Here is a 112,796-nt window from a genome sequence, read left to right on the forward strand (position 1 = left end):
GGTTTATCTGTTACTTTTAGCTAACTATATTTGTTTTTTCATTACTTTCAACACTGTTTGAACTATTACCCATACTTTAAGCTAATTATTTGTTTAGTTCATTGTGTAGACCTACTTTTAGAAAACTACGTCAACCCTTTGTGTACTCTTTCAAATGTTTATTTGATACATTTAGCTAATCATTTAAAATGTGTGGTCATTGCTTTTAGCTAATTCTGGTTTATGTGTTTGCTGGCTAACCTCTCTCTCTCACTCTTGCAGTGTTCGGGTGTGTTAATGCATGGGTATGTTGTCTTAATTAAATCATAATTTAAATTAAACTGACACACAATCTTTCCATATAGCCCCTGGCAACTGCAGAAGTACCCCCTGGGGTACAAGTGCCCCGGGTTAGGACTCACTGTCCTACGCCAACCGCAATGCTGCATCATCTTATTTCTCATCACATGCCGACAGCTTTCCTGTTATTTAATGAGCTGAAAATGAGCCATTCAGCATCAGTCATATTTATGATGAGCCAACATTTGGCAAAGATGATATGGATTTCTTTTGTAGTTACTTGATTAGCGTCACTGTACTTTCCAGTCATTTGTATTAAAAGCAGTAATCCATGTACAGTATGCTGATCTGTAATGCTTTCACAGATCAGCAGTTCTAAGCCCTTTCTGAATGTACTGAAGTTAATGAGGCCATCTTTCTTCTAAATACATAAAAAATAAAAAATAAAACGTTTCTGTGCCCAGAAGTAGTGTGTTAAACATTACATTTGCACCATATGGTTGATGGATAGACTTGTATTACATTTAAGCTGTTTAGAGAATAATCACATCCTGTACCTATTTAGAGCTGTAAAAGGGGCAAGTCCTCGCTATATGGATAGAAAAAAATGTTTAACTGTAGAATGAGGAGCATAGAAATGTTATGGGTGATTTCGGGAAGACAGAATTTAAATGTAGGGGGAAGTCTTCTTTTGAACTACTTTTTTTTTTAGCAGCAAGTGATCCCTCATTTCCAGTAACATGCTTAACTGTATTAAACGCCAGATTGTTGTTGATAATGATACAAACCCTGCACTGGATGCAACTTTAACCTCTAAATCGAAGGTTAAGGACCTAACACACCACACAGACGGTGGACCATAAAACCCTTATATCCAATAAAATCGGTGTAAAGGTTCACAAAACTCCCACTCAGCACGCACCAAGAAGGATGTGGTTTATGAGTCAGAAAATAAGAAACAGCAGCACCTGCTTCAAGTCAAGGTGACATTAACTAGTTGGGGGGATTGTTACACACTGATTTGCTATCTGGCACATCAGCCTGTTGAGGGTTACCCTTCTTGTTTCTTCCCTTCCCCAACTTACCCTAATAATGCTTAATCGCCTGTTTAAGCTCCCTCTGATGAAACATTTCATCTTAGTTGTTGGGTCAAAACTTGTCTAATGGACATCTGCTACACATTGATTGAATTGTTTGGCATCTGTCCCTCATTTTTCTGTCCTGTCACACTGTGCCTCAGTCATACTGCCCATCCTTTTGCAAACAGGAGTGGTGTGATTTCATGCAGGTGAGTATATCTATTTCATGCAACTTTATCGGTGGTGGAAAGTAACTAAGTACATTTACTCAAGGACTGTACTTGAGTACCATTTTGATGATGTTGTACTTTACTTGAGTATTTCCATTTTATGTAACTTGTTCTTCTACTCCACTACATTTTGAGGTGAATATTGTACTTTTTACTCCACTAAATTCAGCCAACAACTCCTTAACATAAACATGAAACATTTAAAGTGATTTGACATTTGTTGAAATTAAACCCCATAATAGTATGTTTATAAGACAAAATGAATCCTACCTTGAGAAAATTAAAATGCTGCTTACATAAATGCATCTTTAACAAGGACTGCAAGCAGTACTGAACGGGCCCTCGCAGTACACGCGTGTCGGGGCATGCTGCTGTCAGGGTGTGTGCGTTACAGGCGCCAGTCTATACCACCCCTATGAATTTCATTGCCTTAAGTGTTATAGTGTGGCCACGGTACCAAATATGAAATTAGACTGCCACCACAGTGCTACCTAGGGGCCAATCAATAAAACCTTAAAGGGTTATCCTCAGGAGGGCATTGACAATAATTGTACCAAGTTTTGTATAATAATGCACAAACTATCCCTTTAATCCTCATACAGTGTCTGAAGGAGGACTCTTAACTGATATGTATAAGTTAGAAGAGGCAGGTAGCAATGGTGGAAAGTAACTATGTACATTTACTCAAGTACTGGACTTAAAGTACAATTTTGAGGTACTTTTATGTACATTTTATGTAACTTTATACTTCTACTCCACTACATTTTGAGGCAAATATTGTACTTTTTACTCCTCTACATTTAGCTGACAGCTTGAATTACATTTTAGGTCAAGATTTAAATTGAAAAACATGATACATTTAAAATTATTACCCATTTAATAAATTAAACCACTTAAAAGTTTATTAGGTAGTTAAAATGAGTGGAGTCATTTCACATTGTGGTATTAGTACTTTTACTGAAGTAAAGGATCTGAATAATTCTTCCACCACTGTCATTTTTACTTCTTTACATTTTTTTTAATTTTTAATATTTTTGTATTATTTTTATTTTTTCATTTTTTATTATTATTATTTTTTATTTATTATTATTATTATTATTATTTATTTTTTATTTTATTTTTATCATTATAATTTTTATTTTTATTTTTATCATTATTTTTTATTTTTATTTATTTATTTATTTTATTTTATTTTCTGCGCAATGCGCATGCGCGTCCCAAATACGCTTCTGCGCATGCGCGGGCAAAACACGCTTCTGCGCATGCGCGTCCTAAATACGTTTCTGCGCATGCGCAGAAATCCCGCACATGCGCAGAAGAACTAAGCGGCTGCGCATGCGCAGAACCGTATTTAAGCCACGCATGCGCAGAAGCATGTTTGGGACGCGCATGCGCAGAAGCGTATTTGGGCCGCGCATGCGCATTGCGCAGAAAAAAATAAATAAATAAAAATAAATAATAAATAATAAATAAAATAAAATAAATGAAAAATAATGATAAAAAATAAATTAATAATAATAATAATAAATAAATAAAAATAATAAAAAATGAAAAAATACAAATAATACAAAAAAAATTTAAAGAAGTAAAAATGACAGTGGTGGAAGAACTATTCAGATCCTTTACTTCAGTAAAAGTACTAATACCACAATGTGAAATGACTCCACTCATTTTAACTACCTAATAAACTTTTAAGTGGTTTAATTTATTAAATGGGTAATAATTTTAAATGTATCATGTTTTTCATTTTACATCTTGACCTGAAATGTAATTCAAGCTGTCAGCTAAATGTAGAAGTATAAAGTTACATAAAATGTACATAAAAGTACCTCAAAATTGTACTTTAAGTCCAGTACTTGAGTAAATGTACATAGTTACTTTCCACCATTGCTACCTGCCTCTTCTAACTTACACATATCAGTTAAGAGTCATCCTTCAGACACTGAGGATTAAAGGGATAGTTTGTGCATTATTATACAAAACTTGGTACAATTATTGTCAATGCCCTCCTGAGGATAACCCTTTAAGGTTTTATTGATCGGCCCCTAGGTAGCACTGTGGTGGCAGTCTAATTTCATATTTGGTACCGTGGCCACACTATAACACTTAAGGCAATGAAATTCATAGGGGTGGTATAGACTGGCCCCTGTAACGCACACACCCCGACGGCAGCATGCCCCAACACGCGTGTACTGCGAGGGCCCATTCAGTACTGCTTGCAGTCAAGTAATAGTAATGTATAATAATGTATTTGTAATAATAATGTATTTGGAATATATATAACAGTCTGAGTGAGTATATTCTGCAATAACAAGTACTTTTACTTTCAATATTTTAAGTATATTTAGATGCTGATCATTTTTTACTTTTACTTAAGTTTTGAATGCAGGCCTTTTTGTTGTAGTGGAGTAATTTCATAGTGTGACATTATTACTTTTACTTAAGAGATTTGAATACTTATTTTTCCTGAAAACTTTATACTTTAAGATCTGGGAACTATTGGAATTTTGTGATAAACTGTTATTTTGTGTAAATAAAACCCTACTTCTTGAGCTAAATACACTATTTAAAAACCCCTCTTGGATCAGCTGGGAAGTGCATCACCGCAAAGCTGAAAACAGGGTTGTTTTTAATTTTCTGTGTTTCAATGAAGTCATGACACCAAAGTGACCATTTCATTAAATAAACTAATTTTGATGTAATAAGCTAAAAAATATGTATTTAGGATTTCGAAAGGGAAAACAAATTAACACACACACACACACAAGTCTTCTTGATGCATTCAATATAAGTACAAAATCTTCACATTTATGATTGACATATCACATAGAAAAACAGTATTTTTGGAACTACAAATGACTGGAAATGGAGATACTGATACTGTTTATACATTTAATAAACTGTATGTATGTAACTCATCTGATTGCACCATTCAGTTGGACTTGGAACTCATCTGGAAACTGATTTCGTGTCCGTACAGGAAGTACACACATACACAATGATTTTACGTTTGACAAGAACAGTATCTATGAACAATACCAGAATCCACTGGTGGTAAAAGACACATTTTTCCACCACTGGAACAATAAATCCATGACAGTGAGTGGAGACTGTATCATATACAGTACAAACCACTGTGTAGCATTAAATAGCAAAAACAGTTCTTCTATAAGTGAATGTCTTCACCGCTGAGACTAAGAGCTCGCTGTGAGAAACTGACGGCCGGAGAGGTGGCATGATGTCACTTCCTCCAACAGCGTGTTCAGCTGCCACCACACTTGAGTTTTCACTTGGCTGTGTAGAAGTAGAAGCTTTGTAAAATGTGTCAGTCCGGTACAAAAAACTGTTTTTGTTAAAAACGTATCAGCAAGTGAGTGGAGCCATTCCAAAAAACCCAACAGTGACTTCTCTCCGTCTACTGCTGCTGCTTCTTCTTCTTTGCTGGTTTAATAGGGGAGAGCTCTTCCTCCTCGTCCTCATCATCATCCTCGTCATCCTCAGACAGGTCCGACTCTTCAACCTGTGAGGCTGCACAAGAAATTAAATAACTACATTAAATTGAATCCTGGCACTATATTTAATTATAAGGTCAGAAAGGTGGCTTTATTTCATCAGCCCTTTTAACTGACCTCATGCACAGTTAGTAATATGCAGCTGCACACACTCGTAAGAGCAAAAGGTCTGTAATCTGTTAAATGAGCATGTCAGAGTTTTTCTAAAAAGGTACAATCTACATTTAAAACATAATTGAAATACATATGAAAATTGTCAGAGGTCTTGAATTTTAATTGTCACTTTGAGAAAATACATTTAAGTTTCATATATTTGGGTCAAATTAGATCGAAACTGAATGAAGCGTTTGAGAATTATAAGGATCAAAATGTCACTATCTATTAAAACATTATGTAAGGAAGCAAACATGTATGGCATCTACTTGGTGTTGAGGGGAATGGTGCAACTAATCAGCACATTTTTGCTTGGTAACTGCATTCATTAGCCACAGCTGTGACGAATACAATAATTATTATTTTCATTCATTCATTATTAATTAATTTGTCAATTATTTTCTTGTTTAAGTCATCAGTGGCTAAAATATATGGAATGAGAAGTTTTGTTTTTGTAAGACCGACTTTGCATTTTCAAACAGCTGGTTTTGTCTAGTTCAAAACTGGCTGAAAATAAAGAACTGTTCACATTTAAAAAACGTTAGAACCAGAAAGTGTTTGATATTTTGTCTTAAAAATGACTTAAATTATGAATTGTTTAGTTCTTACAGTCTGATCTGTTAAAAATGTCTCGGATAAAACATCACAGAAATGTCATAATGATTTTTAATTGCCCTTTTATCAAAAATAATATTTTGATACAATCTTTACATGCACAGACAGACATATATGCTATGAAATACATTCTAAAATAAAAATAAGGCAATTTATATATAAACAAGTTAGTATAGTTAAATAAATAAATAGATTCATAGTTTTTTTATGTAAAAGGGAACTCTTTTTTTCAAAGGACTACTAATATGAATTTTAGGATTCATTTCATAGTCACGTTTGTTAATTTTATAAACATTTATTTATGTCTTTACTTAATATTGACTGAAAAAGCATTCCATAAAGCAGAGATATAGTCAGTGGGCCATTAGTGGTTTACCGAAGCACTAGGAGGGTTAAAAAGAAGAAGTGGAGTGTTACCTATGAGGTGTAACCCACTGACAGTGACTGGTCCAGCTCCAGCCTTCAGACGGATGGTCACTGGGGCTTTGAGCTCAAACTCTCCCAGACTCACCTGAGGAACAGAAGGGAAAGGTTGAGATACAGCTCCACCATGTGCAGAAAATTAACCTGCACGTGGAGACAAACCACTGAACTGTACCATGGGCAGACAGCTGACGTGAAGGTTGGCGATGGGCACGGAAATGGTCTTTCCTTGGTGGTTCATGGCCGTTACCTCTACCACATTACTCTCCTCCTTGGCACCCTCTCCCAGACAAACCTTTCAGAATAAAATAAATAAATAAAATGTATCCAAACTGTTGGCAGCCAGATCGAAATGCATTTGCTGATTTAGGACAAAACTATGGTAACAGTTAAACACTTTCCGTTTGCACCCAGTAAACCTGATTTTACAGACTTTGTTTAAAACTGTACATACTGTTCTGAGCTCAAGGAAGTGCTCCAGGTCCTCCTCTTCGTCTCCTTGGAAAGTGTAGAAAGGGACTTTAGAGGACAGCTCGCAGCCTAAAAGACACATCAGAACCAGGGTGGTTTTAGTAACAGATTTTTAGAGAAATTGTATATCAGAGTACGGCTATAATATAAACACATGAGAGCAGGTTGTTCACTGTCGGACCATCACAGAGAAGACCCACGTGTGCTCAAACAGAGATGATAAACTGGCCTTAAACGGTTCTTACTGAACAGGAAGCTCTCCAACTTCGATTGACCAGCGAGTTCGATGTCCGATTCATCGTCTTGGAATGACATTTTGTCGACGTAGAAAATTTGGGTTTGCTGTTAATACTTTATGGCCAAATGAGCCCTCCACGAAAAATAACAAGCGCGTCGCAAACTGCCAGCGTGCTTGATGCGTCATCACTGTGCGCCTGTGGCTGGGTGACGTTTTCTTGTTTGTTTGGGGTTTTTTTTCCCATAAAAAAATGATAAAGTGAGAAAAAGCATGGAAAATATTTTTTGATGAATAAAATATTTATTATAAGAAAAGCTTCAGGGGATATCATCCAATACATTATTGTTCATTAATTATTATTTTTACTGTATGTATGCTATATACACAAGAAACTTCACGCGGTATACGAAAATAACATGATGTATCCGATATTATACAACTATTTATTGTTTGTGGAAAATTCTATATTGATAAGAAAAAATGGTCAAGCCAGCTTTCGTGCTCTTTTTTAATCTAATTTTATAAACTAAAAAGCAGTTAATACCTTTAAGTTAATTGAAAACTATAACGTGCAGCATATCACACATATTTGGTATTGTGAATTTAGGAAAATTTTATATTGATAAGAAAAAATGGTCAAGCCAGCTTTCGTGCTTATTTAAATCTAATTGTAAAAACTAAAAACCAGTCACGACCTTTAAGTTATTAGAAAACTATAACGTGCAGCATATCACACATATTTGTGAATTTTCTTATATGTATTTGTTTATACCTCTGTATGTGAGCATGTGTACAGTATAGAAAGTGAAAAAAATATAGACCAATTCAGTTTATGCTCCAAATATACTGAGATGTTACCAGATTAAATAGAACAGTAATAAATAAAAAAAAATCACCAATAGTGACTAAAATTAATGCAAAGTAGAATGAGAAATTAAAAAAAAATCATTACCTCCTCTATCACTTTACTTAAAATGTCTCCCTTGACACACACACACACACACACACACACACACACACACACGTACTTTTGCACTTATATAACATTAATATTCAACCCTGTGTATTGCTCCTTACCCCCCTATTTTTTTAATTACTACATAGAAAACTTTAATCAACTTTTATTTTCTCCCCATATGTTGTTTGTTCTGGTTAGGAGCCACAGCTATTGTATTTTTGCCTTTGTCATTGAAAAAAAAAAAAGAAATCAACAAGCTCTATCAAAAGAAACTGCAACACAAAAGACACAAATCAACAAATGAACTTATTATGATTTATTAGTTTTATGTATCTTACATACAAATTTTACATCGGTAAACTGTCACTTTTACAACCCCCCCTCCCTGCCCAACCCCAAACTCAGATAAACAAAATGTACAATTGGAGCCCTTTCCCTTCAGTCACAGCCCATTTCTATCAAAACCGGTTGGCTGACGAGAAAGCTCAAGAATCGAAACCGTTGAAAGCAAGAGTGAAAATTCTGCAGTTGTTTCAGAATTCGAACAGCAGATCTGTTGGTGAGTTTCACTCCTTGTTGAATGAAACACAGCCGGCATGGCTGTACAGGACAGGGCGTTGTTACAAGGTCAGCACTTTGAATTCCTTAAAGGACAACAGAAAGCTAGCCACAATTTCAATAAAGATATACAAAATAATAACACTTTATGATGACAGTGTTCACAGACTGTCAACAAACTACAGTGTCATGCTCATAGAGGTGAGTGGCATGCTTCTTCCTCTATGTAGCATGAGATGAGGTTATTCTAATGACCGCCACGGCAAATCCAATACACCTCATGCACATAATGAATGTACACAGTATCAAAACATCACATTGGCAGGCAGCTACTGAAGAGCAACTGATGATCCTCATGTAACCAACAGAACACTCCTATCTATAGTCCAAGTTCTTTTTTTAAAGTCAACTACACAAGATTTACAAAAACAAATGGGAAATGCGTCAGAATATAAAACATTCAATGGACAGATAGGAAAAGGCCTTGGAATTTCTGCTCCAAGCCCCCACAACTACGACTCAATGGTGTGGGAGTCAGTGCCACTTTACTGACACCATATTCAGATTCTCACCAAGGCTCAACTGAGAAGACATTCATTTGAGAGTATGCGAAACAATGCAGGGACAGATGCAAGCTGACAGGTAAAACCAGTGACAAGCAAAAGATAACTTCCTAACACTGCTTATCTCTTGAACATAGCTCAGATAACCTGCTATTCATGTTTGGAATTAGTGGTTAAGAAAAAAAAACACAGCAGCTTTACGATAATGGGAGTGTTATTGCTTCTTTATGATTCCAATCCAGTCAAATGTTACATTTTTTGTACTTAATAGCAGATCAGAATATAAAGATTTTGGTCCTACTGGGTACTGCTATCACAAAAAGTTAATTTAAGTTCAAGGAGTTACTACTTGAACTTTAAAGGCTTTTGTATAAGTCTATACATTGTTTTCTTTAAGAAAATTCTGTATAGTATAACTTTAAGTAACTACTTAAATTAATTTGTCAATAAGAAGTCAATCAGCTTAGGCTGACTGAAGGATTCTGTGCTGGAGTTTGGGATCTGTTGGGGGTAAAACTAAGACATGTGACTGTCAATGTCAGGCTACATCTCTGGAATTTGAGCAACAACAAGGACACTGTCCTAAAATCACCCATCTCTAGCTATATATGACTGGTAAGTGTTGGAAAGCACTGAGGGTCCGCCGTATCAACCTAAAAACAAAAGGCAATGAACCAAAAGGCAATAGCTCAAAGGGAAATAAGCAAAAAAGAAAAAATCTTGCTAGATTATAAAAAGAAAAAATGGCCACAAGCAAAGTGCTGAACAGAAATAGGCAGATGATTGTAAACTTGTGGAAGCGTTTCTATTGCTTTCCAAATGTCTACTACTTAAACAGAAACTCAGAGGACTTCCCGGTGGAGTCTTTAACAATCTCAACACATACTTCCCCCTTGCTGGTCTGTGATGATCTTTTATTGGGAGGTTTCTAAAACCCCGAAAGCTACAATTTTCCACCCTTAACGTGTGCCGACTCAGCATTTCACATCACTTTTTGATAGAAACAAGCCTCTTGCTCCAAGTGTATTGTGGAGTAACTGGAAATACCATGATGTGATGATGAAAGGAAAACTCTCACATAGCACCTCACATGTATAAAGGTGTCCTACTTATGTTGACAGCTGCGTTATTTCTCTCTGTCAAAGCTGGGAAAGCAGGATGCAGGGGTAGTAAGACACTACCTGAGACACAGGCCGCCCTTATTTCACAGCTCTGCCTCCATTTCAGATACAGACACTTTGCATTAGGGCATGTGGGCAATATCCATGACCACTGGATTAAATCAGAAAAGGCTTATGGAGTTATTACTTCCTGCCTCCTGGAGGTATATGAGTAGTGGGACCCCACAATCTCTGCTGGAGTGCCACTCTTCCCCGACCTTTTAGCTTCGGATCTGCTGAATCCAACACAGCTGTAACATTTTAAGGGCAGCTCAGGGAATTTGTGTGTGTGACTGCTGTGCTTCTGTACACAAATCCTAAAAAGAGGTTTCCTGGGGCGAGCCCGCATGGTAATGTAGTATAAAATCATCATGGAAGTTTTTCTCATGAAAGTTAGCAAACACGTTGACTTGCTCTCTCTCTCTCCGTCTGTCTGTTATTGGAGCAGGACGTTTCTTCATAGGCTGCGTCCCATTATGATGACGTCTTTGGGAAAGCCCTCCATTTTGGCCACTTCGAAGCATCCCAGTTTACTATAGAAGTCCAACATTCTCTTGTCGGACTGACGAACCTGACAGAACGCACCAAGGGACCCTGGAAGAAAAACAGATAGAAATCCAAAAAGTTATCCTTTCCCTACAATCAGTGTGGGAAAATTACTTCAGTAGTTTGTTTCCTAAAGCCGTTGTCTCTCTTTTGCTTCTCAAAGGGATATATTTTACAAGGACAAACTATAGTCACTTTTCCATCAACAAATTTTTATGTGAATTTTGAAGTTTGGTGTGAGAAAAGCTTGATGGAAACACCAAAAAACTTTCGAAAATGTGCATACAGATTTTTGAGCTTGCTTGGGGTGTTTTTTGTCTTTTTCGAAAAACAATTAAACCACTAAACGGAAGATGGTAACCGAATTAGTTCCAACGTATCGAACATTTAACTCCCATGACTGATAAGCTGTTTCTGCTGACATGAAATAACAATTACAAGTTGCCCAATTAAATCTAATTCCTAAAGACTTCTCTCCATTTTCTCTTGTGGGTGGCCAAAGTTGTCCGATTAGCAACCTCTTTTTTGTTGTCGCTTTTTCTCTCTCACACAATCTCTACTTCTTTGTCAGTTAACTGACAGGTTAGCCTTCAGTAATACATTACACTGCCATCTTCTGACAAAAGAATGTTTTTGCAGCTTTGTTTATTTACTCTAAACCAGTTGATGGAAAAGTCACTAATTCACATTTTCTTTAATGAGACAATTCAAAATTTGATTAGACTACAATGTAAACACAGCTTTTGAACACTTAACTTAATCTTAATAAGATATATTATTATTATTATCAATTCAGATGATGTGACTGTGTATCTCAATTTATGATTTCATCCCGATACGATCGCTTTGACAGATGATAAATTATCAAAATGAATTATCGCCCTACCCCTAAATGTACTAAACCCCTAAAATCATTAATGTCTCTCTTACCAACATGACTATAAACACTTATAGATAGATAGATAGATTACTTTATTCATCCCCGAAGGGAAATTCGGTTGTCACAGCAGTCCGGTATTCAAGTACAATAAAACACAATAGAATAAAATACAATATGTCCTTTTTGTAGTTAGTACAAGTTGAAACACTGAACATTGCTGCTACTTACCGTTGGCCTTAAGTGAAGATAGAAGACATCCCATCATGCTTTTGGCCACACTGGGGTCAGTGACCTTGGCGTGAATGTCCACCTTGATGAGAGAGGGGAAGTTGGAGAGGAAAGAGGCGGGAAGACCCTCCTCCTCTTCGTGGAAACTCAGCATCATCTTCTACAGAGACGACAGACAGAATCGGTGAGGTAAATTTGTATACAGATGTTATGATAGTAAGAGAGACGGATTAAGATCCTACTTCAGCATCTGTGAGATCCTTCTCACAGTCAGGTTTGAGGTATTTCTCTTGCATGAAGGGAATCCAGCTCAGCTTGCATTTCTTGACAAAGGGCTGGACGTCCGCAGTGCCGAGAGCGTAACCACAGATCCCTTCATCGTCCTCCAGCACAAACCCGTAGTCTGGACTCACTGACAGGAGGCCTCCTACTAACCTGTGAACAAAAAAGAAGGAATTGGTCAGTCATGGTGATTTGCACTGCCGGGGAAAACTGCAGTCCAGGCTGTATTCATCTGCTTGTGTTACCTGTCTCCTATGAGGTCGGAATCATCATCAGAGGCGGGGACATCCTCCATTCCTTCAGAGTACATTTCTTTACAGATTTTATAAATCGCAGTCTGTAAAAATAAAAAAATAAAAGACAGGTACAGATTAAAATTGTAGGACACTAGATAGAAAAGCCGTGACAATGCCTCAAAGAATGTCAAAGTGCTGAAAGAAGTGTTGTTAAATACACAATCTGAAGCTGCCTTTACAATGAACACATACATTTGCTGATGTAAAGAGAAGTTGAGCACAGAATTGTAGCACATTAGGTGCAAGGCATTCACAGCTTAAATTAGGCCAGTTCTGCTGGGAATACTAGCAACTGGTCAACAACATTTCTGCGATCATACATTTATTATGTTTTGGTTATGACATTATTAATGCTTAGTAACTGTTGGTTCTTAAAGTGCAATACTTGGTAAAAAAAAAAAGAAAAAGGTATGGCATCACACAACACAAACAAACATCTTACCTCATCTTTGGGAAAGTATGGCCTTATGGTATAGGTTTTTGAGGTTGGCATCGAAGGTGGAGGTTGGTGGAAAAGATCGTTTGCCGCTTCTATTGGCAACAATCTCTGTGGGTATCAAAAGAAAGGTTCAGTTTCACTGAGACCAGGTGGTGTGCTTCTTTGACTGATTGCCTCACTGTGCATTTGCTACAGCTGAGCCACTAACAAATCAAGAGGAACAACAGAAGAGAGCAAAGTGCTTCGGATTGATAGTTTGTGTTAAATAAATCACATAAAGTTATAAACTGATGTTCCTTGTTGATCGGAGAGTGGCTAACAAGAGCAAACATCACATCTTTTGCATTTTTTTGCTAAAGGAACATAGCACAACAAGCACAAACATATTTGCTTTACAAATATAATAAAACAAGGCTGGTATTTTGGTCTGACTAAGGTTTTACTGGCTGAAGGAGATGCTCCTTTCCCTTATGTAAGACATCGCAATATTTCGCTGCGCAGGGCCCTCCTGTTGAGAAAAATAATGATGCTGGCGCAGAGAGGCAGAGAGAACTCCAGGACGAAACCAATCAGGAAATTTAAATGTGAGCCAACTAGGGAATTTAATGGCATATGAGCTGCCACCATGAATCTTGTTACTTTCCAAGGTACTGCTTTAGACTGGACAGGTCTGTTTGATCATGGAGTTCTCTCAGTGCAAACATGCTTGCGTTCTCGCTGGCGCTGCGATGCTTGTGCGTGCGCGTGCCAAGGGTTGGCTAGGTAAATTGTGCGCTGTTGTGCTTTCCTGCAAAGAAATGACATGTCATGAAAATAAAACCTAGCCATGCTCGCTTGCGCTGCGTGCGCCAGGGAAAAGCAGCATCTCCTTGGGCAGTTGCTGAAAGAAATTCAAATTAATCTATCATAAAATGCCATGCCAAACACTGGCTGCGACCCTCTTTTGTCAGGATGGGTTTCAGGTCACCCACTGTTCTTCCACAGACTGACAATATCTCAGATAATATAAGGACGTGAACTTGTTTGGAGTAAAGGGGGATGGAACCCGGATGTTTTTAGCCCGACCCATTACAATCAGCTCACCTTCGACAGACCAAAGCCCTTTATACCAACGCACATATTACCATTGTCGTCTTTGCTCACGACTCTTTTTTTCTATTAGATTACTGTAAATTCAGTGCATTAGATACCTGGAACTCTCCTGCTAGACCTCCCCTAAAGGCCCAGGGTTCTTGGTCTCCTCTAAGGAATTGTGCTGAGGACTGACTACGACACCCTGTTAGGAGCAGAGCCAAGCGGACATTGTTACCACAGGATGGGGCTCTCTGACACAGATGAAGGGAGTGGGGAGATGGGGAGGAAGGGGGTCATATGTATCTAATAGCATAATCCATATAAATAAATGTTTTATTACCGATTCAAACATAAAAGGACCTATTTTGAATTATCTATATTTAGAGGAAATATTTTAGGATAAAATGGGGCTCGAGCAACTAAAGCTTACGTGTTTGCCAGAAGAAATCAGGTGCGAGATGTAAAAGCACCTAAAATTGTCTGTGTCAATAAAACAATGTCAAACTGCTCCAGATAACGAGGTATGCAGCTCTTTAGGAATCACTTATTTCATGCAGTGAGGAACGCACACTCTGAACAAAATTAAGTGCAGTTCAGCCCCCTTGGTGTTTTAGTAAGGGTAACGCTCGTTTGAAAGACTGACAGACTTCATAACCATCAGAACCGAAACCCAAACTGTCTGGACTACAGAAGTAAGCTTCAGCTGCCGTCACCCCACTCATCTAATTTAGCACCCCGTGTGAAGTCACATTCTTATCTTATCTGCCTCGTCACATGACCGGTGAGCATGAGTCATCAAACCAGGAAGACAAAACGAGAGGTACTATGAACATCCCCGAGTTAAAGGGCCTCTCAGCTTAATATATAAAGCCACAATCGGACAGACCGAAGATTAAATTCACTGCAGGGACAAGCATATTAAGAGAAAAATATCTTAACCAGACAGGGCTCTTGGAGTGTGAAAAAGCGTTCCTGCAAACAAAGTCTATCCCCGGTTGACGAGAAGCCCCATCATGTGACCAGACAAATGCAGCGCGCAGGAAGAACACCTAACAGTGCTTTACATATGATTCCTAAACACTTCCTCTGATGAACTGACACAACACAGCATGCAGATGCACCCACGGGAAGGAACTCCGCACTTTTTTTTTGCCAAATTAAAAAAACAATTCAGGCTGTGTTGCCTTAACACAATCACAGTCATGCAGAAAACATGCAACTTTTGTTCTTGCGTGGTTCAGTGTGAGCACGATCAAAAAGTAGCATGAAGATTATATGCAATGGTTACATTTTAAAGCCAAGTGTAAATTCCCTTGAGTAGGTGCATCAGGCTGGTTTGAGTCATTTCTATAAGCCTACTGACAGAAACAAAAAAACAAGTTAGAGAGATGCTGCCAAAGAGAAATTTGGGAGTTAAAACTTAGGGTTTAATGCTAAATCGCTGCGCAAAATGTGACTTCATCTGGAGGGGTGCTTCCTTTACCCAAAACCAACTTTTTTTTACATTTATAAATCTAGTTAAAAAAAAAAAAAACAAAAAAAATCCCTTCAAACGTGAAACAAAAAGACACGACGCTTGCACTGTGCATACATCGGCCACTGTCGATCCAATAGCAGTAGAAACTTGTACTGAGGATTCTTCCATCTGTACATAGTGAAGGGAGAAAACAGTAGAAAATAGTTATTAGTAAGTGTTCTCAGTACAATAACCAGGGAGGTTGTGACTGAGTGCCGGCTGCACAGCATCTACTGGGGGGAAAACATGAGAATGTAAAAACTGATAAATGCAACAGCAGAAGTCAACAGTTAGGCACTTAATGACACTGCCGTTTGAGGAATATTCAAAAATAAGTGCATTTGTGGGACATTTGATTTCCTCCATGCTGCTCGAGTGTTTACAATCATTTACTGATGCTTTGAGCCAGTAGTGTGGAACATTTTTGAAGTGGCTTTGCCAGCGTGGGTATGCTGCCTGCTGTGTACTGTGGGCTAGAATCCTCAGCTTTACCATATAGGACAGAAACCTGTGAATGAAACTGGGTTACAGGGGGTAACCTACAGGCCATGCTGGTGCTTCAGACTATTCAAAACAAACACTCCAAGAGATGGAAATGTTTTCACAAGACTGAATGTCACTCAAACTGCATCACAGGGTGCCATCTGAAAGAACTCCAGGGTTCGTACAGCTTCTGAGAGGAACCTGAACCAAACACTCTCTGAAGTCTTTAACCTCACATTTAAATTGTTACTATAAATGCTATAAATGCAAAAGTGCAAAACAAAGTATATAGAATTAATTTTCCTCACAGCAATTCAATTATATTGAGACTTTAATGTTACCAGCTGTTTGTATTTACTTTCTCTGTTTTGGTCATTTCACACTTGTTCCAGTATAAAGGGACTTGTGTATGACGAGCAAATACAAGAAATTATTCAAAAAACAGTTGCATAGTACAGCAATATCTGTATCTTCAAAGATTAAAAAGGTTCAAAAGAAAAAAGTAAGATTATCTAAGAAGAATATTTACATTAGAACAATTAAGTGCCCATGGCAACTCATTCAGTTCTTTTACTTTAAGAACTTTACTCTAAAACACCAGACAACAAACAAATAGAGATGTTAAATTAAGATTTTGTACGAACCCTGAGAATGAAAGAAAGTATGAGGTGAAGGGAGAGCGAGAAAGTGGAAGAGAAAAAAAGAAAAAGGACTTTCCTCTCTTACACAAGGTGATGGATCCCAAAATGATGCAGATTGAGCAAACAATTCAGAGGGTTAAAGTCCACAGACAGCCTCATTTTAGAGACTACTCAGTGAAACACAAAATTTCATATGTTCATGTTAAAAATCAGATGAAAAACAGAGCAATTCACATGTTTCCAACTCAGTTTATGCACCAGAATGGCCTTCAACAGTCAGTCAGTCAACTTGCTCTCCAAGCTCGCGTGCGCGCTAGGGCATGGAGGAGGGGAGGGGGATGGGGATTTCCCCCTGGCTCCCATCCCCACAGACAGAGAGATGGAAGCAAGTGTGTCTGTGTGGGAATGCAGCAGTGATGTTACTGGATACACAGCAAGCAGCAATAACCCTGCTGGGACTTTGCCACAGAAACCCAGTTTAGATATCACCAAGATGGGGCAGCTTGTTGTGGGATAAATAAGGAGGGCGCTAACAGTGCAAGCGGCATTCAGTCAGAAGAAATAAAAACAAAACAACAATTGTTGTGTGAAACAAAGGAAATTATTAGAATCATAACTATCGAGAGGTGGTGTAGCTAGTCTGAGCTAGTCTAATCTGAGTTTTGCTCAGCTGATTTATAATAAACTGGGGGTATTTGCCACTACTTGGATTCTCCGCCTGTCAACAGGTGGTGGCTAAGATTTCTAGGAGGCATATTTTCTCTAAGTCTTACCATCTGTTAAGCAGACTGTGTAAGATGTGTGACATTATTCGAATTTGCCTCATTAAACCACGACATGATCCATGCAGCTGACTATTAAAGAGTTTTTCTATATGATCGTATGTTTTAAAAAGGTGATTAAAAGATTTGTGTATAAATGTGTCTCTGATCACGTCTGGTAATCCTGATTTTCGTTATTCTCAGACTATTGCTAACGCTAATGCTACCCTGATGCTCTCTAAGAGTTAGTGCCTTTTGGGTCCCTTCATACATACCTAGCCACTGGACAAAGGACTTGATCATGGAAATGATGCTCTTGATGTCCCAGATGTAAGAGTAGAGGTCGTACAGGATGGTGCGGTTGGCTGAGTTGGACAGCCGTGTGAACATCTGGATGACCGAGCAGCACATGTCCTCAAACTTCTCGGCCCTTGATTGCCATTCTGCCACCTGCATGCAGCACAGGGATTGGAAATAAAGACAAATAATAAATAAATATATAATATAGACAGCACTAAACCATTTTGCTTTGTAACAGGCCTTTTTGAACAGCTTTTTTTTTTTACTCATAGTAAGAAAAGCACAGGTTTTACTTCTAACATGATCAATTTTTACATTTTGGAGGATTGACCTATTTTATTTTAAAGTTTGTTGTTATTACTACTACTACTATTTTTTTGCATCAGCAATTCTTTTTTTCTTTACTATAATTAATATGATTATGATCATTTAAATGTCTGAGTTAGCTACATGTCATAACTTTTTTTTTTAACTATGCTTTTCTGTGATGGGTAAATGAGAAAAAGGCAGATGGTTTGATAAGGGAAGCTGTACTTCACACAGAGACACAATGCTCTCCATCTCCTATCATAACCACACCACCCAATGGGCAGTATGGGTAGTACACATCCACCATTTTGTTTTCAGCCATATCACAGGCTAGTTCAGTTAATAATGAACTAGTTTTCTCAAATAGACCTCTTTCTTTGAACTGGGTTTGTTTATGTTAGTGATTTAACGCACCTTTTCCGTTTCCTTTCTCTTGCAGTTGACACTGACGACGCTGCTGTTGGCTCTCAGCCAGTTGAATTCCTTTAACATCTGCATGGCCTTGGGTCCATGTTCGTAAGGCAGGTAGAAGAGCTCTGCCAGCAAGCTCAGGTCCTCAAGTGTGACAGGATCTGTTGTGAACAGGGGCTTCTCATTGGGCCCTGGCAGAAACAAATCCTGAGGACAAAATACACAAATCATTTCGAATTTGCTTTTGCCACCAATTGCAGATATAAAGGAAAACCTCAAATGTTTGCCGCACCTGCTTGAGCTGATCATCTGTCTGCATGGGGGCGATATCACTCCCAGGGTCCTCCTGGATCAACTCTTCAGGGGACTTTGACTCTGTCAGACTCTCCTTGTCTGTATCCATGGGCTTTAGGTCCTCTGCCATCTTGTCAGTTGAGACTGGACTGTCCTGCTTCTCCTCTGGGTCAGCTTCTGCTTCTGGCTCTGGCTCATCCAGCTTCTCAACCACCATCTCCATGGGCTCCTCATCCGATTCCTTCTTCTCAACCTCCACCTGCACAGGAGCAGTAGAAAAACATTTAGAACCATATCGATGCTCTCCAGAACTCTCTCCAGTCGTTCCAGCACTACGCTTTTGTCTCACACAAACAATAAACCTCACCTCCTCTACCTCCTGAGGTATCTTTGCCATCGGGTGTGAGAGTGGATCCAGACATGGAGACATGATGGGCTGCTGGAACACAGTCGTGACTGTTGTGGAAGAGCAGAGAGATGGAGCGGCCATGGATGACGTGTCGATGGCTGTGCTTTTGGCACCACTCTGAGGCACCTGTCGGCCTGAAAGACAAAGTTAAGCCTCACTGCATCGTGTTCTTCAGCCACAAAATTAACATTTCAATGCCAACAGTATGACTATATTCCAAGTATTACTGCGAGAGAACCCATTAGCATAGAGATATGATATTATAATGGGACTGTGCTCACTGTTGTATTGATGGGGCACAACAAAGTCCCCGAGCCATTCGGTGAGAGCCAGTTTTAGAGCATGCTGTGGGCTGTAGAGCATGTCTGTCTCCAGCTCTTCATCACTGCCTTCATTCTCTAACTTGATCTGGATGGACACTGTGCTGTCCTCGCCGTCCGCTGGGAAAGGACAAGGAGAAACAAACAGAAAAAAAAAATACTATGAGTGTCCAACCTGCATTATGGTATCACGTGACAATGTATAACCTCTCCTAGAGAGATCGCAGTATATCAGAAATAACAAAATGGAACAAAATACTTACTCATGACCACATCCTTGCGCACACCATTCATATTAGACTTGTACCAGGTAGCCAGAGTGTGGATTGCTACAAAGTTGGACTCAAATTCGCAGTTTGGGTTGGTGAGGACTCCCTTCAGCCTGGGGATGAGCTCTGTCGAACGGCCCTTGTATGGACCCAAGAAAAGCCTCTTCTGGTCATAATCATTTGCGTGAATATTGTCCCAGATCACAGGGGCTCTTCTTAGGATTTTTGACACCTCTTCAATTGACTCCACTGTGATGTCTTTGGATACAACCTTGGGACCTGAGAAAAAACATATCCCAATTAATTGTTGTATCTACTACTCTGACATGTATGACTATTTAACAGCAGTAATGGTCAGCTGACAGGAAACTGTGATAGACCCACCTGTCCATAGCACTTCAATGTCAGGCAGGAGCTTCTCTCCTACTGTGTGGAGGTAAGGGGACTGAGAGACACTTGGGTAGCAAAAGGTTCCACAGTATTCTGTATTTAAGACAAGAAAAAAACAATTAATGAATAAATGAGTACATGAAACAACTGTGTAAAATGTCCAAACGATATGGACAGAAAGGTGATGTACCTGTGGGACAGAAGAGGAAGGTTTCGGGTTCTCCCAGGTACTGGTAGATCTCATTGGTAATGGAAACCTGAGCGTGTGCAAAGGAGCTGAACACCTCTTTGTCAGCAGGGCACATGTTGTGGTCAATATCGTCAAAAAGTAAGGCAAATGACTTGCAGCCAAAGTGAGTAACCTGAGGGGGGGGGGGGGGGGGGGGGGAAGAGAGTGGAAATGAAATCCATTATGGTCCAAATCCAATGGTTACAGAATTATGCAGAGTGGAAGATGCATTGAACCTCTGATATGAAAATATCAAAAGTTGTTGCAATACCTGATCAAGTTTCCTCTTGAGTGCAGAAACCTCTTTCTGATTGGAGAAGGTGATGTCAAGACCAGGGGAAATGGCATAGATGAACTCTATCCCATGCTCCTTTGCAGCACCAATCAAAGTCATAAGTTGCTCTAGGAAATTGATAGGGAAAAATATAACTCACTGAATGCATTATTGTGCTATTAATACAACCCCGAAAGCTTTTTTTCACACCCATATTTAGAACTGGAATATGCAGATTGTCCTTTAACTTAGACAACTAGGCATTACAATTTTTTTCTCGCCTCAGGACCGCTGAAGCACTCATCTGTTCTGAATAATCACCTGCTTCTTCCACAGAGTACAGCTCTCTCCAGAACATTCTGTGTTTGTAGTCATCTTTGGGTGCATAAAGGTATGTATTCATTCCCCATTTCTGCTGTCTGTGAAATGCAATATTACACAAATTCATTAAACAACTCACCATCAAAGCTCTAATATTTCTGACATTTTATTAACATGTTTGCATAAATGATTAACATAGTTTGTCATACCTTCTGAACAACTCTTTCCTCTGTTCCATTGTCCATGGTCGACCATAAAAGCCTACATCAACAAACAATATTTTCAGTTTCCATGCAGTGTTTATTTTCAACTACATCTTGTGTGCATGTACAGTTGCTTGACTGCTAACTAAAAACAGTTGGCCCCCAGGTAAGGGCTGGGCTTGAAGTGTCACATTTTTTGTTTACTTAGACTGTAATAGTTTTTCTTAGTCGTTTTGTCCATGAATAGAAAGTAGAAATGTATGAAACATGGCCATCACAAGTTCATTTATTACATGCTAAATGTTTCTTATTCTGTTTGCCCAGAAGCCTAACAACAAAAAATCTTAAATTTACCAAAAACAAACCATTCTTCGCCTTAGGTAAGATGTAACCTGCCAATATTTGGCATATTTACTCGACAAATGACAATCTAAATTCCAACTCTGATTACCAACTGTCCACCTTAAATAAAACTTAATTGAACAATCTGTCCGTTAACGATGTGTGACAATGGTGATTTATAATCTGCATACATGTGACACGAATAATTCATTCTGATTATTGTTATACGATTAATTGAGTTGTCTGATAACAATGTTTCCCCACAAGAAGCAGGGTTGCTGCAGCATTTCGATGCCTTATTTCTGGTTGTATGGGGATCACAGCTGGATCAAGTATCAATTGCGATTGTTTTGCCTAATATTCAATATTACCTTCCACGACTCCACAGCTGAATTTTCTGTGCCCCGTCGGTTCGACTCCAATGCTGGACTCTTCCACCGGGCCGGGGGCCTCGGCACAAGCCTCTCCGGAGACTGGGCTGGGGCTCGATTCACCGTCCACTTGAGGCGTCTCCAACGTCTTATCCTTCTGAACCATTGCTAGAGATTTCCCTCGGTGTAAAGTCACCAAATTCAGATGAATCAAGAGAGCACTGAATTATTTTTGACTGGTTTTAGCAGAAAAAAATCGTCAAGAGGAGGAAACAAATCGCGTCACTGTCTGTCTACCGTTAATGTTCGCTACCGTACAGTACTAACGAGTCTATCAAAAATGTCGAAAATTCAGCGACTGCTTCTCCAACATGTACTCGAAATAACTAGCAGGTGCTATATGACAACATTTGCCTGGTTTAATATATAATGAAAAACAATACGTTCGTTCGTTTTTCTCCGATCATTTTCTTCTCTTTATGGTAGATTTGTCCTGGTTTTCAGTCGGTTCTTCCTGTTTACACCGAGTGCGCATGCTCACAGAACTGGATTAAACCAGTCAAAACCAGTTCTGCGTGACAAAACACCACAAAGATGTCACAACGGCGAAGAGATAGATGAATCCCCCTACATTGCATCGATAAACAACTACAATTAACTAACATAAACAGGAGCAAAAGGACCAGTTTTTATAACCATACAATTGCTAATAACGGGTAGTTGCTTTCTTAATTCAAATGACGGCATTCGCATGTATAAATATGTCTGAGAACGATATACGATTATAAAAACAAACACGGAAAACTTCTCGGACCTATTCATTTACGGTTATTGAGAGCAACAATAACCTCGCTGTTTTATTCGGGAGCCGGGTTAATAATGGTTGCAGAATCCATAAACTTGCAGCACACCTTCAGATAATGCCATAAGATAACGCTCATTGCCTCGCTCCTTGCAGTGATTGTGTTGCACATCTCAACAGCTTTCTATAATCTTGAGATTCCTGTCCATATTAGGAATGCAGCTGGGCATGAGCTGAGCTCCAACACCACATTCAAAAGGGAGGTGCTGCTCATTTGTTACGATCCGAGACTGTGTATCCAGTCAGCAGAACACACATGCTTTGTTTTAAATCATCAGTTGTATTTTGTATTACGCAGAAATTATAGTTCAGCAAGTGACCGCCAAAGGAAGCTCACTGGTTTATCAAAGCCTGTGCATGCCCATTAAGAGGCTCTTTTTCTTTTGTGTAGCTTTTTCACAGTAGGAAAATTACAGGCTACTATAAACATCAAAGATGGCTATGTTCCATTAGCTGTCCCAGTAAGCCATAAAAGTGTAGTGGTGTGCCAGTTAGATCCTTTTTGTGTTGGAATGGCCCAACAGGAAAAAGCACAGGTGTCAGATTAAAAACAGGTGCATTCCATTGAGTTGATTGCTCAAAACAATTAATGGAATGCTTTAATCTCACATCAGATCTTGATGAACAAATTATTCAAGGTGAGAATCTTTACTGAGGTAAATTGTTTAATTTGTAGAGATCAAAATGACATGATCAATGAAAACCAAAATCATTAACCCATATAAGGCTTCATTCACAATCACACCAAAAATCAAAGTAAGAAATGTACATCACTGGCTGATCTCAACTTGTGTGAATTTTATCAGACACAGCCTGTGGTGGTACTTGGTGGTGTTGGATGCACTGATACATAATGTCCATAGGTGCTTAATTAGATTTTGGTCAGAGGAACAATAGGGCCAGTCAATGGCATCAACGGTAGCTAACAGCAGTCAGGGTACCATTAGCTATGACATAAAGATCACTGACCCACCACCAAACCAGTCATAATGGGTGTTATAGGCAGCATAATGTTCACCACCGCTTCTCCAGGCACACAGTGAGAACCTGCTCTCATCTGTGAAGAGAATGGGAGTCAATGGCAGACCTGCAAATTCTGGTGTTCTCACACAAATGCCAATCGAGCTGCGTGGTGCTGGGCAGTAAGCACAGGTCCCACCAGAGGACTTCGGGCCCTTGTGTCCCCTCAGTCTGTTCTGACAATTTGGTCAGGAACATGCAAACCACTAGCCAGCTGGTGGTCATTGTGTAGGGCTCTGACAGTGTTCCTCCAGTTCCTTCGAACACAAAGTAGTGTGTGTCGGTCCTGCTGCTGGGTTAATGCCCTTCTACAGCCCTGTTCATCTCTCCTTGTTTAAAGGCCGCCCCCTGGTATCTCGTTCATGCTCTTGTGACTATGCTGGGAGACACAGCAAACCAAACCAGGTGAAATTGATTCACAATCACTTGTAATTCCTAAATTGACAGATTTATGTCGCTGAAGTGTAACTTACTTGGTGTTGGACTATGACCATAAAGTGTTCCCTTAATTTTTTTGAGCAGTGTAGTTACACGACCATGGTATTTTGCATGCTGGGCTCACTAGGACACTTTATAAAACTGAGCTATTGTTAACAGAATTAGTTTCACCTATGGCTTTTCTGTAATCAACAAGTTCGCTGATAATGAACTACAAATCTCTATAAAAAAGGACCCCAAGACCAAGTAAAATTTAATTCAGCCATTGTTTTAGGCACACCTGTTTACCTCCTTGTCAAAAGGTCTCTATGAAAGTGGCTCATTATCTCTTATAATTATACATTATGATTATAATTAACTTCCCTTTTTGTTTTTAAATATGCAACTTAATGACAAACAATGCAGATACACAAGGCGGAAAGAAAACAAAGCATTTTAGGTTCACTTTTTTATTTAGGTTCGTAGTACATTTGAGATAATGTATTACAACCTCTCCTAGCATATAGGGAGCTCCTTTCCACTTACATTTGCCCTTTTAAAAATTATTCTCTCCATACAATTCAAATTTGTTTATACATTTAAATAAACTTTTAAAAAATTATTTAATTTCCATTTTTTTTCTTTTACTACTTTCATTACAAATCTTCACTTCAATAGAAGGTGTTAGCTTGCAGAAACAAAACAAAAACAAACAAATGAAAACTAATGCAACAACTAAAATGTAAAGACAGTGTTGCAGGTGAGGAGCCAACCGTTGGCTCTGAGGTAAGTGTCAGCTGTTTCCTGCTGCAGGCCTCCTGTTACCTCCTCTGATTCTGCTGGGCCTGCTTCAATAAAGTGTCGAAGTCTAGTGCATGAAACTTGCTTTTCCCAGGCAATGGATCGTACTCTCTATTTGAATCTGAAAGGAGAAGGACAGAAAGTCAGCATCACATGAAAACAAAAAAGGGACAAGGACAGCAGAAATAGTGTAAATGGGTTGAAGAACTTCAAGAGACTTGATGTGATCAAATGGCGCCTGAAAACCCCATCCTTAATTTTTGATAATCCACAAAAAAAAAATCTGATAAATGTTTCAAAGTAAATCTTATTTTTGCTAGAAAAAGTAAAAACAAACTGATATATTGAGTTAAAGCAGACAAGAATCAACACTGAAAACCCCATCATGTGCAATTTGTGTGTAATGTTACATGTCATTGAAACAGGTCAGGTCACTGAGACCTCCACATGTCTAAAACAAATAGAACATGACCCGTGTGTCTCTTAAGTGGTGGCTACAGTCCTGCCAGCAGGCCATGAATAAAAAGTTGTTTGAAAACCTACATAGTTAAGTGTTCAACATCTTTATCCACATATAGAGAAGTTCAATCTTTTTTCAGCCAAGGAGCCCTTACAAGATAAATAATTTATTGGGGGTCGCCTCATGTATAGTCTTCTATAGTTTTAATTATGCGAGAACACCACCAAGTGAAAGTCACAACAGATCTTGCATGTAGTTTTGAGCTGTGACTTGCTTTTAAAAGAGCAAACTGGGATTGCTGCCAGGAGGCTCCAGTTATGAACAAGCCTGAATTTTCTTTAGCACTGTAGCTTGGCCTAAGAGGTCACTAACCAGACCAAAAAGGTTCAAAGACAGTGCAATCCATTCATATCATAGCCTTGTTAAAATGTCAACTGTAAAGTTATACCTCATTACTAAAGCTGTTTAAGCACTCCACAGTTGTCTTAATGTATTAGAATGATATAAGAAATATGTCAGATTGTTAATTATAGATTTGTTACATTAGATTGTAATCTCTGCATTAAAGAGTTAAATAAAAAAAAAAAAGTATAAAACAAAACAGTATATAATGATCCTCCAAGCAGAGTGCCACAGATCTCACTATCATCAGTGTCTTAATAAATACATTTGAAAAAAAATAAATAGAAAACAGTCCTTTTCACCTTGCAAAAAAATAACATGCAAAAGAAATTTAAAGGACAGTGTGCTCCGTCCTGCAGTGTGATTATCCCTCTGAACAGTTATTGGCTGTAGTTCAAAAGTACAATAGCTCTCAGCTGCATTTAGCTTGTGTTGAGCACACAGTGGGGATGAATTGCAGCCAAAATGTCCAATCTTCTGCAAACCACATCAGTACTATTTGGATAGATGAACAGCCCTCTGAGTAAGCACTACGGGAACTTTCTGGTAATTTATTTTTACCCAGGTCAGCGTAGTTGGTCTTGCAGAATTGTCTCCTTCCACCAAAACAGAGATCAAACGGCAGCTCATCGGGCTTACGCAGCTTGCTCCCGTTCTCGATGGCGTTGAAAGCATTCTTGGTGTCGTAATAAGTCACAAACCCGTAATTGTCCCTGTGACAGACAACCAAACCATCAGCATGTATCCACTGTCTATTTATCAGAGGTCTAGTGAAGGTTACAACAGATCTTGTGTGTAGTTTTGAGCTGTGACTTGCATTTAAAAAAGCAACCTGGGATTGTTGCCAGGAGGCTTCAGTTATGAACAAGCCTGAATTGCTTTAGCACTGTAGCTTGGCCTAAGAGGTCACAGATGAGACCAAAAAGGTTCAAAGACAGTGCAATCTGCTCATATTATAGCCTTATTAAAATGTCAGCTGTAAAGTTGTACCTTATTACAAAAGCTGTGTGAAAACTTACCCGTGGTCTCTAAAGTGCAGGGTGCATTCTTCAATCTCGCCAAACAAAGAGAATCGATCTTTAAGTTCTTTTTGGGTCATCGTACCACGAATTCGACCAACGTAAACAACGCGGCGATCCTCCTGAGAGAAGAGAGTCGTTGATCAGATGATTCATAAAACACATTATTTTAACCACTTTGCTTTGAGACCAGTGTGCCCAGTAAAAGTAACTCACAATGGCTTTCTCCTTGCGCCTCTTCCCCTCCTCGGTGGTTGTCTTTGTACCGAGACCATAGCTGGACATGCATGAAGACAAGATGAAGTTATTTTTAACTTTGAAAAGTATATGCCATGTACAAGTCAAACAGCTATAAAATCCATAACCCACAACCAGATGATCCTGATTCATATGCCGTACCTGCATAATCTTCTGTTTCTATTCCACTGTGCTCGACTCTGCGGGGATCGAGACCGCGACCTGGAGCGACTCCAAGAGCCAGAACGAGAGGAGGAATACGAGTACCTCCTCCTCCTGGGAGGGGATCGGGACACAGATGGAGAGGACCGGGAGGAGGAACGAGATGAAGAGCTGGAACTACTCTCAGAGCGATGGAGGCGATACCTAGAGTGAGAGGGAAGAGGAAGCAACGCCAGTGATGAACAAGGGAAATCATAAGCCCCATTAATAGCAATCAAGATGATGCATGAACCCCACATATCTTAACTTTAGTTCTGACCTTTTCTTAGACGGAGAGTATGATCTTGATCTAGATCTAGAAGAATGGGAGTCTGACTCCGAGTTGCTGGACATGGGGCTGGGAGAACGATGGGATCTCCGTTTTCTCGACCTCCCTCCAGTCCTCTCTTTGGAACTGGATCTGGGGCTTGGTGTCTGCGAAGCAGCATGTCGGCGGTAGGACCTCCCAAAATGCCCAGTCCTAGGGCTCATTTCTTTTAGGTCGGCATCAGTCTCCTGCCGAGCAGGTGAAGCATCAGGAGTCTGCAGAACAGAGCTGTTCTCCATCCCATCAGTCCTGTGATCCAGGGGCTCTGTCACTGGAAACTCTTGTGCCTTGGTTGTGACCGCAGGGCTCGAGGTTGACTGGCCAGCTGATGCCGGGGCAGCGTGGGGTGTTTGTGTAGTGGTTGTACCGGGTTGCTTGATTGGTTTAATAGTGATAAAAGAGGGCTGTTTGACATTCCAACGCTTGCCTGGCTCTCCAGCGGAAGTGCCTTTGTTGGGGAGGCAGTAGTCGTGGTCCATGCAGGCCAGCTCAGGTGTTACAGCGGCAGCAGCGGGAGTGGGTTTGCTGCGGGACTTGACTGAGGGTAGAGGCCGGGCTTCTATCTGGATAACCTTAGAGGGACTCAACTTCGAGGCCTCAGCAGCCTTGCTCTTTCCCAGCAGGGCGACAGGGGCCAGGGGTTTCCACATCTGGTGTGGAGGAGTAGCTGGAGGAGTCAAAGCTGAAGCAGAGGGAAAGAAAGTGCACCAGTCAGTCAAAATATGTGATGCTGCAGAGATTTCCTGGCTTACAAATGTCATGAATCACATTACTAGTCAAAATAACTGCAATTAGATATTTTTTTGATATATGATTAATTTGTTTTAAAAAGTCACTTTTTATGAATTACCTGCAGTACTTGAAAGGTCATTAGCTCTCACACGCTCCACAACTGTATTCTCTGGAGACAACTCAACACTGCAAACAGAGCACAAGGTTTGTTATTATATGGTGGCCAATAGTGTAGCTACCAATTCTTGATTTAAACCAAAACAAAAAAAAACAGTAAAGCCATGTTTCACAAATTTAGACCTGAGAAGGTCATCGCTGTGGCCAGACAAAAGCAGGGTTTGCGGTAGGTCTTGGCAATAGGTGTGTTTGTGTGCCATGTCCACACACAAACACAGCTAACAGGTTTCACTCGGAGAAACCATGACTCCGTCACTCACACAGAGCAGCATGAAGGCTGTAGGGTAACTCACCTCGAGTTTCCTACAGCTGCTGCTCTACCAGAGACCTCCGGCACACATTGCTCCTCTTTGGCTGAAGAGAGAAGGAATAAGGAAATAATTAATTAAAAACCTGTAGATAAAAAAATGCTTGACCAACGACCTGCAGTGTGTCAAGTGTAAATGCAGCGTATCATGTGTTATGCCCTCGTATTACTAGTACAAAGTGCATTTTCGATGAGAATTCACCAGTTACATTAGCCATAGTACACAGTATGACAGGTCAATAACAATAGTAATGGCTCATACAGAGTCCAGCCCAGCTACTTGTTAGGGCTGGGGCTTGTACATCCGCCCAAACAAAGACAGCAGGGTGAGAGTTAAATGGATTTGCGGACAGGGCAGAATTCCAGCAGCTGAGCAGACAAGAGCACAAAGCAGCTTCTCTGCCCCCCTGCAGCACCATCCCTTAAAGGGGAATGTTTCAGTAGAAAAAAATCCTGCCATTTTGAATCATCAGAAGTCCCTCGCAATCTCTGAGCGTTACACACTTCTCCAGGAGATCAGATAACCTTCAGACTTGTATGAACCGCCCGATAATGGCTTTGTGTTGTAGGTCACTATTGGTGGACTATAGACTCAGAGGTGGGACTCGCTTATGCTCCATTGGTCAAAAATATGAAATGATTCCATTTCATACAATTTCACTAATGACCCACTTCTGAGCATATCCACAAGCCTTTTCAACAGGGATTTCTATCCCTTGAAGTTTTTTAGTCAAAATCCTTCTTCCCTCTCTAAAACATAACTAACTAAAGACAGTGCTGCAATGTTGTATGCCACTTCCCGCCATTACAAAACCAGGAAACTTTGACTACATTTAGCTTTGTACTAAACTATGTGACACACTAAGCCACTGGCCAGTACAACAACCCTTATGCCAGAACTGAGGTACGACAAAAAATACTTTGGATCTGTCAAACATGGATTGTAAAGAGCACTGCTTAAAGATGGTAAAATCAGTCATAATTAATTACCTTGAGTTTCCTCAAACTGCTCCAGTAAACTGGTCAGATCAGCAGCTTCAATACCTACAAAAAACACATTATGTATTAGATTACAACATAAAACACTAATTAAAACAAATATTGATCCCATAGACACGGGACAAGCCTAATTTTACTGCCCGACATAAATAAAGACTTTAAACCCACAAAAAAGGTTAGTTCTCAGACATTTATTAGTCTGACTGGGCGAATTTTGATCATTTTTCCCCACTTTCCCAAACCACTGCATCTCTGAACTCTCTTTAACAAAATCACACACATTTAGGCTATTCCATGTGATCTTCTGCTGCTTCCCCTGAAATCGTTTGGAGCCCCGCTGGGGATGCCCGCCTCCCACTTAGAAATTCTCTGTTATAGTGAACACTCTTGAAGTTACAGAGGGGTGTAAGTGTTTTTACAGTAACACTGCATCTTCTTTTACTGCAATGATAGCAGACACAGCCTTTCCTTAATCATTTCAGATAAGGGGATCATGCACATCAGCCATCACTGAAGCAAAAATACCATCTGCTAGTGTGTCAATCTACTGCTTATGTGTATTTGTTCACAAGAGACATGCCTTCAATCATAAATGAAAAGGTGTAAACATCAAAGTATGGTCTGCATTTCATTAACAAAACTTTAAAAAAAAAATGCATTCAAAACATGCAATCAACTTTAAGCTCACCTATCTCACTGGTGAAGGCCTCAATAAGCTCCTGCGTGGGGCTCTTTGACCTTTGAGGTTTCAGTGCAGCTGTAGTGGGTTTCTCTTTAGTTTCAAGTGCAACAGGTTTCGCCTTTAGACTCTGGGAGTCTGAGGGATGGGCAGCCGCAGAAGAGCCAAGCGGGGTACTACTGGCTGCAGGTTTGGGGGACTTGCTATCAGATGTAATGGGGTTATTTAATGATACAGGAGCAGTGAGCTCAGGCACCTTCTGGGGAACAACTATGGTCTTCTGGGGGACACTGGGCACAGACACCGTAGCAGCGCTGGGAAGTACCGCATCTGTAGTGGTTCTATGACAGGTTTTACTGAGCTGTACAGACTCAGGAGATGCAGGCAGAGACTGGGGCTTTTCATCAGCTCCAACCTTTCCTCCAGGAAGTGCAGGGGATTTTAAGGAAGCTGGAGACCCAGAGCTCTGAGGCACACAAAGTACTGCAGGTTGAGCAGTGGTGTGTTGATTTGTGGGAAAATCCTTCACTGAATTAGGCACAGGAGCTGAGGGCTTTTGGGGTAGAGAAGGTGTGGAAGCCTCAGGTGTTTGCTGGGCTTTAGGAGTAACGGTGGAAACCCTGCTGGATGAGGCAACCATGTAGGCCGGTGGCACCAACAGCGCCTCAGGGGTGGGTGGAGCACATGGTCCCCTTGGCTGCCAGGCAGGTCTGACCTCCTCCACTTGTGGCTGGGGGCTGGGGCGTCGAGGATCTTTGGGGCTGGGATCAGGCAGGCAGGGAATGGGGGGAAGCTCTTTAGGAAGCTCTGGAAGGCTGGGCCACTTGGTGCTGTTGTCGTTGTCCTGCTTTTCCACCGGAGCAGGCTTTTTCTGCTGTCTGAGCCGCCGGTACTCTGCTAAACTGAGTGATTTGGGCTTTGGCTCTGAGACGGCAGGGGCCACAGGAGGGAGGGCCTCATCAGGTGAGGTCATCGGGGCTGTTTGGGGACTCGAAGCAGCCGCTGGGCTCTCTGAAGACACCGGAGGCAGGACAGCAGAGGGAGCTGCTGATGAGTCTTCCAGCTTCTCGGAGGCCGGGGCAGGCTGTTTAGGTGTTTCAGCCTTTTGGGAGCCCACTGTTGTAGGTGAGCAGCACTTCTCAGGGCTAGCGTTCAATGGCACTGCTTCTTTTCTCGTTGACACAGATGTGGCAACTTGCACCTTCATTTCAGGCAATAATGTTGTAGTGGTGATTTCGGTTTGTGTTTCAGTTTGGCATGGAATTAGTTTAGGTTTTGTAGAGGAAGAAGCTGAAGTGGGAGCAAGAGGAACCTTTGGGACTTTGTGTTTCTTCTCTTCTTTGCCTGACCTTTTTCCAGGCTTTTTGGGAGATTCCTGCAACGCCTTTCTCACTGTGCCACTCCTGAGGACCCTTTCCTCCACAGGTTCGGGTTGGCACTGCTCCCTGCTTTTCTTTTTCTTTTTTCTTCGGGAGGGGCTTTTGTCTTTTATTTCTTGCTTATGTCTCTTAATGATCACCTCGTCTTTCACATCAGAACACAAGTCTGGTTTCACGGGGGCTTCAACTGTCACTGGAGCCTCATCTTCATCATCATCAACGACTATATGCTCTGAACTGTCAGAGGCGACATCATCTGCTTCATCTGAAACTTTCTGCTCATTTTCAGGAGCCTGCTCTTTAAGTGGAAGAGAGAGTGGGAGATCCATATCTTGGATGGCCAGGATTGGTTCTCCATTTTCACCCTGGTCCACGACTTCAAGTAAGATTCCTCCTTCAGGCAACATCTGTTCCCCCTCGTCATTCTCCATACAGATGGCCATACAGTACGGGTGCATATGCCTGACCAAGTCCCCCAGGTTAACTGAAACACCATCATCAACCTCCTGTTCAAAGGTGACAGGAAACGGGAGGGTCAGACCTTCCCAGTGTAGCAGGTCACTGTCAGGAGATGAATTATCACTCACTGGACTCAAAGTGAGGGAGCCATCTTCCTCTTCCTCCCCATCACTCCTCTGGAGAGATTCTGCCAATATCCTGGGGAGGCTCTGAGTACAAAGATGAATAATATAGGAATCAGAAATGTGTCTGCTGTCCATGTTTATATAAATATCTTGCTAGTGAGTGAGAAAAGCTACCTTTCCAGTTGATAAAGCTCTTGCGCTACATAATGCGTCTTTCTCTGGAGGGGAACGGGACAGACACAGCAATCTCCGCAGCTAAGGAGTGAAAGAAACAAAAGCACAGCGATTTATTTTACATTTGTAGACGTTAACATAAATATACATTATGTTTAGAACCACAGGGGTCAGCAAGTTCTCCTTCCACCCCCTTTCACTGTCTCTGCCTGGATCGCAGAGGCCAGATGGGGGATGTTGAGAGCAACAATCTGTGCGACACTTTGAGAGTTATGTGTGACAGCTGGGCACTAACCGGAGAGTGTTCTCTGCCCTTCTGACCTGACAGCAGGTCTGAGTCAGGCAGTGTGTCAAACGGGGACAGGTTCTCGTCATCCACATTGTCAAGGATCTCCGTCAGGGCTGTTAGCAGCGTGGCTTCGCTTTCCTCATCTAGACCTTTAGTCTAAATATGGACATGGAAATTAGGTCAGTGGGGAGTATAAACAAACAACCACACAATGCATATAGATCTCTCATATGCTACTGTAACGGGTAAGTGAAATCTTTCTTGCCTCTGTTGTTGGCGTGTCCTCAAAGATAGAGAGAATGGAGGGGTCTAAGCAGTTCTGAAGGGCCTCCATAGTTTCTGTAGAGCTCAGTCCATCAGTCTAGGGGAAAAACACACTTTAGATTTCTTTGGCAAAAACTCAACTGGATAGAGACGATTCATGGAAAAAAATGATCGTACTTAGATACAATTATAGTTACTGGCAATTTATTACTGAAAACAAAGACTCATTATGCCCAAATCTAAATTAAATACATCACTAAATAAAAACACTTGTCACTGTATTTTTAACATTTTAAAACAACTAATTTAATTCAATATTATTTGATATATAGAAGTAATCTTATGGCAGAAGCATTATTTTGTTAAAAAATTTAATGTCTGTGCCCCCCCCCCCTTTAAATGTTTGTACATTTCAAATCACAACTTAAAACACATCTGTTTAAAACTGCCTATCCCCTATGACGACAATTGCCCTGTCCAACCTTTTGTATTGTTCTTAATTTTGTGTATTTTATTGTTGTTTCTCGTTTCTATCCTTTTTTACAGTGTCCTTGAGTGCCAAGAAAGGCACCTTCCAAATAAAATGTATTATTATTATTATTATTATTATGTGGGGATAATAAGGGGTCTGGGACTCCAGTCAGATCTTTTCCACGGGGTAAACAACCTTGTATCATATGGACCACTGGGCCGTTTCAATTACAAATGGACTGGAAGGAACCCTCTGTCAATAAATAGACTAAACAAAACGAGTGTTGTCCATTTTCAGGACTCTACGTCTTGTTTCAAACCAATGAAAAAATGTAAACATAATATACTGTTAATAAACTTAAGTCTAGTCTGTGAAAAGTTGCACAGTGAAATGGGTCAAACTAGTTCATTCATCAGTTGGTTAAAGCCCGAGCTCATGTGAGGCATTTCAAAATGAGAGTCAGAAAAGGAAACCCCAGAGGGCAAGAGGGAGCACATGTTTTAAGTTCCAGCCTGAAGAGAAAACAAAGTACCTGAAGCATTTCCTATAATATGAGACACAGAAGAGCAAGTAGATATTGGAATTGTAGGACTCAGATGTACACTCATATTATCAATCAAGTCAATCATATAATCAAGTGTTTAAGTTTACATAGAAATCCAACATAGTTATTTTAAAAACTACCAAAGAAAGAAAATAATTTAATGGACAACATTAGCACGTTTTAAAATGTTACATTTTAGATATACAATTAACAGGAAATTGAATAAATAGTTGAAATGTGCATGATACCATGTGATTGTATGCTCAGTAAGTGTATAACAACTCTTCAGATTTACATTCTGTGCATAACTCCGCTAAGTCCAGCACACAGGTGCGTCTATACGAGCAAATATAACTGATAACATCATGCACTTTGATCTAAAAACGCAGCAGTCTCGTACAGTGACCCACGTGTTGCTGTCTACACATGCAAGCACAGCGCGCAGACATATTTGATCCTCGCCTCACTCCGTCCAAAGGGAGGCTACCTAGCCCACGTGTTGCACTACAACAAACACGAGCAGGGCCCTGTTATCTGCTCCTGGTGGATATTTTAACAACTACCAACTGACATACAACATTACAATACACAATTTCACACAAAACTTTAAAAATCGCCAGGTAGTTATTTATAAACTCTGTGGACGGGTGTGTGAAGAGATACAATTGAGCGCGGCTACTGCGCATGTGTGAAAACCAACATGTGATTCACCACGACTAAACCACATGTGGATATACACACAGGTTGTGAATGAGAACGTGGTATGCTGCTGGTGCAGTTATCTGAGTGAATACTCACGCAGGTGTGTGTGAGTGAACTGATTGCAATCATTGCTAAATATAAAAAGAGCTCCATCACTGTGTGCATCATCACTGGCTTGATGACACATTACTGCAATGTGCTGGCATGGAGCCTATAGACTACTACATGGCTGAATTAACGTATATGGCATTTTAACCAGTCAAGCAAAATTAAAGAAGTAAACACCCAACATTACAGTGGTGATAAAGCTAATTGACTAGCATGTTGCAGTGTTTATTACCACGTGTGTATGAATCAATGGATGAGTAGCACACAGAGTACTTTTGCACACTGGGGCTTAATTGCTTATTACTTAGATGTATCATACAACTGGAGCACATGCCAGGCCAACTACCAACATAAATACACAACTGTCACGTAATGTATTTAGCACTGTGTGTATTATAAAGGGAGAAGACTGCGTCGTTTACTAGCCGGCCGGCCAAGCTGCACTGACTCACCAGCTAGCATTCACTCACAGCTGAAGCACATTTATAAAGAAGTGTTATTTAATAAATACACCACTAAATATATATGCAGCTGTTACAGCCACATACCAATGAGCACTTTTAAAAATAAGTTTTACTAGTGATACTACGGTGGGTGGCATCCACGTGTCACTTTTCCATGCGCAGTGTACAGCTCGTACACACAACACGCTCTGCCATGCCTCTAAAACACTCACAAAACTAGTAACAGTGGGGTAAGATGATAGGAAATAAAGTACAGAAAATATCCTTTACCTCGTCTAGTGTATCCATAGGGAAAAATTCCATATTGCACGCAGTTAAAGTCTCCTCGCCTGCTCCCCACCGCGCCGCCATCTTGCAAGTACACTCCCTGCCTCGACTCGTTTCGGAATGAAAAGTGATGAATCGTGCAGTAGGAACAGAGGCACGCCGGTCGTAACACGTGGTCTGACATTCCCGGCAAAATGACGCAAAGTGACGCTGGAGGGGTCAGAGGGGAACGTGACCACGTTTATTTGTAGTTCTATTCAATGCACGAGATCGAGCAGTTGCACACTCCTGCCTTGCTGGTTTTTTCCTCTGTTGCTAAATGAAGACGACAAAAATACACACCAGGCACAAACGTGTATTAATTAAGACTATTTATCTTTTTATTTGTTTAGCCACTGTCGTAATATTGATAGAAATAACAGGTGGAAACAACAAAGCAACGAAATAAAGCAGGTAGGTTAGTAACACTGTGGTAATTCAAAAATGCCAAATATTTGCTAGTTTCAGTTCCTCAAAGGTGACGACTTGCTGCTTTTTTCTCTTTCATATTATTATTAATGTAGTATGTGGGGGGGGGGGGGGGGGGTGGACAGTTATTTGGAGAAAACAAGACATTTGGAGACTTGTTGGACTCTTGCAGCTGGAATTTAAATACCTACATTTAGGATACTCAAGTAGGACATGCCTTCTTAAGTATACATTTTAGCTAGTTGTACTCGAGTATTTCACATTAATGCACCTACTTTTACTCCACTAGGTTACTAGGTTTCTCTCAATCCCTTATTGGTTGAGAAAATGCTCTCACTGCTACCTCTTAAACTAGATAAAGTGTAATACACTTAACTGCCCTCTTAATTTAGCTGTAAAGTGCACGTCACAGAGCTGAAAAGCTAGACTTTTTTTTTTTTTTAGAGATAGACGGCTGTCACAAGAGAGCAACAGTGCAAAACATGATTCTCTTATGCCCTTAAACTACCCAACATTATAAAGGAGTTAAAATTAGCACCACCATAAACATCTACAGCAGTAAAATGCAACACACACAAAGTAGCTGTAATATTACTCCAAAAGCTTTATATATTATAGTTAAACACTCACAGGGAAGGTTTTACTGCAGAATTAGTTTCCTGATAATACATTTTCCTAAATGAGTTTTTGAATGCAGGACTTACTTGTGGTGGAGTATTTTTTATGTGTGCTTTAACTTGAGTAAAGGATCTGAACACTTCTTCTATCATTGCTCTTGTGATACGCATTAACTCAACAATAAATCAATTAATTAAACAATAGAGCAATTAAATATGATGATAATTGTTACTGGCAGCCCTAATGGGGATTCCAGTCATGTGCGTACACCATCAGACCAGAACAATGAAACTAACTAATGCAATACTCCTGTTGCTTTATGGGGCTGTTGTTTGTGGTTGTAATAGATTCCATTATAGTGAAATATTTTTCTAATATTTTGTCTGAGATATTTACACAAATAGAGCAGCAGTAACATCAGCGGGAACTTACAATCCAATGCAGTCCAATATAACAACACAGCAAACTGCTCACAACTCTTCAAGGAATCTGGTACACACAGTACAGTACTACAAACAATTTGCCACAATGTCTCTCCTTTAAAGTCTCTACCTTGTGATTGCAAACCTCCAGTTACTTGTCATATATTTAGAGGTTATAATGACCTAAAAATAACTATGTATGTTTTTCTATTAAGGAAAATAATAGCTTAATCATATAATGGATAATTTATAATTTAATTGTGAATCCAAACACTAAAACCTAATCAAAATGTATTGTGCAATGCCTTTACTGTAGGTTCTTGGTTCTTTTCCACCAGTCTGGCATTTCTGCTCACATAGTTGTCATCTAATTGCTTCATTACCTCCAGTGCTGAAGGAGGGCCCTTCAGGACCAGACGAGTCTTATGTTGGTCTCTGGGTGAGAAAAACATAATTTACATGGAGATTGTCTAACCTTCAGACTGAGGTGTATTATGTTCCTGTCACAGTTAAAAGACAAGAAAATGACATTAAATGTATATTAATTATATTTATATATAAATAAATATAGGTAACTCTGAGGTGACTCCTGACTCGTTAAAAGTGCAATGAGTAGGCTACATGACATCACATAATAAGGTGGAAATAGTTTTCTTTTGCAAAAGTACAGAAGTTACAGGTCATATTCAAATGGGATGATGTCACTTTTGAAAAAAACAACAACATATTCATCCTCTTGAGAATGAGAGCTTGAATTAAAAAGAAGTTGAAAAAATTGAATAGAAGTTGACTTTTTGGCTCTATTTTAGTTCTTACCATTATGCTGTAATTGCCACTTGTGACCCTAGTGGGCACTGTTTAGCAAAATTTATATAGGCTGTTATTCATATTTTGTTGAAATAATTATTTTGAAAGACACTTTTCTAAACTTGATGCACATTTTGCTCTGAAAACTAATATGACATTTTCTGTTTTCCAGGAGATGGAGACAGATCCAGGTGGCCATTCAGATTCATCACAAAAGACCATTTTTGAACAGAGACGGAGGTCAGAGACGAACAGAGGTCAAGTGATGACAACTGAGCAAACTGCATTAACTGAAGAAGATTTTAAGATGTGGTTAAAGCTCTGGGGAAAGCTAGTAAGTAGACTTTGAGTTAATATTTTTTTTGGTTGAATTCATTTTTCTGGTTTTGACATTATAATTAAACGCACAGCCTTCAGAGTTCAGCCACATAAAAAATAAACTTTGCAGAATGACATACCAATATGAAAACATTTACCGCTCACTGAGGACTAACCAAACAGCACACTGAGAAGAAAAATAGTTTTCCCTCAGACCTGGGGACATGGAGGATGTCTTTTTGTTATTGGGTGTAATACATAAAGAAAAGGTGTGATGAGTGAACAGAAAGACAGGCTGTGAAACACAGAAGTCGGGATTAAATTGGGTCAAATACAAAAGTGGGGAGGATGTGTTTCTCATTAGGATCAGTACTGCATGGCACAGCAAAGCCACCGGCAATTCCCTGTGTCCCACAGGCAGAAATGGATTAGAGGTGAGCCCAGCCACACACACACACACACACACACACACACACACACACACACACACACACACACACACACAATGGTCTACCATTGTGTTATACCACTTTGTCTGTGTCTCTCTTTTACATATGTCATTTGTTCTCCTCTGTGTGAAGAATAAAACTGCCATGTTTGCCATTTGTAAAAGTTTTAAATCTTTCTACATCCTTGAAAAGCTTCCTCGCTGCGACAGAGCTCTCTAGTGAACAAATGCACACATTTCTCTAAATTAGAAAAAGTATTGTTGTCTCAAAACAACAGACACGGCTCTTTACAGACCCACTGCGGTGTAGTTTTGTGTCTGTATATTGTCTGGCGTCGATCCAGGAATCCCTCAGGCAACAATTATGAGTCTCACTGATCAATTCTGTCCCTTACTGTGTTTCATTTGAAGAATTTGAATATCATACGAAGAGATATGAAGACCCTTTTAGTTATGTGCCATAGCGTATAACATTGGTTCTTGAGCAATTGAAGGGTTTATAGTTCGATCCACGGCTCCTCCTGTCCGCATGTTGAAGTATCCTTGACAAAAACACTGATCCTCTGCCTTGCTCCTGATGAGTGTGGGTATAGGGAAACATTTACATGGCTCTGGACAGAAGTTTTGCATATTTGTTCCTTTGGTTGTGTCTTAATCCACTGAATGCCACAACAGGACATCTTTGTATTTGCATTGTTTGTTGGAATGTCTCGTTTCAGCTCTGGCTTCACACAGAGACAGTTTTTTTTGTTTTCTCAATAGTTTTAAATCACTGTCTTTATTCTGTGCTTTATTTGGTGAAAACAATAGTGGTCAACTGATATAGGTTTTCAATGGCTGATGCAGGGAGGCTTATGGTTGATATATAATGCTGATATCGTGTTGTTGTTTTTTTCCTGCATCTGATCAAACTACAATTCAATGATAGTAACAATTGTTTTTTAAAAAACGTGCTGAACCTAAATGCAAATGTATTTAACACCGTTATTGTCTGCTTTGACTCTGTTTGCTTAAATAGATCTGCACTCTGCTGTGCACTTATTTTAAATTAAACATTTTACATCAACTAAATAAAAGTCTAGGTAATCTAAAGAACATAACTTGGTAAAAAAAACAAAATCAACTACACAAAACAGGAATGAAAAATAAGTAGCGTTTTAATGCACTCAACAACAACATTTATCAGCCGACAGAAACACCAAAATATGTTAACTTACATGAATAAAAAATGTATAAAAAATGTGAGTGTAGTGGCCTTCCCTGTGTTGGCTCAGTGAAATACTGTAATAAATAAATAATCGGCCTTGTGGGTGCAGGCATCTACTGATGCCAATCATCAATTGGCCTGATTAATTGGCCAACTGATTAAGGTTTACAACTAGAGTGTGATCTGCACAACTAGAGTCAATATTCAACACAAAAGTAACTTATTCCATTACTTGATGCAGGCGGTCCGCTGCCTTTACAGTAGAATTAACTTGTGCTTTCTTGGTGTGTGTTCCCCACGTGTCTTGAGACACTGGCCCAACCAGTCTGCTTCTCATTACCAGCCGTGTCCTAATGAATCCACCGCTGATTTCTCCCCTAGTATACCAGAGGCTGTACACTGTTCATCTGTGGGAGCTGAAAGACTTATGAGCTCGTCTGTGTGTGAGAGAGACAGAGAAAGAGAGGAACACCACTGTGCCCCAACACACTCCTTTACTGCTACCTACCGCTGCTCTGCCGTTGCCATGGATACAGTGCCCTCTCTCCTCTCTCTCGGTGGGTATGGAGGGATGGGGCTGGAGAGGAGAAGAGAAGTGGCTCTGGCTGCTGCCTCTGCGTCATATTCATACCAGTGCAGCTGAGAGCTGCCCCCCTTTTCCCCTCCTCCTCCTCTCTCCTCCCTTCCTTCCTTCCCTCCTTCCTTCCTTCTCATCATCCAATTTGCACACTGCTAGATCCCCCCCTCCATTTGTGTCTCCTATCTGCATCTGCTCATCACAGTCTCTCTCTCTCTCTCTCTCTCTCTCTCTCTCTCTCTCTCTCTCTCTGCTGGCGCAGCTTGGTTACCTCTGCGTGGCTGACCCGGGCAGACTTTTCCGAGCAAGCGTGGGCGCAGAAGAAAGAGGAAGACAAAGGTAAGCAGTGAGAAGGAGGATGTTTAGGAGTGTTTGTCTGTGAGAGAGAGAGAGAGTGTGCAGAAAAGAAAAGGAGAAAGGAGGAGGGGGGGTGCAGAACAGCTGCAAGACAAAAGACTGAGAGGTAAGCATTAATGACATGAACTCACCTGAGATAAGTATGCAACCTTTTTAAACATTTTGTTTGGAATTTAGAAAGTGAAAATGTTTTTCTGCTGTCAGAGGACAACACTCTTACAGTGTGTTAGTGTGCGACTATACCTCAGTGAGCTTGGCAGTCAGTGTATCTGTGTGCAGGCACTTTGCTGTCTGTCACATAGTGTTATGGAACTGCTGCGTGTTCCCACAGTGGAGAGAACGGAGGGGGAACTTCATTATTCTCAGAGCAGCTTTTTGAGCGATGTGTAGCTGTGTTGACAGAGCGGGAATCTCTGTATCTGCAAGAGTAGGAGAGTGAGAGGAAGAGAGAGCATGCCTGACAGTGCAGTCAGTGGTGAAGTGCTCCGCTTCAAAGCCTAATCGCTCCCTGAAACAGAAGCCATTTCCCAAATCACATCCATGCACCCCTCCTTCCTCTCCTTCTCCCTTGCTCTTATCTCTTCTTTTCCCCTCTGTTCTTGCAGTGTTGGGGATGCCTCTCTCTCCATCTCTCACATCTGCCTTTGTTCAGAGTTCACCATTTTACAGTAGCAGAATCTTCTGTAAATGTCAAGCCAGCAGATCGCGACCTACAAGACGCACAAAGGACTGAATGGTGACAGAATAGCAGCAAGAGATGAGAGGACTCAGAGAGAGAGAAACAGAAACAAAAAGTGTGTGAAGTGGAAATGAAAAGAGGGGGAGAAGACAAGTAAGGGGGAAAAGAAGAGGAGGCCCGCAGGGTTGTTCATTGTGTCTCGGTCCTGAGAACAGTGTCTGACACCGTGTATGACATTTAACTGTGATGCCTCTGCCAGTGCGCTGGTGTGTGGGGAATGCGCCTGTCAGCTTTCATTTCAGTGGAGACAGTTGTTTGTCTTTTGTTAGTGTATTGGTTGTGAGTGACAGACAACAGAGATCTGAGGTTTGTTAAACTGGGCTTCAACTCACTCGGGGGGCTACTGTCGTGCAGAGGATACAGGGATGTACTGGACAGGAGGTTTGACGTATCTGCACCGCCGTATCAGATGAACCAAAGTGCCCCTTAATCAACACATTTTTGGAACATCCGTCATGTTGCAAATATGTTAATTTAAATTTAAATTGACTTTAAACCAGATGCTATTTAACACTATTAAGTATATAAAAGTGGAAATTGTTGAAACAGTTTTTTCATAAAATTCATACAACTGTAAAGTTCGCATTCATACAACTACCACTTATATTGACTGGCTTTCACGATGTCAGATTTCACTACACAATTATCATTTCAAAAATAATTCACAACAACAATATCAATGCAGTATCTTTATAAAATTGGAAAAAATTCTATCAATGAAATTCATTAAGTTTGTTTATTGTGTATTTTGTCTCTTTTTTTGGCAAATTAATAATACAACCTCAAAATATGAGTGTAGGGAGGTGGAGAGAGAGAATGTGACCATAACTACATAACAAATTGAGAACAAAATGAAACGGAAATTAAGAGCCACTGGATTTTTAAATTATATTATCGTGTTTATTATTAACATTTTATTAATATTTTAATCTTTCTTATCTTTTTAATCTTTTTATCACAGTTATCGTCAATAACAGTATATCGCCACAGCACAGGTATTGAGAGAAGCTCGGCATAATTTTACCTTTTAACGATGAACCACTTATCCACTATATTTAGCTTCTCTTTTTTTTTTTGGGACATTTTTCAATTTATATTGGCTAACTATTCAAACCATTTATCTGGCTCGGTTTTTGTGTTTTTCCGTTCGTCTGGATTACTGAAAAACTACTGGACTGATTTTCACAAAACTTAATAAAAGAGTGTGGAATGGGCCAAGGAAGAACCCATTAAATCACAGGGTAGATACACTTCATGTTTCTCACTTTTGTTTAAATTAGAGAAAGGGCTTTTGTGTTGCATTCCTGTGTTATTGGAACAATTGGAAAATTAGTATCCTGATCATATTTTATGCCTCACGTAATTTGTTTCCTTTGTCCATCATTGTCACGCAAATACTGGAAACATCTACAAAAGTGTTATTTAAAAGCTCTGAGCAAAGAAAACATCATAACTTCCTTGTAGCGTTCATGTTGTTTCAACATTAAGACTTAAAGAAAGAACAAATTCCCAACTCGGGCAATGGGACCATCCGAGGACTGTTTTTTCTGAATACCATTCTAGTTTATAATGAAATCACAATTCCTATTTTGTCAAATAAGTATAGCTATTGCACAATCTTTACAAGTACCCCCTGACATTTGCAGAAGTACCTCCTCTGGTACAAATACCCTGCGGTTAAGACTGAAGTTGTATTTTACTTTACATTTTCTATTTTCTATTTTTACCTTTTCTAGAATTCAGTCACAAAGACTCAGTGATGCTCAGTCTGTTATCCATCTGATAGGATAAGGTACACGAGCAACAAAGACATCCAGCTCATGGGAGTCAGTTATGTGCTCGTGTGTTTGTGTAGTGAAGTGTGAGATTATGAGATTATGGCTCGGAGAACAGGCATGCTCGAGTCAGGAGAAGTTATGGGATGAACGGGAAGGGAAACCAAAGATGTGGATGAGGGAAAAGGAAATGAAACAAAATCACATCAAGCTACATCAAGCTGCAAAAAGGTCGAGGTAATATCAACAGGGCGAAGAGATTAAATTGACAGGGCGAAGTCAGATTAAAAAGCGAGAAAAGAGTAGAAAGGAAGCAGAGGCTGCTGGGCAAACAGTCTGCAGTCGATTCAGACTGTTTACATGCAGCTCCTGTTGGGTGTGTGCACGTCCGTACATGCACGCTCTTCCTGCCTCCCATGGGTCTCCAGTGTCCCTGCGCTCCAGGTGGGCTTTGCATTTTTAATCGATACTGTCTGTAGTGATTAACACCAGTCTTCTCTCAGCAGCACAAAAACAGACGGAAGGAGTGAGAGAGAGAGACAGAAAGAGAGATGGAAATCTGTCATACACGAAGCAGGATGTGTGTATGAGTGTGTGTGCAAGCTTGTGTGTTTGTTTGGCAGTAATGACCCTCTGCCTCTGGGCTCCTACTGAGTATGTTTATCTCCCACAGCAGCACCGGGCAAAAATGGACGATGCATCACTGCCACACATACACCTTGTGCATTTTCTCTCTTTCCTCTCCTTTGCTCTAATTGCCTCCCTCTTGCATTCTCCCTTTCACTAACACATGCACACACACAGTCCATATTAGTTACTCCAGTCTAACATTATGTAAAGGCTCTTTCTTCCTATTTCACTCCTCTCTCATTTTCCCTCCCACTTGTGTTGCAATATGCCTATTAATGATGCAGCTAGAGCACCACTGCCAACTTCCTGCCTCTGACAGAGAGAGAGGAGTGTAGTTGTGGTGTACATGCCCTGCTTTGTACCACTCCCTCTAATCTCTCCACCCCTGTGTCTGTGTTGTTTTCCTCAGAGTTAGCCCATGCGAGGAGCGTGTGGACTGAGTGCAGCTGTTTCGTTCAGAGCAGAGCCCAACATGTGAGAAGATGTCTGTTGGAGGTTGTGCTTGTCCCGGTGAGTGCCTACTCTCTTTCTCTCTTCTCCCTCTCTCCTCCTCCGTCTCTGTGCTCAGTGGTGCTGTCAGAAAGATGACTTATGTAAAAGTGCTGCAAAGCCGCCTAGGGCCAGCGTCAAGCTGTGTGAGAGTGAGTTTGTGTGTGCTCGCGTGTGTGTTGGTGAAGCCATGCTACGCTTTCAACACATGTCCTAAAACAAGGTTATAGACTGAGGCTACCACACTTTAGGATTGAGTTGTTCAGCAGACCCTCTCAGTCACGCTAGCTTGCTGTGCAGCAGATCAATGGCTCTTTGAGTTTTGCCACGTACAGAGACACTGAGATATCAATAAGTACTTCACTTGCTGACTATTTTCACTCCTTTTTCCAGCTTTATCCAGCCACTATAGGTCTTCTTCACCATTATTTGTGCTCTTATATGTCTAGAAGAGTTGGTGAAAACTGCTGCTGAACTGTTTTTCATATTTGTCCCATGGGACTGTACTGAACGAGGAATAAGTACTTTATTCACTGCAAAATGGTTTAAAGCTGGTCTCTCTTGATGAGTGCAAACAATTAATGAGGGTACTTAAGAAGATTTAACAAAGAGTTGAATTTGCTTGGAGTTAAGCTGCTGTTTGGATATTAGGCAGCTCTTTGTCATTGTGACTTCTGCATATTTTTTCTGCATGTTTTCATTTTTTTATTTTTTAATGCAATATTTTACATTTGACTTTCCCTGAAATCAACATTATTGAGTTTTAAAGGGGACATATGCAAATTTTTAGGTTCAAATTTGCGTTTTTGTTTCTACTCAAACATTTTTACATGCTTTAATGTTCTAAAAAACACATTATCTTTCTCATACTGTCTGTCTGAATATACCTGTATCCACCGTCTCTCTGAAACACTTTAGTGCCTGCCCCAAGTCTGCTCTGATTGGACAACAGCAACAAATTCAAGTTCACTTCATTCTCAAGAAGCTGAAGTTGACTGTTGGGAGGAGGAGCCAAATCTAAATGGCTTGTGGAATCATGTTTTCTGATCTAGACCACACACAAAATACTGACTGGGTTATCTCATGCTACATTCCATCTACGTTGGAAGTTGGAAGTCGGCGCTGCGAATGACGTCACACATAAGTTGACCGCATTCCAGTAGTCTGAAAACCAAGATAGATTTGCCCTAGCTAGCTTAGCCATTGTTAACAATTACCAGTTGTTAACAACAAGCTAGCTAGCTTAGTTATTGTTAACAATTACCAGTTGTTAACAACACATTATGCTTTTTTGTTTTGTGTACAAACACCGTAGCAGCATTCTCATAGATAGAGCTGGACAATACTGTGTAGAGATTGAATGAGAAACAAATATGACAAAAGTGCCAATAAACATTATATTATATTATAGACAGCTTTCACTACTGTTCCAACTTCCCAATTTGCTCCTTCAGGTCACAGTTTGGTAGGCATTCCAGATACCAAAAAGTATGTATACAAGCATGAGTGATTTTTTCAAGTTATGTCCCCTTTAAGTAAAGCTTACATAAATATGCTTTGCTACCGTTGTTATGGTGTCTTATTGGCACTGAGTATCTACACTCTGCTCTTGTGGTTTAGTGTCGGAACAAGAGGAAGTAAATCTAGTACTGTCTGTACACGAAGTCTGTGGCAAGCAAAATGCTATAGCTGTTTTTATCATCTAGATCTTATAATTTCTACCATAGAGTGTTTGATCCTATTTGACTTTGGAGCAATTTCTCTTTAACAGTACCCCAGTGAGAGCAGGCTACAGAGACGGTTGCCTTGTGCAGAGTGAAAGCCTCCAAGTGTCAGGGGACAGCACAAGGGAGCAAGTAACAGATAGAAATTGAATCGTAGCATCTGCTCATGGGGATCTCAGAGAGGGCAGATTGAATTAGGGTGTCAGTATCATTTTAATGGGGCTGCTCTGATTCATTGGTAGTCGCCTATCAGATGGAATAATATCAGAGAGGCCTCTGCTTGATGTGCTCCCCTCAGATCTTTTCGCTACTATCTCGCTTCCTCGCTCGCTCCTGTAGTTTATGCCTTCTTTGCTCCCTCTGTTGACAGACTTAACTCTGGAGCAGAAACTTTTAATGACATCCACATGTTTTTTATGGAGAAAGAGGTCGAACTAGAGAGATCTGCCATGTGCATGTTGTGCGCCCACATTCAAACACTCACAGGCATGCGTGCACATGTAGAGCCTGCACATACTGTACACTCGCGCACACACATACACCTTCATGAAGAGCCTGCTCGGACAAGTTTAGGCTGGTGGATCTGTCAGATAACCACGGGGCAACATTGATAAAACACTGGTTTGCAGGTTCTCTCTCCCTCGCTGTGAGTGTTCTGTAAATCATTATATTCGAAGGCTGGTTTGTTTACATTCTTGTACGATGGTGGATGGAAGATCCTCCCCATCCTTTGTGTGTGTATCTGCATTGGAAAAACAAATCCTCTCTTATTCACTTTCTCTTTTCATCTGGTCGTTTTCATCTTTTTTTTTTGTTATTGGGTCGGAGCATTATAGAACAGAGGAATCTGAACGGAGCGTATTTGCATGTGGCAGAATGTGTGAACCATAATAAAAACAGACTTCATCTGTCTGTCTACTTCATTGACAACCCTGTGACATCCTGCTGTTGTTGTGACTTTGCTGTGAATCAGCCTTTTTAAGGCTTTGTTCCCTGCATGAAGGAGATCCGTCCTAACACAGTGGAGCCAATCACATCCTTTGTTCAGACTAAATGGTAAAAATAGATTGCCTGTGAGCTGAAGATACCCCCCTCCCTCCCCTCCATTCTCACATGCACTCAAGCTTGCGCTCCCCTCTGCTCACCACTCTCTCCATCTCTCACCCATCTCACTCTAACCCCTCCCTCCCATTTCTGCCTTCCTCATCTCACTCTCTCCCCCTCTTCCTCGTTCCCCTCTCTCTCTCCCTCTCTGTCACTCCCTCATCCCTCCTTCACTGCCTTTTGCAGTAACAGTGCTGTTACCTCATGCAGAAAGTCACATGGCTCCTGATTGGAGAAAAGTGACTTAAAGCAGAGCCAAGATGGCAGCCAAACAGCAAGGGCTTTTTTGATTACCGTTACACAACAACATGACTGCCTCAGCTTTATCTCACTGTGCTGAAAACCCGTGCCTCTCTTTTTTTCCCTTCCTCAATTCTTCACTTCTTCTCCTCTCCTCGTCCCCTCCTCTCTCTACCCTAGTGAGTCTCAGATCTTGTTTGCTAGATCAAAATGGCTGTGTGTGCAGAGGCAGAGAGAAAGAAGGAATGCGTGGGAGACAGAGATGCTGGGGAGTCAGAGAGATGAGGAGGGGGGGTGCAGAGTGGAGACGTGCTGTAGTGATGTCACATCTGCTGCAGGCCGACAGGATGGCAGAGGAAAGCTGGCATGTGCCACACAGCCGGGAGGAGGGGGAGGACAGGGAGAACATTAAATGTGTGGGAAGAAAAAAATGATTTTCTATCAAAGTGCACCTTTATTTGTGGGAGATGTGCAAGCCGCAGAGTCTATAAAACATGAAAGCAGGTTCAGTACTGAGGTAGCAGTGCTCAGATTGAAACAGAGCTGGGCTGAAAACAAAAGGTGTGTGGAGGACAGCCACAGTTATTTGAAAGCATTGTGCTGAATCTCTGTGCCAACTGTGTATGTGAGAGGTGACTTCAAATGTAATGTAAATACAATTAGTATACAAACCATCTATTTCAGGCAAATAGATATCAAATCTGGTGCAAACGGACCAGATTTGATATAGTGTGTTGAAATGTTTACATCGTGAAGCTGTTAAAGGGATTTGAGCCATAAAAGAGAATGTATATTGTGCTTTGGACAGTAAAGTTAGTGTTTCCCTAAACTAAAACATCGCACAATCAAGACTTCAATTGATGATGTCAGAAAGTGGAGGTGGAGTTGGTGGACTTTGTCTATTTACTTAGAATGAGCGACTGACTCATTCTCACTTAGTCTCATCATGTGACATTAGAATAAATATGGGCTTCATTTTGTGTCTTAGGTAAAGTGTATTCCAGTTTTTTCATTATTCACTAACTGTGAAGAGGCTCCAAGATTATTCTAAATAACATAATTGCTGCTGTCTGTCTCCCTGTTGTTAAGTTGTGCAATATTCTAAAAATACAAATGCATATTCTTTCTCTATGGAGGGTATTCATTTCTGTTGATAACACCTCATAGAATTGGGTTTGGGTGAGACATTTTTCAGGACATGCCAATTAATTCCCTGTTGGCTACGACAACATGAGACACAGTAAAATTGAACCAAACATACAGTTTATAGGAATAGTTTGGACTTATTAAAGTGGGGTTTGTATGAGGTACTTCACCATAGTCAGTGTTTTACCTACAGTAGATGGGGGTTAGCACCACCACAGTTTGGAGAAGCAGGCAGGAGAACAGGAAGTGAAACTAAGCAATGTACTGCTGTGGACTGGGGCAGCAAAATGCGTTTTTAGCCACCTAAAAAAATTACTCAGTACGCTATATTTAGAATATTTTCAGCGCTTTAACTTGCTGGAACTGTAGTCATCATATCACTCTCAAAGCCACCAGACTACTTCGACAAAAACACAAATTTTAACTTACAAACACAGGAGTTGCAGATCTACCACTGCCTCAATTTGTTTCTGTTACTGTGTGTGTTTGGTGTTTTAAAGGATTAGTTCAGTTGCACTAAGGTCACACAATTACACAAACAAGCTAATTGATCGAGGCAGCGGTAGACCAATAATTCAAGTGCATTGCTGAGGTAAAATTACAGTTTTTGTCAATGGAGTCTGGTGGCTTTGATGAGAGTTTCCCTTGCATAAACTTGAAACAGGGCTCTCTGACGGCAAGGTATTGTGGTGTAAGTACTCTCAGTATAGGGTACATACTGATTAAGTACTTCATACAACCCCATTTCAATAAATCTGAGCAGTCCCTTTAAACTGCACCAGATCCTGCCTGTCAACAACAGGCTAATTCTGCCTGGATTCAGATCATTGACCTCTGTCATTGCACACGTCCACAACACCAACCTACCCACAGACATTCACATCCTCGCTTTCTTCCGTTGTCCTTCATCCTTCTTTATCTTGAACACACGCTGTTTAACTTCCTCTTGTCGAGCCACAGTCTCATCCTCTGGGTGCAGTTTGTGTCGGTTCTGTCTGCTGCCTTGTTGCTATCACTACCAGTCAGGTGTCACAACAGTTTCCCTGACAGGTTCGTGCTTTCACTGTGGTGTCTAGAAAAGCAGCGACAGGAATCTGAACATGCTGTTTACCAGCGCTCTCGTCAGATTTCTTCTCTACTGCTTCACTCTCTCTGTAACAAGTGTGTGTGTAGAGGCACAGTACATTGGAGAAAAATCCTTTCAAGACATGTTTACGTGTCTGCTGTATGGCTTGTGTGAGTCAAATGATTACAATGATTCTATAAGATATTTTTCTATTTTAGAGGCCCCTTCATTATTTTCCATGACAATGCTTTCAAGGCATTTCAGTGGGCATTCAATGCAGTCCACCTCTGCATAGAATAGTACATGTAAAGTGGTCTTGCGAGCTAGGGATCTATAAATACAAGACATGGTGTGTTGTACAACTCTATGGTCCCAGTGACAAAAATAGGACTTAGTTGTTGTGTATATGCCATTTAATGTTATCACGGCTTGCCAGTGCTACTTGCTAGGTAGTCTGTGTGTATGTGTGTACTAAATGTGTCTCTTACTGAATACAGATGAAATGGGATCCAATTTTCCGGACTGAAACTCTCCTGTGTAATTTTCCATGTTTTGTGCTGTATAATACACATTTCCATTCAGCCTATCTTTATTTGTATTATGTAATGATAATGCAGACTTCCTTTAGATGCCTCCGTCCTAATGGGATAGTTTGGATTTATTGAGGTCGAGTTGTATGAGGTACTTACTGTAGTCAGTGTATTTGTGTTCCAATTTGGAGAAGCAGACAGAAGTTGCGTCATTGAAGCATGGATGGGGAAGCAGCAAAATGTTTTAAGCTTCCTAATGAATAAATAAATAAATAAATATTAGTTTAAGTGTGCACTGTATTTAGAATATTTTCACAGCTTTACCTTGCTGCCAGACAGCCCTGTTTAAATGTACACAGGGGAACTGAAGCTGTTATTTATGCTCTGTAAAGACACCAGACTCCATTGACAAAAACATTAATTTTACCACTGAGGACACAGGATGAGCTGGTTTACCGCTTCCTTGATAGTTAAAGTTTTTGTGACTTGTGATTGGATTTACCTAGTCCACACTAACACAAACAAACAATCCAATCAAGGCAGCAGTAGATCAGTATCTATCATGGTCTGGGAGCTAAAATTAAGTCACAATGGGGGGTTGTGACTGCCCACTAGGTCCGACCGCCATCTACTGTAGGAAATACACTGACATGGATAAGTAATATATACAACCCCACTTCAATAAATGAAAACTATCATGTTTAAATATAAGCAATATTGTGCCATAACTACATGATACAAATGAGAGATTTTACAGTCTTTATTAAAAATGCCAAAGTTAGTTGTGAATACTGTGCAGTGTAAAGTCCTTATTAGGGTCATGTTATTGTATCCTTTTGTGTTCTGAACCATGAGGATGTTTGCAGCATCTGCCAGCAGAGGGAGATGCTGTTCTGTCACATCTCCGCTTCTGTCAGTCCATCAACACTGAACAGCAGACTGAGGAAGCATTGTCTTTTCAACAAGAGATCTAAATCTGGGCCTATGTTCCAACAAAAGACTTGAGTCTTTCTTTTATTCCCCCTGTAGCTGTTTAATAATTTATTGTCCATCATAATTACACAGCCAGCTCTCTAGATTGGACCTCAGCTACTCTACCTAGAAAGAGATTCAGCTGATGATAAGGCTCACAGTTAGCAGCACATATTTTTTATGTCACTCTCCTCCAATCTGAACACAAGCTGCAGATGATGTTGTGCATCTCCGCTCTAAGCCTGACGAGGTTTATGCAGTAAGACTGACTGGTGCGGGTCAGATGTGTTTACTTTCTCAATGAAATGCATTCTCATCTGCTCTCCTGGCTTGAATAATTCTACAAACTATATGGCAGCTCGAGTGAAAGCCTCAGCAAATTGAGTTTTAAATGCACTTTGAGACCACAAAAGGTTTTCCGGGCTTCAAATATATTGCTTGTAAACATTAGAGTGGTTATTGATTAAAAGTGAGGCTGCAGATTATACCCTTACATAATCAGAGGCTCAGGACTGCGGTCTAAAGGATTTGAGTCATCAGCCAAGTCAATCATTTTTCATAAGCCTTAACAAAGTTGGCTTGAATTAAACTGCCTGTATAGGTAACTTGTCTTTGTTGCAGATTTGCTCAACAGTGTAAACAGAATGAATGAATCACACTCAATTTTTCTTTCCCTTTTTTTCTTTTTTTGGATTGTTACATTGAGAACGAATTGTACTGTAATGGCACAACCAGTGCTAGTTCACACAATTCCAGCAGCCCTAATAAACACAATTTAATGATCACTTTATTCCTCATGACTGATTATAATGACTGAATTAGTGTTCAATGCCCCTGCCACAAAAAGGGTTTACAAAAGAAGCAGGCCACACCAATGTACGTAAGTGGTGTAGAAATTTCCAAACTCAAGAAATTAAATATTTCATCACACTGACATCTATTGCTAGTATTTGCAATTTAATCTGTATATTTTTTCTAATGAATAAGTTGAGATACAGAGGGTCTACTGGTTGGTCCCTGAATTTCTATCAAGTAGTTATTATATTTGCTGCCAAATATTATTAAAACCCACCAAACTTCTAAATTATAGTTGAGACCCTAAAGTTTCCGTAAGTGCCTAAAATATTGGTTTGAATTTCGTGTAAATGTGTATAAAATAATGCACATAAAGGTTCATTACCAAAAATTAATTGGCTAAGTAATGTTTTTGTGTGTGTGCAAGCCAGGAAATATGAGTCAAATTAATTGTTTTGATAAGATATCCACGAAAAAAATTTTTTCATCATGTTTATTAATTGTCATTCAAATTAATATCAATAAGACAAGGGTTGCTTTATTCATTTAAAATGGCTTTTATCTTTGTTTGCAAATGAACTCTTCATACATTAATAGTGTGCAATGATCTGTTTATAAAATGCAGGTTAAACAAAAAGCTCAACAAACTATCTGATCCTTTTCATTCCCTTGGTAAAGAATTCACAAAATTGCCTGCGTCCTTTATACCAAATACCAATAACTTAGCTAAATTTAAAAACATAATTAAAAAAATATTCACACTGGAACCATGTCTGTTATTGATAACTGTACTGTGCATATTATGCTATTTATTGTATATATTGTGATTTACTGTCTGTACCTCGAATGTAAGTATGTATTATGATTTACTATGATGTTTATTAACAAACCTGTGCAACTGAAAGCACATTCCCACATTTGTGGACAATAAGTATTATTATTGTTTCATTAAATATGAAGCTGAAGTGATTAAAAACATAAAACCAATTGACACAGTGTACATATTATATATGGTCACCCTGTTAAAATAATTGCCTAACTCATTTTTTCAAGTTTTGCAGGAAACACAAAAAACTTCACCAAAAGTGTAACATGTGACATTTATTGATCATTTCATTCAAAAAGGATGTAACAAAGGATGGCTATTGGCATAGTAATAACACTATGTGTAAATGATGTAACTTAAGAGAAATAAATGACTTAGGCATTTTTTTTAACATGCCTTTGTGACTTAAGCAAGATATGGTAACACTTTATTTTGAAGGTGTCTACATAAGAGTCACACAAGCCGGTCAGAAACATGACATGACAAGTATCATGAGCATTAATGTTACTTCAAAGTGTAGTTTTGTTCATGACACATCCCATGTCATGATCATGTCACTCTTATGTAGACACCTTAGAGTAGAGTGTTACCAATATTGGTGTCAACAATAAAACACTGATAAACTAAACGGATAACTAAACAATCTCCCTCTAGCTCTTATTTGCTGGGTTCTGATCTGATGCCTATGAATGTGGCAAATTGTCAAAGAAGTGATGATCTTAAAGGGGTAAAATCACATGATCTGATCAACTGAGGATGTAGGCAAGAGGTCATCTCCTGAGGAGATGATTTAGGCAAAAAAAACAATTTTGACAAAAAAAGACTTAGAGGATTATTTTAACAGTGTGACGATATGTGTTAGTTAGCTTCAATGAAGAGGTAAAACAAGCGTATACAGAATGATGCTGCCGTCGGACTGAGATGTTTTTGACCATCTGTATGGGCAAATATAGGCATATAGCTGTTTGACTCAGCAGGGACCCACCTTGTACCACTCCTGGGGCCATTGGTGCCCGTATGGGTCCCGTACAAGACAAATTGGGGTCCGCGGCTGTCAGGGAGGCAGGCTGTGTCTGTCCCGGTCTGTGTGATGGGATGGGCGGGGGAGCCAAGGGGAGGCGGGGCCTTTGTTTTTTTCGTGTCTCGGCTGGCAGGAACAAAGGGTCCTGTAGTAGTAGTAGATAGGTAGCACCGTCCCCCCCAAACAAATGTTATTTAAAACATTTTGTTGGGGATTGCACATTGACAGGAACCAGGCTAACTAGCCGGAGTGTTTTACTTTCCGTCGCTTGTCGTCTTGTTTGGGATCGCAGGACTAACGCTACAGGAGCTGGAGCTTCCACCATCCAGCAGCTCCGGCTAGCAGCGAGGCTAGCTGCCTAGAAACACCGAGCGGAGGTGTTGAGCAACACCGCGTTTCGGTGGACCTTTCTCTGCAGGTAACTCAAACTTACAGCCACACTACTTTGGCAGCACCCCTGCTTAACAATAAACCACTGAAACTGCTCAGAAACGAGCACTGGGAGTTATAAGTGAATGGCGCTGATAACGGTAGTTTAGCAACTAGCTAGGTTAATAGCTTAGCAATGGCATCCGTCCTTTGCAAACGGTTAATGAATGCGGCCCTGCAGTTCACTTTACGCCTGGTCCCTTGTGTTAAAGTGAATACTGGGTTATTTTTTAAAAAAGTCGACTGTGCATGTCCACAGATTGGGCAGTAAGTTTACACCAGTAAGCAGTCCAAGTATGTTGGCAGTCTCCGCACATTGCTTTGGATGTTTTATTGGCCGAGGGCCAGCCTCTAGATGCTGCTCTATTGTTTGCAAATGAACAGTTTGGGCGGATTGAACTGCACCAAAGTCCCACTCTTTAAAGTACACCTTTCTTAGAGTGGTCATGCATCATGCTCTCTCATCTTAATCAGTTTTCTATTAAAGGTGATTACCGACTGGAGTCATTCATCTCTATTTGTCATGTGTGAAATTGTCATTTTATACATGCTTCTGTAAGACTGGGTTCCGTAATGTGCATTTTGTATCTATGTTTTATGCTGATGACGAGACTTTTTTCCAGGGTGTGTTGCTGTTTGTTGAAGGGGAGAATAAACAATGTCAGCATTTTTACAGAATCTATGCTTTTGACTGTGGAGGCTTTACAAATCGGGGAAAATACGATGCTTATTTGTTGCAGGTGAATTTGCATTTGGCACAATGTGCATCAGATTGAACAAAGACTTATTACATGTGGTTGAATGCTGTGTGCATGTAAAGACTGGTGGTGTTGTAGAGGGGGTGGGTCATTAGGTCAGAGGAAATGCATAGAAAACCATTGTTGGTTGCTCCTGAGCAGGTTCACCCACATAGTAATGGGGAGGAGAAGATGACCTGCCATGACTCTTTCGGGTAAACTGAAGCTAGAGAGTAAAGGGTGAGAGTAAATGAAGGAGGAGTTGTAGTTGTTCGAGGAGCAGAGTTAGGGCTGTGAAGGAGGCTGGACGGATCAGAGTTCACACTGACGTACTTAACCCCAACTCATGCCTTTCTCCCTACATTTGTATTTCTCTTGGCTTTAAACATCACCATTTGTAGAGTAATCAGTGGGGTATTAAAAGTATGTCTGCCACTAACAATTATTTTCGTTATCCACTAATCTGTCAGGTATTTTCTTGATTAATAGCTTAACTCTTTGGTCTCTATCCCAGATTCTCAAAGTTCAAGGTGATTTCTTTAAATATTTTGCTTTGTCACTTGTAACCCCCCTAAATATTCAGTTTATTATGATATAAAACTGAGAAAAGCAGCAAATTTTAGAGGCTGAAAACAGCATTTTCTGCAGTTTTTCATTCCAATGCGTTACCGATGATCAATATAGTTGGCGATTATTTTTCTGTCAATCGACTAATAGACTATGCGACTAATCGTTGCCGCTCTGCACCAAAATTGATGAAAAAAAGCTTAAAATTGCGGATTAGTTGGGTTTTATCCTGCATTAGAGTGGACAGCGCTGAGTGTTTCTCCCCCTGCTGTTTTTTTTTATTTTGGTACAATCACCATTTTCTATGACTAGCTGAAAATGGCAAGCTTTTGTGTATAAATTGTGGCTAAGTCAAAGTAAAAAATAAATATTATGCTGCCTTCAGATGCCTGTTTAGAATATGGGGGCTTACAAACAGTGAAGATATTCTGTATTAGGTCAACATTGCCAATATCTGTTGACCCCATTATGAATGTATTATCACAGCATACATTTAATTCCCCTAGTTATCTTTACATTTATGTCTCTGCAACAAAGTAATGTAACTGTATGGTTGTGATGGGCCACTTTGGTTTAGATTTACAGGGGTTGTTTTTCCTCAACATCCCAGTACGCTGTTGTTATTTTAAAAAATCATTGGTCAGACCTAATTACATGCAGTAGCTCTCTGTGTGAGGTCTCCTTAAGTAAAGATGCAGAATAGATTTTTTCCCAGAGCCCATGAATTGTTTGGGCATGAATGCTTTATCTGGACAGACAAGAGTTAACAACAGCCGGGGTAGTGAGTGGGGGGATGGGTAGAAGAGGAACGAGAGGGGGAGACACACAGCAGAGGCTCACGGTTAGTATCACATGGGGTATGCAGAGAAGCGGGTTCCCTATAATGGTACGGATGGAACAAGAACACAAAGAACATGCCCGACCATCTCCTCTGCTTGTATCCCCCCCATTTTACTGATTGTTTTCTCACGTTCCTGCAGGCTAATAAATATGGCAGTTTTTTTCTCCTTGTGGTGATTTGTTTTCTTGTCCATTTACCAGATTGAAGATGCATTAGATAATGAAAGCAGCAGGAAATTGTTTTGGCAGCGTGCTTTTTTATTTGAGTAAATCTCAACAAAATCATCCAGCATTAGATTACTTAGATGATGCTGTGATTTGAATGAGCTAAATCTAAAGTAATCTAAATCTCCTCTAAATCTCTGCTCTTTTTTCCCCCTCCTCCTCTGCCGTGTGCTTGTGTGCAGGCTGTTCGTCAAAGTCATTCAAGCTGTACTCTCCTAAGGAGCCCCCCAACGGCGGCAGCTTTCCCCCTTTCCACCCAGGCGCTATGCTGGACAGAGATGTGGGGTAGGTCTGGGCTATACTGTCAGGACATAAGAGTTTCTGTCAAATTCAAAATATATCTTAAACCAGGACAGTTTTGCATTAATTATGATGCCTCCTTATTGTGATTTTTGAAGTTGTTGACTGAAGTTAACTGACGATTACAACATGTATTTTTAGATGCTGATATTTTTTTAGCAATAATGATAAATAGATGTTTTATGGCTCATATTTTTGGACCTTCTTCAAATTGCTCTTTTTGATCACTAATCTTTTATCGTTGTAATGGAATATCATCAAATGAGAGTTGACGACACAGAAGCAAATTGATCTTAAATGTGGTCTAGAAAAGCAAGAAATGTAAAAAGAAACAGTCGACTTATTTAAAAGTGATGGGCAGAGTCAGATTGCACATTTACTTGCAGGAAAGCTGTCATTACTTTGTACTTGACTAGTTAAATGTATACTTGTATAAAATGATCTGCCTGGGGAAAACCATCCGTGGTCAGCAACTGTCCTGTCGCACTTTTTGAATCTTCACTGTAATTCTCCCAAAAAATATATTCGGCACAGCTTGACAGTTCTGAGATCAACACTAGAGGTCATAGCATATGTTACAGTATGGTACTAAGAACACGCATGCTTGGTGTTACTTACTTATGTTTGTGCTTTTGTTCCTCCTAGGCCTACACCCATGTACCCCCCATCATACATGGAGCCTGGAATAGGGTGAGTACACTTACATTTGCATAGTGAACCAACAGTAATAGTTTATCCTGACTCATAAGTCATTTATAAAGTCCTATGCTCTGGACCCTATTAATTTTAAAACACATGGGCATTAAATTGGCCTGCAATTAACTGGCGCAGCTCAAACTGCAGAGTGTTGATTCCCCCGTTTCTGTTTCAGGAGACCTACACCGTACGGGAACCAGACAGATTACCGGATATATGAGCTGAACAAAAGGCTACAGAATTGGACAGAGGTGAGACTCACTTCATCATTCATAAAGAGTAATAAGAACTCCACACCAGACTGTTGCTGTACAAAAACACAGCATCAGTGTTTCATTTTCAAGTTGGCTGTGATGACAATCTGTCGTGCTACATTTCGCAGCTCCTGTGAACTACTTACTAGTTGCCATGCTTTCAGATTTTCCCTCCCAGCTGCTGTTTATGTGGCGCTAACCATGTTAGGGATTTTGTGGGAAATTAAGCCTGAGAATGCACTGACTTAATTTACATTCAGGCTCTAATAGGATTATCTGATCAACCTGGCTAAAACGTAATTGGAGTGCCAACTGTTTATGTGCCTGAGCGCGCAACTGAGTAGCTGTTATGAGCCACGCTTTTTATGCGACTGTCAGTCTGCACACTAAACTAAGTTTTATGGCCAACAAACCATCTGATTTCTGAATTGCAGCATGCCTTTAGGTAGTTCAACTTCAGTTTTGTTTATACTTCTTCACTGCAACAACATATTTGCTCTTTAAGGGACCCTGCATTGATGTTGATGACTGTCATGAAGCATGCACATATGTTGTCATGTCATTTGCAAACTTTAACCCAAATTGACCAGATGGTATATAAGAAGAGTTGTAAAAGTGGTACAATTGAGGAAATCATAATTTCTGCTTTTGTTGAGAGCTTTTAGTACATACAATTCTTTATCCATATTATCTTATGTAACTTCATGTTGAACATATAGCAAAATTCTCTTTCCTCTTCCTCTATTCAACTTGAGTGGTGTGTTGAATGTATATGCTGTATTTTATTGTCATTATGTCAAGTAATATGCCTCATCTATCCTTTAAAAAAGTTATAGCTGCACATTTCAAGAAATGAAAATTGAATGTTATGGTTCGTCCTTTGCTTTCAGGACTGTGACAATCTCTGGTGGGATGCCTTCACCACAGAGTTCTTTGAGGATGATGCTATGCTCACCATCACTTTCTGTCTGGAAGATGGACCCAAACGATACAGTAAGACTTAAACATTAGCATTATGTTATTTCTTTTATTTCTATTTTCCACGTTGTTTTTTTATATGTTAAGTCAGCGAACCTGTTTTTATTTTTAGAAATGTACTGTATCAGGGTTTTTCTGCCTTTATATGATTTTAGGATTGTTTTTTTTTAAAGTATTTTTGCCCAGTGCCTTTATACTTGTAAAATAACAGTGGAGAGCAAGCCGACACAAGGCTTGGTACAGCAGTGATGGGAACAAGGTTGTGGTAGTTCATTGATACAATGTTTATGTCCTGCATATGTTGTACATCAGTTTGTCATTGAGTAGCTTCAGAAGTTCCTAACGAGTTGATAATTTCAGTCAGCTGTGTTGGAGCAGGAAGAGATCTAAAACATGCAGGACAAGTGTTACTCCAGGGGAGGTTTGGGAAACGTTGACCTATAGGAATATTGGTCAAAAATGTCATAGTTTTAAATCTAAAATCTTCAAAATTCCCCCAGCTTGACAGCACCAAGTGATTTAAACCTCTAAAACCCAGTGAAAACACTACTCTTTATAATGCATATCTCATCTTTAAAGTCAGTCCTACTTTATTGTCAATTTCAGCATATGTACAAGAAAGACAGAAATATAAATTTTGCTTCTCACAGTCCCACGGTGTGTAAGAAAAGGGAAAGAAAGATAAAAACAGGAAATAAATAAGCAACGATTAAGAACAATGAAACTCAGACAAGAACCACAGGTGACGCTCACCTGAAATAAATATGTATGTATAAGTAAAAATGTGCAAATGCATCCATAGTGCAGAAAATAAGTAAATTGATTGTCCCAGTCTCATAATTAATAAAGTGCCAGTGTCCGTATGTCTTTATCTTGATATTTTATGTCTTTCAAATTTATTTGAGATTTTTTATTATCATTCACAGAGATATGGCTTGTTATGTAGCTGTTAGTAGGATTATGTATATCCTTTTCTGCTTTTTTGTTCCTTTGATCAATTTTTGGATCTTTTTCATCTCTGTGTCAGATTTTGTGCTACTAAACACACTTTCCCTACGTGGCTTATTCAGATTTCATTTTATTTTTATGTATTAATGTGATTTAATGACATCGTTATAATTTTTTGTGTGCAGCCATCGGCAGGACGTTGATTCCAAGATACTTCCGAAGTATTTTTGAAGGTGGCGCCACTGAGTTGTTCTATGTTTTGAAGCACCCAAAGGAGTCCTTTCACAGTAACTTTGTGTCTCTTGACTGTGACCAGTGCACCATGGTGACCCAGAACGGCAAACCCATGTTCACACAGGTACAGTTTTCACACTGCATTCAAAAAATGTACAGCCTTCTCTCCACTTCCTGTTGCTGTGACTTCTAACTCTATTTCTCCTGTGCGGATAAGGTTTGTGTGGAGGGCCGTCTGTACCTAGAGTTCATGTTTGATGACATGATGAGGATCAAGACGTGGCACTTCAGCATCAGACAACACAGAGAGGTCCTACCAAGGAGCATTTTGGCTATGCATGTAAGTACTGGAGTTGAATAACCACTCAGTCGCACTTGACTGCACATATACTGTACATCTACTTAATCTTATCTTTTCAATCCAACCATACAGGATCCCCAAATGCTCGATCAGCTGGCTAAAAATATCACCAGATGTGGGCTGTCCAACTCCACGCTCAACTACCTCCGTGTAAGCAAATCTCCCTATTGTCTTAATATTATTTATTTGACCTGTCATTGAATTTAACTAAACTACACTCAATGTCAAACTCATTCTACCACCAATAAGACACTTCAAAGACACTTTAAAAACTGTTTAATTCCCATTACCCCTCTTCACATGAACATAAATTAGTTCCAGTGGTCTTATTTCAAAAGGAAGTGTGCCACTCTTAAAGCTGTTCGCCTGTTTCTCCTTGTATTTATTTCTTCTAAAACCAGGAGAAAACCATGTCCAACTGAAGTAGAAACACTTGCATGCAACAAATTGCTAACGCCCCATCATGTCTGTTTGGTACCTTTCTTCCATAAAGCTATGTGTGATATTGGAGCCCATGCAAGAGTTGATGTCAAGGCATAAGACGTACAGCTTGAGCCCCAGAGACTGCCTGAAGACCTGCCTCTTTCAAAAGTGGCAAAGAATGGTAGCACCTCCAGGTAATCCTCACACATCTAAAATTGTCAGTGGCATTTGTGGTAGCTTTACCCTGACATTTATTTAGCTTTGGAGTACCCACAAACAAATCCAGCTGCAATTGCATGACAGTTGTTTATCTTCAACAGGCCTAGAAAAAACACAATTACCGTCACTTTAATCCTGCATTATGAAAAATATCATCTCCCTTTCATCTACCTGTAGCTGAGCCAGCCAGACAAGCTCCAAACAAGCGGCGGAAAAGGAAGGTGTCCGGTGGAAGCACCGTGAGCTCCGGCGGAGGCAGCAATAACAACAGCAACAGCAAAAAGAAGAGTCCAGCCAACAGTTTTTCACTCTCCAGCCAGGTACCTGTAAGCATTACATCAACTTGACCTCTTTCTGCACCTCCAAGTTCAGCTGAGCAAGGCACCGGAGGATAAGGCAGTGGGTGGAGGGGATGGAAAGAAAGGCAAGGAGGTTAGACAGTTATTTGTGAGTGCAGGGGTGGTAGCAGGGGGTTATTTAGGAGTAGGTGTAGCAGCAGGTTAAGATAGAGATACAATAGGGAGGCTTTTGGAGGTGGGGGTTGTATTCAGGTGTGATAGGGGGGGTAGGGGTTGCCTTGTGTAATGCTCTTTTATAGGATGAGTAGACGCAGTTAGAAAGATGTGCTGATGTGAACCAGTGATGGGCAGTCCCTCGACCTCTGGGGCCACAGGTTTATGGGTTTATATAGAGGAGAAACAAGTGACCTCCTTTACTAAGTAATGCTTAAATTGGGGCCATGGGTAGGGTTACCTTGCTCTGATTTCTAGTGGGACAGTTAGGCTTTCTCTCTAAATCCGCTGTATCAACTTGGTTTTAGAGTTACCACTAAGTCTATCTATCAGAGCACATGATTCACACGCTTTGCTTACTTGGTTGCTTGGTTGAGCGAACGAGACCCGAGGTGGAATGAAAACCCCCCTGATGCTGCACTCAAGGATCAGGGATGCCCACTGCTGGCCAGTAGGGAGGGCCCCTTGACCCTGGTTCTTGGAACAGGGGCAGGGAGTCAGGGCCACATGAACTACTGAACTGTCAGGGTAGATGCCCTGATGACACATTGTCCTGTTGTGATTGGGTTAAGAATGAAAGGACACCAATACCTCAGGTTATTAAAACTCTCTTGGTCCTTTAAAACTTAAAAGTATCAATTATACTATATTTCAATTAATATAAAATGAATTTGTAACGCTGGAATTGAAAGTTAGATCGCACCTAGATTACAGGCAAAAAACACTTGAGTTACAACTCGTCCGTGCATCCAGTCATTCCGCGCACCCCCCTGTATTATGGGGATAATATGTACCGGCCCTTGCTGTCCCCTTTAGGACGTGATGATGGTGGGAGAACCCACTCTGATGGGAGGGGAGTTTGGTGACGAGGACGAGCGTCTGATCACGCGGCTGGAGAACACGCAGTTCGATGGGGCGAATGGCCTGGAGGATGAGGACAGTTTCAACAGCTCGCCTGCACTGGGGGCACACTCGCCCTGGAACAACAAGGCTCCCTCCAGTCAGGAGAGCAAGAATGACAACTCCCAGTCGTCCCAGTAGAGTGCTGAGGTCCCAGTCAGCCCCTTTTTTTCAATGCTTAAATCCTACTGGGATCCACCTGAGCCAACACACTAGCGAGAGGAGTCAGGGAGGGTGACCTCGAGCACTTGTGTTCAATTAATTTTTCTTTGTTCTTTTCCGTCAAGTTCTTTTAAAGACCTAAAGAAGTGGTTAGGGAAAGGAACAACAGCTGATAGACTGATAAAGCTTCTTTGCTGTCACATGAAGGACAGGGTCAGCAGAGTCCCTCTCGCTCCCTCACATGTTGCACATGCTCAGTGGTGCTCAGCCTTGGCCCTCGTCTGCTCGGCTCCAGTCAGTCCTCTTAGAGGTGTGGTGAGACTCGCGGGGTGGCGGCGTGTGTGCATGTGTCTATTACCCCCCCATCATCGCTCACCACAGTGTTTGAGCCAAAGTTGGCGTGTCCTGTTGTCCGAGTGCTCGCCATGGCGACCATGTCAGTGGGTTCTTGTTCCAACCTCGGGTCTCTCAGGCGTGCGTTTTCCTTGACGACGCACCCTGTTGTTTCTGTTGTGCTCATGTCACAGGGAAGAAATGCTTAGCTTTTATTTAACTTATTTTTTTGCAGGCTGCAGAAATCTGTGTGCACTCTTAGTATCAAAAATTCAACGTTCGGTTTTTAAAAACTCAATTATTTGTTTTTGTAGGACCTGGTTGGAACAAAAACCTGTACAGTGCCGGAGCTTGAGGACCGGAGTTGAGAACCACTACGCTAAATCTTACACTCACACACAACACTGACATGCACATCCAGACCAGTGCACACACTTACACCCACACACTCTCACACACGCAAACATACACATTCTTACTCACTCACCTACACCTACAGCATAAAACATTGAGGTACTGGAGAGAGGTGGTACGCAGCATGTCTGGACCAGAGCACCAGATGCTACAGAAGTGTGTTTTCATTTTCTATGTTTTAGACTTGTTTTGAATTGTTTTTATTTTTGTAAACAATTTCTAAAAAATAAACAGACAAGCAAGCAAACAAAAACACCCCAGAATATTCTTTGCACTGTTTTCCACTATTAACTCCAATCTATTTTTCTTATGAATTGACGGTGTATTTTTCTTTTCTTTTCTATTATTGCTAATGTAAGAATTGTAAAACATCAGAAACCTGCAGTATATTAATGTATACGTATTGCTGTTAGATCATTCTTATTGTGATGGTAATAACTTCCATGTAAGTCTGTGCTTAATATAATGTCACCCATCTGTGTCAGCCATCACACCGTCATCAGATCCATTGGCTTCAGTGCTAGAAAACAGCAGGTTGGGGAGAAACAAGGCTAGTGTTTTAATACTGTGCTACATCTTGTTTGATGTGAGTCCAAAGCAGCACACTGGAAACCATTTTCCCCACTAAAAGTTTGGATCTGTTGACTTGTCATTGCAACTGTTTGCTTTGTCTTGAAATCTCTATCTGGGGGTCCTCTCTTCAGAGAAACATAATTACAGAAAACTCAAATTTGCTACTCAAATATTTTAAAAACAAGTTTTGACAGGATTGTAAAATAAGAAAAAAAGACTTTTGTATTAACTTAAAGTTCCCAGAAATGTTTTTAATCACAATTAAGAAAGCTGCAGACCAAGGAGCTACATGTAAAGATTCTTTAGATATTGATTACACTGTGCTGTTTTATGTTTAATGACGAATCATTTTGTTGGCTTTACTCCTCATGTTTGTGTCTGTGCTTGTATATTTTTAGGTAGTAATTTCTGTAAAAGTTATTCTACATATTCCTCCCTAGAATTATGAGAAACTCAATCTAATGTAAAGAAATGAAAAGCCTCTTTAAAGTTTTTTTAAACGTGATTTTTAATGGTACAATCACTGATAAAAGAATTTTGCCCTCATTTTAGCAAACTGTATTTATTTTTCTATGTACTGACATTCTGTTTAGGTCCAACCCACCTGTACTATACTCATGATGATATATGGAGGAGTTTGTGGGGCTGCTGAGTCAGTTAATGCTAACACAGGTCATTCCATTACGTCTGATTTTTGACATGCAGCTCCCAGTTCTGGCCAGTTAATCACAATGGTTCAGTATGTTCACATTAAAGACAGATTCTGGTCTTGTAGGTACCTGGTCTATCTGAAAACGCATCAGATGCACTGAAAATCAATAAGTAACCACATTTAGATAAAATGTTAACCTCAAAAACATCTTTTTTTCCTGTAAACTTGCTCTATTTTGTGGTGAGTCATCCTCTGATGAAAAGCCTTGAGTTCCTCAGATGTTGGAAATGTTCCATGATGATAGTCATTTCCAGACTCGCCCAGCAGGGGTCTCTCAGAGCACCAGGACAGACTGAGCAGCCTGTCAGAAATTCCTCCATCATTGTATCTGGCAGAAATGCCGTCTGTAAACCCACACCGCGCTGCAGCCTGTTGTCTTTAAATCCATACTCATCGTCTCTAGCACCCCTAGTCTACTCTTGTGGTGTTTCCACTCAGCGGGCCGACACAGAATTGAATCTAGGGGCAACTTTTCAACACCCTGTGTTTCCTAAGTTGACATAATTTAGGGAATAAGGGTTTGTGATATGTGAGACAGAGCTGAAATGGCAATTCACCCATAGCTGGCTCCTGTAGCACCTCACCATAGGGGTGATTTTATATCTATATTTTTTGCCAGGTTTCTGTCATTGATAATTCATGTATGGTATCAATAAAGATGAATTTTCACTGAAAAATAGTTGTTATTGTTATTGGACTCAGCTGTGATGATACTTGATGGAAAATATCTGTCCCAGTGCCGTGAACATGTTAAAAAAACAGACCTTGAAGAAATAAAACAGATGACTGAAATATTCTTCAGTAATCATGGGGAATCAAGTATGCTTTTGTAAATCGGACCTTAGGAAATTCTTATAATCACCAGCTGCAGCAAAGAAACGTGGTCCAAAAAGTATTTGCTTTATCATGCAAATGGAAACATAAGCTGTTCCTGGTGCTGTTTACTGAATGTTCCTATTGAAAGAAAGTATCAAGTGGAGCGAGAGCAGGACACTGAAGCCCTTGTTTCTGATAATAAACACCAAATTGTCATAGATGCTATTCACAGTGTGACCGATTAGCTTTTTATTTTTTTAAGCACGTTATTAATTCCTTCTTGGTGGGTCAGAACTGATATTGGAGATGGCAGTCATGTTGGTTGGCCTGGAAAGAGGAATGACAAGAAATAAAAGGAACTGTGACAATAATGCATGTAATAGATAGGTTTTCTCTGCTAAGCCAAGCATCTGAGACGAACTGTAAAAAGAAATATGGAGACAGAAGAGCAAAGCATTGTCACTTTAGATTGTTACATTTCTGTACTCAAAGATACATTTTTCAAAGCATTTCTTTAAGAGACGTATGATGGGCTTCAGATATGCAGCTTTTGATCCAACAAAAGCTACAAAGCAGTTCCAATGTTTGAGCATGGAAGCTGATTCTGGACCTTGGGCTTCATATGTGTGATAAAATCATCTCAAATTAAGTTACACTTACTTGACATAGAAAATTATATATTGATATTATGTTAATAATCCAGCACCTTGTAAATCATTTGTTGCTTTCTGTTCTTGCTTCGTTATGTATGGCTAAAGACTCAAAGGCTACAGATGGAATTCATTTGGAAAAAAATAACAGTTAAAGATGACAGCATTATTGATATTGGAATATTGATGATCTTGTATGGTTAAAAAACTAAGTCAGACTCAAGTCAAAGAAAATATTACCAAGTAATATATTAATATAATTTCATACCAATATTCATGTCTTCGTCCTTGGAGATGGATCCCTCCTCTGTTGCTCTCCCTGAGGTTTCTTCCAAATTTTTCCCCCATTAAAGGTTTGTTTTTGGTGGGGGATTTTTACTTAATCAAAAAAATGTTATGAAAGCAGAGAGGGTGTTGTTTACTGTACAGATTGAAAAGCCCCCTGAGACGATTTTATGATTAGTGATGTTGGAATATATAAATTAAATTGACTTTAAATATGTTTACAAGTTGGAAGCCAGTTGGATATCATGTCCTCATTGCAACCCTAACAGACCAACCAGATGCTGTTGTCTTCAGGAGAGTCACTGAGTGGCAGCACTGCAAGCTCTCAACAGTCTTCACATGCCAAAGCCACTTGGGAAGAGCTCTGTTGGTAGCAGATTAAAGGATCAGCCTGTAATTGATGACTTTGGGTTGAGGTGAACCAGGTATGAGTGGCAGTCCACTTGATAAACAAGAGATGAGGACAACTGACACAGGTACACTCCTTTATTTTGTTCCTTTTTTGCATCAGGTTGATTAAAAAGGGAAATTAGGTGAATGCTTATCTTGCATTTGCGTTTCTCTTTATGCAAATGTGTTTTATCTGTGTAGCAGAGGTGTTACACAGCAGGCAGTGTCATGATGCTGGGCAGATTGTGGACAGAGATGACAGACTAGACGTCACAAGCAGCGATGAGAATAGTTGTCACAGTTATCTTCTCTCCCTTGCCTCAGCGGTGCCTCAGCAGTAGCAGGTTAAAGGTAAGTAACAGCACTATCTTCACCTTTTACTTGTCTAGTTGAATACTCGGGTGTAGTTCCGTCTGTAGAACAATGGCTAAATTCATGTTTTGGCTTGTTCAGTGTTAAAATTATTCTGTATATATTTCCTTTTTGACAGTTATGATAACATGGGGACACATATTTCCTTTCCTGACATTTTTTGGAATATCTCTTGGCATCTCTTGGATGTTGTTGTGTTCTCAAAACTCCCTTTCCCAAGTGTATCCCTTCCAGCTATGTTGTCCTGCATATTTGGGCTGTGTTGTTGCTTGTTTGGACACAAAACCATTGCAGATGTGATTTGCTGATCTACTCGGGTGACCGAAAATACCCTTTTTTATCCAGCAAGAACATATCAAACCTTTCACAATTGTTTCTGGGCTTAACAACCCCCATGTTTCAGAAATCCAGGAAGCAAAATGAGAAAAATACTATTTGTTGGAAGGTAACCCGACCAATTATTTGCTTCCTTCCCAGGACTCTCACTCTTCTTTCCCACGTCACTCTCTCTCTCCCTCCCTGTTTCTCTTTTTAAGACCCTCCCTTCCTCCCTCCTCCGGTCCCTTCTCTCCCTCCCTCTCTTCTTATTGCCAGTGTTCTCCAGGCGAGCACACAGTCAGCTCCAACTTTACAGCCAGAGCGGAGCATATCAGGTTCCTACAGGACTTTAACTGTCTGTGAGAGTCCCACGCCCCTTACTGAATTACTGGAGATCAGAGCAGCGCGACCGCCCTTCACTCTCTGACCAAGGAAGGTGAGTTACTCTCCTGTGACTGCATTTTGGTTCCCTCTACATGTCTTTTGAGTTCACTTGTTTTACCCTCTCACTCACACCCTTACCTCAGCAAGTGCCAAGACCTGGAGGAGCTTCACACACAGTTATTATTGATCCTGTTTACAGTAAATATCTTCAGGCGGCTGTGTGCTAGGTTAAAGAGGTTGATCATGTTATCTAAAAAGAGTGCCTTTAAACAAACAAAAAACTATTTTCTTTGATTTCAACAGTTTGCTTTAACCACAAGATGAAGTGTTCATTTACTTTAGGGCCTTATCCGTCTGAGGTTATTTGCTTAAGAGAGCTACACCTACAAAAAGCACAGTTGACGAATGCTTTTTAATGACAAACCATAGCCATAAACATTCAAATATCATGCAGGAGTTTCATGAGGCATTTTCACCCTTGTTCTAGTAGCTGTTTTACTGTCTGTTGCTGTGCCAGGCAGCCATGGGTTCAGCTAAACACAGGTGATGCAGGTTACTTTAGGGCCTTACCTGTATTAAGTTATTTGCTTAAGAGAGCTACACCTACAGAAAACATACAGTTGATGAGCGTTGTGTAATGGCAAACGACAATTTAAATTCAAATGTCGTGCTGGAATTTCATGGAGACATTTTCACCCTTGTTCTAGTGGGTGTTTTACTGTCTGATGCTGTGGAAAAGAAAAATGGGTTTAGCTAAACAGAGGTGATGCAGGTATCTGAGGCGGATGCAGCTTTCTGTGTTTACACTATGAACACAGCGATGACACAGTCAGACGTGTCGTAATAAACCTCCATGTGTCAATTTCCCCACAAATGTTGCTGTAACTTTTAAATGTCAGCACTTCCTGTGCTTCATGACAAACTCCAAATTCTCTGGTAAAGTGCAGAAGTATGAGACAGAAGCTTTAAAGGGCACTGTATTTCTCAGAAGCTTAACGCGCATTGGCTTAACATTTATAGTTCCCATTTTCAAAATGTCATTGTTATGTTCCTTCTTCAAAACAGCCGCATTTTCTTTTTTCCATTTGCCATTTTGCAACAAACTGCGCTACGACCTCTTACTTTATGACTCAGTCTGTGGGTTTCATCTCAGATCTCTAATTCTCCTGCCTTGTATGAGTGTGTCATTGTATTCAGTCATTTTGTCTTGTTTCCAGAAGCATCAAGGCAGAGCTCGTGCCATGAGGTGATCACTCCATTAACCCGTTTTGTCCGGACGAGTTTCTCCCCATCACCTGTCTCACCTGTAGACATGGGGTTATCTTGGAGGTGGCAGGGCAGCGCCGGAGCGTTCAGGGCCACAGTAGGACTGTTGCTTCTAGGGCTCAGTGTGGCCCAGTCCATCTCTCCACAGTCGTGTCCAGCAGCTGCTGCCCCACAGGCCCTCGTCCAGCCCCACTACCAGGACACAGAAGGGAAGGACAGCAGTGCGGGCTTCATGGCTCCTTTTGTTCAGTCCTTCCTCAACACAGTCCAGCCCAACCCATTTCCCAAAGGTCAGTGTCATCGGTAGTACTCAGAAATCAAACATCCTAAAAGGCTTACTCTGCGGGATTTTCCTAGAATCACAGACAGACTCGTGGAAAATAGTAATCACTCTTAATCATCACTTACGACCCACTGGACGTATGGTGGTGTCTGTATCTGCAGAGATCCTGCCCTCTGCCTGTATTATATGCTTCTTTTCCTTTGGCTGTGCTCACCTTTTACCCACAAGCTAAGAAAATAGAAACGTAGACTCAAGTCACTGTGACTTTGACTTGAGTCAACTGGAGTCACTGTTGTGCTGACTTGCAGCTTGACTTGACAGAAAATAAATGACTTGAGACTCATCTGAAGACTGGCTTAAGACCAGTGGTGGAAGAAGTATTCAGATCCCTTACTTAAGTAAAAGTACTCATACCACACTGTGGAATTACTCCACTACAAATAAAAGTCCTGCATTCAAAACTTACTTCAGTAAAATTATAAATGTACCAGCATTAAAATGTACTTAAAGTATCAAAAGTAAAAGTACTCGTTATGCATCATGGCCCCACCCAGATTGTTACATATAATCCATATATATTATTGGATTATTATTATTTATGCATTTTATTGTTGTCATTTTAACTACTTAATATACTGTTATGCAGTTTAATAAAATTTTAAATTGATCATATTTTTTCATGTTGAATCTCAACCTGAAAAGCAATGAAAGCTGGCAGCTATGTCGTTTTTAAAGACCAGATACTGCAGGTTAGTCAGTGGTATCTCTCCAGTCCTAGAAAAATGGCAAAATGGAAATGTTGCTACATGAAACAAAGCTCTTGCCAAAACAAGAGTGAATCTGGGGTTTGCTGTTACTTCTGTTGAACCGGAGAGGACGGGCCAAGCTTGAATGTTGTGTTCACAAACAGTAAGTGACAGCTCCTGCATAGGAAGCCTTTAATCTCATCATGTTCTGATGTATAGTACCGTGTCCTTTTCTTCTCTATCCCTTTGTTCAGGCGTAAAAGCAACCAGGTGCAATTTAAATTACATTTAAATGCAGTCAGCTCTGTGGCAGACAAAATTTCCCTACTGAAATGTGGAGCATCCATTTTAACCCTCTCACCTCCTCTAAAGCTAACAATGCCAATACAGAAAGAAAAATGACAGAATTGGTTAATCAGTAAGTTAATGGAAATTCTTGCATTTTGCCCGGTCAATCTTTAACCTCTATGTCCTGCTCTGATGGTGTTACGCAGACTTGTGTCTCACCTGTGGTCTTTTGTCTGTCCACCTGATGGGTTGTAACCGCTTCATAAACCCTTCTCTATTACTTCCTGCTCTGTATCGATTTCAAAAAAGAAAACAGAACGACACAAGACATGTTGAACAACCTTTGCACAGTTCAAAGTCATTGTTCTCTTGTTGGATATCGATACTGTCACTGGATTTCACCTCGAAACCTTTCATGTGAATAAGTAAGTCTTTCAACAATTGTTTAAACACAAGGTCAGCCATCACTCTATGATAAGGCGTGACGGCTTGTTGTAAACTACAGTGAGCCATAAAGACTGGGGCCTGGGGTGAGGAACACAGAGGGCCTGATATTAAATTAGAACAACAGGTGAGGAGAAATGCAAAGTAATGAAGTGAAATGCAAATTTCCAGGACATTTATGCAAACCCTTTATAGAACGTGATGGATGTGACACACACACAGGTGGTGAGAAATACACAAATAGCTGGTGTGAAGAGCACCTGAATAACATGTTACCTGCGCCTGAGATTTATGAATAATATCCACAATAACAGGGTTCAATGGGACCATCAGCCAGAGTCTCTGTGTTTTTTTTGTGGGTGTGTGTCTGTCCTGGTTTCCCAGTAACCACAAGATGAAGGTGTCAGATTTCCCCTTTTACAATGCGTGAGATTAAAATGTTTGTATGGCGCGCAGGACACATTGTCCCCACGGCCGGGCTTTTGTACATGAATAACTGGGACAGAGACCGGCAGTGTAGAATAGCAATGAGGTTTTTTGCCTGCTCTCTGTCTCTTCTGATGTGTCTTCCTGTTTGATTTTCTTTTAGATCTGATCCTGAAATTACTGAAACTACAGGATTATAAACAAGTGCAGTCAGATCAAGAACTCCTCAAAGAAGTAAGTGGTTGTACATGAGTTTTATATATTCTACGATGTCAGGAACTTCTATATATGTGGCAGACACACCCTTCTCTGAGCCCCTCAAGCTGGTAATATGAGAATGTTTAAGCAGCCTTGTGTGTGTATTTATCCCAGTCGACTGAAGTTGCTTTCATCCACTCTGATTGTAGACTGTCACCACAGTAATATAAAACTACTGTCTGCTGATGTCTCACTGTGTTTGACGTCACAACAGACCACAAAGACGTGTCACTGTTCTGCCTTTTTGTTTTTTGCATTTTAGTTGTAATACATGTCATTTATCTGTATGTATGTGTGTTCAGGTGCTGGTGTATGAAGTGGGTTTTCTGGTGTGTGTAGCTATTGGCATCGTGTACATCGTTCTGGTGCCCGTAGTTGGTTTCTTCTTGGCGTGCTGTCGCTGCTGTGGCAACTGTGGTGGGAAGATGTACCAGAAGCAGACATCTTCCATAAACTGTCGCAGAAGAACTCTCTACTGGACTACATTTGTCACTACAGTCATTATCCTGTAAGTGTGTGTGTGTGTGTGTGTGTGTGTGTGTGTGCTCTCGTTTTTGAACAGCATAATAATGTGTTATCTGAAATTAGCATCGAATAAAGACAGCTTGAATGTGCATGCCTCACTGCCTGTGTGCCTCTCCTCATGACACAAATTGTGTGTGTGTGTATGTGTGTGTGTGTGTGTGTGTGTGTGTGTGTGTGTGTGTTTGCAGAGCTGGGAACATATGCATGTTCAAAAGTAACGAAGCCGTCAAAGTGTGTGTGGACCAAAGTCAAGTGAAGCTCAACCAAACTATAGATAACATCCGATCCTTCCTCACAGCTGTGCCTCAGGTAAGAGGAAATTTTCCGACCCGACCGATATGACATTTTTTAACACTGATTTTAAAGGGAAATTTAACATTATTATTATTATTATTATTATTATTATTATTATTATTATTATTAATAATAATAATAATAATAATAATAATAATAATAATAATAATAATAATAATGTATTATTTATTAAAATATGAATGTATTAATATGCATTGTTATACTTTCAGCCCAATGAATATAAAACAGCAGCGTATGTTTAGTATCAGTTAATTGCTTACCATTGAAATAAAAAATAAATACAAATATAATTATGTTAACCATTTTAATTAAGAATAGATCAAATATAAATAGCTAAATAATTATCAGTGCTATGTTCAGACAGTATCAGTCCACTGCTTAGTATTTAAATGAAGGATAAATAAACAAAATAAACATCAGTACCATGATTAGTATCGGCCAGTTGTTAACCATTTTAATTAAGAATAAATAAAAATAAATAGCAAAATAAAAATCAGTACACTGTCCAGTCAGTATCAGTCAACTGTTTTATATTTAAATAAAGGACACATAAAAATAAAGTAAATACAAAAATAAACATCAGTGCCATGCTCAATATCAACAAATTGCTCACCATTAAAAAAAGAGTAAAATTTTAGTAAAGTTAAAAAACTTGATTGCACATTGTTTTAATAGAGAGTAAATTCAAATTAAAATAAATAGCAAAATAAACGTCAGTACTATGTTCAGTATCAGTTAATTGCTCATTATTCAAATAAAGAATAAGTACAAATAAAAAACAAAACAAAATTTCTTTATCACCCTGAGCATCATTTTCTGCATTATATGTTCTGTAAAAAAGCACTGATACTGACAGATACTGATTATGTCTGTAATAAACAGATTGATACATTTGTCAGGCTCTGGTTATGAGTATGGAAATATACCAAGGCCAAAGGTCTGTGACCTTAATGTGGCAGCAATGACTCAGTACTGGTTGATTAATTAGTGTCTGTTCAGGATTAGTCACATCATGTCCTGCTCCCCTGCCATCACAGTCCACAGCTTTTGTGTGACTTGCTAACAGACCACCAGTTCTCCCTGTCAGTCCACTGATTAAGGACCAGCGCTGCACTCAGCAGTGTCAATACACTTATCTCAAGATACAACAGAGTGGGAAAATGTTGGAGGGAGAGGCAGGGTAGAACTCTGTTTGTCCTTCATTTGCAAAAGCTGCTATGTACGATTAGCCTATGTGATCATTCTTGATATACTGTATGCTGTTTTTCAACCCATATCTTATGTGCACACTGTGACATAGTTGTTTCCCTCTGCTTATCTCCAGCAAGTGAATCATGTGGTTAATGAGAGCTTCACAACTGTGGAGGAGGTTTCCAGAAACCTAGATGGTGAGAACAGGGAACTAATAATGTACAAATATAGGAACTACTTTTGTTCACTCTAACGGCTGTGATACAATGTCTGATTAACCCCTTCATACCTGTCTGTCTGCACAAATTAGCCATTGGACCACAGCTGGGAGCAGAGGTCAAGGAGCGATTCAGAGGAACTCTAGATCCAGCGCTGAACTCAGTCAGACTACTGGACCAAGGTATGGTGTCGCTGCATGCTCTGTCCTGTTTCAGTCTGAGCATGTGAGTGCATGTGTGCATATTTGACAGGAGATCAGTAATCAAGTAGGCACGGTCCTACTTATGAGTGCACTGTGTATTTCACTTCCTAACCCTGACAATGAAAAGCTTTAATAAGTCTCGAATTAAGACTTTAATGATTTCTTGTTTGTGATCGCCAGTTTTTATCAGTAAATGCATGATAAAAAAGAAGAAATATTAATAATCATACCAGTGATCATGCTGCCCATGGATGGGTTACTGCACAGGCCTACGAGGCACAGCCACTAGCGGTCAGAGGGCTCCAAACCAGGGTCTCTGTCTGTGATGGATAGAAAAAGCAGGAATGTCCTGATCACATTTGTTTTGCTCATAATCCCTAACCTGATGCTGCCAGATGGTTTGCTCAACAGAACCATCTGAGAAGCTGTAATTGGAAACCGTTTGGGCAGACACTTTCAAAAAATACCTGGCAGGTGATTGGATGAACCATCACTGTCACACACCGTCTGTGCTGGGAGGAAGAAATACTCTCCAGTTCTGATACAACTGCTGTTTGAGCATCTATGCTAAACCTCTTAAGGAGCCTCTCCAGTCTGTTTATAATGGCTACTGTGACCTCACAAAACACGTTTTTGGCCATAACTCAAGAATTCAGACCCTAATCATGACAAAAAACATTCACACAAACATCTTATAGGATAAAATGATGATGTGATGACATTCTATATCCAGAGGGTCAAAGGTCAGCTTTACTGCAACATCATAATGTTCTGAAAAAAACACTTTTCTGGTCATTATTCAATGCCAAAACTCAGGAACAGAAGGGCAGATTTAGTTAGATACTGCACTGAGTTTTCAGCTTAAAACTGTGCTGATTGTATAGATCTTCCATGATACCAGTTTGAAGATGTGTGTGACGCATCCAACAACATCCATTGTCAACATGCAAGGTCTACTGTCATGGCAACATATGAGTCTGGACAGTCATAGATATAAACTGCAGCTTGGCTGGTTGATGTAGGGAAATAACCAAGAGGCGGTTATTCTGGTGTAATCATGCTTCTTTGTAACAGATAGCCACAGAAAGGTGTTGGGTTTTGTAACTGAGCGTGAATGATCGCAGTGTAACATTGTCTACATAATTATGCCTTGATGAATGAAGAGCTGTTCAATAATTTACCAACTTGACACAGAACAGACATAGCAGAGAAATAAGGAAAATATTTCAATTAATAACTAAAAGCAGCTGGATGATATATCCCTTGATAATCAATTTTCGGAAATTTCAGCTTTTAATTGTTTTGAATGTGTGTGTGTTTTTTTTATATGTGAGCAGAGACTGTAAACGCCAATCTTCAGCTGAACACCCTGAATTCATCTTTGGCCCAGCTGCAGTCCAGCACAGACCGCCTTCAGGCCAACGTCACTAATGTTAGAAATCAAATCAATCAGACTTTATCCAAGCCAAACTGCATCGGCTGTAACATCCTGCAGCCCGAGCTACAGAACTTAAAACTGGATACCTCCATCGATGTAAGTACTCACTCTGTAGTACACATTAGGCATTACCTTGTATTTCTGTAGTTAGGTTTGACTGCTCACATTACAAACTTCCTGAAATACAGACAAAGAATCATCACTGTTACTGTGTCTGACAAAACTCCGTCATGAAGCAACAGGAAGAACCATTTGGGCAATCATGCTACTAGCTACCTCTGACGCAGGCTGAGACAGTGTGACACACTATAATAGATTTTCATTTTTGGCTCTGTCTGAACAGCTGATTTGTCCTCCTCCCATCTGTTCTTCTCTATTCCTCCTACACTCCTAACTCTGACACATACCCACTCATCTCCTCTCCTCTCCTCTCCTCTCCGCTCCGCTCCTCTCCTCTCCTCTCCTCTCCTCTCCTCTCCTCTCCTCTTTAAGGAAATACATATAATCTCCACCATGACAACAATAATAAGACATTGACAAAAAGCAGAGACACCATTCATTATTCTTTATTATCAGCCCACTTCATTGTGTTCCTTTGGTTCTTTAAGGGAGTCTATGAAAACAAACGTGAATGCTTGTTTTGTTGAAGTCTGCTGCCCCCTTCTGTTACTTTAAAGTATAGCATGTTATTGCATGTGATTAGTGGTCACAATGGCTACATGTTTATGTCTCTTTTTTTCTCCTCAGACTTCCAGCTTAAATGAATTCCAGTCTGCTTTGGATGAAATCAAGAAAACAAATCTCAAATCCCAAATTAAGAAGGTCAGTGAGTTCTGATAAACAAAGAATATGCTTATAATTATAATCAATCTTGGTAATGTAATGCCTGCCCTGGTGACAAACATGAGTCAGATAGAGGGAGGAGTGTGAACAAGTTTTAACTAATCATAATGTAATAATTGTCTAGCGACATGCCCAGAGGTTAAGCTAATGTGTGTAAACAGAGTAAAATCAGAGTAAAACCACTGGCTAATTATAACTGTTTTATCATAGAAAAGAGATTGTGATATTTTGAAAATGTATGCACTGCCTTTCAGGTGGAAGACTATTTTCACAGCATCCCTCAGAGAATCACCAATGAAACCAAGGATGTAGTTCAAAGTGAGTTAGCTCATTTATTGTCTCAAACTTTAGGCCTTCACTTTCCTTACAAATATTTGTTTCTTTTTAACGCATTTAGTTTAATAACATCCATATTAAAGATGTATATTGTGTGTTTTTTTAAGGCAGCAAGCAGATGTTGGATAACATCAAAACACAGATCTCCCAGGTTACCAATAACATCCCTTTATCTGCTCTGAACAACGTATTTGAGACCCTAAACCAGGCGCAGAGACAAATCGACATGGCCACATCAGAGGTCGAGAGAGCCGAGAATATTAGGTAAAAAGCCTGATGTGCAAACACATTTTATCAACTAAAAAAGAAGCAAAAATCAGTCATTATGGTGTGTTTACTTCTCCAGATGGGCAGTGTGTGTGGCTCTGAGCTGCGTGGTGCTCCTGGTGGTGGTGTGTAGCCTCCTGGGTCTGGTCCTGGGCCCGCTGGGTCTCTCACCCAAATCAAACCCCACAGAACGCTCCTCCACGGCAGATTGTGGAGGAACCTTTCTCATGATGTGAGGGCTGCGTTGTAGTGGTAGTTTTTATTTTTAGCCACAAACAGTTTCACCTCTTTCCTGCTTGTTTGACCATTGACCTGTTTGTGGTTACAGGAGTGCAGGTTTCAGCTTCCTCTTTTCCTGGCTCTTCATGATAGCAGTGCTGGTGCTGTTCCTGCTGGGCGGGAATGTTTACACTCTAGTCTGTCGGCCCTGGAGCAACGGACGACTGCTAGAGGTAGTCATAAAAAGATCCGCCTGCACACACGAACAGAATGCTTCAGGAATGAATTCTAAAACTCAGAAATGTGTTAACATTTTTGCACTTCTAGTTTCCTCGATTTTCACATTTTGTTCTACAACAGTCTATCTTAAAAAATCCCCTTAGCTTTTTGTTGAGGGAACCAGTGCAATGCTTACTTCTGTGTTGGCCTATAAAAATATGTCATCCCTGCAGCGGTCTATATCTGCATGCATCAGAAAAACAAAGACACTACAGACGCTGTGTGCGATATCTTTGTGTTGACATTATTGACTCGTTTCTCCACAGTTCATTGATACTCCAGGTTTAATTCCAGGGTTGGATATTGGTTCAACTCTGGGATTGAAAAACAACATCAGTATCTCTGCTATCTATAGGTATGTGCTACCACTCCGCCTCTCACACAGGAACAAATGCATAAACATGTGTTCATGCGTACGCACAAGCTTGTCTTCATATAGTCTAGTTTTATTTGCTCTCTTGTGACATCAGTTACAAATCTGTCATCACAGAAGGGTTTTCCCCCCATTTTTTGAGCCCAATAATGATTTTAGAGGGGGAAATTATGTAGCGGCCGATATCTTAAATTTTGAGCTGAAATGAAAATGTGGAGTGTGTACCATTTTGCATTGATATGACTATGCATGCAGTGGTACTTCTCTTTTAATTTTTTTTTTATAGTTCTTATTTTATATAGTATATTTTAGTATAGTATAGTATAGTATAGTATAGTATAATATTTTAATGTAGTACTTTTATTTCAAACATAAAAAATGAACATACAAACATACAACAGTACAAAGAGAAAGATAATAATAGTAATAGTTATAATCATCATCATCATCATCATCCTAATAATCCTAATAATAACAATAGTAATAAGCCCTGTAATAGTTTGGCGACCTGTCCAGGGTGTACCCTGCCTCTCGCCCAATGTCAGCTGGGATTGGCTCCAGCCCCCCGTGACCCGAATGCGGATAAGCGGATAAGGATAATGAATGAATAATGAATAGTAATAATAATAATAATAATAATGATTAAAAAATAAAGAAAATAAAGAAAAACAGCAACAACAAAAAAATTATGAAAAAAGGAAAAAAACTGCTAGAAAATAAATTAAAAAAAAAAAAAATTATTATGATCATTGAAAGATAAGGCTGATTTCTTAAAGAAATGTCTCTATTAAAGAATATTCAACTGCACATATTCAACTATATATACGAATACCAATAGATACCAATATGCCTTTGAGAGGCCAATATCAGCCAATAATATCAGTCGACCAATAAATTGGCCAGGCTCTAGTAAAAGTAAATAGATTCATTAATTAATATTACTTGTAGAATTTTACCTTCAATTTTGACTTGATTTGACTGAATGTTTACAGTGACTGTGAGAAAAACCAGCCTCTGTGGACTACGCTCCACTTGAATGAGCTCGTAAACCTTGACGACCTGCTCAATGTGTCTAAAGTGAGTTTCCCGACTGTCCTTTTTACCTGTTCAAAATCAAATGATGTTAAAACCTACAGGAACTTATTAACCACATGTTGAAATGTGTCTGTTGGTCACTCACAGTACACGCAGCAGATCCAGCAGCACTTTGAAGATACAGACATCACTCTGTCCAGCGTCACTCTCCTGAGCCCTGAAGTTAAAAACCAACTCAGCAGCTTCCCCAGCAAGGCTTCAAGTATTGACACCACTGCCTTCATACAGCAGGTGGGCATTATTCATGGGCTTCTGATCCGTCTGCCTATGCTATTTCCAAGTATTCATATTCTAATTTTTTGCTGCATTTTTTGTCCAGTTAAACAAAAATATTTTATACGCTGTCCCTTTGTTTCTAACTGTTATTCTTTCCATTTCTATGATTTCCTGCATTTTGACCGTCTACAGTTTTAGACAATGTAGTAACGCTTTATATTAAGGTCCTTGTAATAACCATTAATTAACAAGTAATAAGGCCCTTGTAAGTCCTTACAAGATGCTTATTAACATTATTGTGTGTTTATAAGCTTATATAAGTGTTAATAATGGCATTACAAACACCCATGACCCACCCATTATCTCTTTGCCATGCCTTTATTAATCTTATTTTGTTTGCTTATTGATATTAAAATATACTTTATTGCTCATCTATTATAAGTTAACTATAAGTTAACTATGCTTTTTGCAACTACCGGATCTAAAGCGAGAACAATGCCTTATTACTTGTTAATTAATGGTTATTAAGGACCTTATTATAAAGCTTTATCGTTTCTATTAATAGCTTTGGTGGTGATTTCCCCAAAATAATATCTTCAAAGCTAAATGTTTTTTTCATATGGAAAATAGCCATGATACCCGCTATAACTGATTCTAAAACAAGACAGTAAAAGAGAATGTGCAAACGGTTTACATTTGTTTAATCACATTTTATGTATCAAAACATAGACTTGTTGCAAAAAAATCACTTTAGCTGAAAATCTGTAAAATCTGCACACATCTTCACACAGCTATGAAACTTCACAAGTGAGGTCAGGAAGAAGTCGGCCATACATGAAATTGATCTCATGACTCTCAGGTCCTGTCGTCTTTGTGAAAGTGGTGCTGTTTCAACCATGTCCGGTCTCTCCTATCTTTGTGTAGATTGTCTTTCATTGCATGTGTCCACATGTGATTGTGATCCAGTGGTTCTTTTCTGTCTCTGTATTAGATGAACAGCATTTCCAGCATCAACCTGAATACAACAGCAGAAAAACTTGATATTCTTGCTAACACACAGGTAAGCCCTACTGACATTTTACACTTTACTCTTCTTTTCTGCACAACACGTCACATGATTCCTAAATGAATGACATTTTTTCTAGTACTTGTGTTCTTTTTACCAACCAACAATTTGCTTGCTTTTAGCCAAACAGTGATATTCAAAAAGAGCTCCAAAATGGGGCCCGAGACCTGAGGCAGATCCAGGCCGACATAGAAACAACCATCATCCCACAACTGGTGAGTATCCCCATCCTGTATCTTTCCTAATGTCTTCATTCTGGTCTTTTTTCCCCCCATGTTGGCCATCCATCTGAATTTAAACATTGACATCTCCTGCTTTTGCCCGCAGAAAAACCTGAACTCGACCATCAAGAGCCTTGGATCTATCGTAGAAAAAATCAATGTGAGTGCACCGACTAACACCTGAAACTGCCAAGAATAAAGGTCACCCTCCTCTCTGTGGTTCTGTAGCCAATTCTCTCCTCTGTGCCTCTTTCAGGGAACAGTGGGGGAGGTGCTGAGCAACGTGGGAGCAGCACAAGACTTCCTCAACACAAATACGACACAGATCGTCAAGACCGTGAGTAGAGCCACGAGTCACATGAGTTAGAGGGAAAAGTGCTCCATGTGGTCTGTTAATGCCTGTGGTCGGTCAGTCATTTACCCAGAGGGGTCGGAGGGGAGGTGTGCTGCTTGAAACAATGTGCTTATTGGTTCCACATCTAAATGTGCAAGAATTATATTTTGTGCCCAATCATAATTTCTCTTCAGTTGTAGTTATGCAAACTTTTTAGGAACTAGGTAGGTAGTTCCTAAAAAGTTTCTTTTGAAAAATGTAGCAGATGTACTGATGGTTCCTGGACAACAAATTGGGTAATGTAAAGGTTATTTATACAGTCTATGGTTGCTGGTAGGATAACAACAAATTACTGAACATATTACACCAATAGTTAGGTGTCTGAATTGGCTTCCAGTGTTAGAATAAAGTTTAAAATACAAATACAGCTCCGAATGTCCTCTACAACATTTTTAAAATACATATTTAATTACTTCTGAGAATTCCTGTAACTTGTATTTTTATGGACAGAAAAAAAGATGCCGATTTTAACAATACACTTTTAGAGCTTGTATTCATCAAATTGAAATACTTAAATACATTACTTAATATGTAAAAAAAATTTCAAATAGGCTTATTTTTCCCCCAAAGTTTTATCAGTAGATAAAATGTTCTGCTGTTATGTTGCAATGAAGTCATTATGGACTATCATATCGTATTTCCTTTGTGTTCCTCTGAACTGCAGTGTTAGGGGAAACACAAAGAAGAATACTTTTTTAATTAGGTTGTAGTTGGTACCTGTCAAATAACTACATTTACAGCAGAAATATACATGTTTACAGCCTGGTACAAAAAAATAAAATTCCGCGATCATGACAGCTGTACAGTGGGGGTTCATTTTTATGAAACTCATCTGGGTAAATTATTTTAGGGCTTAATGTAATGCTTTATTAAGGGCATGGCTGCTTTGCTTGACAAGCGAGTGCTATCACATGTGGCATGTTTAAGAAACCTGGCTTCATTGGACTACCTCAGCTCTACCTCTTTACCCATTTTCTGGCACAGAGAAGCAGAGAAGCTCAGATTACAACCCACACACACACACACACACACACACACACACACACACACACACACACACACACAGGGAGCACACAGGGTTTTATTATCTGGTCAGGGGGCCATTACTCCATTATATCATACATACACCTTTAAGTAATTGTTTTATGGTTTCAGTCATTTCATGATTTGTTGACAGCAAGAGAAATATAGAATATCAAGAGACTTATCCTTTCATGTTTGAATGCATTATGTTAAGTACTCTATGCATGAAATGTGCTGTATAAATAACCTAATAACCTTGCCTTGCCTAATCACTGCACTTATTTACGGGTCACTTCAGAGGATTTACCCAGAATTCCACATGCTGAGATGGCCAGACTTTCTACTGATTCCTCATGACCTCCCACTGTAAAGCAGAGAGAAAATGTGTGGAATTCACTCTCTCTCTCTCATGATCCTAGGAGAGCAGAAAGTTTATGGACTGTCAGCTGAGTTACTTCATTATGTATGCCGACTGGGCCAACATCACGGTAACGTTTAAGACTTTTTAACATACTGTGCACACACTCAAAGCATAGCAAGTATATGTGTGATGTTTGTACTATAAGTGATCTGTGTATTCTCCTCAGATCACACAGCAGGTGGGCCGCTGTGGGCCGGTGGCAGAAGCTGTGGACTCTGTTGAGTTTATTGTCTGCTCACACATGGTGGAGTCTCTGGTGAGGATCAGATGTTGTTAGCTCCACCTACAGCTGCACATCATAATCACTAATTGATTTCTTTGTGACTCTGAGGCCTGGAGAGTAGAGACAAGATTGATACATTTTTATCACTCCCCTTTTAATCAGCGCTGCATTATATTAACTCACCATCTGTCTCTCTTTAGAACGCGTTCTGGTTCAGTCTCGGCTGGTGCTTGATCTTCTTCATCCCCAGCATCATCTTCGTTATCAAACTAGCCAAATACTACAGGAGGATGAAATATTCTGATGTCTATGAGTAAGCAGCACAAACAAAAGAACGACAGATCTATTTACACACACAAAATCATATGTTGTGCAAAAATCACATGACTGATTCATTTGGCCGTGCTGGCCTGCCTTTGACCACTATTAATCTCTCTTTTTCCAGCGACCATATACCTATGAACCACATCCCACGGCCCCAGATGAAATTCAGCTGAGACGATGGCACATGTGTGTAACAGCTTTAAAAGACTGCAGGCACGACTCCACAAAATAAGGACACATGGTGCACTCCTGCACAGATGTGCCACATTATCGCTCTGAAAAATCTCAAACTGAAAAAATAGTGAAGTTGTCTACTTTACATTTATTATAATTTCTACCATAAAGGGGAGAACCACGGTCTTACAATTCATATCAAACATCACACACAGCATTTTTTAAATGATCTCAGGGGGACACAGGGACATAAGAGATTCTGCAGGGACTTTTTCATCACTTTAAATAAAAATTTCAATGAGATTTATTGTAGTAAATACATGTTTTGTATGTTTTTAATGTATGAACTGAGATGCTGCTGGATTCTAAGAATATTATGCTTCATATTTCAAATTATAAAGCAGATTTTTGTTGGGAGTTCATCACATTTACACTGATTAATATACTGTGCCAACAGGCTTTTTATATTGTGCCAGCCTCTGTCTGTTCACTGACATGCTTCGGCAACTTAATTACAATGGGAAACACTTTTTAATTAAATTCTTAATTACATTTGCACTAATATTGAAAATCAACGCACATGTTTTTTTGTATGAATCATGAAATGATTACACTTTTTGTGTGACTGGTACAATTGATGTCACTGCCGTTCTACAATGCAAGTTTTTTGTTACCGTTTTGCTTGCAAATATGTTTTTGTACATTTCCACTGATGTGATTTGTGATTCCATAATGATGATTTTTGTACTTCTTTGTACTTGATAGTAGATTGTTTTATCTTTTTCTGTTACACAGCACTTTACATGTTCTCTTTTCACATTATGATCAAAAGTTTGTAAACAATTCTACCAGCTGTTGCGAAAACTACTGTAAGTAAAGAATTGCCACTGAAATGCACCGAGTCTGCTGTGCATTTTTCTACCTTTTAGCTGTAACATGAGTGGAATCTCACAGATCAGTCAGTCTGTTTTCCATGCAAACCATGAAAGTGTTTTTCACAGTGCACATTTGTAGCCCAGCACAACCTTTGTATCATACATACGCCTTCATCACTCTGCAACAATTTATAAAAAACAGTTGAACAGACTCTACTATGGCAACACATAAAGCCTGTGTGATGGTAGAGATAGTGTGTCTTTGTGAACATGATACTGTCATGCATCACAATTATCTGTGCAGTTTCCCTCTCATGTGACCCTTTGTAGATTAATTAACATGTGAGATGTGGGCATTTGAGAAAACTGGATGAAAACTAAGATGTGAAGATGTGACTTATTTGCAGAGTGATGCTTCACTGTGTTGATTCGATAATGGTCAAATAATAACAGACAGGACTTTTTAAGCGCATGATGTTCTATAGCAGGTTGTCACAGTGTGCTGGTGATTGCACAAAGCAACAGCAAACATGTTTTCCTTGAATGGAGCTTTCATCAACAATGCAAATCAATTTTTGAGATTCCATTTACAGACTTTTCTGTTTGGCTTTTGCAGTGACCCAAACTGGTAGTTTGCGTAAACAATGTATTCAATGCTTCAGCCAGTCAGCATACAAATTAAATCACAAATTTAATATAAGGCTGATGATCCATAGGCTCATTTATAGTGCAGTGGTGGGAGACAAAACAGCAGCAGTGTGGTTATTAAATCAATTCAGTGCATTAGCATTAAGTAATAAGAAGTTTCACCACCCTCAAGTATTTTGAAGCTTCAGTGTTGCTTTTCTGTAGGCAGTTCTGACTTGTGTTAAATATAAATTAACTCATGCCCAAGAGCTCCATTAATATAAATTATGAAAATGTGATTAAATGCTGCTATCCTTCCACTGATGCATTCATTGCAGCTCTTTAGTATATATATTCAGGTGTTCAGAGACCAGCAGATGATGGAGGGACAGGCGAGGCCCATGGGCAGAGCCAGGGCCAGGGGTGGCCCTGGCCCCCCCGGAAATCTGATTAGCCTCACTAACAAAGTCAGAAGGTGACAGGTAGTTAGTTATTATTATCATGGAAGAATTACTGAGCAGGTATACTGGGTACGGACTCAAGGGTCCTGGACCAGAACTTCTGTATGAAGAAGTTTATCAAACAACCACAAAAAGACTTAAACAACTTAAAAGATTAGAAAAACAACTTAAAATAGAAGCAAAACAGCTTTAAAAATAATCAAAACAACTACAAAGAGAAGTAACACAGATACAAAGAGTCAAAACATCTTAAAAGAGAAGCAAAACAACTTTAAAAATAATCAAAACTACTACAAAGTGAGGCAAACAACTTAAAAGAGAAGCAAAATAAATTAAAATAGAAGCAAAACAGCTTTTAAAAAGAATCAAAACAGCTACAAAGAGACACAAACCAGTTACAAAGAGACACAAAGAGATGAAAAACTACTACAAAGACAAAAAGTGATCACAAATATATGCAAAATAGACTATGAAACAAATGTTTACCAGCTATGATGGGCTCTCCCCTTTTTAATACTGCCCCAACTCAGTCCCTCAATCCAAACATTGCTAGACCCACCCTTGTCAAGGCCAGCCGGCGTCTATTTGGATTTATCATTGTTTACAGGATGGCATCTATAATTAGAACAAGTCAATCGATGGCATTACAGCACCAGCATGACTCAAAACCTTGTAATACGAGAGGCGGGATATAGAGAAACTCAATCTGAACAAAGAAATGTGTGGCACAAAGTGAAAGAGAAAGAAAGAGGGAGGAAAACAGAGAGATTGGCTGAGGTATCAGGTTATGGCTGTTTCTGCAGCCCTCTGCTGTTTTGAAGACACAGCCTCTTATTACCCTCTGAAGATAATGGACTGATGACCCTCTTCTTTCCACCTCTACACTTATTCCACTCCTGTGATCATATACCTTAACATGCCCATGTGGAACCTGCCTATTTGCTGTGAGAACACACATGCACTCTGTGTCCTGCCTCAGCTTTTGTTGCTCTCAGTTAGTAAAGAGAAGCTTAATGAGTAATGACTGAACATTCCTGTTATGGGCCCTGACCGTGGAAACGTTTGAGTGCATTTATAAACTCAAATCCTTCCACTAGATCACATACACACACGAGACTGTAGCTGTAAGTGGATTTATCCATGGCAGGGACATGGTGAAACTCAGAAATGGGGGCAGTGGATCATGTGAATGTGTGTGTATAAGACATAGCTTTAGACTGTTTTTAGCTGAATTAGCTGTATAACTGAATAAATACACAGAAGAAGAGTGTATCTGCCTTGACATGTTAGTTGTTTGAGATTGTGTGATCTGTCAGCTCAGCTTGTTGTTGTGCATTAGTGTGAATGTAATGTGTTGCTAGAGCTGAACAAACCAGAACTACACCTATCTGAGGAAACAGGAAGGTAGAAATAACGTGTTTAGGAAGCACTATTAAAAGAAGCTGGTTGACAGACACATGTACTGTTTATTTGACTGTCTGTCCAGGCCCATACATCAGAAAGGTATGTAATAGGTACATTATATAATGTAATCTTAAACAACAAATTAACAATTATCTGACACTACAGATGAATAGGGTTACCTTTTAACTTGAGATCACCATGAAACTTATCCATAATTACTAACATTCTGACAATTAGTTTTTGTAGTAGAAGTTTTCTTAAAATTGTATATTTAAATATGCAGATGCTGCAATAAGTGCTAATTTGCATACATTTCCCAGAACATAAATCTGAACGAGGAAATGTCAGGATTAAAATCCTTGTTTCGTTTAGTTGACAAATTAAAGTCAAATGTTTTTGCAGAGGTCATAACTAAAAAAAAAATCATAAAATAGTCATTAAAAAACCCCATTATCACCATAAAATGTTGTAAATCTGGCTATGAGAGATATATTTCCAAACTGCTCTGTAAAAACCTTCAGAATATAGATATTATAGAGGAATTAAACTTTGGTGTATGCCAAGTGTCCTCAAGAATATGAGAAAATAAACTCAATTTGAGAAAATGGCCTTTAAAGATATGTATTGTAACACTGTGACACTTAAGGTATATAGGGGGATAAACTAATATATATCTCTATGAAACCACCCCAGATTACATTCTGAAATTCTATGTTTAGGTATGCAAATAAGGCATTATCTAATGCAACATTTCTGTGAATTTAGATAACGTAAAACCAAAACGTAAATGTGTATTTTGAATGTTTTATTTCCACTAGTGTGAAAGAAAACATGTTATGATTACCTGTACTGATGGCCTTTTGAAGCTTTTAAAAGCTATCAGACTGCAATTAAAGCCTTTGTCCCACAAACACTGAATATTACAAGCTTCACATTTGTAAGAACAAGTGACTTGACATGTAAAACTTAGGACAAAAAACCCCCAGAAGTTTTATCTTCAGTTTAATAGCATACAGCATCCGTTCATAAATACTTGTATACATCCTCTATTTTTTTTCAAATAATGCTTAAAGGACAGCATCGCCAAAAGTAAACAAAATAAGAAAGTAGATGACAGGCAAGTTCCAGGAAGAGTGAATACTGGAAGCGAAGTTTCAGGCAAATTAATATTTAACATCAGAGCAGTCATAACACTGAGTCTGCAGTCTGGGGACGCCAGGGAGTTCCCAGTGACTCTCAGATGGGCTGAGACATGTCAGTGAGACTGTTTACGTGCACAGAGCTTCAAATGACAATGTTCAGACCAGAGTAAGAAATCAACAAGTTTTAAATTTAAAATAAAAGATCATAAAAAAGAATGTCACTGTTGAGGCCTCAGGCTGTTACTCTCTGATCTACCAGCAGCCTTTTCTCCAGACTATAGAGACACAGGAATGTGACACTACCCTGTAAATGAAGAGCAGCGCTGTGAAAGGCACTCTGGCAGCATTTTGGAGTCTGATTGTCACTCAGCACTTTTAGAGACGTCACAAGAAATTCTCTGTCAGTAACTCACCCATGCAGGGCTAAGGCTTGTTATTTAAGTCGCCTTCCAAAGATTGTCACAAAATAAATACCTTTTTGTTTCGGAGGGCTCCAAAAAAACACTTTCCTTGATTAGAACAAGCAATACAGACTGCTCAAATATTAACAAAGGCATCAATAGGCACTTAAATATATTTTTGTTTACAGCACTTAATCAGAAAACATTCATGTTACAAACAATACTGACTGGGGTGATATAAAAGTGCAATCAGTTCCAGAGCATGAGGAAAACGAACTACCTCCACTACCAAGAAGACAGAGGAGCTAACATCTTTAATAACATTATATCCCCTCTGGGTCCATGCAGGACGACTTACATGACCTTATACAAGCAGCAGGGCGCCAATGTGAGTCACAGTGTGCATAACCCACACTCGATTCCTAACAGAATTACCTCCAAAATTGAATTTAACGTCGAACTGTGAGTCACTTTACTGAGTATTATGTCTGGAATGTCCTGTGAGGGAGCAGAGAGAATAAGATGGAGTCTGAACAGACAAATGGAGGACAGGAATGGAAAAATGGAAGCAAAATTCGGACATGCAGACGGTTTTGGTTTAGAGATTACACGTCTGGTTGACCCAACTGAAACCAGGTTAATGTTTAAGCACTTATGATATGTAAAGTACTAACTAGAAGAAGGAACCTTGGACCCCCCCTTCCCCCTGCCCTCCTCTTCTAAACCATACCACTCTTAAAACAAACATTCAAACACAAAGGCCAGTTTGTCTCAGTAGATTAGCCACTGCATGAACACACTTTGACATATACAGCTGAAAGGCAGCTACACTTAGCAGGAATCAGCCACTTTAAAATGCAAAGACAAAGAATATTCTACACACAGATTTGATAACCCCCCCAAAATTGTAGTCAGCGGCTTTGTTTTTGACTAAGCCGATAAACACTACACTGTGTTAACACAATAGATTATAATTTATTCAGGGATGCACGATATATATATCCTGCAGATAAATTATTGACAGACAATACAGAGCCAAATTGCTTTCACTGACTTCTGAAGCGGCATACTCTGATACAGTGGGTGGTGGTAAAGTTTTGTTTGCAATCCTCCAATAAACACGTACTGAATATACATTGTCATGATTTTACAGTTTATGTCAAGCATTTAATTTGAATTCTTAGGCTAAATTTTCTATAAAAGCCAAAGCATGAGTATGAGGGTTTTTAATGTACTGCACTAGAAAAGATAAATTGACAAAACATTTGAAAAGTTTTTTTTGTTGTGTTAAAAATAGTGATTAGTCAGATTAATCAGTTAGTTCAGAACTATGGAATACTGACTCACCAATCTTTGCCTGTTTAACCCTCAGTTGTGCATAAACTAAAAGTTTTGAACTTCTTTTTAAAAAATACAAAAATGTGAAATGAAATTATCAGTTGAAAAAACTCCATATTGTGCATCCCTATATATTACAATTTATTGATGGCATTCAGATAAAGGCTAAATGCATGTCTATGCAATAACATTCTCTTCCACGTGCAGTTAAGGCTTAAGAGATAAATAACATTGCAGATACAGTATATACACATTAAAATTACCTGCAGTATTTACACTGGTAAGATCTTCAGTAGTCATTTCATAGTTTCTAGTAGTCATACTTCAATCTTTAAAAATAAAAAAAAATACCATCACAGTTAACTGCATTGCACTGATGATTGTGGTAACATACTGATATTATTCTGTTTTTATGCGACTGTCAACACAAGCTGCTTCACAGTTTGGTCCGGTATGTTTTATGAAACAGGTTTTGGTCATGTCTCTGTAAATCAGACTGGGTTAGCAGCAGGTAGTGCCGCCCTGGCTCTGGGGACAGTTGTGTGTGTGGACGACTGCTGTGCAGGTGTTTCTGTGAGAGAAGCCGGGGCAATGTTGTTGCTGAGAGGCGAGTCTGTGCTGACAGTCCTGGGCTGCTCTGCAGGCTGGCGAGGAGGTGCGGGAGGAGGGAATGTTGGCGACTGAAGGATGTCTGCATAGCGCTGACTCGGCTTGGTTTCCCTCTGAAGCACTTTTCTGAGCAGAGGTTTCAGCAGCCCGATGGTCAAGTGGCTGCTGTGGGAGTCTGCGAAGGGAGCAGTGGGTGAGGAGGATGTACTGGACATGGAGAAGGACGAGGATGATTGAGGGGAGTTAGGGGAGGGGAGGTTTTTCAGCACTAAGTTGAGAATAGACGTGACAGTGAGATCCTCGGGGCACAGCGCCCACAGCAGGTCCAGATAGGGGTCCAGGTCTCTGTGCTGAGCCACTTCACACAGCAGAGTAGTGAAAATCTCTTTGTTGAGCAGCGGGCTCTGTTTGCAGAACTTCTGTGCCACCTGGGTGACCCGCTCCCACTGCTGCTGGGCCATGAGGATCCTCAGCGCCTGCAGGATGGCATTAGGCCGGCCACTGACCAGCAGCAGCTCCACCTCCAAGTCCTGGCGCTGGTCTCTGTCTGTGGTCAGGCTGGATAAGACACAGAGGGCTCGTTTGTAGAGAGGCACGTTGTTCTCACCGCTCTCCCCTGCTCTCCCGCCGGAGAAACCCCAGGAGGATGAGGCGAGGCTCAGGCCCAGGCCGGCTGAGCCCTGCTGCTGCATGGCCAGCTCCAGGAACCTGGGCAACCAGCTGGGCTGAAACTGGAAAACTGAGTGGCAGAGGAGCTCAAACACAGGCAGGGCAGCTGGAGAAGTGGAGCTTGTAGATTTACAGTTTGCAATGTGATCACCATTGAGGCCATGATTGTGCTTGGGCCCACCATTTGTGAATGGCAGGCAGGATGGGTTGCTGGCTGTCAGAGAAGGACTGAGGACAGTTTTCCACACATCTGGGGAGGCCCTGCTGGACAGAGAGCCCTCCCCGTTGTAGTGTAGCTGTAGAGCAGCCTGCGTCGCCCTCCACGCCTGGCAGGGGAAGATGCTGAAGATGGAGTTGAGGTACAGCAGAGCCTCTTTATCCAGCTCTGATGCTGACAGCAGCCTGCCTACTTCTTTCTCAATCAGACTCTCACACACTGCCTCCACCTCTTTAATATTCCCCCTCACTAAACTCCCCTTCAACTCCTCCAGAGAGACCAGAGCCTTGAGCTCAGCCTCCAGAGAGCCCATTAACTTATCTTGCCCCTCTGTGCATCCGCCGCCTCCTCCATTCTGGGCCGGCTCTGCTCCTTTCTGCCTCGATCCAGTGCTGAGGTAGTGCCTGAGGATGGAGGCTAAAGAGATGGGAGCCTGGAACCGTCCTCCTTTCTTCAGCGTGTCCACAGTGAGCTGGGTGCTGCTCAGGCTCCTCTGCTGGTAGTATTTACAGGCCTCCTCAAAGACTGACTCTACCAAGAGGGCTCCAGGATGCATACGCTCCACTGCACTGAGACCAGAAGGCTTCCACTTAGAGTTGAAATCTCTGGAGTCCGCCTCCTTGCTCACAACCACAAAAAGTCCAGTTTCTGAGAGCAGGTGAGGTGCACATCTTTCGGCCTGGTTTACATATAACAAACCCTCTTTCTTCAGCGTTATCTTTCCCAGCTCTCTGCCACAGTTCATGTCTATCAGATGCAAGTTTTGCCCTACGAGCAGCGCCAGTGTGTCCTGGTACATGCAGAGGCTTGTGTGAGTTCCACAGTTTACCAAGCAGGTATCTCCCAGTTTGTATACCTGCCGCAGCGTCCCATCTTTCTGCAGAAGACACACCCACCCTGTGCTGAGCAGCAGCAGCAGGCCTCCACAGCCTGTCGGAGAGAAGTCGTAGATCTCAGGTGGTTCAAGAGTTGATAAATACCCTAAACAGTCTGTCACCAACCTCTTCAAGTCAGACTCTTTGGCCGAAAGCCTTTTCAGGGGAGTGTTTTTACATGTGGTGCTGACTGTGAAGAAGTCATGGCGAGGGGACCAGGACAGAAAGAATTTGGAGATGCTCAACAGTGGTTTTGCTTTCAAGTCAGGCAGAAGGTGTACATATTCACCTGAGCTGACCACGGTGAATCTAGGATTGTTATGGAGGGCGATTTTCACTCCCCCCAGGCTGACAGCCCCCTCTTCCACCTCAAAGTCACGTCTGCAAACACAGTATCTCAGCTTATTCCGTGTGGAGCTGAGGGCAGGGGTGCTCTCTGAGGCCGGCCTCTCCTCACACCAGATGATAAGATTGGGACAGGCACAAACAGACACCACTCTTGCGCGAGGACTGTTGCATAAATCTGATGTTTGCAGGAGATGCCAGCCAACTTTGCACTCCTGGAATTTCCAAAACTCAGCTTTTCCATTCTCATAAACCACTGCCACAGCTGCTGTGTCCTTGCTGCTGTTGCTGCTGCTGTGATGGTCCAAATACAAAATATCCACAATCGGCTCGGTTCGTGTCAACCGCAAATCCAGGTTCTTCTGGTTCTGGGCCAGCTGGGGTCTTTCATACTTGTCAAAAGTCACAAGACCAACCTTAGGCTTGCGGAGGATGACATGAACGTGATGTCCATCTGGGCTCAGGCGAACATTTGACAGGCTGTTTTTGAGCTCGTTGTTGGTCAGTTTAAAGAGCTCAGTCAGCTCTTTACCGCCACTATAGTCCCCGAAATCTGACAGTTGCTCCAACACCAACCGCGCCATAGCTCCTTGTTTCCAGCTTGCAGTTAACTCGCCACAACGTAACAACTAGCCTGCTAGCTTGTGTGGCTCATAAATGTGACCTCCGGAGAGACTAACCGAGCGGCACCCCGTTAGGTCCTGTGTGAGAAAGAGAGAGGAGTGAGAGGCTTCATCCCGAAGTTAACGTCCGTGCGGAGGGATACATCCTCCGACAGCCTTCGGTAACCCCGGTAACCCCATGTCGACACACGACAACGGAGCTCAACTGTTAGCTGACACTAACCGCTGGAAAAAGTTTTAAGCCCGAATCGAGAAAGGCACTTTAGTCATTCCGATGCTATGCTAGCACTCCCCTGACATCACGGGATTGTTAATTTCCGGATACCGACGACGTTTTACATAAAAGGAGGAGCCGACATGGAGGCCGACAAAGATTGTGAAGAGGCGGAAGAGAAGAGCAACTGCAGCAGCACGTTAGTCAGCTGTTTGGTCCTGCTGGTGAGATTGTAGAGTTGGATATCCTCACATCTTTGCGGTGGAAATAGAAATTGTAACTATAGATTTAGATAGATAAATTCTCTATCTAAATCAAATCAAAGTAGCTTTATTGGCATGGGAAACAGACGTTAACATTGCCAAAGCAAGCATGAAAAAATACAAAATGTACACAAACATGAAATTTGTGGTTGTACAATTCTTAATTTAGCTATATACTGTATATACAGATCAAGCACAAATTAACTTAAAATATCTATCTATCTATCTATCTATCTATCTATCTATCTATCTATCTATCTATCTATCTATCTATCTGTCTATCTGTCTGCCTGCCTGCCTGTCTGTCTGTCTGTCTAAAATATATTAGTATTATACTGATTTACCAATTATATGTGCATACTTTTTCTGCAGGGCCTTTACTTGTAAGGTGCAGTCTCCTGCACAACCAACTACATTGTGAACAGCAACCAGAGCTCCAAACAGATACAGGACACAAGAGGCAACCATCATGGACGCGAACATGGTAATAGTTGAAAGTAAGTTTATCTCCAACCTGATAGAATATTTTTTACATTGTGATATTATAAATTTTACTTCAGTCAAGAATCTGAATACTTCTTCCACCAATGATCACATACACTCATAGAAACATCTGTTGCATATTGAAGTATTTTTAGGTTTAGCTCCTTAGAAATATAACAGTGACAATATTTATACATTTTTGTCTCTTTTCTGCATCACTTTGTTATTGTCTATCTGATTGCTGTGGGTTACTGCATGCTTAGTGGAATCTTGTTCTGCACAACTTTTGCACCAGTATTTACATGTCTTTCTGAAATCATGTTTAATGTAAAAATAGGAATTAGATTTTCAATTAGTTCAGTAAGTGGTGCAATTTTATTTTGGGTTGTAGTAATATGGTGTAACACTTCACTTGTAAAATCATATCTCTATGCAAATGTTTTTTTTTATTTCTAAGTTCCTCACGTTGCTGGCAGACAATTCAATAGAAACAAAGCAAAGCAGACATGCAGGAATGCTTTAAAATCTCAGTAGGTGAGTTTAAAACAATCCCTTGATAAGCACAAATAGGGAACTGGTCTAATTTCCTTGTCTGGGTTGACAGTATACTTTAAGGATATTTTTTAAGCTAACTCATACGTGATGTAACTATGGAAACCAGTTTTGATTCCCAGCCAGAGCTCATCTTAACCAGCTAGATTAATACAACCTGAGAAAATGACGCACCTAAATCAGCTTTGAGATTCAAGCCTTCCTGCTTCACACCACAGATGGTGTGAAGTGATGTTTGAGTCTGAGGTCAGCATGGTGGGCGTATCAGGGGCCAGCTAACAGCATGCAGAGGTAAAGAATTGTTTTGTTTTTGAAGGAAAATCATTTTTATTACAATGGGAGTGAAAGGCTGAATGGTGACTCACAGTGAAAGTGAATTCTCGCTGTGCAGGCCTTATTTTCTAATTTAGCAAACTTTTATAGCAACTTTCTAGTCAGCCCACACGAGACTGACATTTAGATCTTTAGATAAAACAAAGGAATTTGTCATTTGACTGGCAGTGGTACACACCAGCTAGGAATATCCATAAAATACTTTATTTGTTAATGCATATTTACTCTTGGCACCATGTAGATACTAACTTCAAACCAAATCAGATAAGGTGCAATTACATTTAATTTCCTTTATAGAGATTAAAACAAGCACTTAATGTTCTCTTCTCTCTTCAGATATTCCCAGAAAATGACTTTTATGTTATATTTCTCCACAGAAATATTTATATTCATCCACACATGAAGGCTTTTAAGCTCACATATTGCGATTGAATGAGGGCAACAGTGATAAAGTCAAAGACTTTTAGTAATAATATTAAATAAATTAGCAGACAACTTGTGATTCCAATAACATAATCAAATCATGGAGTGAGTTCCGCCTCATAATTATCTTTGGTACAAGCCCTTTGTTTGCACATCTTGGTTGCATGTTTTCCTTATACATTTTCGCAAAATGTATATTTTAAAAACTTTATACCTTTTTAAAATATTCTCACTTAAATTTAGAGTTGAGTCTTAGAAATCTTGCTGGTGTCTGTCATGTTTGTAAGTTCGCCTCACATCCAGGAGGAGGCAGTATTGATCTTCGCTCACTGCATGTGGGTTTCTCGGACCAATGGAAATGAGTGAAAATATGTATATAAGTGCTCACAAGGGTAAAGTTAAATATGAATTTTTGTTGTTCTTCGTCACTTATTATTTTCTGTGTGATGCTGAGAGCACAGATGAATTAAATTATGCTCGAAAGCACCACAGACAACTCTCACGGCCCTTTTCAATGAAAATCACATGGCTATATTCACCCAGCATCACAAGGCTGCTGTCTTTGTGTCTCTCACACACCACAGTTAACTTAACTTGTCCATTAAATCTCATGACTTTTATTGTTCCTGGTTTATCTTACTGCTTCTGGAAAGTTCAGGCTGTCCACTAAAATCTACAGCTGGCTGTCGGGTCCACTGAGAGACTAAATGCCTTGAGTATTTTTTTGACATTTTTACCAGCCACGTTGTGAGTCTGACTGTGTGTGGCAAAATGTGGTCCTGCAGACACATTTATATATTATAGAAACTATCACAGAAGTGGTTTTGAGCACTTTGCCAGCTGTTTATATGTCTGTCTATCTGTGGACACATTTTATCCATGTGATTGATACAAAAGGGGCTGTAAGCAACTGGGTCAGAAGGAGGTAAATGGCCATTGGCTTACCAAATTTACACCCCTGCCTAATATCTAATAATAATAATCTATATTTTCCCAATCTTACACGTTGTTTACACAGTTTGTTTTGTGGCCATAATTACGTATAGTATACAGCGTACGCTGTACCCTGGTGTTAACGCAAGGAAATGGATCTCTTTACAGATGGATAGAAACAAGAGTGGCCTCCCCTAAAAAATGATATAATAGGGTGAGAGGCCCCATGTGGCATCCTCTGAGTGTGTCCCTTCCTCCTCCTCTCCTGGGTCTGGTTTCTCTGTCTGCAGGTGTCTTCCATTATATTATTTTGGATTAGAGTATTTAGGCCACTGCCTGTGGACTCCTTTTTTTGCCATGGCTCTCAGAGCCAGGTCATGACAAGAGCCTTTGTACAGAAAGCAAAATATGATACAGATGTAAGTTGTAGGCGGTCTTCCACCGCCCTCTTGCTGACTTAGTAGTAATGATTGACAGTGATGCAGAGTTTAAATGGTGGATGTCACTCAGTGCGGGAGGGACAAACAAATGGTGGACTTTCACCAGGAGAATGGCTTTTGTGTCTTGTGTGAAAACAAAAGTAAATGACTTTATACGTAACTTCCGTGGCTCATGTCACCCTCTTAACTACTTCACTTCCAGCCTTTACGTACATTTATTTACTTTTTAAACTGTTTTAAAATGTCTTACCAGGACGTTTTCTTTGCCCTAATCCTAGGTCAGTGGTTTTGTAACATAAATTCATAGAAACGGCAACCTTTTTTACAATCATGAACCGTACTTGTATGTATAATTACTTGATTGCTATTTTAAGAACGCTCCACTCCGTACCGCAAACCTGAAAATGCTCATATGGGTCATTTTGACAAACGCTCATGTGCTGTTATTGGTGGGATTGATAAACGGTTTATTCTGTTGTTTAGGTTGCAGATCTTGTTTATAGAAACGCTTCTCCATATATTATGGCAAAATAGTATTTAAGTTAAAAATGTGTTAAACTAGCAGAACTAGTTTTTTTTTTAGTTTAAATTCAGTTACCTAATTTGACTATCCCCATAGTCAAGGAACTGAATTGAATGAAATAGCTTGTTAGCTTATTTTCTAATTCTACAGGAAGTTAATATAAAAGGCTGTGCAGCATATAGTGCTCAGGGTCTTTCTGCAATCTGTTGCAAAAGTTAAAAGTTTTCAGCATACTAAAGGGACATTCTGGACTGTAAAAAAGGAAATCGAGGATCATGGAGCTTCCCATAGGAATGAATAGACTTACGATTGACACACATACATACACTATGTGAGAATGAGGCAAAAATATTCAAAGTAATTATTTTCTGGTCATATATGCGGCATATTTGGTCTCTTCTTCAGATTAATTTGTTCTTTATCTACTTTTCTTTCACTGTCTAAAAGTAGGAGGTCATTGCCTTGGGAAAAAGCAAGGAAAAGTGTGAAATTTGATTCCTTTAAACTTTGTCTGACCTAACTAGCTGAACAGTCACATGGATCAGTTTCCTTGAGATTTCTCTCTTAGAGCTGAGCACTGCTTTTCTTGCTTTCCGCTCTCATATATTTATATATGCTGTCTGTATTATTGCGCCAGAAAACACTTTAAGCGAGGCAGGTCGCCCATATTGGTGCGCGTGTGTGTCTGTGTATTTATGTCCTATTATGTCTCTGTGTCATTGCTGATAAAGTATATGGATGCAGTATGTTATTCAAACAGTAGATTTAAGCCCAGCCGCCTCCAGACAGGCTTGCCTTGGACAGAAAACACCCTCTATTAGAGAGTGTGTTTAGTCTGCTGTGCCTCGAGACAGGAAGATAAAGTGCTTGTCTAGAGACTAAAGGGGGTTGGAAGCAGGGGAGATTTTCTTTTTGAGTTATATGGTTTTGAAAAGAAAAACCAATGGCTGCAAAATGTTGCTGCTCGGGGTAAAGATGGGTAGGCTGTCAGCTTCACATCCCTCAAGATGGAATTATTTTAATTTGAGCACTATTTAGAAGAAAGAAACATGACTGAGTGTGTATGTGTGAGAAAAGAAAGACGTTTCTCAGTCTGTTTCGGGTTTGAGTGAGATGCCACTTCACTGTTTGAAAGTTGCAGCTGCCTGTCAGTCTACTGTCTCCTGTGAGAGCAGGCAGATATTACTGTCAGTTTGCTCTCGCTGTTGTAAAGCTGTCGCGTGTGCAGTCGCTCTCTCCCCATATCTCCCTCTGCTTCTGTAAGTCACTTCACTGGAGCATTTTGTCTTGAGCTTCAAGGGTCTTTTATTGACTTTCTTCTGTGCTGACAGTATACAGTACAGTACAGCATTGTGGGAGGTGAAGTCATCCATCTTTTTTTCCCTCTCTCACACAAATATTCTATACTGCAACAGGGAGAAGAAAGAATAAGAGGCTCAGACCTGAAGTGGAGGAATGGAGGAAGGTTGATTTAAATAAGAACATTGCTGACATTCTGGCATTGTTTTCAAACCTATTGCAGTTACATTTTCAGATTATTAATATGTTGTGATGTTGTGAAAACTATGGAGAGGGAAGTGAGAAAAAACAATTTCGGTGATTCCTTTTCTAAGTTTGATCTAAAGTGTTTTCTCTCCTGTGTTTGTGACATCAGAGCAGATGAAAAACGATTTTGCCAGGTTAATCCTTTTAAGTTCTTTAAAAATATTTTCATTTGTGGGAAATAAAGACTTGCCAGGATCATTGTTTTTTAAACTCATCTGCAAAAAAGGTGGAAAAGAGATGTTTTGAGTATTTATTTTTTAGTCAGGGCAAGCTTTCTAAGTATTTGTTAGGGCTGGGAGATATAGCCAAAATATCCAATCCTGATATAGGTAATTTCAGAACTTTATAATGATGTACATCACGTTATAGTATGTTTACGTAACAACGTCTTTTTTATACGCTTTACATGTTAACAAAACAGCACCTCTATAGTTTGCTCCAGCTTTGCATGCAAGGTTCAGAATGTAAAGCGGCATCCAAAGACATTTTCATATAGTTTTCATAAAGTCATATCATCTAGACTTAGTGTTTTTTGTCACTTTTTAGAGTTAATGGAAATCTTCAAACTCACCTGGAAGAAGACAGGAATACCTTTAGTCCTACTAAGATCATGGAGCAGTGGTGCACTTCATCCCCTTGTGGCCATTTTTTTTTTCTGCCTTTCAACTTTTTTTTTACCTGTTTCCACATAAGACAAAACTTTTTATCCTGGCAAACTTTACCTGCTCCTGTTTCACGGATGGAAAAAATGAGAAAAAGAAGGATTGTCATTGAAAATTTGTTCTTCATCTGTTCTGAACTCCTAAAACAATTTAAATCATGCTGAGCAAATAGTCGAAGATTCTTTTTTAAACTTGCCTCTTAAGACTTCTGTAGAGCAACAGACGAAGAACAGTAGTTACCAAAAAACTCTTAAAATAAAGTAAACAATCTGAAAATGTATTAACACCTACTCTCCAGAAATGACTTTCTCCCCAAAGCTTCATTTCCAGCACTGATGGACTCCTTTCAAGCTGTAACTAATTTTCAGCAAGATTATGCTCTAACATCCGAGTACATATATCAGCAGCGTCTCCAGAATATTGACTGCTTAATGTATTTGTACAAGCACATGGAGTGGCACTTCATGATAGACTGTTGGTCCCAGAGTACAGGGAGGAGAGATGATGCGGAGAGAGGGAAGCTTAGCGCTTCATTAGGAAGACAAACAGACTTGGAGATAAATGAGCCATTACTGACTATATCTTCAGCTGAAATGACTGAACAATAACAAGCTGGATGAGACGTTAACAGCCATTTTGGAAATGTTATGGGGTGATGATTTTGGCGTAATGAAGAAAGTTGACAGGATGGGACATAAAAAGTTGTAATGAGCATATAGCAGAATTAGTGAAATCCTTGAAATGAAACTTGTGATGTTCTTCAAAATGAGAGGTCACAGCAGTTCGGAAATGTCTGCGGCACTGTCACTCAGAACAGATACCCCGCCTCGTGGGCTGATTAGATAACAGGCCATTTACAATTGGCTGTCCCTCTGCATTTAGCACTGGCTCTTATCTCAATGATCCATACCCCGACTCTGAGCATAAATAGCATTAGCTCTCACATCACACTATTAATCGGATTCATGGCCCTTGGCTGATTGCGGGATGTGCTGATGTTTTGGGAGCCCTTTGCTTCCCTCTTATCTCTGCATCTCTCATTCTGCCCTGTCCTCAATAGACACATACTTGGCGAGGTAAGTGCACTACTGTTTGCGGCCACACATCGGCAGTATGTTCATTGGCTTTGATGGTACTCAGGGTTGATCATGTGAGAATAAAAGGTTGTGCCATCACTGTTCTTACACAGAGGTCGCTGACTGAACTGTTTAACCGTATCCACAGGGTTTAGAGTATATATACTCCGCCGTCAAATCCTCCCTCCTTCTGTGATTGTGACAGCTTACCAGCCAATAACACAAATCAATCTCCTTTGTGTGTAATAGCTATGGAAACAGGTGTGAGTCACTGTGCTTTCTGCAGTTTTGAGTCGACAAAATCTCGTCGGAGCGAAAGATCAAAGAACAGCCATAGCTTCCTCCTTTTATTTCCTGTTCATTTCACCTCACTGCATCTTCATTAATCAGCCTGGAATTGTATCAAGGTTTTCCTCCACCTCTGGTATTTATGCTCCCTCATTCTCTTTCAGCCTCAGCTCCCACTTGTCTCTCCTTCTGCTTCCATCTCTCTGTCCCAGGATCAGATATAATTGCTGTTGAGATAAACCCTCGGATGCAATTTCTCCTTTTTTTGTCTCTAGAAACATCCGCCTCGCCTCGGCAACATGCAACAGTCAAACCGGTATCAGTGTAGCCTTTGATCATGCAGAGCGTCCTCTCCCCAGCCGTGGCCTAATTTAACTGGTTCTGTAACCACAAAACCTTGATGCTGTCACTTAAAAGCCCTCCACCTTGGCTGCATTCTGAAGTGAATTTGACAGCATCTCAGAATGATCAGATATATGTGCATGTGCTGAGCATGTTGCTGGTGGTTTGTCTCACTTGCACGAAAAGAAAAGCAATGAAACCCGCGATGAACCTGTGCGTGACCGCAGACAATGAGCTGTGAAATGATAATGTCTTGCCACATCATTGGAACTCGGTGGCATTTGAAATGTCTTTGTGTGCTTTCAGCAATTGCCTTTATGTGCCTCTAATCTTTTATAGGTGGTAATGTTGCTTCAGACAGAGATGCATTAACAACAACATCTGTTTCTCACATGCAGACACGCGCCGTCTCCTTTCTCTATCCCTCCCTCTTTCTTTCTGCTGCTGTCGTTAGCTGAGCGGTATATCCTGCTCTCAGACGTCTGCATATGGCAACGCTTTCTGCCTGATCCAGCGAGCAAACTGGAGACGGCTTATTATAAATACCAACAGTCAGCTTTCAACAGATCAGACTGAACATGTAAATGAAGCAGACATTAAAGCAGGTGGCTACCTGCAAACCCTCCAAGCCTTCCTTCATTAGTTCAAACTTTAGAAGGAACAGTTAGCGGATTCAGTTTTATAAAACCTGGGTCTTTTTTTTTTTCATAGTTTTCACCTGTCCTTCTTATCAGTAATAACATTAAAGCTGAGGTAGAGAGTTTTGGTTTGTTTTCTCAGTATTATATCATATTAAACTGTAAACTATCATATTAAAGGTTTCAGACTGACAAAACAAGACATTTTAATTAAATTAAATGACAATAAAAATAATCATAGGTTGCAGCCCCACTGCAAAGATACGGCAAAAACGGAAGATGGATTGATGATAATAAAAGAAAAAAAGAGTTCAAATTCTGGGTCTTTTTTTTGGCCTTTTCGATAAAACTGCCTACCACAGTTTTAATTGCTGGATCTGATCTGGCAATGCCATAACATTGCTGAAAATTATTATAATTAGACCATAAACATTAGGAGTTATGTTTCAAGTTAAATTTATTTGGAAGAGAAAACAAAGATGAATGTTGTAAACAAGCATCACTCTACTTGACCTTGTTCAAATTTGACATACCGAACTATAAACAAGGAGAAAGGGTAAGATTAAAACTCCTCTTCTGACAGCTAAAAACACAGACAAGTATTGCTGCTGAAGCATTACCAGCCTTCGGTGTGCGGCCCTGTGGATTCCTGTGGATGTTAAAAATAAAATTTCTCCTTTGAGCATTTATCACAACATTTAGAACAACAATTATCTTCCTTCACTCCTCTGACAATGCACGGCATTCTAAAAAGGTAATCACACATTAGCCAACTGTGAATGACAGCCCCCCAATTTTCCCTTTGACCAGCAGGGGTGTGAAAATCTGGAGAAGAGGCAGGGGGCCGCTTCCGGTCCAGTTGCTTATCATCTTGCTAGAAGGATTGTTGTTGTCATTCTGGGCACTTCGTCTGACCGCTCCAACATCTGGTGTCTGCTTCGTTTTAGAATTTGGCTCAGAGAGTGGCATTCACTTGGCCAGTGTGGGCTCAGGGAATAGCTGCAGTGGAGCCGGTGCTGTGTGTTTGTTGAGCTCACATTCATCCCTTAGACCTCACAGGAGGATAGACGAGAGACATAAATAGAGAAAAAAATGTAATTTATCAACAACCTTTTGTCTTTTTGGTGCAATTTTATATTCATATTTCATGACAGGTTCAACATTTCTCAATTCATCTGTAAAAATGTGTTTTCTGTGGCTTTTGTGTGCAGTGTATGTGAGCTGGGGTTGACATTGCAACACTAATTATACTATACAAGACTGGAATTCTGATTAAATATATTTACTAATTGTCCTCGTTGCACATGGGATGCATGCTTTCTATCAAATCGACCCTTTCCAAATTACCCTTTTAATCATCCACATTATGTTTTTAATGGAATGCTCTGCTGTGAGCTGCAATTCAAGGTGTCTGCTTTTTAAAATGGAAGCTGAAAGCACCACTGCAGGAGTTTCACAGTTATGATCACCATTAATGATAAGGGAGTGAAAATGGAAATTGCGGTCATACTTTAGCTCGAGAGAAAAGCCAATTTCGAGGGTCATTTGGACACACCAACTTACACTCACCTTTGGCATCCATACTGCGATCACTCCAATACAATGGCATGAAATATTCACACCATATTACATGAAGATAAATCAGTATTTTCCAGTGATAGGAGATCTGCCAGCTTGCATTATCCTCACTGCAGGTGTGTGCATGCTTGACCAATTTATTTGACCTTAGCTCTCCCACGCATGGATGCTGGAGGGAATAGGAATACCTATGGCTACACCTTGCACATTACAGCCTCATTGAGTCATTCGCTGTGTGGCTGCATCTCATGAGGAAATGGCATTGACACTGTTGGCCTTTGCTTGATAAATTAGGTCCCTGGGTAGGCATCCAACATTACACTGCACATTCATTATGAACTAACCACAGGCCATATGGCAGGGAAAGTACTATATCGCCACACATTAGCTGGGCGATATCAGAAACATTGTGAGCCATAAACTTACCTCCTGGATTTATATCATACACATAGAATAACAGCAGAATTATCATTGCATTGTTCGTTGTTGTTCATTTTGCTGGTGCTATTATGATTTATGACTATTATGATGACAAAACATATTAGCTGTAAGGTGTGTCTGCAGCTCCGGAGATGGATGTCTGTCCCCCCTTGTGTTGAAGTCACCCCTAACTGGACCAGTGCTGCCACTGGCCTCTAACCTGCTGTTGGGCTCATTGAAAGCATGGTGGAATTGGCCAGCTAGCAGCTAGCTAGCTTAATTATTAATTCTGTCATGCATTCATGCTGGTTACAGTAATGGGGTGAAGAAAGTCACTTATCTGGTGATAGCAATGTGCTTTCCTACTATAGATGTATAAAGACGACTGGATGCAGTGTTGGAGGGAGAGCCTCATTCATTCCTATGAAAGTTTTCAGTAGCACATGAAGCCAAAAAGGTTGATTTCTGTGCATGAAATTCCTAGATCTTCTATTGCTCTTCTGCATCTACGGGGCGCATAGAACAAGTGCACTAGAGACCAGCAAATTGGCTATTTCTGGTATAGCACTCTGCTAACTTTAAATATAAAATAATTTAATCATACAGCTCTTCAAGACTTTTAAAACATTATTGGAATGAATGAATCAACTTTTTATAGTAAAAATACTCATTTTGCACGATTGTAATGTTAGAAAAATGTATCAACTGATTTACAAACATCTCTTTCACATTGTAAGTCTATAAGGAAAAGTCTTTTTTAACCCATTGCAGTCCGATCACATGACAAATCACACGGCCACTTTGAAAATTGGCTTAAATAGTACTTTTCCTGGGAACTTGTATTCTACGCTGTGAAAGTGTATGGATGAATAAGTAAATTGTTGGATTCAATGGCAGACTTACCATACTTTGTGCTCCGGTGCTTGAGCAGTTGTCACATCAAAACCTAACCTCATTAAGTCCCTGACTTGGCACCACTCAGTTTATACATAAGTACAGCCCTGACCATTCTATGTTGATTTGAATGGGAATGTTCTTCTACTCTTATTCTGTTTTTGTTTTTTTAAATTAAACTTTACTTCTATCAACAGAACCCAACCATACTAATATTCATATTCACATCATGTGCTGGATGTCTTTGCAGGTTGTTTAGTCTTAATTGGCTTTCGTCATTAAACACTGAAAACTCTAGTGACCTTAGGAATAAAGAGGAATGGGTTCAGGCATGCAGTGGCTAGCAATCAGCCTGCATGCCTCCTAATTGGAAGAAGGTGGAGCTCAGGGGACAGAAGAGATTGGTGGAGAGTTTCACAATGGGTGTAATGATTTCCTGTGGGCAGCAGAGGAGCCAGGAGCAGGTCTGATCAGGTATGGGTCGACTGAGGAGGTAAGAAGGATCAGAGGATGAGGAAAGCAGCTATCTTGAGACTCATTTGTGAAGCAGCTCTGCTCTGAGATAAAGGGACGCCATGGAGTTTTGGACTTGGATCAATGTCTGACTTCTTTCCCCTCCTGTCGGTCTCAGTGTCCATGTGTTTGTCTGCCTCTTTACTAATTTTTACAAACTTTTAGCCTGAGGCTCTTTTGGCAAGAGGGGACTCTCTAACTCTCATTTTTCCTCATTTCCAATTCATACTATCCCTCCCTGGTCGGACTGGGTATTAACCCTAAATACTGTTTTGGTTGTGAAAACTTTAACCAAGTTAGATTCAAGACTCTTAAGACCTTTTTAAATACCACAAAAAATCGAATAGACCTTTTTTTCCACAGCAGACGTTAGCATGTCATTGCAGAAAAGGTGTAAGGTGTAATTAAGAAATGACTGCATTCCCTTAGTTGGGCTGGTTCCTGATCTGCTACAGGCAAATTACATAAAAAAAAAAAAAAAAAAAAAAACATATCATGTGGTCCGTAGTGTAGTGGGTTACACAGGCGCCCCATGTATAGAGGCTACAGTCCTCGCTGCGGTGGAGCTGGGTTCGAATCCGGCCTGAGCTCCCTTTGCCGCATGTCCTCCCCTCTGTCACCCCCTTTCTATCTGTCTCTCGCTTTCAATAAAGCATGTAAAATGCCAAAAAAATAATCTTTAAAAAAAAAAAAAAAAAAAGAAATCATATCAGAGGCGTCCCAGTGGCCTGAGGGTGTGGTGTACTGACTTTATGGTCACAACATCCCTTCCTTCAGGCTGTCCCTCTTCTCTCCCCTCACTTGCTGTCATAAAAAGATAATAAAAGTTTTCAGCCTGGTGTGGCAGATTCGCCACCCTTATATATTTCTTTTCTCTCGAGGTAACCCTACTTTATCCCCTCTCCCTCTTATTTTCTCCTCCTCTTCCCACGCTGCTTTTGTCATGCCCATTAGTCCTCGGCATACAATCGATACCTGAGGCCTACGGCTCTGCCTCCATAAAAGCCATGAAGGAAACGAGGAAGGGCAGGAGAAAATGAAAGTGTAGGACATAGAGAAGACTTGTGGTTTTTCTTAATGTAACTGTTCTTTATGAAGCCCTCTCTTTCTGTCTATCACTGTCACTACTAGTATTGATCAAATTGAAGCGCCAAGATGAGATAAAAGGTTCTGCTAAATGCCTAACTGTCAGTTGTAGATTGCAGGTCCACTTCCATTTCCAACACCTCTCTCCCATCTGTCTTTTAACAGTTTAGTGCATCCTATGAAACTTTTTAGAAACAAGAACATATTGACCAGTGGGACTCAGCAACAGTGCAGGATTAGTAGATTTATAGTTGTGGTTCCTGTTTTATGTCAACAAGGGTTTTGAGAGGGAGGAGAGCAGGTGTCTGAGGTGTAAATTAGACTGTAGATCAGGGAAAGCAGCAGACACCGATGCTGCAGGCCTGATGAATGGATAATGGTGCCTCTGTTCCAAAGAGCCCTTGGCATATGGCAAATAAACCAGCATGCACACATGGAGGGCCAGCAGACAGACAGGTGTGTGCACACACGGACACGGACACACACACACACACACACACACACACACACACAATTTCTGTTTTGAGCCAGGGAGCTACAGATAGGAGCTTCTCAAAGTGAATACAAAACATAGGGGTGGGATGAAAAACCTTAGTTCTGGCACCTGGAATATTATTTTCTTTTAAATAAACCATTAACTGCCACAGAGCTGAGGAGGGAAATTAAACCTTTTACTCATGTGCGTTGCCATTATCGTAAAATATATATACCATTATGTCATCCAAAGCAAGCAAAGATTCAAAAACTTCCCTACTGTTCTCTGTAAGACAGATTGTTTAAATATATCAGTATTCTTGAACTTAGTTACTGCTACAAATATGTTAGATAACAAAAGTAGCTAATTCTAGCAAGGCTATGTGTTTTGTTTACAAGGCTGCCATTGGGAATTTATCGAGAGTGAACTCTCCCAAGTCCTGTTCTGCCCTGTGAAAGACTGAGCTGGCAGGCAGGAGGAGAAAAAAAGAGTTTTACTTGCCTAAAAAATAAGCAACAAACAAAAATATGCAATAAAGTTATGGGGCAAAAGGAGGTAAACTAGACAGAACTTAACTCAGGCCATGGGAACTTTACATAAATTATATACTACATAACTGACCTAAAAAATACAATCTGACCTTACAAACTTCTGACCTACTGGAAAACAGCTTTTGATTGCAGTACTGCCACCTACTGGACTTGTAAACTGAACACAAGGGGGATCATATTTAATGGCTGATCAGACCATTTGCAACCTACTAAAAAACTACAAAATCAACAAAACAGGACAATTAATTATTTGAGAATGCCTTCAAGTAAACATATCTAAAAACAAATGAATCTGTGACTGGACAGAAGTCAACTAGTGTGCGCTACAAACTACTAGAAAAAACAACAGAGGGAACTACAGACGCTAGTGAACTACCAACAATAATAAATAAATACTAGAAAATTTCCTCTGGGGAAATTCTGAAAGGGCCACGGGGGCTACTGCCGGTGTGTGTACACCATGAGATTCTTCAGAGATTTCAAACAGCTAATACTAGTAATGTTATAATGCTATATCATATACAAGGAGCACACCTACAACAAGCATTCTTTTTCAAGTATTTATTTATACTGCAACCTATGCCCTTTAACCTCAAAATGTGTGTGTGTGTGAAGCATGTGTATCTGGAGGAGTGTGCGCGCTTACGCGCGTATGTGTGTGTGCGTGCCTGTGTGTATCTGTAACTGTAATCACATCAAAGGATCAAAGGCAATCAGAACAGAGCAATCAACAAAATTAACTGCCGCCAACTGCCAATGGTCCGGAACAGAGACAGCAGCCAGAGGTGGACAGACTGAAATTTCTGGCCTCGAACAGAAAGCATTTTTGGCAAAACCATAATACCTATCATTGATCCGACTTCACTTTGAGCGTCCTGATTTCTTCCTGAACATCTACATATGTTTTTTGTGACGAAAAATGAAGAAATAGCTTTGTAAGAGCGATCTGAAAAACATATAAATATGCTTTTCTACAGAAATCTTCCTGCGTTTTTAATATGGCTGTCAATGAGGCTGTTGGTGCGTGTTTGTGGCGCATCTGTGCGTCCTATGCCCAAACTATAACTCTGACAGCTTTACCAGACGATTGTGAGGGAGAAGACAAATTTTCCTATGTTTCTATGTATAAATTATTTCTGTAGAGTGGAATTTGCGGCCTGGAGCGCAGTTTTCAAATTTATTTTTTGACAATTTTTTCCCGCAAAAAATTTGTATTCCGTTGAGAAAAGTAATAGCACACTGATCCTGATCAAACCGCACGTTTTGATGTATAATTTATCCTGCAACTCTTCGAGTAGTAGGACTAGTAGCGGGACGAAATTGTGTCTGGAAGAGGAAGAACAAAAAATCCACAGCATAACAGTAGTGCTCGGTGCGATTGCCCCATGGCCCTAATAATGTATGAAACAAAAACTAAGTGCCATCGTTTACCTGCCTGCTGATGTTCAGTATGTGACGTTTGCATGAGGTCAAAAGGTCAACAAACCCATTAAGAAGAAAGATGAAGAAAGATTTGATGTGCAGGAGGGTTTACTCCGCTGTGAGGCAGCAGGGGCCAAACTGTGTGAATGCAGAGCAAACTCACTTTGTTTTGATTTCAAGTTGCTAGACAGCTAAATAAATCATATTGTCAGGAAAACTTTAATGGTTTCATAACGCAAATGTCAGCTGTCATATCTGTCAGACATCATACCTGGTTGGCTATGACGTCTGAGAGTTTGTTGATCTTTTTGACTTTTGTGAGGAGAGTTTGACCATTGGAAAGAAGCACTGTGCAGGCGTAATTAAACACTGTCAACACTATTATTGACAAATCATTTAAGTGATACAGTGATTCGAATGAGACAGCATTGATTACAGTTAATATATGTGCCGATAGTTTCCTCGGACACCACGTTGCTCTCTCCTCTCTGAAGAGGAAAGGTGCAAGAGAAAGTACTCATGTTTGTGCCCCCTCTACACTTAATATCCATCACTTTCTAAATCTCCATCGAGCTGCAACTATGACTCAGCTAGTGTGTTAGATAACTGAAAGATGGCTGGAGAGACAACACGCAGCAGCGCGTGGCTTCTAAAAACAGCTCTGTTATTACATCAATCTGAGACTTTAATCTTTAATCTAACAGACACATTAATCATATCGGTATAAGTCACACACCTCTTCTCATAGAGGTCTTCACTTAATTGAAATAAGTTGGATTATTATTATTTTTTATAATGCAATCATTAACCAGAGCGCGTCCTTTCATGATATGCTGCACTTGATTTGGTTGTATGATGATAAAGTCTTTTCAATAATGCAGCAAATAGGGCCGTAATAAATAATGTCTCCTCCTCCGGTGATTGATGATGTTTATATCCAAGAACGATGACAGCAACAGATGCTGTGATTAAAGCAGACATTGTCTCTCTCACACACACACACACACACACACACACACACACACGATTACAAACACGGAGCACACACACACACACACACACACAGATATGCTTTAACTTTAAACAATGATGTGATGTTTTTATGTGGCCGATGTTCATGTCAGTAATGTGGTGTATGATGTCATGATAAAAATTGATGAAAAGAGAAAGTGACTTACTTACTTTGTTTACATGCACAGTATTTTTAGGATCTCCACTCAGCAGTCAGGGCTAATGTTTAAAGGCACACTATGCAGGAATTGTCGCTTACTGTTACTGTGTAAACACATTGAAACGTGGCTCCTCTTTCTCAGCTCAACAACAAGCTTTTTCACTTCCTCAGTATATTTGGATTTTTTTGCAGCTGCAATGGCCATTTTAAAAAAACAAAAGGAACATAAGCTATAATTGGGAGAAATTATTTTTGCAAGAGTCTATATGTTTGTTGCTGTCTTTCCTTTTACTTGCTTATTTCTGTGCACAATAATTGTAAACGATGCTGGGAGGTACACGAGGGGTCAACAGTCCTTCACCGTATTGGCTTGCCTAAATTATTTCAACTAATGTGAACTGTTAATTGCAACAGTTACTCAAAGCTTGTAATTATTAATGCTCTCAGTTTAAATCTATTATTGTATTACTCAGGCATCTGTGTTAAAGCTGGATATTGTGCTGGGAAATTGCTCAGGAGTGACAAAAATCCTTTTTTCTTGATTTAAATAATTAATGTGATAAGTGGCAACCCGTTGAACAACTGAAGTGTGCAAGATTGCATGAGTACAAAAGTGGAACACTAATCCACACTTTCAGACAAACTTTCCTTTTTCCACTAAATTGCAAATGAACTAATAGAAGCAGCCACAGTACAGGCAATAATGTGCTTATGTTTTATACATACAATTCAAACCGTGAGCTTATTAGGTGAGAGGTTTCACATTGATTGACAGTCCTGCTCGGTTCATGTTACCGCGTGGTATACTGATATGACTAAGAAGCAGACACTCTATCATGCTGGCCTGCCCATAATTCTTTTAAAGCATTTCATGATTCAGCAATCTATAGCTGTGCTGCGGAGATAATGTGATGGCTTTGAGGGGATTTATACAAGTAGGTGTTGCTGTTTCCCCCCCGATGCTGTGGCAGGATTTTCACTGTTGTGTGTTGGGAAGTGTTTGACTGCGAGCTGCCAATGACGCCATTGGCAGAGCGGAGTAAACATGGGCTGCTGTCTAATACCTTGGCATTAGCTGGAGAGACTGGGACTGAAGGATTTGATAGCCCACTAAGCGAATATCTGGGGACATAACAAGTTATTGGCCAGACTGATTTCAAATGCTGTGTGACTAATTGAAGAGGGGTTTTCCAAAACTCACTCAGTCCATGTTTGGTCCCCTGTCATCGGCAGCCAACTGGATTTTATTTCTTCAGTTTAAAAAGAAGAGAAAATGATTGATTTTGATGACATTTATTTTGTCAAAGTTGAAAAACTTATCTTTGGTTGTAAGAGTCTTTACTGAGTCTCAAATACTGTCCTTTCCTCAAAGAAAACCACCCCACAGATGTGACACACAACTCTGTTTTATTGCTGGCATACTTAATGAAATAACAACCAAATTGAAAATGTCTCCTTAAAATCCAACATTTTATTTTATTGATATCTAACACATTCATCTGAATTTCCCTCACTTCTCTCCCTTCCTAGAAATTTGTACTGCCAAGCAGCGTCCATCTTTCCTTTGGAGGGAGAAGAAGCAGTTCTTGGGCCTCTTTTGAAAATTTCCTCCTACAAAAAAACAACAACGCCATGAGTCATTTGTACAAGCAACTTTGTTCTAGCCATATTTGTTTATGTTAGGCAGTGACCTCTAGTGGCCCGGGTAATTACTATGGGAGTAAAGGAGGTAGTCATGTTGTAGTATAAAGAGGGACAAAGTCTGCTTAGGGAGGCAGAAAGTCGGGGTGGACAGATGACTGCTGTTTGTGTCCTTTGAGCAACCAAAAGTCAGCACTGAGTTAAATAAGTACGTCATGTTCTACACCACAGTCGTTACTTTGTCACATTGTTACAAACTGAAGTGAAGATATGTAATGCTCAAACTGGAAAGTTCTAGTTACATCTAGCTAGTTACAGCTAGCTCAAACTAGTTCTAAATTTGACACATTCTGTTATTATTCTTTTTATTTGGGTTTTTGGTTGTACCATTAGATTTTTTTTCACAACCAGCAGAGTTTCCCCCTGCTGGCTATTAAAAGGAATGCAGGTTTAAGGCACTTCTGCTTTGGTTGTTACATTGTGGGGGTTGCTGCTTGGTTTAAAACTGCGACCGCTACATTTAGGCCTGAGAATGCGCATATTTAGAAACCCTGTGGGTTATTTTAGACTCATAGGTAGGATAAACCACCTGTGTTTGTAAGAGTTGGAGGACTTGTTGTTATGAGTGAGTGTAAAGGTAGCACACGTCAAAGGAAAGTGCATTTCCGATTGTTGCTCCCTAACCACTATTCTATACAAGTTATCAGGTATCATGTTATGATCTTTTATGCATGTTTACCCATATGACATCAAGACACTTGTGCCGTTATTTTGTTATTAGGTGCAAATCTACTTGCTTCTAATCATAGCTTCATGACAGCAACAGCAGTACTTTTAATGGTATTTGTATTTACAGTGGAGATGAGACCAGCTGTTTAAACATCAGTAAGAGTCCTGATGCAATTGCAAATGAAAGCATTGACTACTTGTACAGCATATCCATGCCTTTCCATCGAGCTGATGATAAAAATCCACACATGAAATTATGTAATTAAAGAAAAGTAGAAACAGCCGCTGTGAGAGCAAGAATTACTTCATGTTGGATATTTGTTTTAACTCCTTAGAGATCAGTTAAATGAGTGACATTCTATGACAGTATTATGCGTGACTATTAGTCACTAGATGACACTGATAATAAACACTTAATCCTCCATATCATATCACAAATTACATGCATACATCCAAACATATGTTGACAAGCGGTGTTTTTGTAGGATTATATTTTGTGGTGAGCATCTGAATCAGCTGTGCTACTGTCTGAGAGCTTTATAGTGCAAAAACAATCTGGTGGGACGTCATTAGGATAAGTTGGCGTGCAGATGTGGGTGTTTTGAAGTGGCAGAAAATTTGGAGAGATGAGAGAATAAGTTAAATTAAGTCTCATTAATGTATAAAGCACTTTTAACATTGCAGGTTCACCCAAAGTGCTATACAGAGATCAAACACATCATAATTTAGGATATAAGACAAGATGATTAAAGTGTGTGTGTGCGTGTACAGCTGTCTGTGTGTGTGTGTGTGTGTGTGTGTGTGTGTGTACTGTGTATGTGTGCATGTGTGTTTTCATGCGCCAGTAAGAGCACTGGCGGTTTCTGGCTGGTCTGATTCTCTGGCAAGGATGAGAAGTTTTTGTTTAGCAGTGC

At 40.1% G+C, this 112,796-nt stretch overlaps 6 protein-coding genes and 2 non-coding genes across 11 annotated transcripts; 2 read left to right on the forward strand and 6 right to left on the reverse strand.

The window, feature by feature from the left end:
* Nucleotides 1-4,290: 4,290 nt before the first annotated feature.
* On the reverse strand, nucleotides 4,291-7,189 carry npm3 (nucleophosmin/nucleoplasmin, 3). The gene is made up of 5 exons (XM_059359347.1): nucleotides 7,008-7,189; nucleotides 6,746-6,831; nucleotides 6,467-6,586; nucleotides 6,286-6,379; nucleotides 4,291-5,116 (listed from the first exon to the last, which is right to left on the reverse strand). Exons 1-5 carry the CDS (start codon nucleotides 7,075-7,077, stop codon nucleotides 5,004-5,006), a joined length of 483 nt encoding a protein of 160 aa, XP_059215330.1. The 5' UTR covers nucleotides 7,078-7,189; the 3' UTR covers nucleotides 4,291-5,003.
* A 1,070-nt stretch (nucleotides 7,190-8,259) lies between these two features.
* oga (O-GlcNAcase) lies at nucleotides 8,260-24,048 on the reverse strand. The gene is made up of 18 exons (XM_059359005.1): nucleotides 21,828-24,048; nucleotides 21,121-21,172; nucleotides 20,912-21,009; nucleotides 20,588-20,718; nucleotides 20,278-20,449; nucleotides 20,082-20,180; nucleotides 19,692-19,976; nucleotides 19,390-19,548; nucleotides 19,067-19,242; nucleotides 18,698-18,958; nucleotides 18,409-18,612; nucleotides 17,661-17,835; nucleotides 14,101-14,186; nucleotides 12,914-13,018; nucleotides 12,421-12,512; nucleotides 12,136-12,328; nucleotides 11,894-12,053; nucleotides 8,260-10,833 (listed from the first exon to the last, which is right to left on the reverse strand). Exons 1-18 carry the CDS (start codon nucleotides 21,991-21,993, stop codon nucleotides 10,697-10,699), a joined length of 2,751 nt encoding a protein of 916 aa, XP_059214988.1. The 5' UTR covers nucleotides 21,994-24,048; the 3' UTR covers nucleotides 8,260-10,696.
* Nucleotides 24,049-24,580: 532 nt separating this feature from the next.
* On the reverse strand, nucleotides 24,581-35,900 carry pprc1 (PPARG related coactivator 1). Its single transcript, XM_059358896.1, has 14 exons — nucleotides 35,719-35,900; nucleotides 33,160-33,255; nucleotides 32,901-33,050; nucleotides 32,606-32,686; nucleotides 30,478-32,515; nucleotides 29,781-29,834; nucleotides 28,777-28,837; nucleotides 28,425-28,492; nucleotides 27,527-28,256; nucleotides 27,208-27,411; nucleotides 27,025-27,085; nucleotides 26,809-26,930; nucleotides 26,351-26,502; nucleotides 24,581-25,048 (listed from the first exon to the last, which is right to left on the reverse strand). Exons 1-14 carry the CDS (start codon nucleotides 35,797-35,799, stop codon nucleotides 24,948-24,950), a joined length of 3,999 nt encoding a protein of 1,332 aa, XP_059214879.1. The 5' UTR covers nucleotides 35,800-35,900; the 3' UTR covers nucleotides 24,581-24,947.
* LOC131958823 (small nucleolar RNA SNORA50) lies at nucleotides 25,649-25,788 on the reverse strand. The gene has a single exon (XR_009389313.1). It is a non-coding gene; the product is annotated as a small nucleolar RNA SNORA50 (small nucleolar RNA).
* On the reverse strand, nucleotides 26,594-26,732 carry LOC131958822 (small nucleolar RNA SNORA50). Its single transcript, XR_009389312.1, has one exon. It is a non-coding gene; the product is annotated as a small nucleolar RNA SNORA50 (small nucleolar RNA).
* A 118-nt stretch (nucleotides 35,901-36,018) lies between the features above and the next one.
* ldb1a (LIM domain binding 1a) lies at nucleotides 36,019-65,491 on the forward strand. 4 transcript variants are annotated; one of them, XM_059358897.1, is made up of 14 exons: nucleotides 36,019-36,168; nucleotides 38,203-38,364; nucleotides 40,843-40,919; nucleotides 44,491-44,591; nucleotides 56,975-57,077; nucleotides 57,738-57,782; nucleotides 57,964-58,039; nucleotides 58,933-59,035; nucleotides 60,154-60,326; nucleotides 60,420-60,542; nucleotides 60,636-60,713; nucleotides 61,057-61,180; nucleotides 61,383-61,531; nucleotides 62,534-65,491. In XM_059358897.1, the coding sequence occupies exons 4-14, from the start codon at nucleotides 44,564-44,566 to the stop codon at nucleotides 62,756-62,758; spliced, it is 1,227 nt and encodes a 408-aa protein (XP_059214880.1). In that variant the 5' UTR covers nucleotides 36,019-36,168; nucleotides 38,203-38,364; nucleotides 40,843-40,919; nucleotides 44,491-44,563; the 3' UTR covers nucleotides 62,759-65,491. The 4 variants fall into 4 exon arrangements, with proteins under 4 accessions (XP_059214880.1, XP_059214882.1, XP_059214883.1 ...); XM_059358899.1 differs by having other exon boundaries at nucleotides 36,021-36,168; nucleotides 63,427-65,491; XM_059358900.1 differs by having other exon boundaries at nucleotides 36,022-36,168; nucleotides 61,383-61,525; nucleotides 63,427-65,491.
* A 2,492-nt stretch (nucleotides 65,492-67,983) lies between these two features.
* prom2 (prominin 2) lies at nucleotides 67,984-83,991 on the forward strand. Its single transcript, XM_059323894.1, has 24 exons — nucleotides 67,984-68,078; nucleotides 69,244-69,582; nucleotides 71,643-71,713; nucleotides 72,040-72,245; nucleotides 72,451-72,571; nucleotides 73,902-73,965; nucleotides 74,079-74,168; nucleotides 75,527-75,723; nucleotides 76,375-76,449; nucleotides 76,725-76,788; nucleotides 76,914-77,070; nucleotides 77,153-77,305; nucleotides 77,402-77,525; nucleotides 77,838-77,926; nucleotides 78,937-79,021; nucleotides 79,127-79,270; nucleotides 80,247-80,315; nucleotides 80,444-80,536; nucleotides 80,649-80,702; nucleotides 80,799-80,879; nucleotides 82,379-82,447; nucleotides 82,547-82,636; nucleotides 82,804-82,916; nucleotides 83,049-83,991. The coding sequence occupies exons 2-24, from the start codon at nucleotides 69,339-69,341 to the stop codon at nucleotides 83,098-83,100; spliced, it is 2,505 nt and encodes an 834-aa protein (XP_059179877.1). The 5' UTR covers nucleotides 67,984-68,078; nucleotides 69,244-69,338; the 3' UTR covers nucleotides 83,101-83,991.
* Nucleotides 83,992-89,477: 5,486 nt separating this feature from the next.
* On the reverse strand, nucleotides 89,478-93,062 carry LOC131993616 (BLOC-2 complex member HPS6). The gene has a single exon (XM_059359600.1). It carries the CDS (start codon nucleotides 92,646-92,648, stop codon nucleotides 89,841-89,843), a length of 2,808 nt encoding a protein of 935 aa, XP_059215583.1. The 5' UTR covers nucleotides 92,649-93,062; the 3' UTR covers nucleotides 89,478-89,840.
* Nucleotides 93,063-112,796: the final 19,734 nt, after the last annotated feature.

The sequence above is a fragment of the Centropristis striata genome, chromosome 20, assembly GCF_030273125.1.
Source record: "Centropristis striata isolate RG_2023a ecotype Rhode Island chromosome 20, C.striata_1.0, whole genome shotgun sequence".
NCBI classification, from domain to species: domain Eukaryota; kingdom Metazoa; phylum Chordata; class Actinopteri; order Perciformes; family Serranidae; genus Centropristis; species Centropristis striata.

What these genes read in the sequence shown, in the direction of transcription:
- npm3 (XM_059359347.1), bottom strand. Translation starts at nt 7,077, where the DNA reads ATGTCATTCCAAGACGATGAATCGGACATCGAACTCGCTGGTCAATCG. An exon ending in GTTGGAGAGCTTCCTGTTCA is followed by an intron (nt 6,832 to 7,007) that starts GTAAGAACCGTT and finishes TGTGTCTTTTAG; the next exon opens with GCTGCGAGCTGTCCTCTAAA. An exon ending in CAGTGGGTTACACCTCATAG is followed by an intron (nt 5,117 to 6,285) that starts GTAACACTCCAC and finishes TTTCTTGTGCAG; the next exon opens with CCTCACAGGTTGAAGAGTCG.
- oga (XM_059359005.1), bottom strand. Translation starts at nt 21,993, where the DNA reads ATGGTTCAGAAGGATAAGACGTTGGAGACGCCTCAAGTGGACGGTGAA. An exon ending in GTACTCTGTGGAAGAAGCAG is followed by an intron (nt 20,719 to 20,911) that starts GTGATTATTCAG and finishes TCAATTTCCTAG; the next exon opens with AGCAACTTATGACTTTGATT. An exon ending in CTTCCTCTTCTGTCCCACAG is followed by an intron (nt 20,181 to 20,277) that starts GTACATCACCTT and finishes TCTTAAATACAG; the next exon opens with AATACTGTGGAACCTTTTGC.
- pprc1 (XM_059358896.1), bottom strand. Translation starts at nt 35,799, where the DNA reads ATGGCGGCGCGGTGGGGAGCAGGCGAGGAGACTTTAACTGCGTGCAAT. An exon ending in AGGACACGCCAACAACAGAG is followed by an intron (nt 33,051 to 33,159) that starts GCAAGAAAGATT and finishes GTCCATATTTAG; the next exon opens with ACTAAAGGTCTAGATGAGGA. An exon ending in TGACCTTTCAAGTACTGCAG is followed by an intron (nt 28,257 to 28,424) that starts GTAATTCATAAA and finishes CCTCTGCTTCAG; the next exon opens with CTTTGACTCCTCCAGCTACT.
- ldb1a (XM_059358897.1), top strand. Translation starts at nt 44,564, where the DNA reads ATGTCTGTTGGAGGTTGTGCTTGTCCCG. An exon ending in AAGAATGGTAGCACCTCCAG is followed by an intron (nt 61,181 to 61,382) that starts GTAATCCTCACA and finishes ATCTACCTGTAG; the next exon opens with CTGAGCCAGCCAGACAAGCT. An exon ending in CACTCTCCAGCCAGGTACCT is followed by an intron (nt 61,532 to 62,533) that starts GTAAGCATTACA and finishes TGTCCCCTTTAG; the next exon opens with GACGTGATGATGGTGGGAGA.
- prom2 (XM_059323894.1), top strand. Translation starts at nt 69,339, where the DNA reads ATGGGGTTATCTTGGAGGTGGCAGGGCAGCGCCGGAGCGTTCAGGGCC. An exon ending in CCACTGCCTTCATACAGCAG is followed by an intron (nt 79,271 to 80,246) that starts GTGGGCATTATT and finishes TCTCTGTATTAG; the next exon opens with ATGAACAGCATTTCCAGCAT. An exon ending in ATATTCTTGCTAACACACAG is followed by an intron (nt 80,316 to 80,443) that starts GTAAGCCCTACT and finishes GCTTGCTTTTAG; the next exon opens with CCAAACAGTGATATTCAAAA.
- LOC131993616 (XM_059359600.1), bottom strand. Translation starts at nt 92,648, where the DNA reads ATGGCGCGGTTGGTGTTGGAGCAACTGTCAGATTTCGGGGACTATAGT.